This window comes from Megalops cyprinoides, chromosome 6, assembly GCF_013368585.1.
Source record: "Megalops cyprinoides isolate fMegCyp1 chromosome 6, fMegCyp1.pri, whole genome shotgun sequence".
Lineage (NCBI taxonomy): Eukaryota > Metazoa > Chordata > Actinopteri > Elopiformes > Megalopidae > Megalops > Megalops cyprinoides.
The window spans coordinates 782,304-908,499 of NC_050588.1; the positions used below are offsets into that span (position 1 = coordinate 782,304).

General features: G+C 43.4%; 6 protein-coding genes across 13 annotated transcripts in view; 2 read left to right on the forward strand and 4 right to left on the reverse strand.

Annotated features, from left to right (window-relative positions):
- Positions 1–2,416, forward strand: part of LOC118778829 (sulfite oxidase-like) — a 16,424-nt gene extending 14,008 nt beyond the window's left edge. For 2 of the 3 annotated variants that reach the window (XM_036530580.1, XM_036530581.1), the window contains exon 4: positions 1–2,416. This exon is cut by the window's left edge and continues 4,272 nt beyond it. The gene's annotated coding sequence lies outside the window, so the exon portion shown is untranslated. The other variant, XM_036530579.1, reaches the window with a different exon arrangement.
- An 8,718-nt stretch (positions 2,417–11,134) lies between these two features.
- On the forward strand, positions 11,135–20,667 carry mmp19 (matrix metallopeptidase 19). Its single transcript, XM_036531876.1, has 9 exons — positions 11,135–11,464; positions 12,343–12,431; positions 13,054–13,184; positions 13,776–13,988; positions 14,467–14,712; positions 14,832–14,960; positions 15,248–15,412; positions 19,436–19,563; positions 19,789–20,667. The coding sequence occupies exons 1-9, from the start codon at positions 11,369–11,371 to the stop codon at positions 20,023–20,025; spliced, it is 1,434 nt and encodes a 477-aa protein (XP_036387769.1). The 5' UTR covers positions 11,135–11,368; the 3' UTR covers positions 20,026–20,667.
- Positions 20,668–21,187: 520 nt separating this feature from the next.
- LOC118779907 (transmembrane protein 198-like) lies at positions 21,188–47,358 on the reverse strand. 5 transcript variants are annotated; one of them, XM_036532235.1, is made up of 6 exons: positions 47,069–47,358; positions 38,655–38,813; positions 25,759–25,978; positions 23,973–24,548; positions 23,272–23,420; positions 21,188–22,559 (listed from the first exon to the last, which is right to left on the reverse strand). In XM_036532235.1, exons 3-6 carry the CDS (start codon positions 25,898–25,900, stop codon positions 22,410–22,412), a joined length of 1,017 nt encoding a protein of 338 aa, XP_036388128.1. In that variant the 5' UTR covers positions 25,901–25,978; positions 38,655–38,813; positions 47,069–47,358; the 3' UTR covers positions 21,188–22,409. The 5 variants fall into 5 exon arrangements, with proteins under 5 accessions (XP_036388128.1, XP_036388130.1, XP_036388129.1 ...); XM_036532237.1 differs by having other exon boundaries at positions 38,655–38,822; XM_036532236.1 differs by lacking the exon at positions 47,069–47,358 and adding an exon at positions 46,799–46,935.
- A 4,936-nt stretch (positions 47,359–52,294) lies between these two features.
- Positions 52,295–83,923, reverse strand: timeless (timeless circadian clock). The gene is given in 32 exon segments (XM_036531677.1): positions 52,295–52,865; positions 53,170–53,234; positions 53,876–53,924; positions 54,905–55,112; positions 56,599–56,717; positions 56,976–57,044; positions 57,231–57,456; positions 57,900–58,048; positions 58,336–58,418; positions 58,936–59,059; positions 59,386–59,468; positions 59,619–59,761; positions 59,763–59,771; positions 60,193–60,394; positions 62,278–62,398; positions 63,505–63,602; positions 64,489–64,640; positions 65,267–65,389; positions 65,874–66,043; positions 66,229–66,332; positions 66,591–66,808; positions 67,064–67,240; positions 67,863–67,950; positions 68,402–68,535; positions 68,971–69,126; positions 69,799–69,900; positions 70,007–70,069; positions 70,215–70,329; positions 72,242–72,395; positions 72,708–72,840; positions 73,332–73,389; positions 83,845–83,923. Coding segments are annotated over 30 exon segments (3,726 nt in total). The 5' UTR covers positions 72,805–72,840; positions 73,332–73,389; positions 83,845–83,923; the 3' UTR covers positions 52,295–52,740.
- Positions 83,924–89,322: 5,399 nt separating this feature from the next.
- prph (peripherin) lies at positions 89,323–97,417 on the reverse strand. Of its 2 annotated transcripts, none has more exons than XM_036530622.1 (9): positions 96,891–97,417; positions 93,774–93,834; positions 93,351–93,446; positions 91,212–91,373; positions 90,932–91,057; positions 90,535–90,755; positions 90,096–90,134; positions 89,498–89,579; positions 89,323–89,389 (listed from the first exon to the last, which is right to left on the reverse strand). In XM_036530622.1, the coding sequence occupies exons 1-9, from the start codon at positions 97,415–97,417 to the stop codon at positions 89,342–89,344; spliced, it is 1,362 nt and encodes a 453-aa protein (XP_036386515.1). In that variant the 3' UTR covers positions 89,323–89,341. The 2 variants fall into 2 exon arrangements, with proteins under 2 accessions (XP_036386515.1, XP_036386514.1); XM_036530621.1 differs by having other exon boundaries at positions 89,498–89,571; positions 90,085–90,134.
- Positions 97,418–107,595: 10,178 nt separating this feature from the next.
- Positions 107,596–115,801, reverse strand: LOC118778858 (tubulin alpha-1C chain). The gene is made up of 4 exons (XM_036530620.1): positions 115,713–115,801; positions 109,023–109,245; positions 108,779–108,927; positions 107,596–108,694 (listed from the first exon to the last, which is right to left on the reverse strand). Exons 1-4 carry the CDS (start codon positions 115,713–115,715, stop codon positions 107,720–107,722), a joined length of 1,350 nt encoding a protein of 449 aa, XP_036386513.1. The 5' UTR covers positions 115,716–115,801; the 3' UTR covers positions 107,596–107,719.
- Positions 115,802–126,196: the final 10,395 nt, after the last annotated feature.

Consider the following 126,196-nt stretch of genomic DNA (forward strand, 5'->3'; position numbering starts at 1 on the left):
AGTTTACTTTTTAAGATTTTAAGAATGTATCCTTTTGAAAGCCATGCATGCACGTAGGGTTTTGCAGAACTGAAGGACTGAATTGAACTGAGTCAGATGATGGATCAAGTGGTGTTATCAGTTTTGAGTGAATCCCAGCACTGGTGTAGGTATTAGTACAATGTGTTCAAGCTATGAGACACAAGCACACTTTTGGGTGAGGGTCAAAGGCCTACCAGACATAAAACACAATCCTTGATAAAATGTTGGAAAAGATAGCGCATCTGCACATAGCACATTAGTGCAAATAAAGTGCAGTATATTGTTAAACCTGTCAATACCCATGCGTGCGTGGCATGAGAAAATGCAACAACTGCAGGGAATGTGGTAATCAGATAAATACAAATAACTACAGAAGTGGATTTATCATGTGACATTCACACACCCTGAGAGGGAGGCTCAATGCAGTGCAGCTTAGACTTACCTTGTGCTGTGGTGGGGTTCTTCCATCTCAGATCCGCCCGAAGGACTCTGTAGGCTGTACCTGTGGATCAGCATTTTTCCATTAAGACGTCAGTTATTGAAATGGATTGAACTGTTTAGATTAAGTTCTACTGCTAAGGTATTGCTGCTGTATCACTTTGTGCCCATGCTTTCATGGGCTTTGAAGAATGGTGGACTTTTGAGTGATTCAATCTATAGTTTCTTTTCTTATGAGGGTATATATGAGTGTCAGAGTTAATAAGCTCTTTAAGAGGAAGCCAGACCTGATGTCTCAGGGTGAAACAGAGCTTCCACTCAGAAGCACTGGCAGGGGGTGTTGTGCCAGCACACACACAAAGAGGAGAGCTGGGGAGAGAAAGCAGGGCTTTTAGGGACAGCAGAGCAAAGAGGAAACACAGTGAGGGGAGAGGATGACAGAAGTACGAGGCAGTACGTGCGCACATCTCCTCAGGCAGAAACGGCATGCCGAGGCCTCACACGCCACAGCAGAGCCAATGAAGGGGCTATAGGCGCAATGGAGGGACAACTGCAAGACCAGCGCATGACTCCTACGTGTGGGCTTTCTGCCCAAGGGCAAGGGGAACAGGTGGGTTGGAGGGAGGGACCTTATGAAGAAATGCATCAATTAGACTTGTTGATATGAAAAGGAAATACACTGTATTTGGATAACTATGTGAAGACACCACTCCAGGATGAAATCACTGTACTGCTTTTGTGCTCATGTTGCTTTGAGTTAAATGTCAACAACAACAAAGGTTACCCTTAAGAGAGCATACAGATATTGCTAATAAATCCCTTATTTAAAATGGACTGCTTACACTAGAGGCATCTACTGTCTGAGGAGAATTGCAACCCTTTAAATTACACTTGGGCTGTCAGCTGGCCTTTTTTAAGAGCCCGTTCCCTTCTCGTTCTGTATAGTGTGTCTGTTTTTACCTCAGTGATCAATCCTACAGTATGTGTAATAAGGCTGTCAAATGCTTCTGGCAAAAACACAGGAGTAAAATTGACAAAAATCAAATCATTTATTTAAATGCACAACCAACCAGAAACCCACACCACCACACTGCTGAAAAAGTGAACCTCTTGCTCTGCAGCCACAAACCTGCCTGTCTTTTTGAAGACAGGTTAATGGACAGTTGGTACAGGTGAAGCTTATGAACTAATGGCTGTCCCAGACAGTCACTACACAGACACAATGAAACAATTGCAGTGAACTGGTTTGCAGTGGAGTTGATGGTGTGAGCTAAGCTCTTCCTTCACACTACAGATATGAACACCACAGTAGATTTAACAAGATCAAGAAGCCCAAAATCTATTCATAACTAATCTTTCATCTTGCCTTAAACACTGAAGTGACTGTGGAAGGAGTAGCATCAGATCCTGTGAGCGAATCTTTGGACTGGGTGGAAAATATGTGCAATGATTGTCCCAAACAATGTCAGGCTGTGGGAAAGAGTATAGTATGTATTTTATGTGCTCACCTGCTTGGGGTCACAGCTCTAAGAATTCAAACTGAAACCATTCTGTTTGAGCAATGCACTACTAAATTTAGCTAAATTTAGACTGCTGATTAAACACTTTACTGATGATTCAACTGATGATTTCCAACAATGGGCATGACGTGTGGAAAATGTGTTCAACTTCAACTTTTAGCACGTTACTTTCCTAATAAAGAAGAAAAAAACTTTAAGTAGACATTTTGGATTTCTTCTGTTTGCATTTATATTCCAACATAGAAACAACAAGGTTTGTGGGAGATCAGAAACCACATCCTTTGTTTTTCTGAAGAAGAGTAGATGTTTAAGGGCAGCAGACAGTGAGCAGTTATTTTAAAAAGATTGTTTCAGTTTGCACAGAAAGGCACCAGTTCTTCACAATTTCACAGAACCATAGAATCCATCATTTATTGGAATAAGCTTATACATTCACCTACAAAATTTGCTTGAAACAATACCTTTGGTTGATTAACTATGGCTGCTTCAGAGATGCTTGGATGTAGACATTAACATCAACTCAGTCTTCCCTGAACCTCATCTTACTTTTGTGCAATGCCTGTGTAAGATGAAGACATCTTTTATGCTTGTGTAAGATGAAGACTTTTATCCTATTCCTGATTATACTATTAATGCTTTGCAAAGAGGGAGTGGGTTGAACAGCAGGAGAGCTAAGCAAGACTGTTCAGTTGGTCAGTATTTTTCAAAATGATCATGGTTGATGGTTGACACATAAGGTGAAGTATAAGTTTGCAATAATGCAGAATTCTCTTACAATGGCAGTTTTTCAATTCAGCAGTAAATGCTCTCTTGAAAAACCAGTGATGTCATTAAAAGGGCACATTTTAAAAGTTTAATATGTTTAATATGCTGTGGACCCTCACCATTCTTGAGGAATACATTCTAGAGAACGCCGTTATTGGGTAAATCCACAAATGCTGTACTCTACCCAGAAAAAAGACATACACTATATGGACAAAAGTATTCGGACGCCTGACTATTACATTTTAATGACATTGTATTCAAATACATATACTTTAATATGGAGTCGGTCCCCCTTTTGCAACTATAACAGCTTCCATTCTTCTTGGAAGGCTTTCCACAAGATTTTGAGTGTTTTTGTGGGAATTTGTGCCCATTCATTCTGTAGAGCATTTATGAGGTCAGGGCTCTGTGCGGGCCAGTCAAGTTCTTCCACACCGAACTCATCAAACCATGTCTTTATAGTCCTTGCTTTGTGCACTGGGGCGCAGTCATGTTGGAATAGAAAAGGGCCTTCCCCAGACTGTTGCCACAAATTTCAATTTCAGCAGAACAATGTAATAAAGCAAGAAACAACTGATTGTCTATGTCTATTTGTGTAATAATGCTATGAACGTATATTATATATAATAAATATGTGTGTTTGGTTCTTCAGATCAGGTTTACTGTATTGTTTAAGCATGGCCTCACAACGAGAGGCCATTGATGACAGTCCTCTACTAAACAAATGACCTAACAGTACTGTTTCTCTGGACCGCATCAGTTAACTGACAAACAGGCTGCCGGCATCACAAATCCGGATGCTGAGTCACCCCTGAATGTGGGTCAAACCGTGCGTCTTCTCACAGCTGTAGTTTTAAAAGAAACCCGGGGCAGTGTGGAGGGGTGACTAACGCAGGACGTCCCATTCAGCGGTCCCCTCACACGCCAGACCGCGGGGTGCTGTTTGTGAGCCTGCACAATGAAAAACAGCCAGTCTCACACCCGACCACAGCACGCTGCAGAGGAGGGCATCTCTCATTTAGGGCTTTTTAGGAATTTTCCACTTGCCGGGGGGGTTGGGGTGGTTTGCTGGTCTAAGTCAGATGGGCAGACAGCACAAGCCTTGAATGTGCCACCTCATTGCTGTTCCCAAAGCCCCTTCCAGAGCAACTTACATAGGTTACATGTTATCCATTTATACAGCTGGGATTACTGAGGCAATTCTGGGTTAAGCCCCCAAGGGTATAGCAGCATTGCCCCAGAGGGAAACTGAACCAGTAGCCTTTCAGTTATGGGCCTTGCTCCTTAGCACTACACTACACTGCCACCCCTTTCACTTCCTTACTGCTGTCCATAGTGATACTCCTGTCATGACAGGAGACTGACACAGACTCACAAACACACACACACGCAATGCCCCATACACACACACACATTCATGTTTATGTTCATTTTATGTTACTCTTATCTTTTGTTGAACTTGTATAATGTCTTTTTGCTGCTTTTGGCCACGCCGATAAAGAAGTTTGAATTGAACGCTGAAGAGCGAGAAGGAGAAGGTAGGAAGGTAGCTCCCTAGCTGCCTGCATGTCTGCACTCCTCTCTGGATGCAGATGCTGCGCAGATGTGTGGAGCAGTGGCTCGGGGCATGAATCAACAGGGACAGCTTCCTGGAAACGGTGGGCGGCCCCAGTCAGTAGAAAAGGAACCTAGTTGATGGGATCTGAAGTATGCGTCTGGTAGTAAAAAAAAAGCACGTAATCTCTGGGAGGTGTGAAGGTGACATGCATGCGTCTCTGGACATCCATGGATGATCGATTTCAGGAACAGCGCTTCAGGGGAAAGAAAGGAAATGGTAAATAAGAAAAGGGTTTTTTTTGGCATATTTATGTGCCTCATTCACTTTGACTTTTAGTCACTGTGCTGTTGCCAACACAGTAAACACACTTATGGCAGCAGATGACTGCAGTGGCATCTCCCATCCCTGTGGGGGCACTATGGCAGACAGAGAGAAATGCAGGTAGCCCTCAGGCCAAAGACAAAGCTGCAATCTGCTCAGTGTGCACATTCCCTGCCTGTCGCAGGCACCCCTGAGGAAAGAAAATGAGACAGAGCGAGAAAGAGAAAAGCACCACTCAGCAAACTTGCCCACCGTTCCAAATCAATACCCGACTGCCAGTCACATCCCATGCCAAGCTGCCTGGATAGTCACTGGGCAAACACTTGTCGCAACCAAATTCATGTGCTACTTCTCGGCCCCGCTGTTTTGTATGCACACATGCTTGTACAAATGGATATCAGAGCTCATGTTATGTAAAGTGGACACTCTGGGTTTCTCTGACTTTATGACAACACTGACACCTCTTATGCTATCCACTGGAAATGTAGAAGTGCAAATGTTACATGACATTATCGTCATTTAGTAGAGGCTGTTATGCAGAATGACTTCCATAGGGTACAATTTATCCATGTATACATGCTAGCCATCCAAGATGTTAGAGTTGAAATCCTTAATATGCGAAAGCCCTCAAAACAAAATTATGATACCTACAGTGTATAAGGAGTAAGTACCATGATTAGAGGGCCCATTTGTTGAAGGTTGATCATACAAACTAAAACCAATCCTGAGGTGCCTCAGTTAACAAAACATTCTACAGCAAAGTTGAGTCAACCTCACAACATTCTGCACTATAAGGAATCTATGTGAAATAAGATAGCAGCTGTATAGAAGAAGTGCATGCTGGGAAACATTTCTGACAGACATCTGGACTCCAGTTGACAAATGTTATAACTTATGGCTCTGTGTTCTGCAGATTTTTCTGTTATTCTTTCTGCTATGACTGAGGCCTTGTGTGAATAATTTGTTGTGGCTACACAGCATAACTGACAGAATAAAAGAGTGGACTCAAGTAGTTCCCAAGTTCTTATAATTATGTATTATATTATATATTATAGATTATATTATGTATTATCATCACAAAATGTTACTGAGTTACTGACTCAGTACCACAGTACCCCAGTTTCCAGGGACCCTGGTCACAGTGTGATGCTGTGAGGATACTGTAATCAGAGAGCACCTGTCAGCTAACCACTATATATTTACATATACTGTGCTGGGTGGTGTTCGTAAGTAGGTTAGCTTCCCTGGACAGGGGTTCTTGTCAGTGTGTATTAGGGATAAGGAGAGAGAGAGGATAGTGGGGAAAAATAGAATGAAAACGACCTCTGTTCAATTCTCAGAATAATTTAACTTTGATCTTTTCAATCCAACACAAAGTGAAACATTTGTTTTTTCTGCTGCTCCAAGTGCATGGCCAGCAATAACATCTGGACTGTGTCAGCTGCCATTGCCCCTGCTGCTCAGGAAATACTGGATGGACATAGACCTGCTCTCTCCCTAGTGTGACACATTGTCTGACACAATGGTTTCTGCAGGACTGCAAGATTTACATTCACGTACTGAGCAAGACGAGAAAAAAGAGACACTGACTGAACGTTTCTGGGCTTACAAGAAGCCAAGTCTGCGCTTTTTCCACTATGACTCAAGATCTCATATGAGTAAACATCTTGTTACAGCTCAGCAGGATGTGAACTGTAATACTAAAGAGCAAGCTTGTTACAAACATTGCAAATGTACTTAAGGAGCAAAATGCTACAAAAATGACATGCAAATCAATCACTGCAATTACCATTTCAAAAAGTACAATGGATTTTGAAAGCATTTTCTCAAACACCAGTACACCAACACAACAACCTCTTTTAGGTGAGTAGATGTACAGAGCACATTGAGCTTTTAGAACTAATGTGAAGGCAAGTACACTCCCGGGCAAAAAAAGGGGCCAAGCCCAAAATGGCAAAACATTAAGCTTTTAATGGTCTTAATAACAAATAACTTTTCAGGAAATTAGCAAAAATTAAACAAATAGATAAAGTAACTTAGTATAGCTTTCCCCTGTGATTTCTTTAAATGTTGAAGCCTTGAGGGTAAACTTGCAGACAGATTTTTACAGAAGGAAGAGTCAATACTGTTCCACTTAACAGTGATGGCTTCAAACAGTTGATGTGTAGTTGAAAAACATTACCTGGCTAGTTTGTGTTTAATGTGAGACCAAATATTCTCTATAGGGTTCAAATCTGGACTCTGGCCAGGCCAAAACATGAGCCTGATGGACTTATTCTCAAGCCGTCCTGCATGTTAAGACATTCCACCTATGCTTGTTGATTTGTAGAGTGTTTGGGTGTGTTTGTGAGGCGGCAAACAAAGGAGCCAGTAAAATAACATAGGGATGATTGATGGTACCATATGTTTGCCCTGGATCTTTCTGCTTAGTTAACCTAGGTCCATGTAACGGACATGCACTCTGTTACACTCCCTTGTCACTCAAATTAATATGACATACAAAGTGTGCCCAAATCACTCAGGTTGTGCCTAGACCCCTCAGCTGTGTGCTCTCCTAAACACAATGGTTAAGATTTCTTTTGTGTAGGAGTCTATAGGACCGTTGGTCTTGTGGTGGGGTTTTGCAGTTTGGCAGTGATCACTGTCCTAAAGAACAAAAGCTTTAACATGCTAATAGGAATTGCTCTGCATTCTTCTTCTGCTTTCTTGGGGAGGAAAAAAAACATGACAGCAAGAGAACACATTACATTTCCTGAGAATGTAGAGGATAATCCATCCCAAAAACTTGTTGTGAGTGTTAGGAGCTCAGCGCTTGTCACTCATTTTAAGTGTTGCTCAAGATGAATTGGGTTTGCTCCATACGCACTCCAGGAGCCAACATGACGTGCTGTGGCATGTACCCCGCTGCTGCCACTGCAGCCACCCAGCCTGATGCATATGCCCTGGGGGTCCCCAAACACACAGGGAGCCAGTGTGCACACAATGATGTGCAGTTTCCTAACTAGAGGGAACACAGCAGGAGACACTTGAGAGTGTTGAGATTACAGGCAGTGCCAAGCCATTGCCCTGCGGCATGCATTTGCGGACAGACGTGTTATGGATATGGTTTTGCTGCCAACTCCTGCCTCACCCACCAAATGGGTCTGTCACCGTACGCAGCTCTCCCTTCATTGCTCCATATTTTAACTGTTTCAAATGTCGTAAGTTGCCTACAAGAAGAATCACGTTACACCACAATATATAGAAAATGACATTCTGGGCCTCTAATATGCTTTTGAGACACTTCCTATTGGCCACATGGCAGGTCAGTGGACTTGTGGTTAGAGTGTCTACCCTGACCTCAGAAGGTTGGGGGTTTCATCCCCAGTCATTACTATAGACTTGATTACATTAAAGAGGTGGATTATGGGTAGGGACCCTGCCATGAACAGCTATCCTGTTCAGAGGGTGCAGGTGTATATCAGCTGCTTCATGGTGCAGAAACAGGGTTAAGATCAGAGCCTGTGAGCTACCTCAGACTGTGCATGGCTACTATCAGAGCACCAGGACTTTGGGCCTGTAACCCTACCACCCAGAGGATTTTTTAGAAAAGCTTTTTAAGATTTCTTCATTTTCTCTTTATGACTTTCTCCTTTTTCACCTGTTGAAGTTTTCTTCTCTCCAACACGCTCTGTCCTCACATGAAGTCAAAGGTTAATTTGCACACTACAAGTCCGACAATGTACCACAGCAGAGTAAACACTGACTGGGGGACACAAGCATATTCACTGACATCAGTGGGTCGCAGGTACCCTTGCCGAGCTCCTGGAGGGTGTTTGTGAGGCGAGGAGCGAGGGGACCTTGGCTGATGTAACACACCCTGCTCTTGGCAGAAAAGAGCTGCTGCAGACACCTGGTCATTGTCACAGATAATGACACAGCCCAGCCTCAAACTTACAAAGTCTTGCACTGTAAGGCTTAACCTGTGCTTGAAAACTCGGGAACCAGGCTTTTACATTTATAAACAGGATTAATATATTGAAATACAGAGGCTATTTCAAGGTGGATTCTGCCACCAGATCAGGAAGACATGTGGAAATTAGTGAAAGGTCAGTTTCATGTTATCAGGTAGAAAAGCTTACTGTAAAATCATGAAGAGTTCAAGACCAGGCTACAGACAGTGCTAGATGCAATCTAGATCATAGGGGAAATGACATGTGAATGGGTGGTTCTTGTCATTAAACTTTGTTACATTTTCTGACTCATTTCCTTTTCAAGTTACAGGACAGATAAACATTTGCTCTTGGAAGAAGCTCAATTCAAAGGGACTAATGGGCAGCATATTCCCCAGAGGGGAATTAATAAATGTCAAAGAGGTAATGATTCATAAGGGAAGAGGAAACCACATCTCCCAGATCATGGCAGCAAAGGAAGAAAAGGAAGGAATGACAGTGGTTGAGAACTCAGGAAAGTGGAATATGTGGAAAGAAACAAGTGTGCTCTCCTGGTGAAATGTTATTGCACAACTGTAGTTCAGCAGCAGGAAATTCTCTAACAACAAAAACCTGGGAATAACAGTTTTGCTTTAGGATTGTTTGATTTTTTTTAGATAAAAATGTGTTTCTCCATAAAGAGTGAGGAAGAAACTGTAGGAACTTGCTGAACCAGCATGAAAAACAAGGATACTAGGCGGCTGGACAAGCTGGTGAAAAAGGCTGGCTCAGCACTATCTATCTATCTATCTATCTATCTATCCTCCAGAGCTACATTCACTGATCTCCTGAGGGGCCAATACATTGGAGATGTTTTTAATACACGTGTCTTGTGATCAACAAACTTCTGTACTCTGTCTGACTCACTCACTTTTGACAACATTAAATTGGTTATTAACATAGCAAAAAAAAACAGGTGTGTTTTCACAGTTGGTTCTGCTAGATGTAATCTGAAGCACCGCGTGCAATTTTCAGCTGATTATTCATATGCGTTCCTCAGCCTGATGGAGCACCCTGTGAGAGGAACGTTGGGGAGAAGCCCTCACACGTGAGAGTTACTGAGGTAGAAAGCCAACGTGCATGATCATGACTGTGAGACTGACACAAGGCCTGAGGAAACAAGTGTAGAGGCTGTGCTCGGACAAGGAGGGTAGATTGACACAAAGCCTTACAAACACACATACAAACACCAACATGCATGCACACACACACACAAACACACACATGCATGTACACATACACACACTCACGCGCACACGCATGTATGCATACACACATATGTGCACACACACACATGCATATGCACATACACACACTCACACACACACACAAAGAGGATTATTCCACCATGGCATTGGCACATTCTTAACATATCACATGCTGGCTGCAGCTGGCTTATTTTTAGTCCTTGTCCCCCTCTGGTTTGCAGTTTCACGGGGAACGTGAGATGAGGAGTGCACCATTGGGCATGGGTGTTGTGGATGAAGAGCATCCACCTTTTCCATGGCAACCTGAAGATTTCAAAAAATGTGGATAAGACAATGGGAAAACTGATGCTGGAAAGATGGCTCCCATTACATTACATTATTGTCATTTATCAGACGCTCTTTTCCAGAAGGACTAGGTTTTATTCATTTATACAGCTGGATATTTACTAAGGCAATTGTGGGTTAAGTACCTTGCCCTCTCTTGTCATCTGCACAGATGCATTGGCTGTTGCTGGTTTCTGTTAAAGGGGTACTTGCCTCCAGTTCTGCTTTTGTGAACACATTGCCTGACAGGGATTATACCTGTCAGTAAGGGTGATATCACTTGGGTGGAGCTGTATAGAAGCCAAGTGCAGCCTTGTTATAGAACAATTCCTTTCAGCTACACAGCAGCTAGCCTGCTAATTGTGTGCCAGTTCCATTCCCTGCACAGACACCAAGCCCTTGCCTGTCCACAGTTAGTGTGCAAAGTTCTGTGTAAACTACGACTTGCTGCAAACAGAAATGCATTCACTCACATTCAGGCAGGAATTATCTTTTTGGGGGCAGCTGCCTTAGGCTCTTCACTGAGAATACGTGTTTAGATGTAACCAGAAACCCCCCAACCAAACTAAAGTGAAAAAGGAAAGGTCTTATGAGTAAACACAAATATTTATTTCTGACTATTAAGCTGGCAAGCGTGTTCTATTTAGTTTATTTTACAGCGTTGGTCAGATTCCTCTTACGCAAATAGGGTTATACACAGTTCAGCTGATTGCACTACTCACTCGACCCGTTGAGATAGGTCAGAAATCCGTTTCCAGCAATTTAACGGCATCTAGCCTTCAAAACCGCGCTATCTCGATTTTTCACATGACTATTGGGAAGAGGAAGCGTTTAAGACATCCCGCGCTTACGAGCGCTTGCGGGTTGCCTCCCCCAGACTTCGCTCTAGATCGCATTCCTTTGAGATGGCTCACTGTTGTGGGGGGCGGAGCCGACGCTCTGACTCATTCAGCGCTGGGGATATAAATTAAGGCACACAGCTGAGGAACAAAGAGTGACCAAGTCTTCCAGAAAGAGAGAACGGTGAAATACATATAACTATAAGACGCACTTGGCGGTTATTTTGAAAGCAACTAACGTGCATTTTAGATAAAGTGACCCACATAATGTCAACGCAGAACAGTTCACTGCACGGGCTTGCAGCCTAGCCAGGCGTATAAAACAAACTGGTTACTTGTGCTAGTTGCACTGCTGAAAGAAAAACGGAGACAAGAAAACTTTTATAACTGTCCTTAGTCAACGATGGGATACCCGCTTCAAGTGGCGCTACTCTCGACGGCTGTCCTGTGCGTGTGGTCCGCGGTGATGAACAGGCGTGAGGAATTCACAGAAGCCACGGTAAGAACACTGCATTTAGCATTGAAGAACCAGATTTAGTGGCAGATTTTCAGTGTTCTGGCTTGATCTGCAAACTGCGATTCCTGCAGACTTTTTCCTGTGTTGACTTCTGGATGATTTATTTATAGTCTAATGAAAGTGTTTGTGTAATAGTTTGTCACCCGAAGCACTCTTTGTTTTTATTTTGATTAACGTGATTATGAATCATGTAAATATGTCCCGTGTGGTTTTAACTATAGTGCCTAGGTCAAGTATTTGATCTGTAGAAGGGAGGGGAGAGGAGGCTAGTGGGCGAGTACCAACAATGGCCATTCGGTTGTAATTCAGTAGTAAGATAGTAAAGTGGACATAGTCTTATCAATGCCTATTGCACTGCTCAGCCATCAGCTATCTCATTCCCTGCTCTCATAAGGTATTGGTGTTCCTATTCACTATGTATTTATTGTCAGAGACAAATGCAGAAGAGGTTTTAGTTTTAGTGGATAATGCATTCTTTGCTGAGTAATCCAGAGTTGTTCAATGAAAGCAGACAAAGGAATGTTCTTGATCAAATGTCCTTAATCAAAAGGGATGCCTCAACCCTAATTTGACAGACCTAGAAGAGGTCTTGTGGCCTGGTTCATGCCCACACACTTGGGACTGCATTTGAAACCAAAGCCACAATTAAGGGTCCCACTGCTAATTCCATAACCCGTCAGTCTGCTCTTACATTGAACCATGTTCACTCAGCCACTGCGAAGCTTCCCTGGAGCCTTGCAGAGAACTGTGGCTTCACAGTGTTTATATAAGCATTTTCCCTGCCAGGCTTGCGCCTGAGTGACCTTCCAATGCAAATCTTTTCTCTGTTTCACATTATTTGTCTGTGTCCGTGCCTCTAGAACTACCTGAAGCGGTATGGTTATCTGCACACTTCACTGGATCCCCGGGACCAGGGATTCCAAGAGGAGGAGTTAGCTGAAGCTGTCAGGTAAGCAGGTGATTCTGCCTCGGCACACCTGGGGAAAGCCCAGCTCAAAGCCGAGGACGCCGCTGTTCCTGACCACTTCTCAACCCCCATCACAGGCGCAGTCCCAGAAGCACTGCTGCAGCGTCCACCTGAGCTCTGCTCATTTCTCAGGACAATCCGTAGCGTTCCCAGCTGCAGCTTTCCTCATTTCCTCTGACATTGTAAACAGGTTAGGTCAAATGTCTGAGACATGAGCATATCGTAATAAGATGAGTATGAATGAAAGGAGTCATCTGAAAGTGCAGAATACAAAGAGTAACAACTAGAGGGATTGCATCTGAGCAGGGTATTGTGGGCAGCGGAGTCCCTCAGTGTATGTATGATGTTATCAGTGTTGGGACCTTCTCAACATGTAAACTGAAGTGACAGTTATGATCAAGGGTAGCTTACATAATTAGCTGTCTGCACAATACTTCACACTTTCACTGATAAAAAGCAATAATGACGCCTTGGGAAAAAAGCTAAATGTATCACTGTAAAAACAGCTCACTGTGACAGTGACCCTGTACTGTGACCCACTCCCCCACCCATCGTCCCTCTCTCTCTCTTTCTCTGCACCTCCCCTGATCACAACATCTGCCAGGACCTTCCAGAGGGTGACCGACCTGCCAGTCACAGGAAAGATTGATGAGGCCACACTGGCAATGATGAGGCAGCCCCGCTGCGGCATGGAGGACCCCTTCAACCAGAAATCCTTCAAATACCGAGTTATGGGTGAGTGGAGGCCCGTCAGCATGACCATCATGTATTTTCAGCTTTGATGCTCTCGGGAGGACCATTCCAGCTCCCTCTGCTATTCAGAGCAGCTCCAGGGTGCCTCCAGGAAGGCCCCACATCAGTACAGAGCTCTTCAGTCTCCCAAACCAGCAGTGTTGTGGTCAGATGTATAGGGAAGACAGGATATGCTAATTTTCAGTATTTGCATAGCACAGTTCAGTACTGTTTGACAATGTTCCATGAATTACACCTCTATTGCGTCACTTAAGGGAGACTAACGAGGTCCTCATGGATGCTTTGCATTAATGACACTTTGATCAGAAATGAATTGTTTCACAGTTTTTTCCTGCTTCTCAGTGCAAAGGGCTATGGGCAGGAGATGCAGTAATAGATGGTAAAATGAGGGGATACTGACAAATGCAGTAGAATCTGCACACTGAAAGCAGCCTTTCAGAGGGCTTCAGAGCTGGAACATTGATGGAGGTCAGATAGGAAGTGGCTCGTGGGGGGCGGTTGCTTCAGTGGCACTCAATGTGTTTGTTTTGGGCACGCAGGGATAGTGTGTAAAATGTGCGTGCTGTTTGTCAGGCTACTGGCGCAAGAGGAGCCTCACCTACCGCATCTACAACTACACCCCTGACCTGGGGCAATCCAAAACCCGTGCGGCCATTCGCTCAGGGCTCAAGTACTGGAGCGATGTTGCCCCTCTCACCTTCAGGGAGGTGTACACCGGGCACGCCGACATCAAGATCTCCTTCCACAAGAAAGAGGGCACCTGTCCAGTCCCCTTTGACGGTCCAGGTGAGCACACTCAGTCCGAGGCTGTGGGCAGAAGTCTGACTGCCAGGAACCCGCTGCTGTCTTCAGTCTGTCTTGCGAGGTTTTAGTTAGATACACTACAAACAAAATAAGAACATATTCAAGTCTATTAATGAAAACAGGGCATTCAGCCCATTTGGGCTTGTCATTCTGCTTACCTAAGTTGTCCAGAAGTGTGTATAGGGTGTGTATAGTCCTATGCCACATCTGGTATTGAACACACGAAGAACCTCTGTGACTATTACAAATCTCAGTAAGTTTTTCCTTGCATTTATAACTGAGTGAAAAAAACACTTCATAGCTTCAATGCGAAGTTTAACTTTAACTGACAGAGCTAAATTTGAAACAGCAGTATACTCCTTTCAAGAATATAAGGAACTTTTGTAAACCATGGTCTGCGTGAGTCTACTAGTGCTGATACTATATACAGTAAGCCACTGGGCTCCTCCCTCTTTTCCAGGTCGAGTCCTGGCCCATGCGGAGGCCCCTGAGTCGGGCGTCGTGCACTTTGATGAGGATGAGTTCTGGACCGAGGGCAGCTACTATGGCGCCAACCTTCGGATCATTGCGGCACACGAGATTGGCCATGCCCTGGGACTGGGCCACTCCCAGTACAGCAGCGCCCTGATGGGTCCTGTCTACAGCGGGTACCGCGCCAACTTCCGTCTGCACTCCGACGATGTAAAGGGCATCCAGGCCCTGTACGGTGAGTGCTGCCTCTCCTGGAAGGTGCAGGCTGGGCACGGTCTGGCCAAATGCTGACTGGGTGAACTTGAGCCGCTCTCTGACATGTAGACCCATTTGTTTATTTGGTTTTCCCTTCAGGTAAGCGAGTGCCCACTTCACCTACTGTCCCCAGCACTCCCTCTGTGCCACCCTCCACAGCCACACCTCCTGACATGCTGTCGGAGAAGCCAGATCCCTGCACTGCTAACCTAGATGCCATCATGCTGGGTAAGAACTCTTTCCCTAAAATATCAGCCTAGATGCCATCATGCTGGGTAAGAACTGTTATCTGTTCTGCCCCCAGATGATGCCAAATTGGGCTAAAAATCTGTATGTCTATATCTGTCATTAAGTCTTCTCTTCTTATTTTACTTTATTGCTTATTTATACCTCTGTAGCTTTTTGGATGACGGTTTTTGGAAATGGGCTGCCTTATTGGCTCTGTCAGGCATCATTACTTGTTGTTGGCGGAGGTGCTTTCCGGATGTCCAAGTCTCCCCTCTTGTCCCTTTTAGGTCCCTTCAAGAAGACGTATGCCTTCAGTGGGAAGTATGTGTGGACGGTGTCGGACCTGGGATACAACCCACCCATCAAGATCAGCCTGCTTTGGAAGGGTCTGCCTGGAGACCTGGACGCAGCTGTCCACTCCCAGAGGACCAACAAGACCTTCTTCCTGAAGGGTACGGAGCGAATTGCATGATTTCTCTTAATTGTTGCCACTGTTTCCAGACCTGAAGGTGTAGTGAAGTAGGGATCAAGTTGACAATATAGATGCATCGTTTTTTTTTAAATCATGGAAACGTGCTAACAATCAGCGCAGAGAGAACCTTTGTGAGTTAGACTTGGGAGTATTCCAGGGAATACGCCCATCATCTTTCTTTCAAGAAACACGTTTGGGGAGGCACACGTGGATCAGTCAATCAAGTGTCACTTAAAACAGACTCTTAGCAAATGAATTGTCATGTACACTTTACAAGGTTTGATGTCTTTGAAATGAAATGGCTAGAAAAGTGGTGAAGACCAGTTATACAGTGAGAATAGAGAGTAAATCACAGAGAGTATTAAAAACATTGAGCTGCTTGTAGGCTGTGCTGATTGATGTCCCAGTGCAACACTATACAAGAATACACAGCTAGGTATGGTACATTAGAGGGTAGTTGTGAAACCTCATGCTATATATGTGAAAACATTTATTTTAGCACAAAAGGATAACATCAATTTCACATATCTGAGCATAAATTCAAACGTAAATAGGATTCCATCCTAAATCTCAAACAACAAACATGTGCAGTCAGCACACATTTGCCCATCATGTTGCTGAAACAAGCATTTTCTATTTTTGACAGACAAATGGGTGCTTCCCCTGGGTTAGCACTCCCAGGCAAGCTGGTCTTAGTCATGTATTCCACTTCCCCTTATCTGCAAAAAGAACAGTGTCGCTCATCTTAGCAGCTACCATTGGGGTGGGGAATATGTATCAAATTTGTTATATTTTGTTATAGAAATTCTCACAGCAGCATTGAAGATTATTTGGAGAGAGGACGGGATGCATTCTGGGTTACCAGACAATAAGGCATTGTACTAATGCAGCCTTGAGGAGATAAAGGCACAAAATGAGCCTCCCCACATTTTTTTAAAGACACATCTTATCTTAGTTTCGCCTTGTTTCTGTGGTGAAGCAGAGCCACTCAGGAGGTGTTTTTCACACTAAACTCCTGAAAGATCAGGGTTTTACAGGACGCAGAGAACTCTTGCCTCTGCTGACCGAAAGAAAAGGTGTCCACACTGAGGTAACTTCTTACAGCCACCTGGGACTAGGGTGTGGGTTTAAAGGGCACAAGTTCATAAGAATTTGTGAATTCCATCAGGGGCGCCTGCAGGATTTCATCTTATTGTACACACAGAAACTTGACCACGCACGCACGCAGGCATACACACATCGAGAGAGAGCTGAGAGAGAGAAACGCCACTGACTGATTAATGAATAATTAAATCTGGCCTACCTATTGGAAGTTTACTCTCATTCTCCCGGTTGCATAGAATTGTTTGAGCACTTCCACAGACCTTTGATCACATAGCCTAATTGAAGAGCATTTAGCCGGAGCAGAAATATTTCAGGACATTCTAAAATACTAAACGTGGCTTAATGTTCCAAAACTGCGATCAAAGATCACCAAATTTCTCTCGGACATCTCTTGTCAGAAACACCTCCTCCTGTCAAAAAATCAAAGTCGAAATCCTAGGAGTATGGTTGTTATCTCACATTAAACGTTTTTCTCTCCATTGACACCCATTATAAGGAAAAAGTTTAACGTGGCTTAATGTCCCAAAACAGCGATCAATGATCACCAAATTTGTCTGACATCTCACATGTCATAAACACTATCTCCTATCAAAAAAAGCAAAACGGAAATCCAATGAAAGGGGTAACTATCTTGCATTAAGCAGTTTCTTCTCCATTGACCCCCATTAAAAGGAAAAAGCTTAACATAGCATTATGAACAGCGACGCATCAGGACTACACTTCTCTAACACGTTTCTGATCATGACCACGTTCAAGAACCAATACGACGACCCCATGGGTTTAATATAAACACTGATGTTTTCATTTCGTTCAAGTTTCCCCCATAGGAACCCATTATAAAGACACTGCTTGTGGCTGGCCTACAGTTGGCGTATTGGGAATAGCTTAACACAAATATTCATGTTTAACCTCTTATGCTGGGTTCAGACTACACAATTTTTTTGTCTTTAACAACAGTCTCCATGTCAGACTAGGCAGTCATAGCGCCATAAAATCTTGCCACGTCTTGGTCGGAAGACTACACTACAAGTTACACTACAACCAACCAATGTTCACTGTACACAGAAGGTCTCATGGAGGAAAAATGATTGGGTTTTGGCAATTGTATACTCTCTCTGGTAAATGAAGATACAAAGATATGTTTTAATATCAGGTGGTTTCACAATCACTATAACTGAAATCAAGAAAACAGTAAATACGGCCGTAGTTCTTTTCATTGACCACCGCCTGAAGTGACAGCATATGCATTCAGTTTACATACAAACGTCACATAGCCCTAGGGCAGGGCTTCTCAAAGTCCGGACCTCGATCCACATCCGGACCGAATGGCAAGTCAATCTGGATCCAGCCCATACCTCGTGTTATGAATACAATAATCCGTTATGAAGTGTAACGTTTTCTATTTTGAAATAAATTTGCTATTGATCAATAAGTTGTTAGTGACAGTGAATATACAGTGTAGCTGGAGATCATTCACAGCGATCCTGTCCCCAGATGAATGTGATTTTAATCTGGCTTGTTTCCCTATCGTTGACATCGTTGTCCTGGCGACGTTGACTGCTGGAGATTAGTGTGTGTTGTTGCCGCCGAGTTCACGCATTAACGTTACACCAGAGAAGTTGCTATCAGCTCCCAAATCGCAGATACAGAATGTGTGTCGTTGTCTCTAGTACACAAAATTGTGTCAAAATTGGGCTGAAATTGTGTAGAACCTGGCATTACATCACTTGAGCTACAGCCACGCACTGGGGTGATGATCAACAATGTGTATGATCAGCCCTGTGTAGACCTACACAAGCTTAACGTGGCTTTATGTAGCCTACCTAAACATCGATCAAAGAAGACCAAATTTCTCTCACACAACTCTTACCATAAACACTTTCACATATCAAAAAACTAAAACCGAAATCCAAAGAATATGGTCGTTATCTTACATTAAGCCTTTCCCTTATGCCCGGTACTTAATAAAGTTGGTGCATCAGTTTGTTGTTTGTTTTATAGCTAGGCTACTTTTTCAGTGTGCCGCAAGCTAACTTTAGCTTGCAAGCTAGCTAGCTAATTGATCCACCTAGTTAGCAAGCTAATTTCTACTTCGTTAGAAATTGAATAAAGCACAATAAATTCCAAATGTTAATAAATGCGCATGCTATTACGATCATACAATCCAAAAATGGACTCTACCTTAATTCTGTCAGATAAAATTGTGTCGTCTTTTACATGTAGCCTAATATTTGGCGGAAAAGCTGGCGCAATAATGCGCCGATCTCCATCAGAGACATTATATAGGACGTTAGCTAGGTACCTAATATTACTCGTTGTGTAGATTTGCCCCGTTTGTGTGCTGTGTAGCTATAATTGTGACAGCAGAGTGGGCTGTGAGCGTTCATTTTTGCCTTAAGAATATGATAGGCCTGCCTTTTTCTGGGTTACGTCTTTACCACAAAGCGTCCGTCCACAAGTGTCCGTCCAAGTTAGATGTCTAACAATGTCAGACCAGGCTGACAGCATTCCAGACCAGTGAGTGCAAGCACAACACTATTCAAGCTCTACCACAAGTTAAATTGTGCTAATATGAAACTACACAGCCTGGAAAACTGTCATTTTCATTAAGTCATTAAGTACAAACGCTACCATGTATCTCAGTGTCAGATCACAATATCTGTAACACATAGTTATTATTAATGTGCTGCTTATTAACATACAAGTTAATAAGCAGCACGTTATAGTAGTACAAGTGGGTACTAGTAGAAGGGCAAATCATTGATTTGGTGCTGGACACAGCGCCACACTCATCTGCTAGTACTAGTTTGGATTTCCAGGGAAGGAGAAACCAAATATGTTTTCCTGACAATCTTAATCTGTTTTCCATCTCCATCATAATTGTCTCTGTGTATTTCAGGAGACAAAGTATGGCGGTACACCTACTTCCGTCTCGACAGTGGCTACCCCAAACAGCTGACTCGCATCCCCTCAAACATCGACGCAGCCTTGTACTTGGAGGCCAACAAGAAGCTCTTCTTCTTCAAGGTAGAGTGAAGAGCTGCCCTGTGTGCACAGCAGTAGGGCTGACTGTTCTGCGAATGGCCGCAGTGAATAACACTACAAGCAGTGACAGACCGTTAGGCCAGTTGCACTGTTGCACATAGACTGCAGACTGCTGTATAGTGAATAGTGTGTATAGTTACACACTTTTGACAAATTAAGATGGTCAAGACCTGCCTCCTAAATATCCTGCCCAATTCCCCCCCTCAGGGTTCAGGGTACTGGCAGTGGGACGAGATGAAGTACACGGACCTCAGCGTGTACCCAAAGCCCATCTCACGGCTGTTCACTGGGGCGCCCTCGAACCTGGACGCAGCTTTCACCTGGACCAACAGCAAGATTTACTTCTTCAAGGGCGACCAGTACTGGCGTGTCAACAATCAGCTGAACGTGGAGAGGGGCTACCCAGTCAGCAAGAAAGAGCGCTGGATGCAGTGTGCCAAGTAGACCACCAGGGGGCAACAGACCAAACGAGGGAGTTGTGCAGTGAGGTCCAACCTCGGGAGCTGGCTACCACACACAGCCTGGACTGAGGACGGTATAGAATTCTGGGATGGAATGCTGGAGTCAGGGGGGTTTGTCAGATTCTCAGGACACATTTCAAAGTGTAGCTTAATTTTCAAAGACTTTCACTTGCCAGTTCCTTAATGTAGAAACCCAAATCCTATAGCAACACATCATCACTAAACACACTAAGAACAGTCTTACCACAGCTCATCAGAACTGAAGGAAAAGTCTGAAAGTGTTGCTGTCGAAAAACGTGCATCTCAGGCAGAAAATGCATTTGAAACTTATTTGACAGTTACTGTAGAGGCCTCTTTGGGAACTGAGGCTGTTGATGTCACTGAAAAGCAGATACCAGCCAACTGCCAGGGTATACATAAGTACTGCCTTGGGAAACTGTCAGGTGTTTGACGGTACAGTATTTTATTCTTTCCATACATTTTTATATATGAGTTTTCATGATTTTCTCTCAAACAGGCAATAATCACAATTTCTTATAAAGTGATATTGCCAAAGCATTGTCATTATCACTTTTGATACAGCAGTTACTGGATAATTGCTACTTAGCTTGTAAAGTGATTTTTTAAATCAAAGCAATAAGAAAAAAGTATATTGCAAACATGTTGTAGGTTTGCGCTTGTGTTATTCCTTCACAGACATTCACTACACCCACTCATTTTAAATGAAAAGACATTCTGGGTTTGGAAGAAAAAACAGTTTTGATGTTATAAATTGCTGTAGTTTCTCCTGGAAAAAAGAAAAAACCTAATGGAAGGGAAGGAAAAACATGCTGTATACAGTCATCTTTAAGACCCTGAATCTGTAATTTTGAAGGTGCATTCAGCTGGAGATTTTGCTAGGTAACCAGTGGAAAAAACAGAGGCCTTCATTTCCTTCAGAGAATGACACACAGAAAGTGTTTATTTTTCCAGTTTAATCGTTTACTTTCTTCATTCTTCTATAATAATTTCTGTACAGATTCTAGGTAGTTGTGACAGTACTTTCTCTCTGAATTAGATGATACAACTAAAAACGTGCTCTTATAACAAATTAAAAGCAAAATGGAACTCTACTCAACATTTCCACAGAAAAGATGGAAGATGTTTTCAACATTAAATTAGTATTCGATACAAATGGAAGTAATCATTCAAATATTAACACATCCTGCTTAAAAACAGAACTTTGCCGTCATTTTTAGAGTGGTATGACCGTGCATCCATTACTGGTACTACTACTTTTTTGGTGAATCACAAAAGGCATCAAATCCTTTAAAAAAATTAAAAGTTTAATCGGTTAAAGTTACCATGCCTCTTCTCCACTGCTGTGTTGTGCATTCTGGGTATACAGTATGTCGGGAGTAATCAAGCTGAGTCTCTCTTTCTCTTTAAAACAAAAATTTGCTGCATAAATGAAATTCACCAGCACCATCACTATCACAAAGGTCAACCTGACCTTAGACACACAACACACAGTGCTAAAAAAAGTCTCAGATGAGATCCCTGTTTGATCACAGATCAGTGAGGTTGGTTATTTGCCATCGTTTTCCTGTTCCACGAATTCTGAACGGCACAGGAACACTTTGAAATGTAAAATCGGTTGCATCTTTGCGTGTACTCCCAAACCCAAAAGGAGGAAGTCTCATTTGTGCCAAACCATTGTCTCCTGGTTTGACTGAAAGCACCAATATTCTGGGAATGCAGAGGAGGATGCTGAGCTAGGAGCTAAAAAAGAAACACGAAACCGTTCTCTATTTTCAGCATTGATAAGAGGAGAAGAGAAATCATGCTGACACTCCTGCTCTTGTGATTTGTTCTGTGTTCATGGAGCATTAAAGGGGTGATGACTGGGAGCAGTTTCATCATATCTCCTGGGGACACCCAGGGCACCGGTGTGGCTCTCTCACACAAAAGCACCAAACAGAGGCTTCACATGGACCTGACCTCCACAGAGGAAGGTGCATCATGGGATACAACTAGTGTGGCAGGGTTGGACTTCAGAGGGTTGGAGCTCAGAGGGAGGAACCAACAGGAGGCTTGCTTTGCAGGCATCCATCACATGGTGAAAGAGGGGCAGAACCCAAAGTGGTCATCAGAGCCAGGCCGCATCCTATCCCTGAAAGGGAAGGAGTGCCACGCCCACATCACGCTCCATCCACACATCCTCCCCCACTGGTTCTTGTGGTGTGGAGCAGTACAGACCACAGAGGCACGGGCGGTGGGGGGGGACTGGAGAGCAGAAATGGAGTGGGTGAAAAGAACTGGGCTCTCTGGTGGGCAGGGAGGGGACTGTGTGCTGCAGAGCAGAAGCTATTGAAAGAGGCTCCACCCTCAGACCCGAATGACTGGGCTGGTGGCAGTGAGAGGTACAGTGGAGCCGGTGTCGTAGTCAAGGTCGATGGTGGTCTGGTGGGTGGGGCCCAGGCTGCTGAGGGAGTTACCCGTGCCCATTTGCCTGTCTCGCAGACTCTGCAGGTAGCTCTGGGAGAGGGGGAGAGAGAATTAGAGAGAGAGAAAGAGAGGGAGGCCGAAAGAGAGAGAGCGAGAAAGAGAAGGAGAGAGAGAGAGAGGCTCCTGTTACAGGCTGTGGCTTCCTCTCAATAGACCAGTAAGACACCCTCCTTACAGCACCACACTCTGTATTTATAAAATACCATAATCAGTGATACTGAATCAGTGATACTGTAATTGTAAACAAGTCTCAACATTTCCAACCGCACTGAAGGCTGAAAACAGGTGTAGAAAGCCATTACAGCATGATGTGAAGATTTTGGAGTGGAGTAACAACACACAAATGAATGTTGATATGTTTGTAACTAAAGTGCCCTTTACAAACAGACCTTTTCTGTATTGTTGGTTTAACTGCTGTCCTACTGATAGAAGCATTGTGTTATAGCTGTATCGGACTGTGTTTAGTGCCTTTAAACACTTATTGGATGGTGCTTCATAACTCCCAGTAATGGCACAAGCTTGGCTTACTGTCCCATTGAGTAATGCCTTATTTTACACTCTCAAAAGAGGGCCATACGGTTGAAACTCAGGTCACCCTGCTCTACCGGGAGCGATGTTATCTCAACCGTCCTGTTAAAAACCAGCCACATATGGTGAGTGCCAGGCTGCCACCGGTGTAAAAGCACATGCTGGCGTGGACGAGGGCATCCGCTAAGCTGGAGGCTGACATCTGGCCACTCACCGGAGCCAGCAGGTCTCCGGTGTAGCGCTTGACGGGCGTTGGCTTGCGGCGGTAGGAGGGCTCTTGCGTGGTGCTCTGCGGCCGCTTCTTGGCGTCTCTCTGTCGGATCCGCATCAGCTGCACCTTCTTCTGCCGCCTGCTAATGATGACTGCGCGAGCACAGAGACACACGCATAGCTGTCACTTTTGACCACTGAGGCACTGTCACACATGAAGATCCTAGCATTTGGTTCCAGTGCTCATCTACACACAGATCCCAGCCTTCCATCCCAACACAAAATTCCAACTCTCCATTCTACACAGTCCCACACAAACCAAAACTGAATTCCACACAATTACACATCATTTCAAAAGTCACTTGCACAAAATTCCAGCACAAAAATTACAAAACAGAGGCTCATCTAATGCAGTGTAAATATAAATATAACTACCTCACTTCCACGACAAAGCATTTAGTGTAGGGTCCCTGGCCCTGGAGTGCTGCAGGTGTTTCTGGTTTTTGTTCCATCCAAGCCCTTGATCACATAACTGGGCCAAATTTAAGTGACGGCATGCATTACATTAATGTGGAGCACCTCCAAAACATGATCGTCTGCATTCATTTTGCCTCATGACTGATTTGATTATGTGGGAGGGAACAAAAAGCAGAGAGCAGGCTGGGAACAGGGCTTCTCTACCTCTGCCGCCAGCGGGCAACTCACCCTCCGTGTGTGAGAAGCCCTCGGCTGTCAGCTTCCACTGCACCAGTGCGCCGGTGAGGGCGAGCACGGGCCACACAGCCACAATCACCCAGCTGTACCAGCAGAGCAGTGGCGCGGGCGCCAGGCGCAGCCGGTCGTACACATGCACCGCCAGCACCAGCATCTCCACGAAGTAGTCAGCGCAGACGGTGAGGATAGCGGCACCGAAGGCGGCAGTGGAGAGCACAGTGAGTGGCCGCTGCCACTGCAGCGCCAGCACAGCGCACAGCATCCCCGCGCCCAACAGCACACCCAGTGGCACCCACACCGTGCCGGGGGTGTGGAAGTGGCTGGCCACCAGGAGGGCGGCGATAGCGAGCAGCAGCCCCAGCAGCAGGCCGGTCAGGAAGAGGCCCACGCTGCGCACCAGCATGGTGACCAGGCCGCACAGCACACCGATGCCCAGTCCGATGCCTGCGCTCGCCTCCACGCTCAGCTGCGTGTCCAGCACGCGCTCCTTGTGGCACAGCAGGAAGATGACCACCGAGCCGAACATCAGGCCCGACAGGAACATGACAGCCTTGAAGCAGCGATAGCCTGCGGGGGGATGGGATGGGGAGAAGTGGGGATATGGTGAGGATGTGCAGCATGAGAGGGCAGTGCTAACTTCAATCCCCACCCCCTAGCAACTGCTACTTGTATTACTTGCTGCTTACTTACTTGTGTTATGGATATTGTGACCTAGTGACACTAAGACATATAGTAGTATATATACTTAACAACTTCCCATAGTTTTCTAGGTTGTCTAGTTTCAGATTAGCACAAGTTAACTTGTGGTGATGTTTGAATGGTGTTGTGCTAACACTTACTGGTCTGGAAGTGTTGTTAGCCTGGTCTGACACTGTTGCTCATTTAACTTGGATGAATACCCTTCTGTTCTCTTGTGCTGGAGGGCGTTTTGGATAAGAGCGTCTGCTAAATCAATAATGTAACGTAATGCCAATGTTCGATTCCAAGGTGCAGTACACAGTGCAGAGTGCTACACAGATCACTCCCTTCAGTGCTGTCAGCATCCTTATGCTCGCAGTATGACAGACTTTAACCAGAGCTGCTACATTATTTTAGCACATACTTTTAATTAAAAATACTACCTACAAATACTTCTAACTACATAAACACTGACTAGTTTATCAGTGACTGGCTGTGCGGAAAAAAAGGTCTTGGATGTTCATCCCACTCTCTCCAGCCTGAACTAGTCCGTCAGACAGGTGAAGTAGGTGTGATCAGCTGAGTATGAGCCCAGGCCAACAGGTGCTCTGACCTCTGACCTCTGAGGCTTTGGAGGGCTGGCTAAGCACTCCTGTCTGTCCCACTCAATTCGGCGGAAGAGGGTTTGTCTGATTTATGGGCCCAGAATGAGACATTTCAGCCTCCAACAACGGAAAATATTTATGACTGTATGTGGACTCATCCAGACCCCTGAGAGAGCCTGGGAGAGGTGGAGGTAAAACTTTCAGAGCACAGGGCACAGACTGTCTAAGAGGTTGGACAGTCACTTCAGCCCACTTCAGCACGCATGTGTGTGCGTGTGTGTGTGTGTGTGTGTGTGTGTGTGTGTGTGTGAGAGAGAGAGAGACAGAGGGAGAGAGAGACACTGTGTAACTGTGTGTATACACTCTGTGTGCTTCTCTATATGGCGTGAGGGGAAAGACACCAACTCTACTGTGGGGACGTCTCCAGCTCCACTGCCCCTGTAAAGCACATTTTTACGTAAAAGGGTATGGCCACGACAGTTGCCGGGGCTCACCAAAGAAGCAGTAGATGATGCCGAACAGGCAGCACATGGAGCAGATGACAGCAGGGATGACCTCGTAGCTCCTTTCGATCTCCTGGTCGCAGGCATCCACCTCGACCGCGTCCGCGGAGGACAGCCAGAAGGGTTCACTCATCTCACCGGGAGGTGTGCGGTCTGTGACGTGACTGGGGGAAGCGCTGCTATTTGGGCTCCATCAGAGCGGGTCCTGTCTCTGGAGGACAGAAAGCCACTTGAGTTCTCAGCCACTTTCACGGACATTGAGCCGCAATCGCACGTTCCCTTCACACCCATATTCATTACACCTCAAATCCAAACAAATACACATTAAGGAACAGTATGCAAGCACCTTCACAAGTCCATTTACTACCATAAACACTTCCTGCAAAGCCTGTACTGACCGTGCCAGCAACCTGAAAGACAGATTCACAGCAAATTACATTTACAATTTTATCCATTTATAGAGCTGGGCTTATCTGAGACAATTGTGCATTATGTAGCTTGTTCAAGGACACAACCGCAGTGGCCCAACTGGGAATCAAACCAGCAACGTTTTGGTTACGAGCCCTGCTCCTTACCATCATGCTACACTGCTGCCCAGAGTAATCCATGTAGGAGGAGCTGCCAGGGTTTGGAGTAGTGTTTGGAATGTGCCATCACCTCTCCCTTGCTGAGCTGCAGCTGTCTCCAGCAGAGCTGTGAAATCTCACAGAGGGGTGGGATTTTCCCCCTGGAGCCCTGTGAATGAATGAGTGCTCATGTATCCAACGTCTCTGTGAATGAATGAGTGCTCATGTATCCAATGCCCCAGTGAATGAGTGAGGGCTCATGTACCCAGTGCCCCTGTGAATGACAGTGGGGTCATGTATCCAGCGCCCCTGTGAATGAGTGAGCTCATGTATCCAGCGCCCCTGTGAATGAGTGAGGGCTCATGTATCCAGTGCCCCTGTGAATGAGTGAGGGCTCATGTATCCAGTGCCCCTGTGAAAGAGTGAGGGCTCATGTACCCAGTGCCCCCTGTGAATGTGTGAGGGCTCATGTACTCAGCGTCTCTGAATGAGTGAGAGCTCATGTATCCAGCGCCCCTGTGGAAGAGTGAGGGCTCATGTACCCAGTGCCCCCTGTGTATGAGTGAGGGCTCATATACTCAACGTTTCTGTGAATGAGTGAGTGCTCATGTATCCAGCGCCCCTGTGAATGAGTGAGCGCTCATGTATCCAGTGTTTTTGTAGATGAGTGAGGGCCTATATCTCCAATGTCATTCTGAATGAGTGAGTGCTCATGTTTCCAGTTTATATCACACAGTTCAATCCAGTTACTCAGCACCCCTTGTACCACACTTCTCTATCTATTCACTGTGCTGATGTTCTAATTAGATCTCACTCCAGTCTCTGACTGTTATTTCTTCCATAGGAATGGGTAATTTTCACAGAGTTAAAAACTAATTCAGATCAACCTACAGACCTACTCCAAATGTTTGTATAGACACACAAGACTACAACAGCATCATCATAAATGAATTTGTACAGCTGAACTGGGTTTTAGAGGTGCTGTTGGTTGCGAGGGTGATTCCCAAGCACACAGTATGGATTGATAAACACAGTGATGACTCATGCCCTCTTTGGTCAGAGAGACTACTCACACCCTACAAATAAAATCACACCCACTTTCAGAAACATGCTGTAGAGAAAAAAAATCATATTACCACAGGCTACTGCTGACAATGTCACATACATAATCTATATATATTCAAATATTATATATAATGTTTTTCTTATTTCTTGTCCTTGTTGCTTACTCCTATACTGAACATCTTCATGGCTCTATGCTTTTACTCTATTACTTTACTCTATATTTTCTACTCTATATTGATATTGCATTAAATCTTGCCAAACACAGCAAGTTCATTAGAGTAAGGCATTGGGATTTGTTCCAACAGCTTTACACGCAACCTGACCCCACCAGCGAGCTCACGTGCCAAAAAACCCATGTGTTCATCCGTCAGCAATTTCAAGGACTTTAAATCATTTTACACATAGACCATGCTATGAGAGCTGGTTAACCTCTCAGGCCATTCACACATACAGCAGACAGGTGTTACTTAAGGAGCTGCTATGGTCACTATTGCTGATATCTATTCTCTACATATCTATAACTCACCAATATTACATCTTGATGGTGTCTCACTGGCCTCAAGTGCAACCATCAAAGACCTTGGTGTCACGAGCTGTCTTTTGACACACAGATAAAAAACACCTCCGGGACTGCTTTCTTTCATTTGAAGAATATTGCCAAAATCAGGAAAATTCTATCAATACATGACACTGAAACACTAATCCATGCTTTTCAGTAATCCAGATTGGACTACTGTAATGCCCTCTTGTCAGGATGTGCATATGCCTCCCTAAAGTCCCTTCAGTTGGTTCAAAATGCAGCTGCTTGTATTCTAACCAGAACAAAGCACTTTGAGCACATCACCCCAGTATTAGCCTCTGTCCATTGGCTACCTATCAAATACTGCATTGATTTCAAAATACTACTTACATTTAAAGCTTTAAATGGGCTTGCCTCCCCCTCCCCTACCTTAAGGACATTCTTTGCCCATATTCTCCAAAACGAACTCTACGTTCCCAAAGAGCAGGACTTCTCATTGTTCCAAGAGTGGGTAAAAGTACTATAGGCGATAGTGCCTTTTCGTACCGAGCCCCTCTTTTGTGGAACAATTTAACCACCGAAGTTCGGGGAGCAGACTCTCTCTCCGCCTTTAAGTCTAGGCTAAAAAACTTATCTTTATTTCAAATCCTTTAGCTGAGGGACACGGCACAGTGCTGACATTGATCGTAGAGTCTCTGGTGGACTAATGGTGCGTTTCCACCAAGCAGTACAGTACAGTTCGGTTCGTTACGTAACGGTTTGGTACGGTAAACCCCGATACGGCTTGTGTCTCCACTGCCAACCGTACCCTACTTAATAGGCAGGGCATATACTGGATGGCGATTGCTGCGTCAGCTATGTAAGTAGCATGACATCATAAAAGTGTGCGAAGAACGCAACACAACAGAAACGGTTGATGAACTTTTGTGTTTGCATTAGGGCTTTTAACCCTTTCGCATGTAACTTATTTGTTATTTACATTTATTTACATTTATGGTATGTATAGTGCGCGTTATGTTTTCATTTGTGTTATTAAGTTTCTGATAGATTTCAGTTCGCATTTGCTATATTTTTAGAGTTAAATCGCTGTTTCCTCAAAGCCAAAATTAGCTGGAATTTCTCCAATCTAGTGTTCTAATTGCACCAGTTTTAGCATATGTGCTAAACGGCTAATCACACCGGTGTGACCATACGCGCGAAAAGGTTAAAACGAAATTTGCCGTTCAGCACATCTGCGTTTGCCACGCCTTTCAGTAATTCAGCCAGGTAAATATCCGCTCTGGAATTACAGAAGGAAGTTGCGGTCAAACTTGATAATATGATTAATTTTCGTTAAAACATTAACACGTTAAAGTTTCCAGATTAATCGCCAAGGAGTGTTAAAACATTGACAGCCCTAGTTTGTATTCACGTTGTCGCACGGAAGTGACGACTCTGTCGACCAATCAACGGACGGCAGTGGGTGTAGCTCCATCCTTTACAAACCATACCACCGTTCTTGGTACCCCAACAGAAGGGTACCAAAAACCAGTATGGTACGGTACACTTATTTTGGTACGGTTCGCAACTTTTGATGATGGAAACACAAATAATTGCGTACCATACTGTACCGAACTGTACTGTACTGCTTGTTGGAAACGCACCATAAGTGGCCATTGCTGTCACTACATCAAGGCCTGGCTACTCTGTGTTCAGCTGATCCAGCTGTGGTCTGGTGTTGACTGCCTTAGGGTCACCCTCATGATCGTGCTGGCCCCTTGCCTCTCGTCCCCTAGGTATGCTGCCATAATCCTTATCTGCCAGGATTTTTCCTTATTACACACATGCATCCCTCTTCCCCCCTCTGTTCCCCCCTTTTTCCCTTTATGTCTTTATGTTTCCATCCCTGCACTTAACATGCACTAATCACTGTTTTCTGTGTGTTTCCTATCCCTGCTCCAGGCTCCTGCCTGGAGCTGTAGCCCAAGCGTCACATCCCAATTTCCAGTCCTGCTACCTCGCTGCCCTGTCTATCAAGCCAACTGCATGCCAAGAACTGGACATTCTCGGATACATTTTATAGTTACTCTGTTGCTAATTACTACTGTCTATCAATCTTAAATGTCATAAAATACATTGTACAACTTTTAAATTTTCTCTCTAATGCTATCTGCCCAGTGCCAGATGGGCTCCCCTTCTAAGCCGGGTTCTGCTCAGAGTTTCTTCCTGTTCATTTTTCCTTTTTTTCCTTGCCACTATTGCCTTAGGCTTGCTCTCAGGGGGTCTCAGGCCTGGGAACAATGTAAAGCTGCTTTGTGACAACTTGTGTTGTAAAAAGCGCTATACAAATAAAATTGAATTGAATTGAACTGAATATCAGGTGTGGCCCAAAACAAGAGCCATTACCACATGTTGCTTAAGGCTTCTGTGATACTTCTGTGACCTCAAGGGGACATGACACATAATAGAAGGGAATTCTCTGTGGTGTACGAGTCATGTTCTGGACTTCTTAGTGTTGTGGAAAAATAACAAATGTTGCAGATTTAAGGAAGGGTTTACTCTAAGAACAATAAAGTGGTTAATGTAAAATATGTGGATTGTTATAAACAGCTGTCTGGGTAAAAAGGTCACTGGGAAGATTGGAATGAATCAAACCACTATAAGCAATACCAGGGAAAATTATTTTGCCAGAGGAAAGATGCTTTTTGTTTTTCCAGAGCATAGTGTTTAGCATGGAGAGCTAGTCAATGTCTCTGGGTGCCTAATGACCAAGATAAATTCAGTGATAAGAACTACATGATAAAGAAAGCCAAATGCTGGAATTATGGGCCTCAACCCACTTGGAGCTACCTGTGTGCAGAAAACTGGAATGGTACCACAGAAATGACCCACACCCACTGCGGGAGCACACAACCCAAGGGTTTCAGTGCTCAGCTCAAATCACCAGCACAAAAGGGTGTGTGCATGTACGTGGGTTTGGGAACATGCAAGTACACATGTGAATGCTCTGGTTTTAAATGAACTTTTACTGCAGTATTTTGTATTATTCTTTTCTGCCATCTTGTTTTATCACTGCCTGTATCACTGTGTTCAAGGCTTTGGGCTGTAATTTTATAAGAGATGGTCAACCAAGGAAAACAAACATGTATTTAACAAAAATGTAATTAATAAACATACATTACTTGCAACACGTGAACATTCAAATTTCACAGAGCTTGTGCTGTAATTGCTGCTGCCTTGCCTTCAACTCAATGTCAGTAGCACTGAAGTCTTTGTATTATCTCCCTGATTTAAAATGTTTTTCCATGTCAACCGAGATAACCAACCTGCATGCCTAACCCACATTTATTATTTAACCAGGCAAGTCCCGTTTAGATAAACATCTCTTTTCCAAAGGAGACCTCACCTAGAAGGCAGCCACATATAGTTAGACAAAAAACACAACTACCCAATATAAAACATTAAAAGGCAATCACAATATACAGATGAAAGACTTCCAAGACAAAGATCACACCAGAGACAGCGATAAGAGCACATAAGAAATGGAGGGAGAGGGGGAAAGAGAGAGAGATGGAGCAGACAACAACTCATTCAAAGTGTGTTTCTAGACTCATCTTCTACAGCCCTAACTACATCTGAACATGCCCTGCTTATGAGCTGAATTTTAGTATCTAAGGCAATTGATTTTTGTTAACTTTTGTGTCAGGGATGGCCACATCTAATGGTCACGTTAGATAGCTGTTTGGGTGCCACAGTTGCCTTCATCGCTGCTACTGATGATAAAAGATAAGCAAGGAGGGATGCAGGGACCATTCATTTAAAAGGGTGACTCAACATCCTCTTCACAGATTGCCTTTTGAAGAAAATACTTTAAAAAATTAAATACTTTACTTCCAAAAAGCAAGTACACCTACACAATTTTTGCTTCCTTCCCATTATTTCTGGGGATTTTTTTTCCAAATATTATATATCAGGGTTTTTTAATAATAAAAGGCCTCAGAGATTTTGTTAACCAAGGTTTATTTGTGTTAGTATACTATATGGAAACAGTGCCTGTGTTAGTATACTATGAGGAAACAGTGCCTGTGTTAGTACACTATGAGGAAACAGTACCTGTGTTAGTATACTATACGGAAACAGAATGTGTCAGTATAGGATATAATGAAACAGAGCCTGAGATTGCGGGAGAGTAAGGAGTTAAAGGAATACTCCCCTTTATGCAGTGCTGGGAGGAGACAGGGGTGGGCTTCTCTGGAAAGCCTGCTATATGATCTCACCCGAGCTGCCATCTGGTTACAGCATGCTCACGTTTTTCAGAATGGGGGGGGGGGGGGGGGGGTCTGTCAGACCCAGGCCCCTTCCCCTCTCCATTTCTTGCCTCTTTTCCCCTCTTCTGATCCCCGTGCCTCACCCATGACTCCACGCGGAAAGAATGAGGGACAAATGGAAACTGCATTGCCAGCTCTCCCCTCTCTCTCTCCTTCCCTCCCTTTTTTTTTAATCAAAGACAGAGTCCGGCTGCACCCACTCATTCCCCCTTTCCTCTCCGCTTTCCCCCAATCTGAGTGGGGCTTTCGTTCGAGATGGGGAAACCAGACGTGGAACTCTGAAAAATGATCTGGCAGGCCCGGAGTCCACATGCTGCTCAGTCATGCTGGCGGCTACGTGTAAGCCCTCTGTGTAGAGAGTTGCCTATATGCCAAAGAATACACAGAATGCAAACCACACTGTCCGAATGCAAATGCAGCCTTCAGTACATGCAGTGTCACACAGACTGCAGACAGGGCACTAACCAAAATCAACAAATGCTGCTTTACTTAACTGACACATAAAATTACATTCATTTTTGAATGAATACTTTTTACCAACAACCCATATGCAAGGCTGTAGTGGTATTTTAGATCAGTAACGGCTTGTCTCTGTCCCTTTTCTAACCCACACAGCCATACCTACACACACACACACACACACACACACACACACACGTTTCCTCTCTCACACATATACACAGACACACACCATCAGACACATCCATTTGTCTGTCCCCTCTCCATCCCCTTCACACACACACACACACACACACACACACACACACACACACACACACACACACACATACACATTCACTCACACTCACAAGTCCACCACCCACACAATGGGTGTCTGTGCCCTGTGCTGGAAGTGTGAGTAGCTCCAGGAGAAAGGAGCCATTATGAGGCAGCACAAAGGCTCTGAGGACTGGCTGTGACCTCTGCTGGCACAGGCTGCAGTGCATGCTGGGTAACCTATGCCACACCCATAAAGGAGGGAAAAAAGGCAAGAGGCAGGGGTTTGGGGGAGGGGGTGTTATTTGGAACTTTTTGGAATGTGAACACTGACACCCCTGTAGATGCAGAGAAGAAACAAGAGGATTCGGGATGGGGGGGGGGGGGCAGTAACCATTCGGCCAAGTTAAGTTCAATGGGTTCTCTCTCGTTCTCCTTTGAGAACCCTTCTTCCATGGCAAGTCATTATCACAGTGTGCTTACATGTGTTCTGAGAGGGCCTTGATACCCTCTCTACGGACTTGAGGCAATTGCAGAACACAACTACTCCAGCGAAGAGGAACCCAGGCAATAAGAAACACAAAATGAGCAGGGGAGCAGGGTCTCTTCCCTCCCTCCCCTTCCCTCCTTCTCCATCATGCCTGCTGAGTCTGCTACATCAGTCCTCAACACATGTCTGTCTCAATCTTTGGATGCTCTCTGCCCTACTGTTTCCAGACCATCGCGACCATCACCCTCATGCCCATGGCTGACCGACTCCCTCCGCTCCGACAGGACTGCGCTGCGAGCTGCTGAGAGGAAGTGGAGGAAATCCAGATCCTCTGTGGACCTGGCTGCCTATCACTCTCTGCTAACAGCATTTACCACCGCAACAACATCAGCTAAGTCCTCTTTCTTCCAATCCAAAATCAATGCCAATATAACTAACCCACGAAAACTTTTCTCCACCTTCTCCACCCTCCTCACCCCCCCTCCTCCTCCCTCCCCCTCCCACCTCTCTGCCAATGATTTCAGGGTCTACTTCGAGGAAAAGGTGACCAGCATCCGGGACTCCTTCTCTCCCTCAACAACATTCTTGACCACCACGGGCAACTCCATCAACCAGCTGTCTTCCTTCATGCCGCTCAAAGACTTGGAAGTACTACAACTCATCACAGACCACCACGCCACAACCTGCCCTCTGGACCCCATCCCCTCTACCCTGCTCCAATCCATATCTGGTGAGATCGCCCCATTTCTTTCCTCATTTATCAACTCCTCACTAACCTCTGGCACTGTCCCCACAGACTTCAAGAAAGCTCTGGTCACACCGCTCCTCAAGAAACCATCTACCGACCCATCCGATGTTACAAACTACCGACCGGTATCTCTTCTCTCATTTCTATCTAAAACCTTGGAACGTGCAGTACTTAACCAACTCTCCCCTTTTCTTCTCAGGAACAACCTCCTAGACCCCCATCAGTCAGGATTCAGAGCTGGACACTCAACAGAAACTGCACTCCTGGCCGTGACAGAGGCTCTCCACACGGCTAGAGCCTCCGGCTCGTCATCTGTCCTCATCCTCCTCGACCTCTCTGCTGCTTTCGATACAGTCAACCACCAGACACTATTATCAAAGCTGTCTGAGATGGGCATCTCTGGAACTGCCCTCTCCTGGTTCACATCCTACCTGACTGGTAGATCTTCCCAGATCTACTGGAAAGGCTCCACCTCTGCACCCACCCCCCTCACTACAGGAGTCCCACAGGGTTCAGTACTGGGACCCCTACTCTTCTCAATTTATATTAACTCTCTTGGCTCAGTTATCAAATCGCATGGTTTCTCCTATCACTGCTATGCTGACGACATCCAACTCTTTTTCTCTTTCCCTCCCTCTACCCCCCAGGTCAACGAAAGAATCTCTGCATGCCTGGCTGACATCTCCAAATGGATGACATCCCACCACCTGAAGCTGAACCTCAGTAAAACGGATCTCCTCTTCATCCCAGCCGGCCCTTCCCCCCTGCATGACCTTTCCATCACCTTCGATGGCACCACAATACCATCCTCTCGGACAGCAAAGAGCTTGGGCATCACCCTCGACAGTAACCTGGACTTCAAGGAGTACATTGCTCGCACGTCACGGACCTGCCGATTCCTCCTCCACAACATCAGGAGGATTCGCCCGTTCCTAACCACATACGCGACGCAGCTCCTTATCCAGGCCACAGTTCTCCCTCGACTGGACTACTGCAACGCTCTCCTTGCAGCCCTCCCAGCATGCACCACCCACCCTCTCCAGCTCATCCAGAATGCAGCTGCCCGACTGATCTTCAACCTCCCCAAATTCTCCCATGTTACTCCCCTGCTGAAATCCCTCCACTGGCTTCCTGTCGCTGCCAGGATCAGATTCAAGACCCTGACCCTCGCCTTCTCTGCAGTCAACAGGACAGCCCCTGCCTACCTCCAAGAACTCATCCAGCCCTACACACCAGCCCGACCCCTACGCTCAGCAGCAACTGGACGCCTTGCTCCCTGCATGGTCAAGGCAGGAGGTGCTCGTTCTGCCAGACATCGGCGTTTCGCCTACATCGCTCCCCAGTGGTGGAACGAACTCCCGGTCTCGCTACGGACAGCTCCTTCACCCCAGTCCTTCAGACGGGGCCTGAAGACGCACCTCTTCAGACTCTACTTGGACTGACCCAGCACACAATTGCTGCCCCCCCCCGCCCATCAGTGCTGTCGTAAATTGCTGTGCTTTTTAAATTGTGCTTTTAAATTTTGTCTCTTGTTGCCGCCTTTACCCTGACGCTCATTGTGCCGTTTGAAGTTGTTGAAGTTTGCCGTTCGAAAGTATATCGTACTAGTTGCCCTTTAGGCTGTAATGGTAAAAATCTGATAGTACTGCGTCCTCAAACAGACCTTGCTCTCAGCTGAGAACTGTCTCATTGTGGAACTGTACACATCCTGTCCCCGTACTGTCGCTGTACCTACTGTATGCACTTTTGTAAGTCGCTTTGGATAAAAGCGTCTGCTAAATAAATAAATGTAAATGTAAATGTAAATGTTTGGGCTTGGTTATTGCATTCAGGGATGATGGTGCACATCCATTGAGCAGATACTTCCTCGCATGGTAAAGACTGACTGAACATGGCGTTCAGCAGGGACTGGGGGAGGCCCTGGGTTTTGGTGTGACTTATTTGGGCGTGTTTGATTCAGCAGAGCAGAGTGCAAGGATAGTTCCAGGGATTGCAAGGGTGTCCTGTGTAACATCCATGAAGCAGCTGGGTAACTTCACCCAATTTTTTACCCATCAGCTGGCACCTAGGGTGCGTGAACCGATGTGGCCGACTCCCACCGGCTGCCTTACTGGAGCTCAGCCCTGTACTTAACTTCACACTCCTCTCTTTCTGTGGGAGTGGGGTCTCCCCATTGTATCCACAGGGGCATACTGCACACCCCTGTCTCTCTGTGGGAGTAGGGTCTCCCCATTGAATCCACAGGGCCATACCAATCACAACTCTCTCACGACTAAGTTGCGCAAGACAGAACTATATGAATTAACAACGTACCCGTAATAGGGACAAACAATAGTGCTCTGAGCAAAACATGTCTGCACAAGTCTGAATCAGAAACGAAAACACCATTCATGCCATCTTTAAACCTGCATGCCTGACACTTTGTACATGGAAATGTAACGTGGAAATGTATACTTCACACTAGACAAGCGTATATATATGTTATATACACACTCAGATGGAATTTCTAAATATTAATATCCTAATGTTCATATTTAACTGTGCACCACACTGTCTGTATTATCATACAGTGAAGCCAGAAACAGTCTATTATGACCAGATGCTCAGTTCCTGTGTTCCTTCAGTTTGTCATCTACAATTTTCAATACTGTAAACAACAAGCTGACTATGGTTCATGAAGAGTCTGGGGTGAACCCTTCTATAACCTGCCAGTTAGGCTTCCTGAACCTTGACCTCTGACCCTTTGACTCGCTCCATCTCAGGAAACTCTGCTTCGGAAAGAGGAAGGTGAGATCAGTGAGGTCATAGAGGTCACCGTTTTTCTTTGCTGACCTTGCATTAAGGCTTGGAAGTGGGACAGGAAATGGAGCAGGAGGTGGGGATTGAGGAATCTACTAATCAGCCTCCCAGCTCTTGTCCACACATGGGTGGACCCATGCTATGGGTCTTCACTTGGAGACCATGCACCTCAAAATTCCAACGCACTGACACCTCCACCCTCTCACGAACACAAACACAGCTTGAGTCGTTTCACACTACTGCTGAAAAAGAGATATGCTGCGGAGCGTTACCAGCCCCATGTTTTAGTGCACAAAATCAGTCACAATAACAGGAAACTTGGAGGAGGAGCAGTAGCAACCGGGCCTACAGTCCCCTGGGCTTACCACGCATTTGCCCAATCTTCCCTGTGTCAGGAAACCTGCTAAACAAGAATATCCTCGGAGCGTGAAACCCCACAAGCGACCAGCCGCCGTTCCACCGGGGCAACAAGGGGGGAGAGAATGCTAAGAAGCTTTAAGAGGTGTTACGTAAATGGCCTTTTGAGCTCCTCAAAAGAATGAAAAAATCTCTCAGCTTAAATAGGGCCGCTGTTTACTTTGTGCAACGCTGTTTACTCTGTTTACACTGTTTCAGTTTGGATGATTGATGAACAGAGGGGGAAGAAAAAAATTTTGCTGTCTAAAGCCAAGATGGTCCACGTACGGCCTATTGTCAGATAGCGGATAGCAGATCTCCCACTCAACAGGAAGTCCAGAAGCGATTCACAAACCCAACAAGAGAATGCCTTATCTTCCTCATATTACACAGCATGCCTCTGTCCCAAACTGAGGAAAACCCAAATCTAAACATCTAAGTCTAATTAAAAAAACATGGATAGAATGGTGTAAGAAACCACACATGAATACTTTGGGGAATAACTCTTGCATTTCCTCTGGGGTTCTGAAGTCAAAAGCATGCGTCTGTCACAACAGTAGCCTCATTTAACCTAATACCCCACCCCAAATGCTGGCCCTAACCCCAATCCCAACCTTAACTGCCGCCACAATTCCTATCAGAATTTAGAAGATGCATTGCAAGACGTCTATAAACAAAAGACTTGCCAATGATCTACTGGCGTCTCAAGAAATTCAGTGATGGAAATTTCCCAGCTCACTTAAAACACATAACTTTGGATTTTACTGAAAAGCCTACACTTTTAATCATTAACAAGCTCAGTGACATTTTGTGTCACAAATGGATCAAGGCTTTGGCCCTTTAACAGACATCGCAAATTCAAACAGCTGTGAAAACAGCTATTTTATTTAAAAATCAAAAGGCTTAACTTCAATAGCCAGGTGACATCATACAGAATGATAATGTCGCACCATAATAATCAGACAACAAATATTAACATAAGCGGACACAAAAAAGAACTGTCAATGTTATAGGGGGAAATGCTTTTTTTCATCCACTGACTAAAGTGCAGAAATCCAGCCAGCCAGATGCTGTTTCATCACTCTGGTGTCCTGTTTGTCCTCTTCAACCTCTAATTTTGCATCAACAGTGGGAAGTCCACCCACAGCCTTGCCCTCTCAACGTTCCCCCACCCCCCTATACCAGCTCAAGAAATCACTTTGTTCCTAGCATGAATGGGAAAAAGGCTGCTGAGATTCATGATTCTGGCACTGACACACAGGGCTTCAGCAGTACTTACACTGAGGGCCGTCCACACGGCAGTCCAAGCCGTTTCAAAGGCTTGATGTAGATTGCAGCCGCAGTCCGCAAACTTGCTGTTACAGCCCTCGAGTGCAGGCTGGGTCCGGGAAACACCGCTTGGTTTTGGAAAATCACATCCGTGCCCGTAGTGTTGGAACTGTGGGAACTGACAGGAGTCAGGACAACACCTCACAAGAGCTTAAAAACAGGCAGTGTTTGCAACGGCAAGAACCCAACAGCCCACAGCGTATTAGTCACCGCAGGCCTTAAAGGCCTGGAGGCCTAATCATCCATGCTTTATGCTCTGGTGCCATTTACATCATTTAAGAAAGAGGACAAAACTCCAAGTTCAAAGCTTTGGTTTAGTTGAGAGCAGACAAGTGTTTCACAATTCATCATTTCCTAAGAGCCCTGGCTCTCCCTGAAGGCGCAGAGCCGCCCTACTCCACCTCCTCCTCCTCCTTGGCTGAGGTCTTTCAGAAGGACCCAAACAAAGGAAGTCTTTCTCTTCACAGATTGTGGAGGGCTCCATGCAGAAATTACAAAGGGCAGGGGTGGGGGCTGATAACGTGAAGTGAATTAACTCAGAGAGACAGATGCATCAGAAAGAAATGTGAAATCACGTGCACAACATACAACATGCAGCACGTAGCCACACATACGCTGCTTACAGACACACACATAGTGCACACTGTCAGCCACACCCCACTTCTACACACATGAATACATGCACGCATGCACACACACACATACATGCATACACACACAAGTGCATACTGCAAGCAACACCCCATTTATACACACGCACAGGCAGTGCACAAATGGGAATGGATGGGGCTGTGTCTTTGCATGATTAACAGGGACACGGCGTCCAAGTGGAGTGGATCAAAAGCCACAATGCCTGCACGCAGTGCGACTTAAAGTCATGCATAGAAGCGTAGCTTAGCATACACAGCAGCCAATTATGAAATGTAGGCAACCTCCACTTCTATAACACAATGTATTCTTGGAGACCCCCTAGCACACTGGATATTGAGGAACTGAATCCTATTTTCCCATAAGCCCAATGTTAGCATGGGTTACGTTCTTGACCTAGAAATCTCATTTTTCTTTAAAGAGACAAATATGGGATGGAATGAAATATTATGAGATATTAATACAATTCAAATATTTGTACAGTTAAATATATTTATACATGAGGGAAAATATAAATATTCACTACTGTGACATGCACTGTCCCAGGTTTTGGTAATGACAGGACACAGAGATCAACAAGAAGTAAGTCATGGGCTTCAAGCAAGTGCTTACTTATGGGCGAGCGAGACAGCTCACACTCAAAGGATAAAATAATACTATTTCTTCCGCTCCCCTTCACCATTTCACTGAATGAAAACAAAAAGCTAAAATAAGAACAACAACACACAAAGACTGGGGGGGGGGGGTGTTTCTTGTTTTCTTGCCACAGCTCACTCCATAGTCTTTCAGGATTTTCTTTTGCGAGACTGTTAACAACTTTCTTACGTGTTAAATGTCATAAAGGAGTACCATTGTTAACTGGATTGTTGTGAAAATCCCTAAACAACTGTGTGTCAAGTCAATTGCTTTAATGAGTGTCTCTCTAATCAGACTGTGATAGGCAAGAGCATCATATGAAAAGATTACACCTAATGCGTTCCCTGTATACCTCTGTCTACTGCATCAACCTCAGCACTACCTTAAAGTAGTCAGGTGCCAGAAGACGACTATCAGAAGGCTACACAATACATTTACTCATGCTGCAATGCAAATTTCAAAGCAAACTTTGTACTTAGAGTGTCTGTTCTGACAATTCTGAAGAGCAGTTCTGTGATAGGCTGGCGTTTAGGTAACATTTATATTCTGGTTTCTATCAGAGCCATTAGAGTACATTTAAATTGAACTTGTTTGTCAATCTGACTTCAGCTTTTTTATTCTGCTGCTTTTGGTCTTGGACTCAGTATGCATTCCTAGTGAAAAATATTCATTTCTTTCACTGTCAAAGTTATTTGGTTTGGTCACTTTGTAGGCCATTGGTGTACTTATTCAATAACATCTTGACAGATCCCTCACAAGTTTGTGGACCTTGACTTCTGGCCAAGAGAAAGCCATTAAGATTCCACTTAAGAGACTGTGTAGATTAACAATTCCACAGGAATCACTGAGTGAAAGTTCAAAGGTCAACCCATCCTCTGGAATTTCCAGGCCAGCTGTCACATGCTCAGCTAGGGGATGTTGGTTAACTTCACATTCAAATGGGGCGGTAGTGTAGCATAGTGGTGAGGAGCAGGGGTCATAGTCAAAAAGGTTGCTGGCCAGATTCCCCTCTGGGGCACTGCTGCTGTACCCTTGGGCAAGGTGCTTGACCTAGAACTGCCGCAGGAAATATACAGCAGTATATATGGATAACATTAACTTTAAAAACTGTAACCTCTAGATAGGAGCATCTGCTAAATGCCAGTGTAATGTAATTTAATGTAACAAGACATTGTCCAAAAGTGAGCTGGAATTAAATCAGGGTTTGCTCAAACTTTACTGCCTATGAGGCATAAAGGGCAGCCAGTGCATGTTCGCCCCCCTTGGCGTTGGTCTCGGCCACTTCCCCCTTGGCCCTGTCATTTGCAGACTCCCAGTGGCCATTTTCCTTCCTGTCTACTGTGTAATCAGCCTCCTGGTGTCCCCTGAGTCTCTTGGTGTACTTATCCTGCCTGTCAACTGTCAGTGCAAGAGCCTTCAGGCCCTTTAGTTAGAGGCTTCTCCACTGTGGTCAGTACAGAAATATATCATCCCATTAGGCAAAGCCAGTCTCCTTTCCCTGCCTATTCCACGGATGCTCAGAGTGCCAGCACTCCACTCAGCCACCAGAAAGTGCTTCCCGTGCTGCGCAGAGGATAACAATGTACTTTATGACATCATCCTGCATCACGCCCACAGCCATATAAGGAGCAAGGCATCTATGATAAAAGGCAGTCGATACCATGAGGTCCCGAACTGAACAACATCAAAATTATGTGAGAGACAAGGCATGACAGAGCGTGCCTTGTACTGAATTAGCATTCATGGGCGTGATGAGACTAGGGGCTGTGACCAAAGAGTGTGTGGTGGTCATCTGGTCTGACCCACACCTTGAGGTGCTTTTTTCCACCTATTAGATGGAATACTATTTTTTTTTACATATAAAACACTTGAAACCCATTATATTACCCCGCCATAAAAAGTAGCCCTCTGAGAGCAACCTTTTGTTGCTGGGATGCAGTGGCTATTTTAAATTTTGAGATATCTGTTAGCAGAAATACTTGAAATGGCACAGTAATGTCTGTTTATGAAATGTGTTTAAATCTGGAATTACCCATGGGTTATCCTGTAATAATACATGGTTAGGACCCCTGATTAGTCAATCTGGATAGACACTCCTCATCCCATATTATAAACAACCGCTATCCTTTTCCCTCTCTGCCCCCCTCACTCACTCACACTCACACACACACACACACACACACACACACACACATACCATGTCTTACCTGGCCAAATGCCTACACGCACCACCCAGCTTGGTGTAAAGCCACAGCATACATTCACCAGTTGTTTCATTTGATGGCACAGAGAGGCAGGAGATAACATTATTTACATCCACTGCTCCTCTGTGCAAGCATAAAGGGTAACCGGGCGGCAGTGTGGCATAGTGGTTAAGGAGCAGGACTCGTAATCGAAAGGTTGCCGGTTCAATCCCCGCTGGGACACTGCTGCTGTACCCTTGGGCAAGGTACTTAACCCACAGTTGCCTCAGTAAATATCCAGCTGTGTAAATGGATAACATTGTAAAGAACTGTAACCTATGTAAGTCGCTTTGGATAAAAGCGTCTGCCAAATGAATAAATGTAAATGTAAATGTAACCAGAAATGCAGCATCGGGCTGGGCGTTAGCAGTAATCTCGGTCATTCCGCAGCTACTCTGAGGGAATGTAAGGGTGACAGAAGTGTGGCCAGCGGGAGTGGGAACACTAATTTAGATGGCAGAGGAACGGGAGGCACAATAAGACCATCACACAGTGCTGGAAGTTTGTGGTTCTCTTATGTCCCACCAGGCCCTGCCAGACACAGTGAGGCTCGAGTAAGAGGCGGGGTTACTTTGAGTGGGGCTCCTGGAATGGATGCACATTATGCGGGCTGCATGAGCACAACGTCCTCCAAACTCAGATCGACTCCAAGCACGTTTATTGTGTTTTCATTTGAGCATGTTTGCCTGTTCTTCATGTTTTCCAGTATTTGACTCTCCATTTTGTTTTCTCTCACATGCTGTAACTTGCACTGGGTGATACTGCCTACATAACAAGATAAAAAAAATCTCAGAACAAAAAGTCTGGCACCCTCAACAGGACCAAAATACAGGCACTCTCCCCACGCAAGGTGTGACTGAATGTACCTGTGCATCCAAACTGACCGGTAATCTCGCCTACGGCAGGTAGAGTGATTAGTCATTTGAAACTTTGATAGAACATTCTATCTCCACACAGAAAATGCTGGCTCAGCTAAAACTCTGACAGACCACATCAGTTTTTGATCTCCTTGATGAAGGGATGTTCAGCCCAAAAAACCCCTCTGAAGAACACCAGGATTTTGGTACTCCTCGCCTTTCTGTAGTCCTTCAAATCATGCAAGGACAACACACATATGGTCAAGGTAAAACGAGAGAGTTTGAGGTTGTAATCATATTGGGAATATACAGTCAACCATGACAAGACGACTCTTCAGGCCAGCTAATTCAACAGACCAAATAAGGGCAAATAAGGCTAAGGAAGAGAAATGTCTTGGCGATTGGATTAAGGAGAAGAGAATATTTAAAGCAGACACTGGGAGAAAAGGAAAGTCATTTGGAAGCCTGGCGAGGAATAAATATAGGTCTATTACAATGGGATGTGGCTGAGAGAACAAACGTGCTCTTGTGTATGTGCTCCAAAGCCAGCAAGAGCACACAAGAGCTGGGTGAAAACAAAAAAAATCAAAACCCAGACCAAGGAGGCCTTTTGAAGGACGACTGCGTTCAAATTCACGCCGCACACACAGAGCATCCAAGGAAGGAGTCCTATGCAAAACAGGGATGGACGAGGAAAAGAGGCCTTGCCTCTACAGGTGTTAGAGGGCCGTGTTGAGGGGAGCAACCCAGAGGAAGGGCCAAGGACAGCACACATGTATGTGGTTAAAAGCTTGAGGGAGGAGCCCGCGTGTGAAAGAGGGGACCAGGGGACTGCAATATCCTCTATAGCATGTCAGTTAGGGCATGGAACAAGTGAAAACCATCTCTGTCATCTCCAAGCTGTGAGAGTCAGTTTCCAACACACAGCATGGTACTTGGTGCCAGGAGGTGGGGTGGATGCTACTTCCTACAGAAACCCCTCCTGCATTCTGCAGCCACAAAGTGAGCTGCCCCTCTCCTGTGTGGCCACTGACTAGGAGGGCTTAATTCCATTTTTAGTGGCAGCTCCCCCTGTGAGTGGCAAGACGGCATGGTGGATTCGGTTGGCGCAAGGCTAGATCTCATCTTGTACATCCCTCTTGTAAATTCGGTCACTCTAAAAGTGTCTGACCCAACAGGTGACCCACCCTGGCAAATTAAAGAAACATTGACATGCCTTCCACAGCAACATGTGATTTTTTGTTGAAGGATTTTTTTTTGCAGCATTTCTGCATTGCAGCTAATGGCACCTTCTGCACCATCTTCCCTTTGACACAGTCTGGTCTTGTGCAAATTCTGTTGGGTCTGCTGCCAATTTCTACCCTAGGAGGGTAGAGATTCAGTAGATTTGCAGACCAATCCATGGATCTGTCCCCAGAATATGAGTGTGCACACTGATTCAGGAGTGGAAATGCAACAAGACAACAGTACCTGTTATAAATGCATCACTTGCGTTGAGTCCACCTATCTCACTGTTGCCTTGCTATGTTGGCACACAGAACTGACAAGCTGAGAAATGCATCCTCCACCGCACACCTCCCACCCCTGATTCCACCACCCCCAGCCCTGTTGCTTGTAACCAGGATGAAGTTCTGGGGTAAAACCTGTTACCTAAATGGGCATGGACTTAAGAGGACTGGGTGGGGTGGTGGGGTTGGGGATGAAAGGGATCAAACAAACCAACATTTGCTGTCGAAAGGTATCCAGTCCTGCCCCTGGAATTACTCTACTTTAATGATCATGTCCACTGGAGAAAGTAAAGAAGTACCCTCCAATAAAAAATGGGGGTGGGGTGGCTGCCTCCTCTTTCCCATGCAGAAAGAGCCAGAGCCATCTGGTCCCCACCTTGATAGGGGTGTAACTGGAGACCAACTGTAGCTTTGCAGCACAGCACCCCAGCAGTCATTATATCTCAATGTAGACACATGCTCGCACACTCACACTCTCAACACACAGCCCACAAGACTATGACTGGACCTGTTCACATTATTTTTACAGCCTGAGAACAAGAGCACAGAGTGAAGTACAGGACAAGGACAAAATATGGGGGAAATTACCAAGAACAACGTACATACAGGCAGCTATCAGCACCTATGTCAAAAAGCGACACAAACAACACCTGTTTTTTATGTTCTTGCATATGTTTCTAGCGCTTTTATGGATTCTTCCTTCTCAAAGCCATGCAAGTTTGAGTAGTGATGTTTGAGTATATATATATATATATATATATATATATATATATATATATATATATATATATATATATATAGTTCAGCACAACTGCGTTTGCCACGCCTTTCAGTAATTCAGGCAGGTAAATATAAACTTGATAATATGATTAATTAGCTTTGGGATGGAAACAGAAGCTAGAAGAAGGTATGGACTGTATGCACCTATGTACAGCACATCAACAGGCATACCGAATACCTATAGCTAGCCACCTGGAGAGACAAATCTGGATGAGGCTAGCTAGATAGCTAGCGAGAATATTTAGTGCAATAATAGCATCACTCCACAAGAGAAAACCAGCATCATTGAACACATTTCATAACGTTGGTGACTGGGCGTGATTATGTAGATACCTTTGTGTGCCTACATGACGAACACAAACTAAGCACATACGCCACCTACTTCTTTAATTCGTTCACTTTCCCTAACGATCTTGTAAAGCACTAAAATTGTTGTTGTGCTCATCCAGAAATAAAAAGGTTGTGAGAGGGGTCTTCAAAGTAGCTAGACTTATCAACTATGGAGCCATATTATCCACAATGGCCATACTGGTTCCACTTTAACTGGAAAAGGACCGTTACAAACAATAAACTAGGCCTATGCCTCAAACTTGCATGGTGATACTACTAAAAATGTTCTGACCTGCCCTCAGGATGCTGGCCACACCCTCAATTCCTGCCATTAAGGAGTGATCGACAGATAAGAATGTAAACAAAAACAATTTATACTGTTAAAGGGAAAAGCAATTCAAATGATATGCAAACGTGGACTGTTGAGCGCAACTCATGCCCGCACAACGAAAAACAATGCAGAACATACTGGAAATCAGCTGCCATAAGCACATCAAAAATCATTTAAATAATTTGCAGGGCGCATTAATTCTTTGCGCTTTTCAGTTTGGCACCCTATAGCTTACATTCGCACCCAAACTTACATTCACAGTTAAAATCACGTACAAAAAACAGTCAAATTAGTCAATTGCTGGAATACATCGATCGCTTTCGTTGTTCGAGTATTTTCATAAATTCATAAATTTCACAAATTCGAATATTCATAAAACCCAAACCACATTAATTCACGAATAAAATACAGTAGCTCAACCAAAATGCGTACTGCAGATCAGATCACGCAAAAATAAAGACCTTAAAATACGCGCAGATTCATTAGTTTAAAGCCGTTTTGGAATTATATGGTACGCTAGCTAGTGTATCTGGAATGCATCGAGTTTCTTTCAGTTTGCCAATAGCTTAAGAGCTGTAAGAGGATAAAATTTTGTCGAAATAAAAGCAGCTGGCATACTAGCTTGATTTAAGCATTGGGTTGACAGAAATTGGCTAGCTGCACAGGAGACGCATAGACAACTTTATTAACAAAGTTACCAAACTGTCAGCTGTCGTGTATTTTGAAAAACCCGTGTATTCAAAGTATAAATGAAAACGTACCCCTTTTGGTGTGTGAATCTGTCTCCCGAAACGCAAGAGACGCAGACAACGAAAAAAAACGAGATATCCTGATAATCTAAAGTGTTCTCAAGTATCAACATCTATTTTCATAGATTTGTCTTTTTCTTCAGACATTGATCCACTTCCCAAAAGTATTCCAACTCTCTTCCGGGCAGCAGAATACTACAGAGCGTCTAAGGCAGTTTCTCTCAACCCTTTCGTCTCTGTTTTGAGGACAATGAGGGAGAAAATCAGCGTTACATTAATTACCTCGAGTTTGTTGATGTTTCTGCTGTTAGTTAAAGTCGTGTTATTCAGGTTTTCTCCGACATTGTAATAAGAGCTAGCCAGCTGGCTAGATCGCTGCGTCTGGAAAAAGTTAGGGAGACCAAATTGTTACTTTTTCCCTCTCTCTCTGGCTTGTAAATTGATGCCAAGGGGTTCCAAGGTTTCTAGAATTCAACCCTCTTAAAAACAGAGGGGAGAAAAACGAATTTTCTCTGTCTGTGGCAGTTTTTTTTCTCCCCCGTCTTCAGCGTTCAGCCAGCCATCTTCGCCAGAAAACCATCTGTTGCTGGTTGCGTGATGAAGGGGTGACGAAGGCGGCCAAACCCTTACGCCATTGATGGAACTGACACAGGGTTAGCCTCTCTCTCCTGTTTTATTAGGGGAACGCCGCGGTTGTTTTTGTTCTGACTCTTATCGTTACTGTGTATTAATTTGAGCACACTGTGTACGTCGTGTCACGTTGACAGCTCATTTAAATGGTAGCGACGGGATTATTTTGTTCGAAGTGATTGAACCTGAGGGATGCTGTGTCCCAGTATTATCTCTAAAGGAAAACGGATAGATCACTCCAACGTCAAACCCACTCTGCAACCACCACAAATCCATCGTATTCTACCAAGTTCCCTAATAACTATTATTATATGTGAAAATACAACATGTTAAAGGATTGAATCTGTTTTTTCTTTTTTCTTCTTTAAAAAAGATCTACAGATCTGGATTCAATTTTGGCATATTTCAGAATCTGTTGGACGGTTTGCGAGGAGAGAGAGGGGGGCACTGTTCCACTTGGTCCTGAATAAAGCTGTGTTCTACTGCCTGTTTCTAATTGGGACATTTGAACACACACAATACAACAGTCTGAACACCAACTGAAAGAAAAGGTGGAACCTGAATGTTTTTTTTTTTTTTTGCGGGTGGGTGGGGGGTTGACGCTGCAATGTTCCCAGTAAAACAGACGATCTAAAATCCTAAAATACATGTTACATCACATCAGAAGACGTCTAAAACTGCGCAAATGTGAAGGATGTATTCCGTTTCCCTTCGGAAGAAAGTACGCAGTCTTGGGAGAGTTCATATAGCACTTCCTCAATCACGGCCCTAAGATTTCCTCACAGTGTGGTCAGGCTCCGTGTGGGTCAAACGAAGGCCAGCGCTGCCAGCGACAACCTGCACTGTAAACCGAAACATTCTCCCTTTCGCGGGAGTGGCGTCATTCTGCCCACTGGCTGCGTGCATTTTCCGAAGAGTGCTTTTTATTTTATAGCTTAAGCTTAAGCCAAAACGGACATGCCGCGCAGTTAATGTTCTTCGCCTCAGCGATCATCCTCCCCGATGTATCTGCTAGGAGTCGCTATGTGAAGGGTGAGGGTAAACAAGAAGTAGCTAGCCATTGTGCACCTGGTACGCACGTGCCTCCCGCACGAAGAGCAGGGAGGTGACACGTAGCTGGAAGACATTGGGCCATATGTATCAATCTTTGTGTATAACTTGCCGTAGGATCATGTGTACGCACAATCCCACGATTTGTTTACAGAGGTTTTTTTTCAGAGTTATCAAACACCACGGACGCCTAACTGTCTTCATAAATCTGATCATGAAATAGCGTGATATTATGTGCACATGAACGCGCTTAACGTCCACTCCCACAATTGTTCTTATACGGACCGAGACACACCTTTAATTAGTCGAATTAGCACATAAAGATCCCAGGTAAATCTGAGTGAAATGCAGAGATTGATGTTGAGGATCTGTGGCAGGACGTAAAAAAGAAATTATTCGGACATGGAGATAGAGGTGATGGTTGATGAAGTGGTGGGGAGAACAAATGTCGTTTTTGGAGGCCAGACTAGCGGCATTTCAAATCGACGGAAAAATGCGGAGTGGCTAACAATGGTGACTGCTACGAATGCAGTTTCACCAGAGCTGCGAACGGTGGAGGAGGTGAAGAAGTGGTCGGATTTTAAAAGAGGCAAAAATAATAATTATTAGTAATAGTAATTATTATTATTATTATTATTATTATTATTATTATATGCGAATAAGCGCACACAGAACCAGTGTGTCCGCACCCTGCGCCACGAGGGGCAGTTGTATTAAACTGTGCGAGGACACTCAAGTTTAATACTGGCTTCACCACTGCTGTGAAATAAATGTATAATTTAATTTTGAAACCGTAGTCTTGTGTTGTTATTTAGCTTTTCAGAGCCTATTGCATGGTTAAATCAATGAATTTCATTAAACCTGCCACCAGACCAATTTTAGGTGGTGACCTGGCCATCTGCCCCAAATATTCCTATTTCATATTATGTCCATGACGCACAAACACATGGGAAAGGTAAGGTAGGGAATGTTCGCATCTAGTCAAAACGCCACTATATTGCCACCCGCACAATGAAAAAATGCAGTGCATTTATTGTTAGGAAAAGGACTTCACAGTCTATATACCAGTCAGGGCAAGACTCACGCTATGGAGTTTTGATAAGTTTCCAGGGGAATCAGTTTGGGATCTATTGGTGTTTCCTGGTTTTTGTGATGCATTGATATTTTGTATTAATTTAATTCATATTTAAGATGCACAGAAAGACAGGGGTGGGTTGCTTTGCGTTGGTATCTGTATCTGAGCTGGACACCCGTTTTTGTTTGTTTTACAGCCCTCCCCCGCCATTCTGTCACTCTTCAGAGGCCTGTGGGAATGGGGGGTGGGGCGTGTGACTGGATGCTGCGCACAGGAAGTGGTTAAAGCAGTCCAGATGTGGTGAAAGGGGACAGCCAAACCAGGGAAAGGTGGGGATCGCACAGGGCCTGGCCCACATGCTTGAGAGATGCGCACAGCATGCTTTCCCACACTCTGCATCCTCTGGAACTGGGTCTGAGGAGACAGCAGGAGACAGTTGTTGGAGGTGGAAGAGGGGAGCATGCTGCTCCACTCAGGAGTCTGGGAAATGGACAGGGGTACAGGATTTTGCCATGGGATTCCTGTGTTAGCTCATAGGACAAATATGGTTTTAAGGCTGAGAAATTGTTTCAAAGGCTGCATGAAACAGAAGTATGTCCATCCACTACTGCCATTTTCTTGGATTTATCAGAAAATCCTCATCCAGCCCTCATCACCACATCTACTGTTCATGTCCATTGTAATATGTTAACCTGCCTTTTTCTGGAATAACAGCCTTTGAGTCACCTGAGAATGAATAGATTTTCTATGGCCATGTGCACACCATCTGCTTGTTCACAGGCACACAATTATAGCAGGTGCTGTGCAGATGCATGAACTTCTGCGTCACTTGGATGAGCTCACAGTGGACACTAATGATAGTTAAAGCATCCACATCACATGAAGATCAATGGATCTGTAAGGCACCTGTTCTGAGCTGATGCCTGTGAATAAGATTTAACAAATAGTACAACCAGAAGTAATGTGCGCTCTCTAGTGGTACCAGGGGGCATGATAGGGTAGAATATTAAATTTTGCTGTTAAACCAAACCTCAGTTTGGCAGCATGAAATTTTAAATTTAAGTAGAGATCAAAAATCACTTGGAATTAGTCTCCAGCAGTAAAACCGAGACAGTGAGGTATGTTCACAAAGGTTTAATGACACTAAACCTGACAGAAACAAATACCACCCTTTTACCAAAGGTAGCATTACCTGATATCTAAATCTGTTGGGAGGCAGTTTTGTGGAACGGCATGGCGTTTGATCCAGACACACACAATGTATATTCGAATACAAAGGCTGGAGACAAGCGATGTGTATTCGAATACAAAGTGATGCAGCTACATCCGACCGGAGCCTCTTGTGAACTTTACGGAGCCAATTAGGTTACAGGGCTCAGGAAATTTTGTGGAGCTGTTCAGCTATGCACAGCTCCACAAAACCAATCAGAAACAGCACCCCCGCTGGTCATTATAACTCACATGTAAATGTAACTGTACAAAAAAGAAGGAAATGCTATACTTGTTGAACTTCTGCTCAATGCTGATGTTCCCACAGCCAGCTGTGCAAATAAACCTTCCTGACTTTGCTACGAACATGGGATCTGCTTCTTTATCAGAACGGCGGCAGTGGCATGGTGGTTAAGAAGCAGGACTCATAACTGAAAGGTTGCCGGTTCGATCCCTGCTGAGACACTGCTGCTGTACCCTTGGGCAAAGTACTTAACCCACAATTGCCTTAGTAAATATCCAGCTGTATAAATGGATAACATTGTAAAGAACTGTAACCTATGTAAATCGCTTTGGATAAAAGCATCTGGTAAATGGAACAAAATACGTTTTGGTATTTGGGATATTTACTAACACATCAATGCTGACACATGAAAGTATGTCATCAGTTTTATCGCTCGAATGAAACACTGGACGTATCTAGGCCTAGAACAGGTTTGAAGAAAATGGATTTTTTCACTCTCAAGATAATGGTTAACACTGCTGCTACAGGGCCACTTCAAACACAGCTATACATCATTTACCAGCTCAGTTTCATTGAAGAGTTATTAACTCTGGTCCTGTTGTGTCAGTCTTCCATCCACTACCAATGAGACAGGGCTTAAAGGTAACACAACACACTGGCCTAACACAACACCAGAAAAATGCACAAGTAAATGAGACATTGCTTAATATTTATAATCTGGTTTATTGACTTAACATGGACAAACTCTTAGCTCTAACTGCAACACTGACAAATAAAAGATTTCAGACCTTGGAAACCCTCACATGGACCACAACAACCTTGCCCCTTGTGGGGTTCAATCATTCAAAAAGAGTCATAAACTGCAACCTTACCAAGACCATCGAATTATAAGGTAAGACAGTCCAATAGCAAGGGGCTAACAATCCTGATATTTGGATGGTTAGTGCTTTAAAACACAGACACATTAAAGAACTTGTATAAATGGTAAAGGACAATTGACATTGGAAAGTTAAAAAACACCCTCTCCAAATGTTTTAATAAGAAGTAACAATCACTGAGGGGGCCCTGCTCCATTTAGAGGTCATATACAGTACCGACTGTGTACAAGATCGTAGGAGCGACACCACTCGTTTTATGACAAAAATGTATGGGAATAATGTTGTTAAGAAACAGGGGACACAGCTGCTGCTGGTTCATTCATGGAATGTATGATCTGCAATTTGCCATTTTCAAATTCACATTTTTGCCTGGTCTGTGTGTCATGGAATGAAGAATAAAACTGTCTCCCTCTCCTTGGCACTTTATTAATGCCATTCATACTATCAACTATGAATTCAGGGCCACCCAGAGGTGGTTTGCAGCACAAAACAAGAAAACAACATCGTATTATTTTTACATAGAAGATAAAAATCAGACCAAACAACAAAAAAACATAAATGCTAATGAATCTAAACAGACCTGCCTACAATCTGCTGCCATCGGCCAGTTCTGGCTCATCTCAGCATCTGTCTGTTGTGCTCCTACAGATGCCTCTGGCCCCCTCATCCAGGATCAGCCTCTCTGCTATGAGTGAGAAGCTGAGACTGATCTGGAGTCCCCACATAGCCCTTAATTCCCCCTGTCCCCTTTGGGCTGTCCGCTGGAGGACGGATGGGGAGCAACTCTCAGGTTGATGGTGTGTGTATCTTTTCTCCCAGAGTTCTGGTTCCTCCAGTTAAAATTCTGCCCCCAGCAGGGGACGGTGCCCTAGTCTTCCTCTTCATCTTCATCGATGAGTGCCCTCTGCCGTCTGCGCTTCGCAGGAACAAACTGCGACTCATCGTCCGAATCAGGGTTCACATCACCCCCATGACTCTGCATGGAGTCTTCCTCTACAATGGGAACAATCAGGACAGGTGTGTTAGAACCTTAACCAGGGCAGTAAAAGAATCAATACTAGTACGGTGGTACAGTTGCAAAAATTCAATACACACACAGCCACAGAATTAGTTTGCATCTTGAACATGTGATGACAAGTTAGCTATCCAGTTAGTTAATGTTAACCAATTAGGTAAGTGTCACTGCTTATATATTTATATGTTTATATGCCTATATGTTGAAAGTGCTCTCAAATTGGACAGTACAGTATAATGAAAATGCGATGGTGTTACAGCTAAGGTCCAGTTGGGACAGTACCTCTCTCCTCACCACTGTCCAGCACTCGGCTTCGCTTGGCCGATGTCTTACTCTCCTCCTGAGCTCTTGCAAAAGGAAAATAATAACGATAGTGAATGATTAATAACAGTAATAATACTTAATAATTATAAGTGACAAAGGGGTCCAACATTGTCTCCTTGTGGCTCTGGAGTCTGTCACCCAATGCCCAAATACTGCTTCTTCATAAAAGCCCCCAACCAAAACCAGCTTCTTTTTCCACAAATATGTGAGTATGTGCAATCACCAGGTATGTGTTAGACTTGATTCACAGCTATGCCCCCTCGCAACTGTGGCCAATGGCTGTTCTTCACACTGTAAGCCACACAGCATATTTCAGGAGGGACAGTGCCCACTGCAGAAGCAGCACCTTGTCTCAGTGATGACACCCCAGTAACCTAATCAGCCAGTGGCAAAGCCCAGACTCAAACCGGCAACGCCTGGGCTGGAGGGCTTGGCCTGCACTCACAGAGAGGGCCAACTCAGCTTCTCTGAATATTTAATGTCCTCCAGATAAAATGACCTGTCTGATTCAAAAGTGGAAAGGGGACTGCTGTTTTTCAGTGCCATTTCCTGCCTCTGACATTTTCAGGAGTCTGGATCCTCTGGTTGGAGGCACAAGGACTGACAGATGGGCCAGTACAGGGACGCTTGAACAGACAGATGGGTAGACATACAAGACACTCACTCTGGCATTTTGCTGTCAGAAGCAAGATCTTCCCCAGCCGAGCGCTCTTCTGAGGGACAGAGAAAAACCATCACATACAATTAATGTCAGATTTACGTGTGTGTCTCTCAATACAGTCGTGTTCCCATCCGCACATTTCTGGTACCACCTGAGATGGCCTGTGTGGCGTTTGTCAGCAAATAAGCCGAAATCGGTCCTTTAGCCCACCAGCCAATGGTGGAGGAACAAATTACTTATGCTTCTGTTTTGGAAGGATCACAACAGACCACAGCAAGTAGGTCTCACAAATAACTAATCAAATGTGTTGTTATTGAGTATTTTTACAAGCATACTGTGGTAAACGAGTGGACATAGTGTGTTTCACAGTGGGAATGGAAAACCTGAGAAGGCCCAGGGGAAGTAAAGAAATGCACAAAGAACAGTGCATGAAAAAGGGATGGTTAACTGAGCAGATCTGGCCTTTAGCACGGGAGGAAAATGTGTATTTCCCAGTGTGACTAATTTACATTACATTACTGTCATTTAAAAGACACCCTTATCCAGAACAATTTACAATTTTGTCAATTTATATAGCTGGATATTTACAGAGGCAATTGTGGGTTAAGCAGCTTGCACAAAGGTACAACAGCAGTGCCCCTAGCAGGGAATTAACTCAGCAACCTTGTGGTCACGAGTCCTGCTCCTTGCCACTATGCTACACTGCTGATTTATGATATACAAACTGTGCTGCAGAGATAGGAGTTAGCTCAGTGTTAGAGACACTTTCTCTCTATGGTATTTTACGCATGATAAACATGTCTGTGTCCTCTTGGCTTGCTTGAGCTCTGGGGGGGATCCTGTGCTGTATCAGGGATTGGTTGTTGTACTGGTTGCCTGGGTTACTTTGCTGTGTAAATGCTTCAAACAACTCACTTTGGGTATACCTGACCTATAGCTAAGGTGGGTCAGTGGAAGCACAGTTTAAAAGTGTGAGTCTATAGTATATTTTTTTGGTATGTGTGTGTGAACTGTGTATCTGTGTGTACTGACCGTTGGCTCCAGCCGCCGGGCGTTTCCTCTTGCGGGCCAGCAGTAGTGCCCGGAGAGCCTGTGCCCTCTGCTCTGGGTTGTCTGAAACCCCCTGCTGGTCCTCAGCTGTGCCTTCTTGGGCGCCCCCCTCATGGCTCAGCGACACAGAGGTGGCTGCTGCCCGTAGCTGTGCTGGGGTCAGCTTGGCTGGGATTCTCCAGAAAGATTCCTGGATTCCAACACGCAGTCACACAGAACACTTCAATCTAGAGCCCGACCGATAAATCGGCGTGCCGATATTATCAGCCGATGTGAGCTAATTGCAGAAAAATCAGCATCGCCGTTTATAACGGCCGATAAATGACAATTAAAAAAGAAACGGAGAGATGGAAGATGGTTCCTTCAACCATGTTATGAGTGTTGTTGTTACATAGTTTGTCCACTGCAACTCCACTGTTGGCAACACGTGTTTGGAACGCCACAAATCACAACAATCAGCTGACCCAAGCAGAGTTTAGCAGAGTAGCCCCTGACTGAGATCATCTGTGTTCGTGGTAAACTGATAATTGTCACGTGAAATACATTACTTAAATAATAATAAATATCCCCATCACTTCTCCTCTTAGCCTAAATAAGCCTGACACCGTTCATATCAGCCATGCCTGGTTTTGCTGCAGTAACGTGAAAACCGGTACCGTCAGTCAAACATCAAAATTACGTTTAACGTTACCGTAGTTGAGTGGTGTGGGCCAAGCTGTTGACAAACTTGATTGTAGGTTTATTTATGAAACAGTCTGGCAATTCTAGCGAGTAAACAAACAACGGTCCTATCATTTGTCCCTCATAACTTCTAAAAATTCTCTGGCAGCATCGCTTACAGCAGCTTATAACGCTGTCCATTGCTAAATTAGGTTACCCACAAAGGTAGCTAATGCCATGTTTATCAGTGGAAGACTGCTACTGTTAATGAGCGGTTAAAACTATAGCATTTAACATTATTCTACCTGAATGATGATATGGTAAATATATCTGCGACTCGCATGGTCTGTAGTTACGGTTGATGCATTGAAAATTATTCACTCTTTCGTGTGTACGGTCACACCGGTGTGATTAGCCATTTAGCGTGTATGCTAAAACTGGTGCAATTAGAACACTAGATTGGAGAAATTCTAGCTAATTTTAGCTTTGAGGAAACAGCGATTTAACTCTAAAAAATACAGCAAATACTAACTGAAAACTATGAGAAGCTTAATAACGCTAATGAAAACATAACGAACCATGTAATATAACACGCGCATAGCATAAAAAATAAGTTATGTGTGAAAAGGGTTGAACCAGAGAGGACACATAAATAAACGTGAGCTGAACAAGTATCTACCATGACTTGGTAGCCAAAAAAGTTATCTATAGCTTCTCTTTCAAACGTGTAGTGTGAAATACCAAAGTCGCAAGTTCTTGTTGCAGACAGTCGTGTAGTATTAGATGCATTCAACAGCAGCGTTTACTCTAGGTCATCGGTATCTTAAAAAAAATCCTATATCATTCGGGCTCTACTTCAATCAAGCAGAAGTAATCTATGCCACCAAGTACACATCACAAACCACAGTACATCACACAATATGCATCATATATCAATATACCATACAGTATACATGACATCAAATATACCACATAATATTCATCACGTTAAACATGTTCTACGCAGCCACACCCACCTGCTCATTGGCAGGCGCTCGCACCCCCAGTTTGCACAGAAGCTTCTGGAAGGCGTTCACCTCCATGGCATCCTCGTTCTCCTCTGTCAGTGGGACCAGCGGCACTGCCTGGGACACACCTGTGGATTGGGGGGGGTCGTTACTGATGTTGAGATGTCTGTGTCATCCTCCATAAATGTTCAGTGAAGGTGACAAACCATATGGCCGATCTTTTCACAGGAAAAGTGATTTGTAATGCAGTGCATAATGTAGTGACACTTTGTCTCTGTTTAGCACCTTTACCAGAAGCACAAGGTGTGTGCACGCGCACACACACACACACACACACACACACACAAACACAAACACATTATGGAGACACAGACACACACACTCACCTTCTTCTTCACGATCATCTGCTGCTCTATTCAGGCAGTTCTGTAGCCACAGCAGAGGTCCTGACATTCCTGTTTCCAGACAGAAAGCAGGCAATTCACTCTCAACAACAGGCAAGCCATTCTCAAGAACCACAGCACTTCCTATTGTGCCATCAACACTGTGTCAAGGTCAGGGTCTGTGAGTAAAGTCTTAAGCGAACAGAATGCAGCATTGTGTTGTGGGCAGGGTTTGCAAATAAAGGCATACTCCCTCACCTTTTTGTCGCAGGGCCTGCACCATGGCTCCCACAGTGGCGTTTCTCTCCCCTGCGCTTTCCCTGGTGCTGCTTCCCTTCTCTTTACCCCGCGGTTTTGGCCTCTCCTGCTCTCCTTCATCCTTGCTCTCCTCAGAGTCCTCTTCCTCCTCCTCTTCTTCCTCCTCTTCATCCGAGGGCTCTTGCTGCTGCCCACCCACCATGTTGGAGAAGAATTCCTCTTCAGTCTGCGGAAGATGGGATTGGGTAGGAAAACACAAGCATGAGGCCCTTCCCACTTCTGATCGCTTTCTGTTACTGAATCACTGCCTGAGGTACAGTTACACGTTCATACGTGGCCTGACATTCTCTGTGTGAGCTGTCGTCCATGAGGAATTATTATATGCCATCATGTACATTTGCTTTGAGGATCACTTTGGATAAGTGCACCTGCAGGAGCTGCCCTGAGAGCAGTCCAATCAAAAGATTAAAGCAACTAGAACCACAGGGATTAGTAAATGATTGGATAAACCCAGTACAGGTCCAGTTTGGAAGGCTAACACAACATGAACCACAAGTCTCAGTACAGGATTGGATAAACTCAGTACAGGTCCAGTTTGGGAGACTGAACCAACATGAACCACAAGGCTCAGTAGGATCGGTCCCTTGTTCCCTGGCTCCGTCCCCTCACCATGCCAGTGGATTTGGTAAGGGCGTTGCGACGTCTCTTCTTGTACAGCTCCCTCCTGTCAGTCACCAGCCCCATGCTCAGCAGCTTGTCCACCACTCGTGCCCGGGACCGCCGTGCTGTCAGCCTCTTCAGGATGTTCCCCAATACGTCTGCAGACACACAACGCTGCCACTCAGGACAACCTCAACACATCAGCCCTCCCCACCAAGCATTTCATTTCCTAACTATATATAAACATATGAAATTATGGCAGTGTTCTATGTGAATGATAACAGTGTTCTGAATGAGTGACGGCAGTGTTATGAGAGAATAATGGCAGTGTAAACACCAAATGACAGTAAAGCTGACTCTCAGAGTGCTGTTGAGGGAGAACCCTCCTCATCTTAAGCTTCCTCTACTTCCTGTTCATGAAAACAAGACCAAGACTGAGACTCACCATCTGTGTTCTTGTATTCATCAAACAGCGTTTCCAGCTCAAGCTCCTGCTGTTCTGTCCAAAGGACGATGCGCGTTCCCTTCCTGCAGAGAGACCAGAGCCCATCAGTCAGTCCTGCTGCCCCCTATTCTTACAATTAATTTGTATTTGAATGACACTCGAAAATACATATACTATATATATCATAGTCACATCCTGATTCAAAGTGAAGAGATCACAGTTAATGACAGCTACACGTTAATGATGGAATACGAGCTCAATGACTAGGGGCAGACATTAAATTAGTGACATGTTATACCTCAAAACTGGTATTGAGAATGGACATATTCACCACTTCCTTTAAACTGTTTTTCTCAAACATAAGTCAATGGGCAAGAAAACAGCAATAACTTTATAACAACCTGATGTCTTCAAAAAAAAAAAAATCTTCAAAAAAGTACTAATAATGTTTCTCAATTTATATAAGGCTCATCTATTGCAATCACAACTGATAAGGTGTAAATAAATTGAGAATAATAATGAGTTTAAAATAAGCTAAGGAACGAACTGCCAGTATATCTGGAGATTAGTTTCCAAGTCATGACCAGGTGAAAGTCACACCTCTCTTTCTTCAGATCCTTTACACTGTCTACCAGTCCCATGGCAACCATCTGAGTGACCACCTGCCGCCGCGTCCGAGAGCTGTTGCTGAGCAACAGCAGTATTGTCTCCACGATGTCTGGTACTGAGCAGAAATGACAGCAGAAGGGAAAGGTGAGGTCTTACGGGAATTTATATCTTTGCTTGCCACTAAGGGAATTATGGGAAACTTTACAAATTTCAAATTTACAAACTTTTACAAATCATTTTTTCCTCTCATCAACATGAGGGTTTTTTTGTTCATTTATCATTTTGTTAAACAAATAATCAATATTACTTATATTTCGTACATATCATTTATATGGTATTTTAATTTGCATGAGGCGTTTCTGTAGGACATCTGATTTCACCTCTGCTGAAGCTATCAGTAATCTGTAATTGTTTTTTGGATGGTGATTGATTGAAGCCCACCTCCAGAGTCACGGTGTTCTGCGTAAATCCGGCGGAGCTCCTCCTCTTCCTCTGGCGTCCACTTCGCTTTCTTAGCTCCCCCTCTGGAGAAGTGAACAGTGCAAGTGAGAGAGAGAGAGACATGCGCATTACACCTCAATTAAAGTTTTCTACATTTAATCATACACATACACAGGACGTGCAGATACTAATACTGCACACAGGCGCATGCACACACAGCCCTGCATGCTTACTTGTTCCCCTCTCCGGGCTTACTATAACCCTCGGTCATCTCGCGCACCGCCCCCACGTTCTTCCAGAACAGCAGCTCAACGTACACCTTGTTGTTCCGTGCCGCAAGGGCAAAGAAGCGGCTCAGCACAAACTTGGCAAAAGTGCACCAGCTCCTGTTGGGCAGGGGCACAGAGGGCAAGAATGTAAGAGCCTCATGCATAAACTGATCTGCAGGGTTTCTCAGAAATCCCTCTTCAACACAGACTGATACACTTACACATCACTCGACCACCTTGGCAAGGGACGCACAAATTCAAGGGCTGTGAGCAGGAAATTCAAAGGGTCAGAAATTCATTATGTAGGAATTCAGTGGGTAAGAATTCAAGTGGCAATTCAAAGGGTAGATATTAAATGGGTAGGAACAACAAATAGGAATTCAGAGCAGATTCTGCACTAAAAATGTAAGTAAGTTACTAAAGACACTCCCTGCAAAATATGTGGTACCCTGCATCTACACAGGTAAAACTTCCAAATTGGTGTCGCAAGCAACACCCAGGGCTGCATTCTGTGGGAGGTGGAGCCCCCTCCCCGTACCTTATACACGACAGCCGCAGGGTCCTCCAAGATCTTGTTGAAGAGGGAGAAGACGGAGAGCTGGAAGAGCAGGGCCTCCATCTTGAGGTCCACAGCCAGGCGGTGCAGCATGCGCGCGATGCAGTGGTTGGTGTGGCTGCTGTTCTGCGAGTAGGACTTCAGCAGCAGCAGGTACGGCCGCACAATGTTGGGGCTGGCAAACCTGCCAGGGCCCCCATTCAGATGCATTAGCAACCCTTCATACCCTTCCACAGAATGCTTCATAAATTTCATTTCATGACATATAGTCTTCGTTTCATTGTTGAAGAGGTATCCACTGTCCCTCTAAACCAGGGGTCAGCAACCTTAGGCACGCGGCAGCATAATCATTGGCACGCTGGCGATAAGTGCGCGAGAGAAGATTTTTAATTAATTTTTTTTAACCCTTTACCACGTAACTTATTTTTATGCTGTATAGCGCGTGTTATTTTACATGGTTCATTATGTTTTCATTAGCATTATTAAACTTCTCATAGTTTTCAGCTAGCTCCCGCCACCACGTTCTTCTGGATGAGATGACGTGCCCCTTAAAACTGACATTCCACCAATGAGCGGAAAAGGGCAAGGGTGTAGCGAACCCTGGTTGTATAGGAAATAAAATGCACTAAAGAAGCGTGTCTTTGTGATAAACTACAGTCGGCCTTTTGGACAGGGTTGCCAGTCTTATTTCATGTGACGTCACATAAAAAGCCGAAATCGTGTTACATGCTATAAAAACTGATTCCCGACAAGGTTCGCTTTGGAAAAAGCACTAAAACACCACTTTGCCAAGTGTTTACTTACAACTGTTAACCGTGGAAACAAACTGTGGAGCTATTTCTGTGCAGGAACGAGTGCTGAAATTGATGGCTAAAATGCATGCTTTATTTTGTTTAGTTTGACCCGATCTCAGTAAGGAAAGCAAACTATTCCTATTTCAGTCACACAAGTCAGTGCAAAGTCACTACCAATTAGGCAAAATAATTATGCCAAACCTGGCAGCCTAGGTTAGCGGATTCTGTTGTATTTCCGACCAATAATCTGTTGCTGGTGTTATTAGAAAGCCAACGTTACTATAAAACTAAATTACCAAATCGTTCCGAGTGACCCTGTGAATGAGAAGCACATTTTCGTTAATACGTTTTGATATTGTGGCTCATTAGCTACCATATGGGGACATTTTGTGATGATGTGTAACTTAAACGTTGCTCAATGTAAACTTAATATCCAATATTGATTTGTCATTCAGCTGTCACTGTGATGTTTAACTTTATATTTTTGTCAATTTTTCAAGCTGAAGTCAAAGTTCCACTCGATCACAAAGGTGGACAATACGGCTGTTTTCAACTTTATTTTCTAAAGCACCTTGAGGTGTATGCACTTTCTGTCAGAAAGGTGTCTTTTCTTTTAAATATGTTTATGCTCCCAAAAAGAAGCATATGGATGTTTTATGCTTTTGACAATCATCGCTGCAAATTAATAAAATTAGCCTACTGTTAAGCAGATTAGTGTTTTTATTATTTTGAAATTTTATTTTTAGATTTAGAATGTTAATTTTCTACAAAATATATCACATTTTAATGTAATTTCATATAACATCAACATTTATTTTTGGCCTGCAGCCCTCCATCCAGATTGTTGGCACTTCATAGGAAAGAATTTGGGCACCTCTGGTTTAGAAAAAAATATTTTAAAGGGATTAATTTCTTCTAATTATAATGTCTTATTTAAATAAATATTGTTTAATTGATTGGGCATTCATGTGCAGTTTGTATAATAAAAGAATATTCGAAATAATTTATTTCATTTCTTTATTCAGTGGGCATAGGCTTTTCAATGTTTGGGGTCTATGCTAGCAGTGTATCTATTAAAGCAGAAAGACAAAGGAACCGTATACTTAATATACACACTTGATGTTGATATGCTACACTAATTAACAAGAACATTTCAAACTGGCACTTCATGTCAAAAAGGTTTCTGACCCCTGCTCTAAACTTTCCACAAGGATTTGAGTGTCGTGAGCTGACATGAGGTCTGTTAAAGCTGTTTGTTCACTTCTTCTCTCACCGTTTGACGTAGTCCAGGAAGTTGAACTCTGTCTCAGACACGTGAACCGACTCCAACTCCTCTTCTTCCTCCAGCCTCTCCAGCCCACCCTCCTCATCTTCATACAGCAGACCGGTCTGAGCTTGGCCCTATCAATCAATCAACCAATGAAGTGCACTGTGCTCTCATATACACCCCTGTCCACGCACACACCAACAAAAACACATTCTGCACTGCAGGCTCTTCCATTGTGCTGTTTTGCACACAAACAGAACAATGTGCGAGGACAGATTGGCTGAGGCTTATGGTCAGTAACCATACATAATGCAAAACAGTATTCACAGACATCATCCACTCTGAAGTGTGAAAGGAAACATTTGCCCAGTGTAGTTCCCCAGGGCCTTTTTTTCTGCTGAAGTGCTAAGGGCTCTCTACTATCTCTGCTTTACACACCTGGCCTCATTCTCCACGGCTATAACAACATCTAGTGCTTACTGTTAAACCACACCACACAACCACAGTGTGCTGTCAGTCAGACTCATTACCCGGCTCATACAGAGTTAATGTTTCTGCTTGCCATATTTATCAATATAGTGTAATCAACAAGCTCACAATCCTAAATAGCCATCATACACAGCAATTTAGTCAGAACTGTCCATGGTTATCTGCTAGCATCTACCTTAATGTATTACTGACACCTTAACAAGTTAACCAGACTGTCTGCGGCCATCTACTAGCATCAAGCTTTCATGTATTAGTGATACCACAGCAAGCTTTCCCGAATGTCCATGGCTATCTGCTAGCATCTACATTCATGTATTAGTGATTACAGATGTGTCAGCTTACCACTGTTCAAAAATAAGTAATGCCTGACTGGGCCACTAACACTTAAATCACTTCATCCATTTGGATGTTGTATTTACAGTTGTGTTCAGCAAAACTTCTAAGTTTAAGAATAGCGAAAAGGATAAATTTTTTCCCTACAATGTCAGAATGCTCTCTTGGATATTCATCGTAACACCAATGGAGCGAAAGTCTCCTGCTTTGCAAACACAAATATTCTGTTTCCATAGTTACTATGTTAAGGGCAGGGGCAGGTCCCATTCAGATTTTTCAGCAAGTTTTTTCAAGCATTATCCACCTCTGGTTAGCTGTGTGAACCCATGGGACCATCATAATGGGAGTGTGTGAGGCCAAGACGTGTGCGCATTGGGGTCAAAGCGTTACACTCTACTCAGCGGGACTTACTGGGCAGGTTGGCAAACAGGATCTGCTTCAGTAGCTGTAGCTCCTCCTCTGGCCCCACATCAGCTGACCCAAAGACATCCCCCTCTGGCCACACCTCCCTGCAGGGGGAAATGAGGTTGGGAGGGACACAAATACTGCTAAGCAAACAGTCTACATCTGTGGGATGCCTCACACACTCTTAAAGGGACATGAAACTTCAGAGCAGCTCTGCTTTCATGGTGTTCTTTACCTCACACTTTATTTGACATGCAAACAACGTGCTCAGAATAGCCTCAGGAGCAGAGAAACCACATTTCCCCATTACAGGAACTGAGAAGAAGATACCAGGGCTCGTTTGTTTTTTAAACATCTCAGTAGAAGCTCAGTCCATGTTTAGGTGCCTTTCTAATTTTTTTTCTTGTTAAAATTTTTACATTTTGACAGGGATGTCATTTGAAAAGATTTCAGCTAAAACCAACAGTGATCCCTCTAAGATATCTGCTGTCTGCCTCCATTCCCCAGCAGGTATAGCACGAAGGAGTTTGTCTGTTTGGGAACACCGGCTATGAGGCTGTGCGTTTAGGAACAACGGCTGTGACACTGTGTGTGTAAGGAACACAGGCCGTGACACTGTGTGTGTAAGGAACACAGGCCGTGACGCTGTGTGTAAGCGTCACACTGTGTGTTTAGGAACACTGGCCGTGATGCTGTGTGTGTAAGGAACACAGGCCATGACGCTGTGTGTGTAAGGAACACAGGTTGTGACGCTGTGTGTGTAAGGAACACAGGCTGTGACGCTGTGTGTGCAAGGAACACCGGCCGTGACACTGTGTGTAAGGAACACCAGCCGTGACACTGTGTGTTTAGGAACACCGGCCGTGACGCTGTGTGTATAAGGAACACAGGCCGTGACACTGCATGTTTAGGAACACAGGCTGCAGCCCTGTGCATCTGCATTGTAAAGAGGAACCCCAGTCCCACGCAGGTGAGGTTACAGGGGCTCACCTGGCCACGCGGAGCAGACCCAGTGCCTCCGGCCCCCGCTTGGACAGCAGAGCATCCTGCACCCGCACCATGGCCTCTGCACGCTGCTCTTCCGGTGGCGTCTCAGAGGCGGCATCAAACGGCACAGCTCCTTCCATCAGAGACTCCGACAACTGCAGTCACAGTGAGATAAGCAGTTTTAAAGTAACACCTTCAAGCTTCAAAATGATGGGCTGAGTGATCCTGACTAAGAATAAATCAATCTACACCCAATGGCATACTGTAGATATTGCAGGAAAAAAATCTTTTGATATAGACTTTTCTAAATCACTTTAATTAACAGTTACACACCTCAGTCTCAGTCTGATACAGAAACTACACACCTCAGTCTCAGTCTGATACAGAAACCTGTATCATTTTTATTGTAACCTGTAAAATTTTTATTTTTCCCCACAGTGAGTCATTAAGATGCCAGTAACAAGTGGAAAATGCTGGGAGCTCATTAAGAGCAGTCTTGCGTTTCATGGGTTTTCATACATCTGGCCCTTTTCTATACTTTTCCAAAGAGTTATACTCTTCATATATGGTTTCTGCAAATCCTGTAGTTACACAGCTTTGGTAAAGCCTGCAGTTTTGATAAAGCCTACAGTTTAACCATGTTACACATAAGGCAGGAATTAGGACATGTTTTTTTTTTTTTATTAAAGGACTACAATTCAAAAAAACACTTGTAGCTAAGGAAACTCCAGTGTCAGATCATGGCTGCTACATATCTTCTGCAATGAGGGGATTCACTGACCTGGAACCCCGCTGCCCTCAGCTCCTCGGACACCACCCACCAGGTCTCCTCCAGCACCTCAGGAGTGTTCTCCACCTGTGGGCGTGGCTTCTGCCCCCGCTTCCTGCGCTTCACCCTCTTCTTCTGTAGTGGAGAGAGAGGGCACGGGTCAGGCTCACACAGCTTACAACTTCAACATTGTTATCCATGAGTATTTACAGAGGCAACGCAGGTTAAGCACCTCAGCCCAGGGGTAAAACAGAAGTAGCCCGTCTGGGATTTGAGCCCGCAACCTCTGGGCTATGAACCCTGCTTGTTTCCACTACACCATACTTATGCACTTCACCATGTCATTTACATTATCATTATGACTGTTATTACAAATTACCATACACACAAATGCAAGAAAACTCAAAAAACCCACAGCTTGTACACATACATGAATACCAAGGCAGAGAAATAAGCCACAGTAGTTAAAACTAGCAGTCTGCTATTACAAATGTACGATGGCCTTGGTGGCGTAGTAACTGAGAACAGTACATGAGAAAGCTGTCCAGTACATAATTGTGTTAAACACCACCATCTTCAGGGCTCCATCCTCAGCCAGTGCCTCTCCACAGGCCCTCACCTGCACCACCAGGTTGTTGCGGCCGTTGCAGAAGCGCTCCAGCATGCGCAGGAAGAGGTGTGTGGACTCGACCAGGTCGCGCAGGAAGGAGCGCGGCTGCTTGGTCTCATCAAACTTGCGCAACAGCGTGAGGAAGATCTCGCGGTACTCCATCAGGTAGAAGATGTTGCCTGGCGCAGAGACAACGGGGGCATTAAAACGACAAGACAGAGAATACAGTGGAGGAAAAACAAAATGGACAGCATTAGGACATGGGACAAGAGAGAGGGCCAAGTACAATGGAAGGGCCCATGGAAGTGAGGACAAAGCAGAGAGGAAATGGCAAGGACGTGGGGAGAAAGTGGGAGGCTCTCACTCTTAATGACGTTGGCGCTCTGACGGATGTTCTCGTTTCGTGACCGGTCCATCTCGTTCACAGTCAGCAGCAGCTCCCGGTAGGCCTTAAGGGCCAGGTGCATCCTGGGACAAAAATTGATAACACCTCACGAGCGTGTTTAGACAAGTCAGTGACAACAGACAATCAGACTGCTCGCAAAGAGAAAGGTCCAAGCACATTTTGCAGAGACCTTTCTTCCCCAGACTGCTACAACAGTAAATGTAATGGCTCAAGAAGCTCAAACCCAGCACTGCACATGAATAAATTCCATATCGTCACCAAAACAGAATAAAATCCACCCAATCCCCTCCCAAAACCATATTCCCCCAGTCCTCCCTCACCTGCGGGACCAGGATGTGGCCTCTTTGCGGTCTGTCAGCATCATCTCGTAGTAGTTGGTGATGTTGCGCTCCATGAAGTGGAAGGTGCGGATGGACATGGTCTCAGAGACGAGGTCCGTGCGGAAGTTGTGGCCCCGGTTGAAGGCCATGAAGAAGCTCAGCGCCCAGAGGTAGTAGGTTTCATCATGCTGCTGTGCCTGCTCCCGCATCAGTCCCTCCTGGGGATATCCACAGGAATGGAAGAGCTCAGGATCACAAGCCTTCAACACCCCCCCCAGGACGCTCCTTACATTTCCAACCTCAATCATTTCCACTCCCACTCTCCACCAAAATCCCCCTGCATTTCCCCTCCATTCCACAGGGCTGAGGCCACACTCATCCAACGTTACCAAAAGACTAACCATCGTAGCGACCACTCTGCTGTTACATTTTTTTGTTTTCAGGATGTATAAGAATCTGATTGCTCCGCCCACCTTGACCTGGTACATGAGTCGGTTGTAGCAGTTCTCCAGGAAGTCGATGCAGAACTCGCGCAGGAAGAGGCGCACGTTGAGGGCAGAGCGGCGCTGGCCCTCGGGGTCGCATACGTGGAGCTGCCGCTTCGGGATCCGACGCACCTCCTTACCCACGTCATGGGTGTAGTTCTTAAACTGTGGGGGGAAAGCACACGGCAGTCATGAGTGGGGAGCAGACCGGACAGGGCAGGAAACAACGGGAACAGCCCAACCTCCCCTTTCTTCCTGAAAGGGAGCCTTCTTGCCTTTTCTTAAAAAGGCCCGACCACACGCGCTTGGAAACTAACTCTGTGCTCGGATTTCAGATGGACCCTTATCTTGTAATCTTGTATCTAAGTATTTATTTTTCAGTAGCTTACAATGGCCTTGGTAGTGTAGTAACTGAACAGTACATGAGAAAACTGCTCAATAGTGTGAAAAATATATATTTTCTGAGTTACAGCCTCGAACAGAGGTTCAGTGCTACAGCAATATGATTCCAGTACTATTCCAAGAGAGGCACCCCAACAATTTACCCATTTCTAGGAGAAGGACCTTAATTTTTTACCCCATTTTTAAGAATCTGAAAAGTTACTAAACATTTTCCATCTGAAATGTTGGCTTAGTTCCAGTTTTAAAAAAGCTAGTTTTTTTGCTTGATCAGGGTTCACAGCTCAGGGCTCACGGCTCTCTGCTGAAGTGTCTGTGATTGAGTGTGCACTGTGGCTGACTCCATGCAGGCAGGCCCATGGATGGCGTGGCTCAGGCAGAGACTTACGTTGTGGAGGCCCCGGTGGTAAATCACGTCCTTGTCCCCGATGGACTTCAGCCCTTGCACCACATATGAGCCGCCAAACCTAGAATGCCTTTCAGACAGAGAAAGGGGGAGAGAGACCAAGTGAGAGAAGTACTGTTACTGTAGATAATGCTTCCATTTGTGGTGCCAATATACCACAACACAAACATCTATGGGTTGGAAGCAGTCACTGCCAAGTCAATACATAAGTAGACTTAATGTAGAATCAGTGCAAGTGTAGTTAGTGTTGCTTTAGTGCTGCAGCATCAGTGTAGAGTTGGCGTTGCAGTATCAGTGTAAATATAGCCTGTGTTGCAGTGTGAAAGTTACTGTAGAGGTAGTGTACAAGATGAAATGTTGCAGACAGTATTAGCATAGCAGACTGAGTTCTGCAGAGACAGTGTTAGCGCAGCAGATTCAGTGTTGCGGAAACAGGGTTTGTATAGCAGGTTCAGCATTGCAGAGACAGGGTTAGTGTAGCAGGTTCAGTACAGACTTTGTGCCAGTGTGTTATGCTATACCTGGTTCCCCTCTGCAGAGTGCGGCTCCTCTTCTCCGCCTGCTCTTTCTGCCTCAGAGCCTCCAGCTCCTGGGCATCTCTCTGCTTCTCCTCTGCAGAGCGAGTCTGACCCGCGCTCACCAGCAGCTCTGGGGTCTGTAGGGGGAGCAAGACACACTGAGAGCGCTCACACACCACCACTCATCTTACAGTCCCATGCGTGCGTGCGTGTACATGCACACACGCACGCACGCACACTCATCAGACTGTCCCCCACACTCACACACACATACAATGATCATACTGTTTCAGACACTCTCGTGTTACAGTCCCACAGCATGTGCAATCAGGCAAGATGACATGATCAGACACCAAGTCTTCTAATGAGGTACAGACAGGCTGGCTGCTAGACTCCCAATATCTTTACCACTGAAGATAAACTTCATCCACTACAAAGGCCCATTGCAGCAGGGCTCTGCAGTGGAACAAACACAACGTAACACATACAACACGAGCTGAGTCTAAGTGTGGAATACACGCGTAAAACAATGGTCGACATAAATGACGCGTGTGCGAGGGGCGTGATCTGACCTGGTCCCTGAACATGAGGGAGATGACCTCCAGCACGTGCAGGCTCCAGCGCTGCTCGCTCTGAGCACTGGCCAGGAACTTCAGCAGGTCATCCAAGCCGCTCATGTGGATGGCCCACAGCAGCTTGTCATGAACACTGGCATCGTCGTCCACATTCTGACCGCATCCAGAGACAGGCAGGGGGCACAGACACACACAGCAGACGTGTTTCCATAAACCGAAATTTATCGCTTGTTTATCCCATCTGGTCAACTCTGATGGAAAATTTTTCAACCCATCTGTCATTTTTATGGACAAAATCAAGATTTTCCAAATCAGTAGCTTTCCTTTTTTTATTTTCCACTTAATTTTGAAATATTGATGTAAAAAGTAAAATTATTACAGTAAAATTATTATTTAATAAATGTTTTGGATTCATTTATTGCTGTTGACTCATTGTTTTATGCATTTTAGAACCATAGTCCACACTATCGCTTGCTGTAACATGCCATCTTTCTGGTGATACTTTCTTTGATACTAATAAAAAATGATTTGCTGACCTATGAAAATGATGTCGGAGAGAATTTCACAATGACAGAATATTCTGAACCCTGTCTGTCATTGTGATGGATGAAAATTTATCTAAACAGAAACCTTGAGAGGACATCACAGGCAATCTGCTGACTCACAGTAAGAAAAAGAAAGGAGGAACCAAAAACAAAGAATATTTAAGTAGAAAGTATTGAAGTCTACTCTTTACTTTACATATCACTTGTCAGTGACTGAAACTACATAAGGGAGTAGGGTTACAGGAAGTGAGGACAGTAAGTTCCTGTCTGGAATGCTCACCTTCTCCTCGTAAGGATCAGCAGGGACATGCAGCACATTCCTCACCAGCAGCAGGATCCTCTCGATCAGTAGATTATCCTCCTCCTGCCTCTGCTCCCAGTCCTAACAACACATACATAGATAACTGTACTGGGCACGCACACACGCACACATATATACCTGCTCCCAGTCCTCTACATACTAAAATTGTACATCTTGGCTAACTCACCAGCTGCAGTAGGTTGTAGAGTGTCTCACTCAGCACACCAAACACCTTCTCATTGGCAAATGCCTGTGGAATGGGATTAAAGCTATTACACACTGAACAACCGTAAAAAGAGTACCCCTGAACTAGCATCAGGCTGACACACCACTTCGAGCTGCAAACTAGACATTTAATCCACAATTGCAACAGTAACCATTTTACACACACCCACCTCCTTGTAAGCCTGCAGGTAGGACACAACCTGCAGGAAGTGATGTCGGAAAGAGGGGTCATCTGGGACCTTCCCAAAGCAGAGCAGTGCAGGCTGGGTGAGGTTGACCATAAGCCTGAGAGACGGCAACAGACTTCATCAGAACCCATGAGATTCAACCAATTACCGTCCTGATTAACATCCCCCTTGCTGGGCACTAGGGATATCACGAGAACCGATACTTCGGTACCAATGCCAAAATTCTGAAAACGTGAAGGTACTCGTTTTTCTACAGTACCGTAGGTACCGATGCTTCAGTACCAAGTCCATGCCAAAATCCTGAAAACGTGACGCTACTCGTTTTTCTACAGTACCGTAGGTATCAAGGATGTTATTCTTCCAGACCTGACAGGGGCAGCATATACGCCTGTTTGTTTTTCGGTACTTGTATTACTTTTATTACTCATTTTACTTAGTGATGTATTTGTATGGAGCACTATCATACAAAAAAATTCCTTGCTGGGGCAACCTACTTGGCAATAAACTAAATTCTGAAGTGTTCTAGTCTGCCGTCAAAATGCCAAAGGTAGAAGAACACCTGGAAGATGGCGACAAGTGCAGCTGCAGCGACAGCTCCGCCTCGACTCGTCGAAAAGAAAAACAGTAGGAGTCGTGTATGGAAGTACTATGCATTCGAGGCGGATCATCAGGGATTAATAATAAATTCAGAAAAATCAGTATGCAAACAGTGCCATCGAACTCTTCAGACAAAAGGAGGAAACACTTACAACTTAGTGAAGCACCTCAAACATTTACATTTATTCATTTGGCAGACGCTTTTTTATCCAAAGCGACTTACATAGGTTACAGTTGTTTTACAATGCTATCCATTTATACAGCTGGATATTTACTGAGGCAACTGTGGGTTAGGTACCTTGCCCAAGGGTACAGCAGCAGTGTAGCAGCGGGGATCAAACCGGTCAACAAGTCCTGCTCCTTAACCACTATGCTACAGACATCCAGATTTATTCAAAGAATTCAAGGTGAGTCAGTTTGAATTCATGATAACGTTACATTAAGAACATATCCAAAGTGTTGTCCTTGCTATCCTGAAATACACATTACCATTATTTTTGTTTGAGACAGCTGGCATTGCTGTGTAGCCAACTATGTTCCATACGACGTTTGCAATGGCTAAATGCTAAAGGCTACTGTGTTTAGGCCGACGTAATGTAACCATAGCTTGTAATAGTAGGCTACTGTCTTTACCCTTCAGTCTGTGTCATCTGTCATCAGTATATTGTCATCAATATAACGTTAGGGTTTTAAATAAATATTTCTGGACTAATGGTCTGTCACTATGTCAGTAATTTTAAACTACTGCTTGCACTCTGAGTATATAGAGGTGTGTGTGTGTGTGTGTTAGTACATTGTGTGTGCAGCCTCTGCTGTTTTCTTAGTCATTGAGCTATACCTGATAACTGAAATATCATAATTTTCCTTTCACAGTATCAGCCAGAGGAGGATGTTGACCAGGAGAGGCAGGAGCAAAGTCAGCAAATACATACACAGCCAACCATATCAGAAGCTTTTCAGAGGCACAGAAAATACCATGCCACTGTTCTTTTTTGTAATGTTAATAATCGTTTCTTTTTATTTATTACTTGAAGGCTACATGCCACTGTTGTTTTTTGTAATGTTCAAATGTTTTAATAAAGGAGTGTATGTTGAAGTACATGGGATTTATTGTTTTGTTTTTGTTTTTTACCGTGGTATCAAATTGGGTATCGAGAATCGTGGAATTTCACTGGTATTGGTATCGACTACAAAATTTCTGAGAACATAAGAACATACGGTCCCACAACTTCACTTAACTCCAAGCCATTCCCTCAGCCTCCACAAATTTTTCCATCGATATTTATCACAAAGGGACTGCTGAGTTGGCCCACATATACACCATAACATCTACATTCAAGCTGAGGTGCCAGTGGCCCCAGGCCCCATCCCTGCACGTGTCCCCCAAGATGGCCTCAAGTGAGAGACAGTACCGGATGCAGGCGTCAAACAGGGGCTTGTCCTGGCTGTGCTGGGTGATGATGGGCAGCAGGTCGTTCTGCAGGATCTGTCCCGCCCCCAGCTGCTGCCGGATGTCGCGCGTGTCGTCCTCGTGCCGCAGGTACCGGATCAGGTCCTTCACACTCTCTGTGCGGGATGAAAGAGGGCAGTCAGAGCAGGGGTCTCGAATGAGGTGTCCCGAGTGAATGCCCAAGCCCAATGCAAGATGATTTTTCACAAGGCTAATGAAACCCCCTGAAGAGTGGAGGACAGTGAAGTGCCCTCTTCATCTCAGAAACTAAACAACAGCCATCTCTGTCATGAAGACCATAATCAGGAAGACCTAATTAACATAAGTCTATAGGACAGCTATGATCAGTATCTCAGTTCCATGTATCTGGATCTGGAAGACGCCAATAATGTAATGTAATATTCAACAGGGATCTGCCAATGACTCACCTAGACAGTCAGGTTCACGGTGGTAAGTGTCTCCCTCCAGGTACCCGAGGGCACTGCACGTCGCCAGAAGCTCACAATTCATCATGTACAAGTCCATATATCACCGTCCTGGCAGAGGGCAGAAATCCTAAATCTAGGGGAAGGAAAAAGCACACAGGTGGCGTCAGCAGTTTTTACCAAAATACAGTTTCACTACATTTCATGGGCCAATTTATACCTCATAATAAATACACTGCTGCTAATACATACAACCACTTAATCACATACTTACAGCTACATTCTGAAACTTTATTTTAAGGACTGATTTATATACTTGGAAAACACCTGAGTCACTCTGTGTTAGAGTGTCTGCCATGCAAAATGTACTGGAAATGTAACATAATTACCCATTAACCACCTTCTCTGTTTGCTAAATGCTCAAACTGCACTTAGAAGTTAACAGCTTTTTCATCAGCTGTATTCTAACAACATAAATAGGACTGACAGATTTGTTTTGTTTTTGCCATTTATGTATAAATTCATTTCAACCATGATGCTTTTACTGTACACAAACCAGCAAGTCATTGTGTTCTATGACGGACAGCTCAATGCAGGGGCACGAGAGCAGTCAGAAAGAGAAGGCACCTGATTCTCAACAGCTGAGCTGAGGTCCACAGACGTCAGTTCATAGGCCGTTCAAGACCTGGAAGGGGGCAGAGCAACAGTTAGAGGCAGGTTACAAGAACCTTTTGCGAGACTTTCCCATCGCCGATTCTCAGATTTTTGATTGCACTTAAAATACAAAGCGTTGCATAATCAACACACACACTCACACACACACACACACACACACACTCACACACATAACAGTGAGAGTGGATATCGCAGCTCTCATCCAATATAGAGGGTATGCCTTGACGTCACTTTCCCGCCAGAATACGCCCCCTCAGTCGGACTGAGTGGCAAAACATGCTGCAACATGGCTGTGTTTAGTACAGAAAACTGCGAAACCGGGAGTAAAAAAAATGATTATCTGATTAAATCACCGATTCTCAATCCTGCTCCTGGGGCCCCCCTGCTCCGCACATTTTCCATCTTTCCCTGGTCTACCTACCTGACTGAACTCATCAGTGGCTCTTTTGATTAGCTGAGCACACCTGATTTAATCAAGAGTATATATAGAGAGGCATATATAATCACAAGGATAGATAGAAGATATGCAGGACAGGGGGGCTCCAAGAGTAGGACTGAGTAACACTGGCTTAAATTAAAGGCAGCTAGACTTAACAGTGATCCTTACAATTTACCAAAGAACCAGTGATCCATGGACATTGACATGTGGCCAGGAATCAGGTTTCCTGGCATTTATACGTACCTGATATCGATGCCGGGGAAATAGGCTACACAAAGCAAAGCCTGAAGGCATACAAAAGCCGGGACATTCTAAAACGCTTAACGTGGCTTAATGTACCAAAACTGCGATCAATGATCACCAAGTTTCTCTCGGACATCTCTTGTCAGAAACACTTCCTCCTGTCAAAAAATCAAAACCGAAATCCTAGGAGTATGGTCGTTATCTCACGTTAAGCCTTTTCCCCTCCATTGACGCCCATTATAAGGAAAAATAACATGGTTTAATGTCCCAAAACAGCGATCAATGATCACCAAATCTGACATCTCACATGTCATAAACACCATCTTCTATCAAAAAAGCAAAACTCTCCATTGACGCCCATTATAAGGAAAATGCTTCGTAGCTTAATTTCCCAAAAAACGATCAACTAACAAAAAAACAAAACTACGAGGACAGCGCTTATTGTAACGTCGGACTAACTACCATATTCCTTGGATTTTAGTTTTGCTTTTTTTATAGGGTTGCACAAATATTTTTATTTTATTACAACTTTTATTTGGAAAACTAAGCTACACGTATCAGTGCCTGCATTCCAGTTGTTTCTGTGAATTGCAGCGATCCATTTGCTTCTCTTTTCTTTAGCTTTCGGCAGTCTGTAAACAGATTGCTCCGATTTCTTGTAGAATCTATTTGTACAGTTAATCGCACAACAGCTCTTTCCCATTTTAGATGTGTTTTTGTGTTTTCGCGGCATTCAAGCTGAACGCTAACGCTGCCACTCAGTAGGTCTTTCTGCCACTCAGTGAGTGTAACCCGCAGTGACTCTGCCCACTGTGATGTCACGTGCATAACCTATATTAAAGGTTATATCAACTAATGACGAGAGACAAAAAAGTTTATATTACCACAGTAACGGATCACAGTTACCCTGCTTTTATTTTCCTTAAGAAGTAGCACCCTGCTCCTATTGGAGGCCAGCCATCAAAAGCAAGTTTTATGGCGCTGATTCCAGGGCTGCATACTCTCCTCTGCACCTCATCTCTTCCTGATACTGAGGTTCACCCACACAAAGGCCCTCTGTGTGTGTTCGTGTTCATGTTCAAACACCTAGGTGCCGAACTGGCCTAAAATAACTGCTGCCAAAACTATGCCAAAATTCCCCAAAGATCCCACGTTAACTCACCAAGGCAGAGCAGCTCTCTCTCGTGTACTCTCACATACACCCTGGTGGATGACCACAGCTAAAAATACCACTAAAGCCGTTCTATGAAAAGGGCTTCCACTCTCACATGCCAGCCTTAGAATGTCTCTTCTCAGGATTACACTGATTAACTGGAAATATAACGTAAAGTTTTGACAGAAACTTTATTTGTATGTGGCAGCAGTTCACCGAATTTAGTGGATGTAGAAGTCTTAGGAAAAAGAGCAGTAGCTGGAGCACAAGTAAGACTGCTTGTCTGAGGCGCAAGACTGGTGGAAGCAATAGGCATAGGAGTGTAAGTATTTATAGGAGTAAAAAAGGTTGGCCTAACACAGTTGTACTATGGTGTATGTACCCTGGTTTACAAGGAGTATGTCAGGAATAATTACATACACCTGGTGATGAGCCCCCACTCAACAAGCACCTTCTGAACACCCATGTCAATTATTTTATCTCATGGATGGCAGAATCAGGTTGACACATTTTCATGCATTTTCTATGTGATGTTTCCCACATTTCAAAGGGAATAATCCCAATATGTATTTGTCATATTATTGACTAACCAAACACAAGGAATATAACCAGTATTCACAACAATATGCTTACCAAGTTTTGTATGATTAAGTATAAAAGTGCGTGATAGCCGATAATCTGGCAGATGTATCAATACGTACCAACGTACCAAGATCCTGACAAAAGCAAACATACAATTACAGAAACAGTACTGTAATGTATTCTACCTGTTCAATGAGCACCTGACTTAAACCCATCCAGAACCCCACGCAACTGCCACCGTCTCATGATCCACAATTTATTTGTGTAGGAGGAGAGCCAGCTCTACAGAGGAGCAGCAGCAAATATCACTTTCTTCTAGAGCCGCACAATTTGGTGAAAAAGTCATATTGCGATTATTATATCGCGATCGCAATATTGTCCACAATAAACAAATGGTACCATGAGTCTACTCGCTTGGTTATTAAGGAAAATGCACAGATTACTGATAATTTTGAAATGTGTATTTCTCAACTCAAACATATAAACTTAAACTAGCATAAAAAATACAAAAACTAAAAAATCTGTACAGTACTGTTTTCAAATAACTTAATATTTTACAAAATTAAATAATAAGAAAAAATATCCTTTTCAAAATAAAGGCATTTCTGCAAACCTGTTAAGTTTTCTCAATAGTACAACTAAATAAAATAAATAGAACAATAAATAAGAAAACAGAAATTTTCATTAAAATAAGACATTTTGAATGCACAGACAAACAAGTATAGTTTGACAGAGATAAAGAAATCTACATTTTTGGAGAAACTCACAAAAGCTTAAATTCTAAATAATTTATACTTGATGTTGCCTATTCATGTATCAGAGCCTGCATGTCCCAGAGGAAGTTGTGGCTATTCAGAAGGTTATTGTTTTGGCAGAGTTGAATAGATCCGCCCCCAGTAACTGAATTTAATTCCAATAAGCAAGGGCGTAGGAGAGAGTTTGATATTGGGGGACACACAACTTGCTATGAATTTTATGTCTGTATACGTAATCCCAGTCCTTAAAGGAGCATATATCTTGATTGAAGAATAAAACAATATCAGGATGGTTTGAAATAAGAAGGTATGCACGTATAAACACCGCTTAAGTGCTTTCAAGAAGAGCTGCACACCTGTTACTACTAAGCTCATCTGGACATAGGAGATGCACATCTGGGGCAGAGTTTGCCCAACATGAAGGTGTGTCACCCAACATTAGGAGGTGTCTCATTAGGCCTATATATAAGAGTTGATTTATTTTCCTAGTGGACATGGAAAGTGTATAACACTAATCCACATAACCAAATGTCACACTTTGATGTAATGATGGCATGCCATCCAATCACAGCAGAAGACTACCAATTGTGGACTACGCACAGCAGACAGGTTTTCCCTCACTGTATAGCCAGGGAAAATGGGTGCAACAGGAAAGCATGGAAGTACAGTACATACTGTGTGTACGTTTTTTGTTTAACTTAATTAAAACATTTATTCATCTGCAGTTTCTAAAACTTAAAATGTCGACTGAATAGTTTTCTTCACAAAGTTGGTCACATAATTCTCCCTCCAGTATTACTAGCTAGCTAGCTGATACCTCACTAACCTAACTTACCTAACCTAAAGTACCTAACTTTACTTCAGCAATAGGCCTACGTCAGTGACGAAACAGGTGGCTAGCTAATGTTAGCTTGTCCATTAACGATCAGCAAAATAAGTAACAAGCTAACGTTATGTATGAAAATTTACAACATACTCAAACAGAATACTGTTCAGTAGTAGGCTACAGAGAATTTGATACCGAAAATAGCATGCAGCAAGTAGCCCAGAATACTTTCTACGTCCTTGATTTACAAAGGTGGTTACCTTGTGAGCTCAAATGTTTTTTTAGCTCAGTGCTTATTAAACGACTGTTGTAGCCAGAGCCTCTGGCTGTGTAGTCCCAGTTAATCTGCTGTGTCAACGAGGGGAAGTCCTGAGTTATCTTTGAAAATAAAAATCTGTTTAATGGGTTTACTGTGCTTGTGGTCGTCGTTTAACATGAATTCAGCGTATCCTGAAATCAACTTTTATTTAACGTACAGTAGTTTCAACAGTACAGAAACTAGCTAGCTAATAGCCTAGGCTACAATCGCTGTCGCCAAATTATTCAAAAGATGACTAACGTGAAAACTGGTCGCTAAATAAATCCACACAAGCCTATCACTATCATCTACTATACAGTCTTTACTCCAAAAACGATCTAACGTTTCAAACGATCAAAAACGTTTTTTTCTTTTCTTTTCCTGGGGAGCGGTGCATGTTTAAGGCTTAGGTTCAAGTTGATTGTTCTTGCGTGTTTTTTGATAATGATCCAGTCGGATCATTATAATATATTATAGCATTATAAAAGTGGCGCACTCACAACACGTGATCTTGGAGAACGATATTCCGTTTCCAAATTAACTTTTATTAACTTTTATTCTAAATTTGCTGGTTGTTGTGACACCACTACAAATAATGTTTTTACTCATTTGGAGAAATTAATTTATTGGGGAACTAGTTGGGGGGGGGGGGGGGGAATAGCCCACACAAATGTCGAGGGGAACAAAAATAGCCCACACAAATATTGCCCCCCCCTCCGGTTCCTACGCCCCTGCCAATAAGTAACCAGTATCATGTTCAATTTCTCATGTTTATAAAAAAACAAATTTCATGAAAATCAGTTCAGAATTAAGCGAGTTACAGTAGATTTTGTAGAGAAGACTGCATCTCTCAATACACATTGTAAGCCTATTTGTTTACTAGCAGATCTTGACCGCTCCAATATGGCGGACATGCAGATGCATAGTGGCGACATACAGCAGCGGCCAATGAGGTCTACATTTCTATATCTATTAGGGCTTGGCGATTAATCAAATTTTATTTTCAATTACGATTTTGGCTTCCAATGATTACGAACACAAGATAATTGAGATAAAACGATTATTGTGTATTTATCTCATTTTTAAACATTTTTTCAGTTGAATTATATTTTAAGTTCAAGAAAATCCACTGTTAACCCTTTCGCACGTAACTTATTTTTATGCTATGTAGCGCGCATGTTACGTTACATGGTTCGTTATGTTTTCATTAGCATTATTAAGCTTCTCATAGTTTTCAGTTAGCATCTGCTATATTTTTAACGTTAAATTGCTGTTTCCTCAAAGCTAAAATTAGCTAAAATCTTTCCAATCTAGTGTTCTAATTGCACCAGTTTTAGCAGACGCACTAAATGGCTAATCACCCCAGTGTGACCGTACACGCAAGACGCTTTTTTTTTAAAGTTCAATAAATGCATGATGTTTCCAAAGTCAATGAGTAATCGTGTTAAATAATCGTGATCTCAATATTGACCAAAATAATCGTGATTATGACTTTTGCCATAAACGAGCAGCCCAAATATCTATGCGCTTCACTGCCTAAACAGAGACTGATTGGTCATCTCTTTATTATGGGTGTAGACAATGAGCAGACTGCACACAGAGAATAGGTTGTCGCGTACACACATGCACATTTTTTGAATTGCAGTCTTTTGCGGTTATATAATCACACAGGCTGACATCGCGATTGCGAGTAGCACTACCTTCGTCATATTGCTTTCTTTTAAAAAACCACAGACGGTAGAGTCAGACTGAAGTCTGATCACAGGCAAGTCATGTACTTCGCAACACCCTTGCAAAACCCCTGAGCAAGAGCAGAGACACTCCCCCGGTCCGGAAAGGACATCACCCCATCTGCCACCTCATGCTGTGGGGGTCCTCACAGCTACTACACGAGAGGTGCATCTTAGGCGCATCCAGCTCTGGATGAACATGTGGCGAATGCAAAACACTGCCTTCCACCCAGAATGCAATTCAATTTCTTGCCACTCTACTCCCTCAGTAGGGGTGACCACCAGGAGAGTGCACAAGAAAGTCCTGGAATGCAGAGGGCACACTTCCCTCTTGAGGGCTCTAAGTTTTTCACTGCTTTAGCAACACTTGTCCCAGAATCTGAACAGATGTGGCAGTAAGTCAATGGTAACAGTTTGCAAGCATCCCCAGCTATGGCTCAGCAGACACCACCACACGTGCTCAAGAAACGGGCAAAAACAATGTGTACAGACTTAACAACACAAGGTGTAACCATGTACTAGTGCTTTGGTCACATACAGGCATGCACTCACATGTGCATGCACAGACACTGCAAGGCATTACTCACATGTCACACACACAGTACACAGATGACCTTACTCCAGCACCTTCCAACAGTCCCGAGTTCTGGTGTCATGTATCAGGAGGGAGGAGCACACTAAAGAGGTCCCTCTGTCTTCTCAGGATGTAAACTCACTACAGCTGCAGTGACAAACATCTCCTGCCACACTCCACTCCTCTGATTTGAAAGATACACTTAAGCTTGAATGAAAAAACAAGTAAGGACAGAACAGGATGAATTACACTGCAAATTTCAAGGTCTTAGGAGAAATTACTCTCCTATAAAGACATGGGACAACTAGAAATAAATGGTGGTAAATGATAAAATGCTAAAATCAAGAGCACCCCGGAAAGCCTTCCCTTTAAAACACACTGTCAATCTCTGTCACGCAGTACACATGAAGGGGGTCGAGCAGGCAGACAGGAACTCCCTGCAGACCCTTGACTCTAGCAGCGCTGGCTCTGTAAGAACACCGGCCCCCCTCTGTTATCTCCCCCTCACTCTCTCACACCCACAGTGTCTTGTACTCACTCAGCCTGCTGGACCCCTGTCTCACCTGCAAGCTCTTTGTCTCTCTGTGCTCTGCCTCTCACAGACTCTCCTTCTGGTCACCCCAAAAGGTGTGCGGGGGAAAACAAACAGAAAGGCAATGATACAACCGTACGGACTGCAGTTATGCAACTGTAATACTTACCCACAATGCCCTGTGACTCTAACCTACTTTCCCAAGACTGGTGGGGAAGCATAGATGGTGGGGGGAGAGAAGCTTAACCCTGTAATTGCCAGACATAATCATAACTGACTGCTGGCTGCAGGCTTTTACATTTTCACAAACATTTTGCACCAGACTGAACATACTGCCAACATCAAGCTACGATGTTTTTCTGCACTAGCCTGCATTCAGGGAATGCACTGCTTGACACTGTAACCTGAGGTTTCTGGCTCAGCTGTAAATTTTGACACACGAATGACATGCCTCCCGTGCCCCTTTAAGAGGCGGGACCTGAGGCAGAAAGGAGGTAGCTTTCCAGACAAAAAATGTACAAGGTTTAGATTAGGACGCATTGCTGGCAGAAACCACACACCAACACAAGCACTCCTCTGAAGAGTGGAATATGTGCTTATTATGTGTCCCTAATTAGTATTTTTATGTATTCAACACTTGACCAATCAGCTGAACAAAGCTGTGAATGAAAAATTCAAAAAACATGAATACAACTCTGCGTGTACTCATACAACTGGAGTATTAAAACCCAAATAGAAAATGAAAGCCTATAAACAGCACCACATAGTAGATTAAGCAAAAAAAAAAAAAAAAAAAAAAATCAACGCCAGAATAATGTTTGAGAGCTAGACACTGAAATTGACTAAAACATCATTAAAATGAATCATTACATTTAAATAAAGTACAATCCACATCCCATAAGGTTTGTCCAACCGGATTAGGCTATTATGCTGATTTTATAGGGAAATGTATTTGTTTGGGCCAAAGCTACAGCTCACTACTCAGGCTATTATAAAGAAAAGTTCTTCGTACTGGGGTGGGGGTAGTCTGTACAAGAACACCATCGATGATTAAACAACGTGAATAATCCATATTTTAGTGTTATAACTACATGCCAGCGACATTTCGAGTCACAGCTTTTATGCCCCTAGACGCAAACAAAGGAAATACCCGGTACTCTCCTCGCGCCCGAAAATGAGGCTTTACAGCATGAACTGACGCAAGCACACTCCCCTCAGCGCAGTCCAGTTATACAAGCAGCCTGATTCCCTGAGTCTAGCAGTAAGGGACACAACTGAACTAGGTCACACAATTATTTAATTAATTTAATTATTTAAAACACAAATATTTAATTATTTATTTTACTTAATACAGCTCTTTGTTCAAGTGACCGAAAAAAAAATAAAATACGTTTGCCATTCTAATCGTAAGACACTTGCTTTGGTGACTACAAATACAGACCAGCAAGGTGGACTTTCAAGGTTTCCAAAAACAGCTCCGGTGATATTCACCCTTGAAATATTCACTGTCACAAACATGGCACTCAATGTTTTAACGATACTCCGAAGGTAGTGCGTCCAAAGATAAAGACCGACCAGTCATGCATTTTGAAAAGTGACATTTTCTTCAATTAACTTCGGTACTAATTTCAACAATGTTCAGCATTCACGAACACTATATTAAATGTCTGTTTGTAAAAGCACTTTTAACAACCATTACATGGCAGTCATGTGTTTGCAAACATGAACAGACCTATCCAAATAGATTTTGCAACATTAACGTTAAAATGCATGACTATATTTGCCGAAATGCTGACGATCAGCGATGAGTAAATATCTTTTGTTTGTTTCGGAATTGGAAATAACCCGGTGCCCATTTACCAGACACAAAACACCAGTTTCTAGTAGTAAGCGCAAAGTTTTAACAATGTGTAAAATCACGTCAGGTGGATCATTTTCTCCGGAGATTAAAAGGGTTGCCTTTAACGGGGAACAGCTGTCTCGGGTGTGTGAGTCTGGTAGGACTGTTGCTCCTGCCACGTGATGTTGAAGTTTGCCGCACTGCTTTGTATCTGAGTTCTCAAACACTGGAAAGATTCTCAATCCCCGCGAATAACAGTGTATCTTGCATACTCGGTAGGGGGAGAATCTATGTTAATAAATCGTATCATATGGTGCGTTCACGTTGCGCGATTAAGTGGCTAACTGCCCCACTTCAGATTAGCGGGCTAGTTTCTGCGACATATGCTGAAAGTTTACAGCAGACCAGACAATGTTAGCTTCGTATGTTGCGAAAACAAAACCCTCTAGATCAAATACCTTAGGAAGGCAAGTAAAAGGCAGCCAGTAATTCGACAAGGAGCCACCTGTAGGTAGAAAGATAACTGCCTTCTTAATTGATGTTCCACTGAAATATAGAATGGTACACAATTTTGCCGAAAAATGTTGCTAGTTAAAGTCAAAAAGGTACTTATACAGATAACTATACTACCCAATTTAGGTAACTGTGTTAATTAGATTAGATGGCTAGCTATCCACATTCAGTTCCAGTTTTCAACACGCTACAATTCACAGCATGTTAACGCTAGCTACCGTTAAGATTTTCAAACTCACCAGATTTAGCCAATGAGTCAACTTGTTTTGTGTACTCACTTCACAGCAAACTTTACTCGCTAAATATATGTTGCCATTTTGGCAAACCTATTTCACTTAAAACCCAAAAATCTAATTGCTGCTACGGAAATATCTGCTACACATCCCGCGCCTAAACAGAACTGAGGTCACTTCTGTCGACTGTTTTACTCTTAAAGGGGCAACGACTATCAGGATCCACGACCGGCAACAACGAAAGTATTCGGTACAGACTGACAGATCGTACATTTTCTGTTCATATTGATTATGATAGCAAATTGAAATTTTATAATTACCATTAAAACATCAACTTTTCAATGAGTACCCCTTTCAAAGAAATTTAAAAACAACATAGCTACTCTATAAGTATTCATATCAAATACATATTGATAAAGTAATTGATGTTAGTAAAGACAATGTAGGATAGTAATGATATTTCTCGGTTTTGTTAACGCATCTAATGACTTGCAAACACGTGTCCTGAATAGTCTTCTAAAATGAGTAACACTAAACTTGTTTCACTGACAGCTGTGCACCAAGCTACAGTATATAAGAGGAAAGATGCGATACATTGCATGAATAGACGTAGGTGAACAGTTTGATTGCAAGGTACCTGCAACTTTTGGAACCGACACACCGCTGGGACTATACTACCTCTACTACTATGGCTTCGAATAACAATAATAATAATAATAATAATAATAATAATAATAAGTAATGTACCTGCGTCACCTGAAGAGATGTTGCACGTTTGTGGCCACTGGCCTTCATGCATCAAGACAGTCTGTCAGACAGAGGCATCCACGTTAGATACCTAATTTAACTGCACTGAACAAAATGTTCATTTTTAACCGCAGAGAGACGGAAACGACAGGGGGAGTTGTATGCAGTGTACATACACAAATAAACTTTATCAAAACCACGAAACACATATTTCAATGTACATAATTTCAATGCACGAATAACAGACTGTAAATTTACCAAATGCATTTGATACTTCCCCAGACTATTACATATGTTGTTACTCACTTATACTCATATACATTTTGCCTCCCCTCTTGAGAACAGCACTGTTGGTTCCGCCCCAGAGTCACATTCAGAGTCTTCGTGACATGTTCCGAGGCAAGGCTCTCTCAGATTGCTTTTTCTTAAAGGGGAGGTTAGCTCCGGCACGTTTCGTCAGCTGTTAATGTAGGGGTGAAATAACGTTCTAGCTAGCGTTCTAGCTCTCTTTTCCACTAAATCGTACAAATGGAATACAATACTCTACAAGTATCTTTCTTAATGTAATGAACAGAATGATACAGAGTTCCTTAGATATTTTATTAGAATAGATATTATGTAATATGCATTGCCTATGTAATGAGTCAGGTCTACAAATGTGATATATTTTCATGAAACTACCGTGACGGCATACTACAGGTAGTTCTTATACTCACTTCAGAGTAAGTGCAGTCATTTTGAGAATCATGGCAATCATAGTTTTGGGGTGGGCAATTTTTATTCACCAATGCATAATTTTCTTTTTACAGCATATCAAAAAATGCATAGTACAGCCTATAGGCTACCAACAGCCTATAACTTCACAGAAATGTAAGATATAAGGGGTGGCAGTATCTCAGATAGGGAATTGAATGGTTTCTGGTTCAAATTCCGCTTCATGTTGCATCCTACTGAGGGTGTCTGAACATGGCTTGTCTGCCAATGTTTGTTGATGATAGGTCATCTGCTACAGCCAATCATTTAGATAGAAAAAATGTTGGAATGTCAATGTGTTATTACAGTTTTTCTCAATTACTTTGGCTTAACCTTCAAAAAGTGAGTTTTGCACTTGTTGTTTTGAAAATATTAAATATCATTAGCCAAAGCAATTGAGAAAAACTGTAAATACCAGGCTACCTGAAGTAATTATGAACTAACTATATATATATGAACTATGAACATCATGTGTCAATGCGGAGTGTGCATGGAAAATGCACTACTTGAAGGTGCCGGACCCAGTGCTTTTGATTCTGGAGCAGCTGCCGCTGCATTAGCAGAAAGTTGTTTAGTAGGAACCAGAAATCGCTGCTTGGCTGTTCGACTGTAACTATGCAGGATACAGAAGTCCTCAGCGTAATTTAGCCAGGTAAGAAATTATTTAAATCAGATTTATAAAGCTTCTGATTCCTAAAGCTACCACTCTTTCAAGACAGCAGTAGCTAACTAGCTAGGGGAACTGGCTAGCTAGCTAAGTAGCCTATCCTAAATCAGGGGCGATTCTAGGATCAAACCTTTAGGGGGGCTCAGCCCCTAATGAGAATGTGACATGCATACAGTGCCTTGCAGTTCAACCCCCCTTTTAAATCACTAATTTCACTGGATAACAATTAATCCATTAATATTTTTCTATATATGATATTTTAATTTACAACAATAATACATTTAATGAATTACTAGTAGCCTAAATAACATGAGTTTTACACCACAAAATATTTTTTAAGAAAATAAAAAATGGAATATGCTGTTTGCAAAAGTATTCAACCCCTTTCACATTGGCAAACCTCAGTTCAATTAGGTACACAATGTTACCTTCAGGAGCAACCTAATTAGTTGGGTGGTCTATTGCAGTGTATAATAATAATGGTTCAAATGTACTGTAAATATACCATAAAGCCCAATTCTATCAGAATAAAAAACATGTGACTACTTTAACTAAAATAATAAAGTGCATCAGTTAGCTTCTTAGCTGGCAACTGTGAAAGCAGACTAGCTCAGAAAGCAAACATTAGGCAATAATCTCTAGCGAACTACGTCAGCTAATGTTCTTTGACACTATTCACACCTTGGAATTATAACCAGACACTTTCTAAGTAAGGAATAAAGCACGACTGGCGGTGCAGTTCTATGGAAATAAACCACAACAGGGTGGTGTGATGTGGCCCCATGGCGAGGGCCAAGGGGCTGTTAACCACCCTGAAGTGAAATAATGGGGAAGGGAATAATGCACACCCCTCCACCCAATCAGCAACAAGTATTTAACCAAGCCGTGGTATAAACCTGTTTAAATAAAGCCATTTGCACCTGCAACTGTGTATCCCGTCTCTACAGACAAGTTCACAAAATCTAACGTTAGAGGGCAAAAATGATTTCAGAAAATAATAATAATAAGTTATTATTATTATTATTATTATTATTATCATTGTTGTTATTTAGGGGTGCTGTGGTGAAATTTTGGTGTCCTAAATTAGGTGTCGCCAATGTCCTAAACCCCTCCAGAAATGCCCCTTATACTGCACAACACAAAACCAACAATAGTAAAACTATCAAAAAATAAATGTACTATGATTTTTTAATATGTCAATTTTAAATTACATATGAGAAAAACGTTGCTATGATCTAGTCTTCAATCAAGAGCCATGCACTGTAGAACTGTCAGTTAATTTTTCCGTCTCCAAGTTTTGTAGTGTCCATCCAACCAATCAGAAATCGGAACAGTATGAAATCACTGAGCTAGCCAATGATATTGACACTGGGGGGGGGGGCAGAAAAAAGTGATTCGTCTACAGGATTCCAAATGAGTGTAACAACTCTGACAGATATAGCCTACACATGCTTCTGGCCAGAAAATTTGGGTGGGCAATGCTAAAATTTGGGTGGGCAATGCCCACCCCTGCCCACTTCTAGATCCGGCCATGAGCTGCACTGCAAATTTCCCCATGTTTCAAGAAACTTCACCTTGCCTAAAATGCAATAATATTGCATGTGATTAATTGTCCCAGGTGTGATTCTACCATGCAGGGATTTCACTGAGATTTTTTTCTTTTTGAAGACAACATTAGCTTGGTTCATTTAAAAGAAAAGGTAATACACATGAAAAGTGCTTTGGAATAAAGCCAAGAAGATTTATTCCTGCTGTAATGCTGTGAGGTAAAAGAAGTCATCCTTTTTTTGGAGCGGAAACCAGAAACTCATTAATAGCAAGGGTGGCTATTTTACTCCCATATTGTATTCTGGCACAGATTCAGTTTCTATGTATACCATTTAAGCAGATAATGGTATTATGAGATTTGTAAGGGAGGATCACAATTAGCTACAACTACTGGCCTGAAAGATGCTAGTGACAGTTGCATTTGTCTGTAATCTGTATGGAGAAAGTCATGGAGGGAGCACTTCTCTCCTTACTCATCTTATGAAAAGATTATTGCTTTTAGTCATGCAGAAAGTACCATCAGTGGCCCTGAGAAAATGTGCTGTCATAGGGTATGGTAAATTTTCATCAAAGTTCGCTCTGTTTTCAGCAACACAAGCCAACAAATCTGAATGACACAGTGAGAGAGTCCTGGTAAAGCTCAAAACTTAGTTTTAGACCATGGATGTTTCCCTTGTTAAAGACATGTTGAACTGTGTGTTGCATTTCAGTTCTGGCTTCCACTGGGCAGCCACTGCGCCAAAACTACTGGTGTGTGACATGTCCCATGATGCAACTGTCTGAATGCCTGTTATCAAGGTCTTCCACAACACCCCCTGAAATATGGAGATGGCAAGCTGTACAATGGTTACATTTTCTCTCTGGGGGAAATTCTTTAAACGTATTCTTCACTGTATTTTACTGTGCAATCAAATGTATGTGAATGAGTTCTTGAAAGAATCAGCATCTCAAATTTAATGTTTGTTTGCTAGAGTTTTAGATCTATCATCTTGCTCAGATTATGGCTGTTTGATCTGTTAATTTAGCTCTATGAGAGTTTCAGAAGACTGGGCACTGGTGTTACAACAGAGTGTGAAAGCCAAAGTGTCATCAAACCAACAGAATGTGTCCACACCCTCAGTTAACTAAAGGGTAGTTGCTCTGACAGGGGACAAAGCAGAGGCCCCTTCTATTTCTAGAGTGATGCTTTTCAAAGACAAGTCTTTTCTTGATTTGACATTGCATCAAAAATGTGTCTGATTGACTGAGCTTACAGCAGCTCTTCAGGTGGAACCACTGCATTCTGTTCCAATGGGCAGTCCCTGCTTCTGTATTTATATGGAGTGCCCTACTGCATAGACTCATAGGTTCAAAGCCAGGACATTACAAGCTTCTTTGTATATTTATATGGAGTAGCCTACTGCATGGACTCTTAGGCCCAATCCAAGGACACTATAAGCCTGGACTTCAGGTGTCACTCATCTCTGCTCTGTAATAACCATATGACAGCATTTATTCACCATGCTGTAGAACACATTGCATCTCAAGTTACTGCTTCTGAAAAAAAATTAGAAGAAGCAGCCAAAAGTGCTGTAGGTAAACAGCAGTAACCAGAATTCTGTTGATCTCTAAAGTTCTGTACTGTTTACAACCCTTCTCATTGCTTCCTAAATATGCTGGCTAGAGTGAAGCAAGATAAGACAAAATCCAAATAAACAAGTTATAATTGTTCCAGTTGACTTTATTTGCATATCTGAATTACTATCATTGTCATTTTTTTTTTCCGGTCGCCAAAAACACATATCAAACCATTGTTAAGTCTGACTTCCTGTTAGAAGCTGCACTTTGGGAAGGGACTGGAGTGTGCCAGAAGTGTTGCTAATCTCCCTCTCTGTCCTACTTTGTGTGGATAGGCCACACGCTGCTGGGGTGGGCTGGTGGTGTCGGTAAGCGTGTCTGAGTTGATGGGAGAAACTCAAACTCAGCTCCAACCTGCAGGGCCTGGTCTCGGCCATCACGCCAACTCACGACACCACTCTGAATAGCCAGGCTAGGGACATCCCCAGAGAGACTTCAGAACAGAGGAGTATGTCAGTTAAGCTGTCATTTACCGGCTTGCACAGGTGTCAACACTTCAAAAAGCAGCGCACATCGCTGCAGAACTGGGGTAATGCTGAAACTACCTTAGCCCGTGTGAAGAGATCTCTGTTTCTGTGGCAGTTTGGATGTCAGGTAGGAATGATCAGAGTGCAGCACCATTGAAGAAGCCTGGTTAAGTGTAAGTGCTATAAAAGAAGGGAGGTTTTGCCTGAGGTTTATCACTGTACCAAACAAGCTGCCCTGGTTGCAGGATCTGGTGCTGTGAAGATTGGACAGGTGAAGAACAACCAACAACCTTCTGAACTTCACAGAACATGTGCGGAGTGGGGACAGGTTGTGATTGTGCGCTTTTTGGCTCCATTCTTCAATCCAGTATTTATTTTCTGTTTTCTTTTTTCCTTTTTTCACTCATTTATTCTAGAGCTGGAACAAGCAGCGGAGGTCATCCCTCTAATCATCGCGGTCAGTGTCCCTGTCCTTCCTGGACTCCTTCACCACCTGGAAAGGGGAACAAGAGAGCAGGTGTGTCAGGTGATTATGCTGCATTTTCTTTTCCCATCAGGCAGTGTTCCGCCACAGGGCTGCAGCTCTCAGAGTCGGGCTTACCTCTCCATCACGAGTCTCAACAGTCTTTATCACCACAGACTTCTTGCTGTGGGTGTCCGGGGTATGGTCGATGTCTGCAAAGATGGAGGAGATTCATGGGAGCCAGATGTGTGCGGTGATGTCTTTGAACTGAGTGTCTTTTGAGAATTCAGCAGATTTGGAGGTTTTACAAATGTATTTATTTTTATTCTTGTCAATTTGGAATGTCCAGTGCCATCCCACCTTTTTATCCCAATTTGGAATGCCCAATTATGTCCTTACATGCTGCACCCAGTGCTGGAGCCCCTACTGTCAATGGGGGGGGTGCTCTCCTCCAAAACACATGATGTCATGTGGATGTTGGTGTTTGTGTTGCTGTGCGTGTATGTGTGCTTCTGTGTGCACATGTATGTGTGCATGTGTTTACATGTGCGTGCATGCATGTATTTACTGCTTGTGTGTCTGCATGTGCATGCGTGCACGTGTGTGCTGGTGTGTGCACATGTATGTGTGTGTATGTGTTTATATGTGCATGCATGTGTGTACTGCTTGTGTGTCTGCATGTGCATGTGTGTGTCGGTGTGCGCAGTGCAGGACAGTGAACTCACCAGCATTGTGTTGACCACTCATGGAGGAGACATTGATAGGAACAGTAATCCTGTGGGGGGAAAAAGAAAGAGGGGTCGTGAGGTTGTGGGGTCATCCAGTGATAGTCAAATTCAACACAGGCTTACAGGTTGAGCACATATATGTCTTATAACATGAAGACAATCTTGCTTTCCTTTATGTTTTCTTGTTGTACAAGACATTAAAGTTGTTTGGAGTGAGACTTCACCACTGTTACGGGATGAGAGTTAATTAAAAGCATCAAGCCCTTGTAATACAGAGAGACCCTACCTATACCTCTTACCTATACTTATACCCTACCTGTACCTTACTCCCATCCATCTGTCTCTCCTTCTTTTCCCTTGATTCCTACCTTTCCTGCCTCTGTCCCCTCCTCCCCTGCCTCTGTCCCCTCTCCTTCTCCCCCGTCTTCCTCTTCCTCTCTCCCACACCTGCTCTCCTCTCCCTCCAGCAGCTTGCGGTAGGTGGCAATCTCAATGTCCAGGGCCATCTTGACATTGAGCAGGTCCTGGTACTCCCTTAGGTGGCGAGACATCTCATCCTTCAGGTGGCGGATCTCCTCCTCCAGCCGGGAAACCGTGTCCTGGTAGCCGCCAGCCTCCACAGAGAACTGCTCCTCCATGTCACGCATCTGCCTCAGCAAGGCCTCATTCTGCAGGCCACAAAGGGGCAGCGTTCAAAACAAGCAATCGAGAAGCAGACAACCAAAAACCAGTTCTACAGCTAATGAAGCTACCAGATTTATGTGGCTAAAGCTAATGATTTGTTTAGTAAACCTCTCTGTTGCCCACAGCTTGGTGATGAAGTGTTGATGAATTGTAGCTGTACCGTGCTCTTGAGCGCATCAATCTCACAGGTCAGGGACTGGATTTGCCTCCTGGCATCGTTGGCTTCCTGCTTGGCCTGTCGCAGTGCCTCTGAGTTGCGCTTGGCCGAATCAGTCAGGTCAGCAAACTGCAGACACACGAGAATCCATCACAATATAGATACACATACACACACACATAAACACAAACACAAATACGCGTATGCGCACAAATATTTTTAATTTATGTATGTATGCATGTGTAGTTGCATCCATAACATGCCTGGTGTGCGCCCTCCTTACCTTGGACTTGTACCACTCCTCGGACTCCTGCATGTTCTTAGCGGCAATGTTCTCATACTGGGCCCGGATGTCACGCAGTGCAGTGGTGAGGTCGGGCCGAGGGGAATCCATCTCCATCTTCAACTGCTGGGTCTGCACGCTCACCTGCACATCCTGTATCTCCTGAGGGGGCCGGGTCAAAGGGCAGAGGGGCAGATGGGGGTCATGGCTGGGCTCACTCAATTGCGGCCGGGATCTGGAGACGAGGGCCGATTTGGGGTAATTTGTGACCTACTTTTTAGATACCTGTGTTTAGGCCTGATTGCTTCAGTTTCAGCTGTAAGGCATTACGCAAGAAAAGAGGAAAATCACACAAAAACAGACCTCTTGACTACTTCTTTGCCCCTTCATCTAGCTTGAGATGTAGTCTAATTTTGGCAATACCACAACCTTCTTTGACTTGTATTCTATGATTTTGGCTGTATACCTCATTCTTTTAAATATTAATATTCTTGGAGTCAGTTTTCAGCATAACCCTTTTCACAACAAAAATGATGTGTTAATCCGTTAAAATGGTTCAACTTTATCAGAACTACAAAAAAGGGAAATGTTTGAGCTGAATGTTAGTGTTAGTAACTGAGTGAGAAAAAAATTTGACAGTACTGGTTAAGGCATGCTAAAGTGTGAGAAAAGGGCACTTGTGCCACTCACATCATGGAATCTGATGTCTGTGCTGCTGTCCACAATGCAGAGGGATGACCCCACTGCTCTGTTCCAGGAGCAATATCATTTTCAGTTGTAACAGCAAGAACATTTTCCCTTTGTTATTCTATGCTCTTTGTTATTCATATTTCTGTATGCTTTACACTGAAGCCAATTTTGAACCCACTGGGGGACTGCTCCTTTTATTCTTCAGATTTTAGTTTCATAGTGAATCCCTTATGTGGTACTTCATCAAAGACTTTATGAAAATCCAAATACATAATGTCATAAATCAGAGTGGAATTAAAATTATTTATAACTTCCTAAAAATATGTTAATCATGACACCCCCATTCTGAATATTTCTGAAGCTATCCTCTATACCATTTTTATGCGACAGTGGAGTCCAATGCCAGTCAATATTTAGAGATGAAAATTTCTGTTGTGGTGGTTTTTACACCATTACATCAAGTTGTTAAAGATCCTTTGGATGTAACCCATCAACCATACGCAAGCTGACTCACTTCTCATATTGCCATGGCTTTTCTGACATCTCCATGTCTCTAGTTCCAATCTCACACTTCCTGAATATATAGGATTTGCATACCTGTGGCCTTTTCACCGGTGAAGCTTTTAACAAATTCATTGTTGAGTGTATTGGCAATGTCTTGGCTGTTTTAAAGTTGGGCCCACTCTTTGTTTTTAATGTACCTGACCTTGCCTCGGATAATCCCCTTTCTCCCAGGATTTTGGAAAATTTCTCTTTACCTCCTGGGCAATTTTCCCACTTGAAAATCTTTTGGCAACCCTTATTTCTTTTAACCCTGGGGTGCTGTCAGGGGTCAGGCACGGACTGAAATGCAGACCACGAGTGCTCAGGTTCCAGGAGGTATTATTGGAATCGTAATGGCAGAACAGGCAGGGTCAAAACCAGGCAGGCAGTCAGAAGGCAAAGCAGGGATCAAAAAACAGGAACAAGCAGGGTCAAACCGGGCAGACAGGCAGATCGCACAATCGGGGCAAAATGGCAGGCAGAGACAAAGTCGAGGAACAGGCCAGGTCAGCACAGGAAACTCAAAACAGAATAACAGGCGAGAACGAGAGCGGCCCCAAAAAAAAAAAACACTGCAACAAACTGGCAACAAGACAGAGACAAGCAGGGTAGATATAGGGCTGGGGTGACGAGGAGATAGGATGCAGGTGGGCAGGCAGGTAGAGGCGATCAGGTAATCAGGTGGGCGGGGACAGGGCGGAGAGGGGGGCAGGGCTGGAGCACAAGGAAAACAGTAAACAAAAGCACATGGACCACATTGACAGACAGGGAGAACACCAAAACAGCTAGGGGGGTGGAGTACTGACACATTCTGTGGGCTAGCATGTTTTCTTGGTTGACTCTGGGTATTTTTTTCAGGAGCTGCCAGCGGGGATCACGGTGCAGGGGAGGGGGCCCAATCCTCACCTCATCGTGCAGTTTCTTCAGGAACTCGATCTCATCCATCAGAGACTCAATCCTCCTTTCCAGCTCCAGGCGGGACAGGGTTGCATCATCCACATCCTGAGGGGGCATATCACTCTCATTATAATCCCCACCGCCGTCATCTCTCAGATTTATTTCACTTTCTGAGACCTGGCTGTACCATGATCCTCCACCAGATGCCACTCAATATTTTTTATACTCCATTTTGGTGTTAAGACACACAAGCATCTTCTAGAAACCTCTCAACACTACAGACCCACAGAAGACAGAACTGCTGATGTAACAGGCCACACTCAGCGGTGTTCAGCAGTTTGACTCTCACAATCAAAAGCTGGATTTCCCATAACATCAGGTCTTGTGTGGGATATTGTGTGTTTCCCTGGAAGGCCAGGGGGTTGTGTTTACCTTACGGAAGAGGACCAGGTTGTTCTCTGCCTCGGCTCTCTTCTGAGTCTCCTCCTCCAGCCTGGCATTGGAGATCACAGGAAACACACAATCATTGTCACATACCTCTGCACATCTCTCTATACATAATCTTTCCACCCTGCCTAAAAAGGCACAAGAGGCCCTCTCCCATGGCAGGGGGGTATATCCTTCAGATCCTTATGAATGAGGAAATCTGCTAATACTGTACTGTACTGACAACAGACCTATGCATAAATGGGATTTGCTCCCCGCACAAAACTCATTACACTCAATGTAATGTAATAACAGGGCACTAGTATGTGCATTTATGTAATAATGTAATAAACACAAACAAAACAGCATGTGCAATAAATGTAAGAGTGTAGGGGTTGTAATGGTGCTCTGCTGTCTGGGAAACCGCGAACGGCAAATCTGCAAATGGAGAATTCAAACAGAGAAAATGTGAATGGAGACTTGGAAAAAAGACAAATCCACAAATAATTAGATTGATCAGTTCATAAGTAAGACACATTGCAAGGTTCCCTATTGTGAGAAGGTCTGCCCAAAGCACTCATGTCACTTCAGAGGGATTGGTGCATTTGGAGCCAGGCGTCACCTGCGTACAGTCCAGGGCCAGCAGCTGGCCCCCGGCCAAGTGGCCACTACATGAATCCCTCAACTCGTAATAACATAAAAAGGCTCAGGCATGGTGGCCAAGAGGGTCATCCATACAATGACAAATACTGCTGACCTTCCTCTCTGTGGCGGTCATTTTTCCTGCCCCTCCATCTTCCCATAATGCATCACCCCCCCAACCCCATCCTGTTAGCCAGACACAATTCTTCCTCCAGCGTTTACAACCCTCTGAAAAACATTTGGGCTCCCCCTGTGGAGGAAAGCCTGTGAGATTGTTGCCATGGCACCACATTCTCCCAGACATCCTGCTTTTGCGGGGTTCACAGCCCCTAATGGAATTGATCGGTCAATGACATAATTAGTTTAAAACCAGCAGTGGTCAGAAGTAGGAGGCATTGGGTTCATTATGGAAGAACAGTCCTACTTACTGACAGAGCAGTGTTATATATGGATGCAGGTTAGGATCTTAACAGGGTAGTGGGGGCTTCCTTGACTTGGGCTGTGTTTCAACAGTTCAGATCAGGCCTGCACAAAATAGCATGTACCAATGAGACAAATGCAGGGGTTCACTGTCTTCCTGCAGTTATCCAGCTTATTTTCAGAGATTCCGCGCTTGTCTGTTGGACCCTTGGTGCTTCACCTGGGTTCCTCCAGTACAAATTCAACTCTATGAATGACAAACATGTACAATGCTACATCCTACAGTGTTTTTGGGTGCCAGCTAAGTGAATAGGTAACATAATGATACGGTGATAGTTTTTTATTCGTAAAGCTGGAAATGACCCCAAAGAATCAGCCTTTATAGTGGATTCTCCCAGTTTGCGTTGAAGCCCCCACTGGCAGGACGCAGTTGTGATTAGGGGCCTAGGGGCCTGGCTTTATGGTCAGTAATGAGGCCCCTCCCCGCCCGTACCACCCACTGCAGCACCGCCCCAGGAGTGCTGCCTCTTACGCAATAGGCAGTAACAGAGAGAGAGACTCATCTTTAATTCATGCCACGCCTCCACAGCCCCTCCTCTAATGATGCTCCTGGCACTCCATCCCAGAGAGCTGGACTCTGTAATGGAGGCTCCAACATGGGCCCTTATTGATTTTCTTTCTCCCTTGATTCTATTTTCTGCACCCCCCCCCCCCCCCCACACACACACACACACACACACACATACACACACACCCCCGCCCCTCCCTGCTCCAGGCTCCTCCCGTTGCACCACCCATCCATCCTCGCTGTCACCCTCTCGGGCTGGGCGGGGTTTATAGCCGTCCGCATGCTGCTGTGTCCTTCCCCACAGGGAACACGCCACACACCACATGCCACACGCCATGTGTCCACAGCATCTCCCCACTCCTGCATCAGTCCCCCAAACCTCATCAGAGGGAAAAAAACTGGCTCCTTCTGTTTGTGGTTATTTTTTCAGTCTGTGAGTGTCCTCACTTTGCATTAATGGCATTGAAGTTTATTTTGAGGATGGCACTATTGGTGTAGTGTCTGCCTGTGGCTACTTGCCTAACTCCATTCAAGAAAGGAAATGTAAATGAATAATTGTAAGTTTCATCTAAACATGAACACCACTGTTCTTATATTGATAGGCAACTGCAATTGTTTACTGGGTTTCTAAGAATTATCTAAGAATGGAGATCTAAAAATGACTTGTAAATGAAAATTACTACTCATTGAGAATACTTTTCTGCCTCAAACAAAAAAGGTTGCTGGGTCTTTTCTAAAATGAGTTTGTTTGGCGGCATATATGTGCACTTGTATGGCTGACTCTTCTAAATCACAAAGCATAGCCTATACAGAAATGAAATATATTGTAATAATTTAAATAACAATAGCAATAATTTACAAATGTGATATATTTTGAATACATTCTCTAAAATATCTTCTTAATGTATAATTTTTATTTGTGAGAGGGCACATAAGTAAAAAAAATACAAAGAAAAAAGTGGGTGCAGCACTTTGTTAAGAAAACAAATTGAAATGCGTAAAAATGCTGTAAACATATTTGCATACAGGCACACTACATGTGACTGTTTGCTAGTGAGTCCTGCCCATCAGTCTAGCACACTGCAGGGACATATAACATTACCAAGGAGACTTGTGTCACTGTGTGCCTCCGATGTGCCACGCCCATCTCTCGAGTAGGATAGGTGTGGCACAGGGAGAAGGCAAACAATGCTGTCCCCAGGTCAGCGTTCATAGGAAGTTTAGGGTTTAGTTTAAAGGCAGAAATGAAACCCTGACCCCGAACCGACACCTCTCCTCACACTCTACAGTTTCTAAGTCGGCAGGATAAGGACCCCATAAAAAGAAACAGCTGCCCAGAGGGCACCCCGTCAGCAGCTGGTTCACCTTTTCCCCTGGACACCATGCATCCCACTCCCATAACCAACACCTGACAATCCCCTCAAAACCTGCCCACCTTTCACCACTGGTCTCCCAAGACCCCCCCCCCAGCACCCCCCAGTCCTGATACTGACCTCTGCTTGACAAGGGCCAGGTCCTCGGCAAGGTTGTCCCTCTCCACCTGGAACTGGTCCCTCTCCTTCCCCATGAGCTCCAGCTGCCGGCGCAGTTCGCGGATCTCCCGCTGGAAGAGCTCGTCGGCCCGGCTGGGCTCCTGCTGCTGCCCCTTGTACTGGCTCAGCTCCGTCTGCAGGGTGTTGTTCTGCTGCTCCAGGTAGCGCACCTTCTCAATGAAGCTGGCGAAGCGGTCGTTCAGCTCCTGCAGCTCCGCCTTCTCATTGCTCCGGGTGGTCAGGAACTCCTGGTTGACGGCCTCGGCCAGGGAGAAGTCCACCTTGTCGTAGGACAGGCGGGGGGCCGGAGAGCTGCTGGAGCGGAGGCGGTAGCCCCCAGAGCGGGTCACGGTGGAGGGCATGGAGCTTAGATAGCGCCCCCCTCCGAAGGACACCCGGGAGGTGTGGGGCGTGTAGGAGCCCATGGGGGTGGCACTCCCAAAAGTGCGGCGATAGGAGGTGGAGGTGCGGGCTGAGGAGTGGCTCATGGTGTCTTCTCGTTCCTTTTCCTCCGACCGGTGGATTCTAGCACTCGGGGGTTTCTTTTTTTTGGAGAGGTCGTAGGAGCGTGGAGGATAGGGAGCGAAAGCAACAGGACAACTGGCGGAGTTGCGCCCAGCTTTTTATACACAGGAGCTGGATGGGACCCCCCCCACCCCCCTCCTCCGCTAATGTCCCATCCATCCATCAGCGTTTCATGCAGCATCCCAGGCCACTCCCCTCCCCCCTCCTCCCTGCTCTTCTCCCACCAGCCCCTCCCCACTCTTCCTTGCTCTCCAGAAGATCCCAGGCCGACGCCCAGATCAATGCATTGTCCCCTAAGATCTCTCTATTTCTACAATCCCTCCATACACACCACCCCCCCAAATGCCCCCACCTCCAACTGCCCCCACCTCCACAACCAGCGCATAATCTCTTTATTTCTCTTTCTCTAGTTCTTCTCTCGTTCTGTCTCTTTCCATCCATCCTCTACTGTGATTAGCGCACTCACTGAATCCCTCACTCAGAAACACACACACATGCAGCTTGTACCAGTCCTCAGATGTGCTTGAGAACATGAGAGTATATGGAATGTCTAGATCAAATGCCTTACTGCAATAATCCCAGCATATTCAAGCCACACAGCTTCAATGTAAAAAGCTGTTTTCCAACAGGCTAGCAGTAATAACAGTTTGTTCCATGGGAAAAAAATAATTTAATTTAATTTAATTTTCATTCTCTGTGATGGGAAAGCTGAGCATGTGCCGTCTTTGAGAATGTGATTATCTGACTAGAGTGCCTTTGAGACTCAATGTCATATCTGAAATGAGATGAAGCCGTTTTGCACAAAGCTGGTCTGGAAATGAAAGTGTTGACCCAGTAAAGTGGAATATTTTCAGCTGATAATGACATATTGAATTGATGTTCTGAGAGGCAAAAATCCATGAGGGTCATGACTGTGCAGTTTCACACTATCACTCTTGTAACACTGGGTACTGAACAGCCTCTAACTAGTTGTTGTGCTGGGTACTGAACAGACTGTAATTAGATGTTATGCTGTGTACTGAACAGCCTGTAACTCTAGTTGTTATGCTGGGTACTGGACAGTGTGTAACTCTAATTGTCATGCTGGGAAAACAGGACAGGGTTTGACGCTCTGGTCTGGAATAAACACCCAACGGGTGCTGACCAATGAGGCCCACAACACTGAATTGTGAAGCTGAATCTCTGGACATCGGGGGTAATAATGTCTAATGCTTGTAATATGTTGGAACACATAAAGGAATTGAAATATAAGGAAACATTGGTAAGTTAATGAGCTGACAAAGGCTCATTAGCTCACGCCACCTTATCCTCCAGTTTTAGCCAGATTTTAACCCCTACTTTCAGATAAACCCATTTGACTCAGGACTGTGAACTTTCAGTTCAGAACCGTCACCTTTCAGTTGAAAACTTTAGTGTTTCAGTTCAGAACCATGGTGTTTCATTTAAGAACTGTGGCCATTTTGGTTCAGAACTGTGACCTCTCTGTGCAGGACATTTCGGCAGTCAGGATCCCACTCTGTTAAAGAAAAGGGTGAGGATGGCGAAACATTATCTCCAGGCTGGGGACGAGGGCCGGAAAGCGCTGATGTGGCTCATGTTCTCACGGTGCAGTCTCCACGCTTGCAGGGTCCGCAGTGTGTCCGCATTAGCAGAGCCCATCAATGTGTGTTTGTGCTCACTCAGCACCTGTGTGCACCGAGCTGGCGGGAGGGGCCCGGCCAAGAGCATGCCTCTTCATGTCTACTGCATAACTGGAGGTGAGCAGTGCAGCACTGCAAAGCAACAGGGCCAGCCGCAATCTCCGGTCAGAGCGCAGCAGGGAAATTGAAGGTGCTTTATTGCACAGCGTATCTGACTCATTTATTGCCCCCCTTTTTTTCTCTCTCTCCCTCCCTTTGTCTCTCTTTCTCTCCCCCTCGCCCCCTCTGTTTCTCTAGGTAAATTTGATAAGGCAGGGCAACAGGAGTGCTCTCTCTCTCTCTGCTCTCTCTCATCCCAGCTGCTTTCCGTGTCTGGCTTTCTTGCTAATGAATTTGCTCCATATTTTTGGCCTGCCAGCACAATCCTTTCATCCTGCCTTTTGGTAAATGAGTGGTTATTCTTTCCCTGTCTCTTCCATCTCTCGTTCTCTCTTTCTCTAGCTCTGTCTTTCTCTTTCTCCCTTTTTTTCTCTCTGTCTTTCTCACTCAATTCAGTTCAATTTAATTCAAATAGAGCTTCATTGGCATAACAAATAAAATTGTGTTGCCATAGCACATTAAACAAGTTACAAACATAAATATAACAATGGTGTAGGTAGTAATTATATATTGGGCTCTCTGTCACTCTCTCTTTCCTTTGCTTTCTTCTCTCACACTCTCGTTCTTTTTCTCTTCTCTTCCCTCCCTCTCTTCCACATACCCGCCTTCTCTCTCTCCTTCCCTCTCTCTCTTTTCCCTCTATCCCTCTCTTTCTCTCTCACACTCTCTCTTTCTCTCTCTTCTTCTCCCTCTATTAGACAGACCCCCCACCATGCAGCAGTCATTCCTCATGACCCTTTTCCAGTAGGGACAATCCCCAGAGGGTCACCGATCCGGTTTCTAATATCAAGCTTTTTCTGCTTTGTACATCCTCCACGCCTGTAAAACAGACCCACACGATTTATAGGGAGAGAGAGAGAGAAAAAAAAATTCTACCACCACAATTGTCCTTGTTAACGTGTCCTCCGCACTCGGAAGGTTGGGAGGTATGTGAATTCAAAAGAGACAGACTCAAATGCCTGGGTCCTGGACCTGCTTTCTGCATCCAGCCATCTGGATGATCTGGAGATCATTGTTTGCACATAGTGAAATGCTGCACTGTTTGTTTAATCATTCTTGTTCCCATAATAAATGCCACATTGTTATGGTTAACCTGCAAGCTTCCTCATGTGACTGTATTATAAGAAAGAGCTAGTTTTCCACAGTGGAGGGCTTGGCAGATATGTGCCTGAATGACGTATCATGTTCTAGGACATGAGCACATCTATAGGTGGTAGCTGAGCCATGCCCATCCAACAATGCATGCAATTGTATCACTACTATTCGTGCTGTATCTTTGTACCCACAAGAGACAATCTCTTGAGACTTGCCCACTCATGCCTACATAAAAACTCTTTACGTTACAGTCACACAGCAGCTTACACTTTTTATTTGTTACGCTGAGGCAATGTAAGTGAAATTCCTTGCCTAAGGGTACAAGAGCAGCAGCCGTCCAGGGTGATAGGTTTGAACCAGTTACATCCTATTTAAATTGCATTTTGTTTGCATTACATTTTGTATTTACGTTCCCACACACACACTCTGCGATAGCCCTCTGACTGTTAGAGACAGCCAAATACATGTAGGGTTCAAAGGGATGTCCCTGGTAGTTGGTATACCGCGGACAAGGTACTTAAACCCTCACTTGTGGCCACTATGTTGAAGATCTCGGACAGAACGCATGTCGCTGCTCCGATCAGAGTGTTACTTCGCCGGTCCCGACTAGGTTCCACGAAGGAAGAAAATTCCTAACAAGGGTATCAGACAGGCAACCTTTTGGTTACAAGCCCTGCTCCTTTCTGCTACGCCACACTGCTGCCCATATATTGCTATTCTGTATTTGGGACAGTCCGGCTATTACCAGCTCCAAGCACCTGTCTGGTTCACGTTCAGATTATGTAAATAAATAGCCCTGTATGTCTGCTCCAGTGGCAGGGGGCCAGGTTCCCTCTCTCGTGTGAAGGGTAGGTCTGCAAAGTGTGGGATTGACAGCACCTGCACCAACATATAGCTTGAAGGAATTTGTACTGATTTTTGGGAATGGTGTAACACAAGCTGCCCAAGGCCATTAATGGATCTCTACGACACTGTCATGGTCTAATGTTGTGTTCTCTGGTGTTTGATAGTTTAAGGATGATATGGTTTCCTTAAGTGCTTCATCTTCACTTTAAAAGTGGAGGGCTTCAGTTCTTGAAAACTTTGTTAAATTTTACTGATCCATATGTTGATAAAAACGAAAACCTCATTTGCCAGGGAATAGTTCTTCAAAGATTATGTCTTAATTGTGTTTGTGGGCCATTGTAAAAATCCTTTACGTTTTCACAACCCAGCACCAGCTTTCCACTTTCCATTTTATTACAATAAGAGGAACTGCTGTCAATGAGGATATAGGGGTACAGTTCTTTGGCTTCAAGTCTGAGGAAGGAGTCACACTTTGCCATGGGATGACCGCCCCAATTGGACATCATATGTCGGAAAAGTAAATAAGGAGGAGATGGGGTGGAGGAGGGATGCCATGAACAGCTGACATGAAAAGGAAGAGGTAAGTGGATTTTTTATACATCAGGGTAGGATGGGTTTGTTGATTGTGTAAAGAATGTCTAAAAAATCCCCTCCCTGAATCTTTATTTGGAACTTCAGTAAATGTATAAATATGTGGGCTAAACATAGGAAGGTGAATCTCAGTCTTGCTCTGTTTTTCCATCCCCATTAGTTCACCCCTCCCAATTCCTGCCTCTCTGATCATGGGTGTCTGACAAGAAGCCTAACAGCTTGTGATGGAAACCACGGTGACAAATAGCGTTGTTTATCACTATGCACAGGATGTACCTCCACAACTACTGCAAAAACAAGCTTATGACCAAGGCCTGTAAGGTGGTGGAAGGAAATTAAGAATGGAGTGCAGCTTGAGGTGCAAGACCTCCACAGGGAAACGATACAGTAAGACAACCTTTATTGCTCAAATACATTGAAATTTATCATGCGAGATTTGCTCAGTGGTGCAGTGTCTTATGTAACAACAGACAGATAAGACACAACTAATATCAAGAAAAGGGTTATATGAAAGCAATGATACAGACAAAGTTAGTGAAAACAAAAAAAGATTACTCTCCAGACTAGCAGCACTTGATAAATTCAACCGGTCAATATTACAGTAAAGACACATACTACATTCAGCTATATGCCCAATATTAATCCACTTTAAAATCATATATTCTTTCATTACATCACACATCCAGGATTCAATCACAATTAAACCCTTTGTGTGGACAGTATTCTCCCTGCTACCGGCTACACAATTGCTTAGCTTGGGCACTGAACAGCAGAGCAGCAAATAAAATATTTCACTTGGGAAGTATGAAAAAAGGTATGATCAGCTACCCTTAGACAGCTACAAGCGCAAAGAGCTCCAGAGTCATTGTATTAATTTTTATTTTGCTTGTCGTCTTATGTGATGTCCTTTTGGCTTTCGTCGGCAAGCTGTTCTTGGCTTACACCCAAGTTTTGTCTCCACAGATCAAAAACGTTGCCTGTACCTCCACTCCCAATTTCACCCACACCCGTATTCCATCCCCCCCTCTACTTTTACACTGACCCCTTTGTGTGATGGATGTTTGTTGCTAAGCGACTAAGTTGTCAGGGCAACAGCCAGCTGAGCTGTGACCACTTTGGAGTGCAGAGGTCAAAAGCTTCAACAGATAAGAAAGCCCTCTCCACGGTCACTAATGGAGAGCCTATAATGAGTTTTTGATGGACCTTATACTGATAGTCACTTTATATGACATTTGGGTATGTGTATGAGATTATTTTACAAGTTTGCATTTAACAGTCTATCTGGATGTGTACAAAAGTGCTTTATGCATATTATTGTCAGTAAATATGGGCGGCAGTGTAGCATAGTGGTTAAGGAGCAGGACTCGTAACCAAAAGGTTGCGGGTTCGATCCCCGCTGGGACACTGCTGCTGTACCCTTGGGCAAGGTACTTAACCCACAATTGCCTCAGTAAATATCCAGCTGTATCAATGGATAACATTGTAAAGAACTGTAACCTATGTAAGTCGCTTTGGATAAAAGCGTCTGCTAAATGAATAAATGTAAATGTAAATATGAAAATTAACCAATATATTCTCTCTGTGTTTGCTATAAACGCTTTGTGCGGATAACCTGAGAACAGAACAACTAAACTAAGAACAACTGTTCCGTAGTGTTGCTAAAAATGCAAGCTAGTAAAAAACAATGTGGGGCTATATTCTGGAATATACTGCCATAAATGATCAGCTGTCATTTGGAGGAATAAAGGCAGTTGTGGCATGGCTGTGTTTCTGTGGTCTGACACAGGTTGTTATGACCGTGTTAAGGTATTGTGTCTCTATGTTTTGCGGTGTCAGTAAGCAGTCAGCTGTGGGAAGCGATCTTCACTGAATGGGGAGGATAACTAATCCATCTTTGTAACCACAGATCACTGTCATGCACACTATATGGACAAAAGTATTCAGACGCCTGACCATTACACCAACAGGGACTGTAATGACATTGTGTTCAAATACATATACTTTAATATGGAGTTGGTCCCCCTTTTGTAGCTATAACAGCTTCCACTCTTCTTGGAAGGCTTTCCACAAGATTTTGGAGTGTTTCTGTGCGAATTTGTGCCCATTCATTCTGTAGAGCATTTATGAGGTCAGGCACTGATGTTCGATGAGAAGGCCTGGCTCGCAATCTCCGTTCCAGTTCATCCCAAAGGTGCTCGATGGGGTTGAGGTCAGGGCTCTGTGCGGGCCAGTCAAGTTCTTCCACACCGAACACATCAAACCATGTCTTTATAGTCCTTGCTTTGTGCACTGGGGCACAGTCATGTTGGAATAGAAAAGGGCCTTTCCCAAACTGTTGCCACAAAGTTGGAAGCATAGCATTGTCCAAAATGTCTTGGTATGATGAAGCATTAAGATTGCCCTTCACTGGAGATGGGAGATCCCATGATAATGAAAAAAATAAGAAGGCAAAACTAATAAAAGAAAATCTAAACCTAAAAAATACCAGTACCAATTTTGAAAAAATGCAATAATTTGCATCTCTCGCAAAGATCCAACAGCACCTTATAAGAAGTAAAATGATGATGTTGATATTCGCCATTCAGAATAACAAACAGACAATGTTTGATCTTCAGGATGGTTGAAACAAATAATAATGGAATTATTATTATTATTATAAGTAGTAGTATTGTTGCTGATATAATTATGAGTGCTATTATTTAACTCATAATTTCCAATTTGTTTCCAAGTCATGTACCTCAGCCAGATTTAGAAGTATGCGTGTTTCCTCTCCTATGAGATTCACCTCTGACTGATCCCAGAAGCTCTAACATATACAGGACACTGAAGCTCTTCACTCCAGACTTAATTAATCTGCAGGCTCAGCAAAGTGCCATCAGGGGAATACAGGCCCTTTCTGCAGGGAACTCAAGTGAGAGAGTACCTTCCAGGCCTCATGTGGGGATCCTCGCTGGCAGGCTCAGCTGTTCTCCCGTCTTCATTCATAATGAATAATGTTCTCTGATATGATTTTTGTGTTCACTCAGCCCTTTATAGTTTTGCTCCCCCACCCCCTTTTGTGTGGCCTTCTGGTGAAAACCTGGGAGATTAGGGAAACAACATGTTGTTGTGGCCACTTCTGGCGTAATTGCAAGCAAACGGTTAAATGTGATTACGGCAGCAGTCACGCAGCAGACCACTCTCTCTTTGCTCCATAGTCATGACGCATCTGAGCCTGCCAGTAATTCAGCTGACTGGCCCAGCAGTTAGCGCTGTCGTTAATAATGCAGCGCAGGCCATCGTTTCTTCTTGACTGCAGCGCAGTCAATATCCAATAGCTTCCTTTGTATAAATCAAACTGCGTCGTTTTTAAATGACAAATTATGTAAATGCTAATCACACAGAGTACAAATGCGAGTGGGACTACAGATAGGGGAAATTTCGCCAGATTTCACTTCCTCAAACTGAACCATCTCAGACATTGCACCAATATGCAGGATAGGAAAGTTATGGGCACTTTGGTCTTTTTTTCAGTGAAACTTCAAAATAAAATACAAACTAACATTAAATTCACCAGCTAACTTGACGGGTGAAGTAGCTTTAAAGTGGCATTGCACATCATCATCGTCCTGGCACAATGACACTTTAAATGCTCGGATACCTCTGATTAGGAAAACTGACATGCTTGCCATAGTCGATGTCATGACAGTGCTGTTGTCCCTTGTGTCTCCCTTTGTCTCTCCTGATGATGTTTAAATCAGCACAGCTTGCTTCTCACACCTGTCTAGCTGTCCCTTCTTCTAGTTCATGTTATTTTATTGACCTCATTTTGAGGCTTAGCAAGACAATATCAAGTTCCGCTTTGGCACAGTTGCATCGCTCAAGCTCATGGCACAGTGAGACCTATCCTTGTTGATATTCCCCACACTCATCACTGGTAATAATTTTGTTGATTTATTGATTAGAAAGCCAATGACATAAAAAACAAACACATGCACTTCTTCCAGTAAATGCAACACATGTGCTAATCCAAACCTCCACCACCTCTACTAGTCCAAGGTCATCACTGTTCTCTTTGATAGACTAACCAAAATATTAATGATAGCAAAATCTCCAACAATTTGTCAGATCCAATGCACACAATGCTTGTGCAACATTATTTTGAATATAATAATAACAACAATAATAATGTTGCTTCCCTAGGGTTTGTGCCTTTTGTGATTCTTTTAAAATACAGTGGTTGAACTTTGTGTGTTACTTTATACAGGAAACCAAATCTAGATCACTTTTAAGAATGAAGCTATTTCTAATTCTCTTTCTTTCCAAAATCCCAAGAGAAACTGGTGGTACAATATTTATTTAAATCTGGAGAAACACTATTAATAAAAACTGATCTTGTGAAAGTTTTAAACTGTATACATCTCCCAACCTATACTGTATTTCCGCTCTAGTGTTTTCAGACTTGCTTTCAGCATTTAATGAACATTGAATCTATTTAGTTTTGTGCCTTTTCTTTTAGTTCAAGATCATACCAATAAGACAGGTCCAGTTGGTGCAGATCAAAGAGGTTTCCTGGAGTGATATACAAAATCCCACAAGGTCCTATTCTTGAGCCTCTGCTTTTACCTCTACACGTTACCCCTGGAAAGATTCTGTAGAAACATGGTGTCAATTTTCACTGCTATACTGACGATATGTGTCTTTACATCCCAGTGAAACATGAGGAAGTGGAGAGACAAATGGCCTGTCTGCTATAAGAAACCTGATGACTGTATATTTTATTGTCAAGTTGTGACTAAATAGAATGTATTCTATTCTTTCCAGTATCATTGGTATTATTATTAGGTTAGGCCCTGATCCCATACAAACATGCCAAGAGTGACCTTTTACAATGAAAAATTTGGAGTTCTCCAGTCTTCCAAAGACATAGCAACACTCATCCTTACTCTTATCTCCTGAAGGCTGTTTTTATTGTCATTCTTTACTGTCTAGTAGCTGTTGCTGTCACCTCTCTAATTAGTCCAGGTTATGGGTATAAGAATTTTACCCAGTATAAAGCATGCCTGCCTCATTCATCAAGTCTTTCTACTAATGAATACCCTCTCCTTTCCTTTGTGCTCAGTGTATTTATCCACAGTTACGTCATAGATCTGCTCCTGCCAAAATTCTCACGTGACCTGAACACGGACTGAAATATGAGCCAGTGAAACTATCACACTATTGCTTTTGGGCCTACAAGCCCTCATGTGTGTGCCATGTTCCTCTTCCTCATAACTCTCCCTCATGAAAGAGGTAGAGATCCCACATCTAGACACCTGCTTTACACAAGTTCTACTTAAGGGAACTCAACTGACCTGCTTTACTTTGGATCTATGTATGGCAATACTCATCCATCTCCCACAGAGAATAATATGAAAGGAAGCCAGCTCCCCTAGCTTCCTCAGTTATTTCTGTCTGGTAACATTACACCATAGAAGCCAATCACTGTTCTTTCAACTTTTTACTTCCTTTTTATCTTAATTGAATTCTTTGATAAAAAAAAGACAAGGCAGGGTTACACCTTCTTTTATTCTGGTTCCCTTTGTATCAACATAAGGGAGTTGTCCACCATCTTCCTTGTGAATGAGTAATTTATGCTATATAGCTTCAATATATCTACTTGTTTTTCATCTTATCATTGTAGGTAACTTGATTCCCCCCCCCCCTTCCTCCCCTCACTCATTTCATGTTCTATCTGCTGTAATCTTTTTTGCTCTGTGAGCACTGTGTAGGTAACAAATCCACTCAAGTTTGTTTAAATTCAAATTCACATTTATTGAAACAGAGTGCCCAAAACATATATGTTAAGATTCACAGGGACAGAATAAAAGGGTGAAAGTGAAAAATTTTGGTCAAAACAGGAAAAAAAAGGCTTTTGAAAGGCAGTTTCTGGTGACCTGTGTTAAGACGCAGCATTTAGTATTCCTCTCCTTCATCTTCTCCTTCCATGCTGTCAGCTCCCACCTCCTCATAATCCTTCTCCAGGGCTGCCATGTCTTCCCTGGCCTCAGAAAACTCTCCCTCCTCCATACCCTCACCTACGTACCAGTGCACAAATGCACGCTTGGCGTACATCAGGTCGAATTTGTGGTCCAGGCGGGCCCAGGCCTCGGCAACGGCAGTGGTGTTGCTCAACATGCACACTGCCCTCTGAACCTTGGCCAGGTCTCCACCTGGAACCACAGTGGGGGGCTGGTAGTTGATACCAACCTTGAAACCAGTTGGGCACCAGTCCACAAATTGGATGGAGCGCTTGGTCTTGATGGTGGCGATGGCAGCATTGACATCTTTCGGCACCACGTCACCACGGTACAACAGGCAGCAGGCCATGTACTTGCCATGACGGGGGTCACATTTGACCATCTGATTGGCCGGCTCAAAGCAAGCATTTGTGATCTCAGCCACAGTTAACTGCTCATGATAAGCCTTCTCGGCAGAGATGACTGGAGCATATGTGGCCAGAGGGAAGTGGATACGAGGGTAGGGCACCAAGTTGGTCTGGAACTCTGTCAGATCAACATTGAGGGCACCATCGAATCGGAGGGAAGCTGTGATGGAGGACACAATTTGACTGATCAACCTGTTGAGGTTGGTGTAGGTGGGGCGCTCAATATCGAGGTTCCTACGACAGATGTCGTAGATGGCCTCGTTGTCGACCATGAAGGCACAGTCGGAGTGCTCCAGGGTGGTGTGGGTGGTCAGGATGGAGTTGTAGGGCTCCACCACAGCTGTGGACACCTGGGGAGCTGGGTAGATGGAGAACTCCAGCTTGGACTTCTTGCCGTAATCAACAGACAGGCGTTCCATCAGCAAGGAGGTGAAACCAGAACCGGTACCACCTCCAAAGCTGTGGAAGACCAGGAAGCCTTGGAGACCTGTGCACTGGTCAGCCTGGAGAAAGAGAGTGGTATCTTACCGTTAGACCAGAAACCCTGAGAAGAACACTTGAATGTGTCCACTTAGTTTAATACGCACCAGTTTGCGGATCCTGTCCAGAACCAGGTCAATGATTTCTTTCCCGATGGTGTAATGGCCACGGGCGTAGTTGTTGGCAGCATCCTCCTTACCAGTGATGAGCTGCTCAGGGTGGAAAAGCTGGCGGTAAGTCCCAGTGCGCACCTCGTCTGGGGAGAGAGATAAAGCCATAAGAGGGTCCCCCCCACAGAACAGGCCAAGCACTGCAAAGTACCGACTGTACCTGATGAGAAATACAACTCACCAATGACTGTGGGCTCCAGATCCACAAACACAGCCCTGGGGACATGTTTGCCAGCTCCAGTCTCACTGAAGAAGGTGTTGAAGGAGTCATCCCCTCCTCCAATGGTCTTGTCACTGGGCATCTGCCCGTCTGGCTGGATCCCGTGCTCCAGGCAGTAGAGCTCCCAGCAGGCATTGCCAATCTGGACACCAGCCTGGCCCACGTGGATAGAAATGCACTCACGCTGGACAAAGGAGGAAGAGGAAATATTCTCTGTATTGCTTTTACAAGTGACACTTTTCCAAAGAAACTCAGCACATTTCCAGCCACTACAATGACTTCTTTAATGGAATTAAAGCTCCATTTACGGATTATGTTTACGTACTTGATCATGCTAGATGCAACAGATTTGTCATGAACACGCTTGGGAGCAGTGGCATCGTGCCAATCAATTTAGGTGGGCACGTGTCCACCCAATGTTTTGTAAAAATGTATTCATAATTATTCAATCAAACAATAATCTGCCTACATCGTTAAGCCTGCAGTCAGGGTAACCCGGCCTAGATTTAGCTGAAATGAGCGAGCTTCCTCCGCCAGATCACACCTCTTAGGGCGTACTCACTCTAGGCCCAGTTTCCTTGTACCGTGCCAGAGCGCTATTATCCCCCCTCCCCACTCCCCCACTGGCCGGCGCTCACATTGCGCTTAACGTTCCAGGCTGAGCACGCTTACGTCATCACAATGCAAACTTTTTGTGTTGAAGAGAGGCGCTCTCGCACAGCACAGTGGAGTTCATGATTGTACTTTGTGGCTTATTTGGAGTCGTTTTGGGCGCGGTGACACATGGCCATCACACATGCCTTATAGATTTATCAATTATGCAATGCATAGATTTTCAGTTAATCGTGCTGCACGTGTAAGAATTTTTTTTACGGAGGCAGCTTACGTTTCAGTCATTATGCTAAGGGACAGACCAATATTTTGTGTCAGATTACAGTAGCCCAATCGCAGTAATGTTAGATAATGTTAACCAGTTACGGCTACTACTTGTGTGTGTGCTACTGCCGTCATTACAACAACAAACATCTTCTATTACTACTTGGATTACTTGGATTCTATTACTACACTTTTCAATTCATTCGAGAATATTTGGGGTAATAACGAGTCTGGTTCTCACCTTATTGATGAACGTGAATTGTAGTCGGCGAGTAAAGCTCCAAATTCCTCCCTCAACGTAAGCTGCCTCCATAAACATCTTATATGTGCAGCACGATTAACTGAAAATACCTGCGTTGCATAATCTATGATAACTGGCTGGGGAGCTAACGTTAGCCATCTAGCGATAGATTTGACAAATATAGCTAGTTAGCTAACAGGCTACCTATCTGAACGATTGTTGAAGACTAGCTACTTAAACAGGTTGGCTGCTTCATTTGTGATACTCTGACTAAGCCCCTGACAACAGCGCTTACATCGCCACGTAAAGTATGCTTAGTTTTATTTCGCTTGCTAGTAATCAAGCTAATGTGGGGATCCACAGTTATTTTTAGGTATAGATCTACAGAACTAACCAATCAAAGATTATTTTGGAGGAAGCCAGCTTGTTATATTTAAGGAAGTCATTTAGCTAATCAAATGATGGTTTAAAGGAATTATTATGATTGGGCGTGTAACTAACAGATATCCAGCTAACTGTTGCTATAACGGATATATTTGTTAAATCGCATCATTGGCGTCATATTCGACTTCCGTGCTCGGGCACGGTTAGCGATCACACTGATGCATATCGTGCCCGAGTCCAACTAAACCGTCTCTGGGCCCGCTTGAAGAGGTGGGAGCGATCACACTAGTCAAACTAACAGTCCCACAGACATATGCTGCAGTAGCCTAAAACTATGGAGTTAGATTAGTTTCTTTATTCACAAATAAATGTCACACAATTTACATTTACATTTATTCATTTAGCAGACGCTTTTATCCAAAGTGACTTACATAGGTTACAGTTCTTTACAATGTCATCCATTTATACAGCTGGATATTTACTGAGGCAATTGTGGGTTAAGTACCTTGCCCAAGGGTACAGCAGCAGTGTCCCAGCGAGGACCGAACCGGCATCTTTTCGGTTACGAGTCCTGCTCCTTAACCACTATGCTACACTGCCGCACCCGATTCACAAACAAATGTAACACGATTCACAAATATATTTCATAGCTTACAAATAAATGTCACACAATGCACTAATCCATTTCTCGAATCATATATAAATGTTACGCGATTCACAAATGTTAACGCAGTTACATTTATTTACAAACTGACGAATCTGCATTTACAAACCACCTGACATGGCTCGACAAATGCATTTTTTTCAAAAAGTCATTTTCTGTAACTAATCAGATGTCTCTAACAATTTCAGCCAATCACATGAACGTCAATTCGAGCGTATGATTGAATTTGACCACTGAAATTGTTAGACATCAATTTAGTTACAGAAAATGACTTTTTGATAAAAAAAAATGCATTTGTGGATCGAGCCATGTCAGGTTAGTTTCAAAATCCACAAAAAAATGCAGCGATATTCATGAATGTCAGGTGGTTTGTAAATAAATGTAACTGTTAACATTTGTGAATCACATAACATGAGAAATGGATTAGTGAATTGTGTGACATTTGTTTGTTAATCATGAAATGTATTTGTAAATTGTGTGACATTTATTTGTGAATAAAGAAACTAATCTAACTCCATATAAAACTCAAAATATATCACGCACGTGTCTACTTGGCTAGCTATTTAATCAATATGCTAGCACAGACATACTGTGAAGCTGCGTTATCAACTTATGTTAATGTTAGCTAGCTAATGTAATGCCAGCAATGTCTCCCATCCTTAGTTATAACAGCAGACCAGCTACAGCTCGTTTGTCAGTTTGTAGTTTTGCCTGTACCAATTACACTGTCCGTCAGTGCTTGCTAGCTAGCCCCCAACACAACACAGCATTTTCCATCTCCATGGCACGCATTTTGAACACAACTAGCGAACTATTTTCTGGCTGACGTTAACTAGCTAGCTAGCTAAATGTTAAAGTGCCAAACTTGCTTACTTCATTTCATTCTCATCGCATAATGCACTACGGCAACCGTAAATAGTTACATGGTTCGGAACTACTTACATGGTGTGTTTTTGCCGATGAATTTATGAGCCAGTTGTTTTTTGTGGACATGTGATTGTTCTGTGTGCCTTGTTTTTTTTTCCAGTCTGATGGAAACAGTAGCCTATGCAGTAACATACAGAATTTGACTGTAGTTCCCGACTTGTTGCTATTGTTCAATGTATGATCATCATCCTGTCAGTGACTATTTTATATTATTGTATTATTTCCATTGGTAGAATGAAGCAGAAAAAGTTAGAGGCATTTTATGGATTTAAAAATTACAGGACAGGACAAGGCAGATTTGGACCAAACAGAAGATGCTCCTGAAGCTTCATGCTCCATGCTTCATGAGGTTTTAAAAAAACTAAATTAAGGTCTTTGTGTTAGTACAATTAAGTCTAAATATTATGTTGGTTTTTCCCACTACAACAGCATTAATATACAGTATATGTATGTGTATTTATGTCTTGTGTGTGGTTTGGTACATGTTTGAAAATGGTGCCCACTCACAAATTTGGTTTGCATGACGCCCCTGCTTGGGAGAAATGTGGACAGATGAGCATAAACAAAAGGAACCGTCTTCAATGTATCTAGGTGTTTATGTTATCAGTCGGTAATTTGTTTTTTCATTTATAATTTGCTCCATTTGCCCCATTAATTTCATGTTCTATCTGCTCTAATTTGCCCAGAAGCAACTCAGTCCCTATCCACCATCAGTTACTTGCAGTTGTAACTGAAACACCACTCAAAATGAGTCTTGGCTATAAAAGGAAGCACTTTAAAATAAACAGTCCACCATTTAATACATTAAGGATAAGAAAACACTTAATGAATGTTGCATTGTTGAATGCAGCATTGCTTAAAGGTAAATCACCAGGAAAGGTGAGGTTCTGACTCAACAACTAATCACTGGTACTCAAATCACAAAACTCAAACTTCCTGCATTACTCATGGCTAGAACTATGACTCATTCCTTATAGGGCTATTACCCAGAAGAACCTACTTTTCAGTTTGTATATTTGAGCATACAGGCTTTGTATATGCTTATCTTAAACTTTGAAGATTGAAGTGTAATTTAGTTCTTTTCCCCAAAGTTGTATTCTTACCAAAACACATTTAACAGGCTAAGGAGGCTCTGCTGTGTTTCAGTGAATCATCTGTGAGACAGGTTTTCAGGTTTCATAACCACTGAAAGTGACATCTACCATGTTGCAAAAAACTTGCTTCCAGTTAATTATATAGGAGATGTTATCCTTTTTATTAAATTGTAACACTGTTCTGAGAGTTTATAATGAAACAAATATATCAGCCTAGATTTGCCCACAGACAAAAGATTTTCCTAACAACATTCAAACTTGTTGGAAAGACTCAGTTTGCATGCAGAGTAATGCTAAGGTTTTTATTAAATCCCTGATTTAAGGGGGTTGAAGTGTGTGTGCACTTGTGTGGAGAGACTCTTTTTCAGCAAATACTGGCTTAAGTCAGAATGCCCAAATCACCTGACTCACCAAGCCGGTGATCATATGCAGCTCAGAGACAGACCAAGCCTGTGTTTCCAAGGCCACTCGAGCCAACCTCATGACCACTGCTTTTTAGCAGATTCCAGAGCACCGTTCAGAGCCTTGATTTAATGTGAATGGGATGTGTTACATCCCCAACTCCCCAGCATACCGGGGATACCGCTTCAACAGTATGGGCTTTGCTTCTTCAAATACAGAGATAACCACAGCAGGGATATTTCAGGGGCATTAACAACAGCCTGCTGCCCTCACTTTGCATTGCTTGCCAGCTTACAACCCCCCATAACAATGGTATGATCAACGCATTCTTCAGATCTAATCCCCTTTACAATTGCAATTGAAAGTCAGCATGTTACAAACCTCCAGTTGGTTTGTCACGGGGAAGTACAAGCTAACCATCCAGCTCCAATAACTGCATGGGTGATGTTTAACCATTTTCCATCATAGATGACAGCGCAAAACATGCAGATCTTATCTAGTTCACAGAGAGGACCCCAAACATTTCTGAACAGAGGGTGTACGATAAGTTAATTTCAAGGCCTCCTTTGTGTCCGCCCTTTGTTGTATTGATATATGGATATTTAAGCAATCCCCCTCATTTGAATTCATTATTTGAATATGTGAATGTCCAACTGATTAAATCTGTAAATCAGATAATGAAGTTGCCATACAGATCACAATGGGCTTATTCAATGGCAGTCATTGTTAAAAAAAGAAAAAAAAAATCTTATAACTCATTTACTTAACTCAAGCAATGATCAAGGCCTATGAAAAAAACAAACAGCCTTAAGTGTGGTATGACTAGGTAAGAAAGACAGATGCAGAAAAAAAAGTGATCGTTTGAATTACACAAATTCAGAATGTTCAGTTGGTAACATGTGGCCTCTCTACTAGTAATTTCATTCTTAGGTATCACATCATTGTGTGGGCATATATTGCAGTATTTAGGACTTTTTTCAAATAAATTATTACTACTTCACTCTTCAAACAGGGACTGGGCAGGATGTTCGCATTCATTCTGTTACAGCATGAACAAGAATGAGAAGGATCTGACAGACCAGTAGTTTGTCTCGTGTTACCAACGGTGCGTGTTCTGAACCATTCGAGAGGTCCATTTATATGAACTCGCGCCACACGTAATACTGCAGTCTGTCAGTTACAGGCTAAGAAAACCTCAAGTTCCTTCGTTGTGCTTACAGTGGTCTAACGTGGAACATACAGCGGAAAGAGCACGTGTTCTCACATGCGGGCGAATAATTAGCTTCGTGGATCCACGTGTTTTCGCTAATATTTTTATACAGAAAATACTTTCAGCTGAATACTAATTTTTACAGTGTTGGACTAATACTTCTGACAGACTATGTAGCAGCGGTCTGTGTTCGTTGTGATGCATCTTCTCATTCACCACTTTAAGTTCTTATGTTTTTGTTGTAATTAATTTGATCTATATCAATGATATATATATATATATATAGATAGGAGAGAGAGAGAGAGAGAGAGAGAGAGAGAGAGAGAGAGAGAGAGAGAGAGAGAGTGAGAGAGAGTGTGTGTGTGTGTGTGTGTGTAATGTGTTATAAATTCATCTGCATAAACAGTTACTGCGTTCTACTTCTGTTCTTGCCCTGAGAGGGCTGGCCGCGTGCCGGCTCTCCGCAGTAGTCCACGCGGCAGTAAGAGAGGACAGGAGGGGTCAAGGGAAGAGGAAAAAGACCGCCCATACAAAGAGATCTCATCTGTGGCGCAGTAACAAAACTGCAACTTACAGCCGAGCCATAAACAGCTAAAATTAACAATGTGTCACAAGGGATACCACTGAAAATACTGATCAAGAAATCAAAAACATTGTAGCGACGTGATCAAAGGATAGATACTGTGTTTTGCTATCATTCATTATTTCGACAGTTATTAGTTAGCTACTTACAAAGTTGAAATAAAACTTAGGTCCCAATTGTGTAACTTTGATTGACAATATACAGATATGTCTATTTATGTAAACCATATCTTGAACAAATAAATAGCTGTTTTTAAGGTCTCATACTTACCATTTTAAAGCCGAGTTGAATTAAGATGTAGATAAAGAAGAAAAAGTTCTTTACGTTTAACTCTCACGCAGAGACCTTTATGAGTCTATTGTGAGAAGTTTCCGATTGAGGCTGGGTGGGGCATTTTATACCATTTCTGAAATTTGTCACAAAGAGGCGGGCATTACAACTCGAGACCGCCCCTTTTTTAAAAAAATGCCTAATTTAATTGGTCAAAATAAGAAGAACGGTGGTTTCTCATTGGGCCATCTATAAATTTTAAACGATTAGTCTTGTGACTATTAATAAGGAAGACGCCGTTTTGACCGGAAAATGTAAGCTAGGTTAGCTAAAGTATGTCACCGAAAGATAACAGCAAACGGTCCGTAAATAGGTACAATCACACAGTTGGATCTGGGCAAGTCAGTGCATATTTATTTGCGTTACATAGAAATATGCGTATTTCCTCAAACACAGTCACAAATGCTGTTTTTTGGCAGCAATCTTGACAGATTTCTGTTGCCAGAAGTGTTTGAGAAAGCACTTTTTGTTGCCAACAGTTGCAAAACTAAATCGTTTGCTCATGAGAAAGCAGTTTTCCTCTTAAGGAAGCAGTGGCTCTGTTTTGCTCAACATCTTACATGTCTTAGTGAGCTTGTGTAACTCGAAGGTTTGGTCAACTTTAACGTACTACATTTAAAAAGACGAAGAAGAAAGGGTATCTGCTGGCAAGTGTATTTTGGGAAAATTAAAAATGCATGCTCCATTTTATTTCAATCGAATATGTACAGATATTTGCTGTTCTCTCATGGACAACTGCACATAGCAGGTAGCAAGACTGCTAACACACACTGCGTTTGCTGTGACGCAGATTCGGGGGGAGTATTTTCTGTTCAGCCGTTGTGTTTTAAGGTACGTGTCATGAAAACTGGCAGCAATGGGTAAATATGAGAGCTCTTCGAAATGTTTACGATTATTCAGGAAAGAACCCCCTGATATGCACACACCTTTCATGTGGTCCTTGTGGAAATCAGTGTAACTCATACACGTGCATTCAGCGTACTCAAAATTAATCGCTTTCACAGCGCCGCTACAGGGAATAAAATCTGTAACCTTGGTGTAATAGCCTTTACTGCGCCACACGAAAGCGTGTTAGACGTTCACCTCAGTGTTTTACGCATGTTACATTATCCGTGTAATGGGTGCAACAGAAAGTGTAGCGCACTGAAAAGGAGTCAAAACACTGGAATCTGGACCGGAGGTTCGAGGTATCCCGCTGTTGTTTTAAGTACCCTGAGCAACTGTCGTTTGTGTGCTTGTGAAAGCTACAACGTGAGATTGTTTAATTAACAAGGATAGCATGTATCGATTTAAATTACGTTAAATGTTCATGACAAATCACAGCTTTTGTGAGATCTGTGCTCTAAACCTTATTGTTCATTGCACTCAACCTAACCTAAAAGTTTATTCTCCGTAATTTAAATCGATTTCACTACATTTAGCTCCGTTCTGTAAAATAATTTGAATTTTGTAACACAAAAAAGCTATATTGTGAAACAATTAAGAGAAAGCTTTGGGATTACTTGCCACTTAATTATTCAAACTGCCATCCTTGTTAATTAAACAATCTCATGCTGTAGCTTTCGCAAGCACACAAACGACAATCTGCGGTGTTTCGTGAGCATACTCATTTATTCTAATTACGCCAATGGTGTCGATTATCCTGTGAATTATTTGTTTTATTGTTAATCAAGGAGGATAAAGGGGAACAGGATGAAAGTAATGATATATTTAAAGGTGGTAGTCGGGCATTCCCTTGTTTCCAACCCACCCGCCGCCACTGCTGTTGGTGTCCAAGTCTTAATTACGGGGGTCAACCCCCCCCTTCTTCCACCCGTAATTCAAACCCTGAATTTAAGCTTTAGTCATATTTCTTCACGTGCTACCATCATGCTTTAGGATTTAATGTGGCAACACAACCAACTGGACAGTCACGAGAAGACGGGAAAATTCGATTCTAAGGGACTAATAACCATTCTGTAAAAGCTCGTTATGAACTCCTGAAACTGCTTAATAACAAACTGATCATTTGAATCAGCTGTGTTGGAGCAGGGCGAGTTCTAAAACATGCAGGGCAGGGGGCCCTCCAGGAGAGGGTTGAGAAACACTGTTTTAGATGAAAGCTGAAAGCACACTTTCTCCTCAAGGTTACTTCCGTTTATTACACGCGCAATTTCAAATGTTCACAACCAACTGTCCTCTGATTGGCTCAACGGTTATCCCGCTGTAGAATGTGGGGAGGTGCTTGTGTAGTGCGGGAAAGTTAATAACGTCCGTTCCGTTTCCGTCCCTCAACTCGGATGATAGACCCAGCAGATGTTTTTGACGAATCGTTTCGTTGCCCCGTCCACATACAGTACTGCATCGGAAAAGCGTTAAACTGTTAGGACCGAATGGGAACAAAGCACTTCGTAGTTCATATTAAAGCTTTTGTAGCGAACTGAACACATATAGCTACCGATTTCCGATGGCCTTCTCAGATGTAATACTAATCGTCATACTTTAAAAATGGTAGTCAAACGTCAAGGCCAAAACTAAAAATGTTTAATTGTTAAGTATTCCAGCCTCTTGAGGTAACAAGAATGAATCGTATTAAACCCAACGGTATAGTAATTTGGAGATCTGAATGATACTCTGTAGCCTACATGTTACTAAAATATAGCTCGTGAATAGGGGGAACATGACATGGTATGAACAGACAGACTCGCATATGGGGGCGATTCTCTGACTCCCTAAGCCGAGTCATTTTTCCATTTCTTCTATCCGCCATTCGCAAACGGAAATGCAGTATTTACCACTGTAATATATTTCAACACATGGAGATGTAAGAACAATGTAAAAGTCATATATTGAAAATACATGTAAATATTCCCAAATGGGTAAACGTATATATTTAATATATATGGTAATATATCGTAGGCCTTCACGTATATTTAGATGCTGTTATGTGGTCAGGCTTGCAGGCCATAATTCACAGGCGCCATGCCTCAGAAGGTAGTTGTATAGTGACGTAACAATGGACCTGAAACAGATGCTGGTGACAGTGCAAGATCTGTTTGTTACAACCAAGGAAGAACAGTCAGTGCTGAATCACATGCCAAAAAAAAAACGGTGATGGATTGCACACGGAAAAATACAACTTGGGTACACTCTAAAACACTATTAAACTGATGCTGAATTATTTACTTGACCAAACGGGCAGCGTGGGTATTGTGGCTAAATTAAAATTGCATCTTCTAAGTCGCTCTGGATAAGAGCGTCTGCTGGCTACCAAAATGTGATTAAAACGTTAAATGCTCTTATATCTTGCACATCGCTCTGGATGAGAGTGTCTATTAGATGTCAAGAATTTAAATGCAACGTTAACTGTACTTATATCATGTACATTGTTCTTGATTGTTCTCTGCTAAGTGACTAACTTATACATGTAAAGTCTTCACAAAAAGTGTCAAATAATGAATTTTTAATTACAGCCTAACCGCCAAAGTAGTATTAGTGCACTTTCCACAGCGAAATGGTCGGACGAATACCACATATATAACCATCGAAATACAGGTCATTAGAGAAAATTAACGGTCTTTTTTACGGAATGTCGCAGTTAATGTCAATTTTAATAATAAATATATAAAACTGCATTCCCACCATACTGTGTTCATAGAACAAAAATAGTGCCATTTTTGATCATTCAAGTATTACTAGAAAAAAATATGTATTCCACCAGTCGATTGGCTGTCTCTAATCAAACCGTCTGAAGCTGGCAAAACTGCTTGCCATGAATGAGAGACACGAAAGCAAGACACACAGAAGTGTATGTTAACGTCACAGTGAAGGCGAAAGGGGTAGTGAACGGTAACATCAGATGCTGTAGCGCTGGGGAAGGACGGCGCTATGGCCCATCAGATGGGAGAGAAATAGCAAACGCTAATGACTCACATAAGAAACAAATCCGTTTGCGGTTAGGTTGTAAAATATGATTACATTTTTTAATAATTCATTTATACATGCAAATCTTTATAGATTGCACATTTGTCTGTACATCATATACAGTCCAGCAAACCTAAATTATGACAATACATCAAGTTTAATGTGAATTTTTAAAAATGTTTTTAGTTTTATTTTAGAGGGGACCATTTCAAAATGCAACTCATGCCCTAAATACAACAGGCCTGTTGACTAGCAAGTAGCAGTTTATGTACTCTATTTACTTTATTTATATCCTCTTACCACCATTACTCTGACCTAAGGCATCACAAATCTGATTTTTTTTTCTCAGAGATTTTGATTTTAAAGTGACAAGTTTTGATATTTTTGCTCATTCCTGTTCAGACAAGCATTTCATGAGCTATGAGTGCCTGCTAGTTATCAAGGAAATTATAATGTGCAAAAAAGAAAGGTGTTTTGTGCTAGAAGTTCCTGAGGTAACCTAACACACCTGAGAGACAGCTGAATTGGTGTACCACTTCAGGTGAAAATTCAAGTTCACCATATAGCCTAAAACCAAGCTTGGGTAATGGTGTTTTAGAGCAGCATTGTAAGAATTCGTTCTACTATCATAATTCATACATATGTTCCACATTTTGTGCTGTACAAATGCACAGAGACATTTGTTGTTACCAGTAACCAGCATGTCAAAGTTTTACCCAAACCTCAGATTTTCCCTTTGATGTATCTGCCAACTGCTGTTTAAATTTCATCCATTTACACGATCGCAGCTCGCACAATAGATGGCTGGCACAATAGAAGACTTTCCTCAAGTACTGTCTATCTCCTGTTCTGAGTAGGGAGGAAGGCGGAGGAGAAGAGAGAGGTGAATAGGGAGAAAGAGGAGTGGTAGAGGGGGAGAGGGAGTGGGGAGGTGCAGATGAAAGCCAGGAAAGAGAACAGGATGATGGAAAGGAGGGAATGGGTTGGTATGAGGAGGCTGTGGGTGAGGGTGGGAGGGGGCCTGGAGGGTAGGGCTGGGGATGAGATGGAGAGACAGTGGAGAGAGATGGAGGGGGTGATTGCACCAGGGCAAGCAAACGTGACATCAGAAATAAACTTGGAGAGGGGGACTTCCGGCGGAGTGATGGAGCGATAGGACGCAATTCTGAGTGCTCCCCCAATCATTGTATTAAATCCGACCTGAGTGCGTCTTGGTTTACACTAACTTTATTGTAAGTAGTTCGATTTAAGAGCTAAGTTGGAAATTCAAATGAAGTCTACTCAAAGAGGCCAAATTGGCAAAAGTAAGAAGCCCAGTAGGCCTCACTGCACCGGAGTCACCCGAACGCAGTGACCCTGAGCTGGCCCACACCTCTCCGCGGATGCTGCGGTTCTCAAGGCTATCGCTTCTCTGCGCTCAGAGATCCGCTCTATCAAGTTGGGTATTTGTCAGACTGTCGAGGCTCGGATTAAGGAAATTGTGGTTGAATTTAGAGGGGAGATATCGGCTTTAAAGATGGAAACTCATTTGGCTATTTCCTCACTGCAGTCTACTAGTGACAAGCACAACTCTGCTATTACTGAGCTTGAGCGAGCAGCAACATACTCATCAGATGTGATTGCTAATCTCCAGTCGGAGGTAAAACAACTCAATACTCAAGTGAACACTCTCTCTGAGTGTGGAGTTTTCTTTCATATGCACATAAGTGGTTAATAATTCTGTGAAGTGTGTGTATGTGTTATAGCGCCCCTAGCGGCGATGTTCCCGGGGGGTTTATAGTACTGTATAACTCTGTTGTTGCTCACTCGCGTTTGACCGGCGAAGCTGAGCTGTTGACTACCTAACAGGCTACAACTATAGCTACAGCTAACAAACTACAGCTAACAAACTACAACTATTACTACTGCTAACTACTATCTTTTCTAACTACAAGTATCTATCTATTTCTAACTTCTGTAACCCTGCTCATGTGTGGATTGTAGAATAAACGTGAAAAAGGACAGAAGATGTGTGGTGCTTGTGAACGCTGTTGAGTGGTCGCTGTCTTCGCCGGCCGAACGACCCCGTGCGGTGGGAGTTGAGGCAGGTTAAAGCGAGTAACTTGCTAAAAACCGTACACTGAGAAATGTATTGATCTCGAGGCTCGCTCCAGACGGCAAAACCTGCAAGTTACGCTTGTAAAAGAGGGAGCTGAGTTGGGGCAGAGAACCAGTGACTTTGTTTCGGGGCTTTTGAAGGAAGTGCTCTCGTTGGATGAGAGACCTCATGTGGACCGCGCTCACAGGGCGCTGCGAAAACACGCAGATGGAGGCGACCCCCCACGTCCGCTTATTGCCCGTTTGCACTACCACGGAGATGTGTAAAGAATGCTATGCAGAGCAGCTGAACTGAAAGAGCTTAAATACAAGGACCAGCGAATTCATATTTTCCCTGATTATCCTGCGGAAGTGGCTAGGTGCAGGGCGGCGTTTAATCGTGCAAGGGTCCTGCTGCGTAATAAACCTGGAGTCAGGTATGGACTATTGTATCCAGCCAGACTGAGGGTGTCTTTTGAGGGCTCAGAGTTTATTTTTACTGATGCGAAAAAGACTACGAATAGGAGAAAAGAATACGCGGAACAGCTTTAGAGAATTAATGCGGACTTACAGCGAGAACCATTTAACATTGTTTTCAGTAACTCAGGAACAGAGTTTGTTTGGTGATTTGACACTAACACGGTGATGTTTTGTTATAGGCCTACTTGATAAGTGAATTCATTACATGTGTGGTGATTGATATTTACATTGAAGTCGTGGTCAGAAGGTCCCTTCTTGTTATGCTTAGCACGGGCACAGGCGCACAACTGATATTGTTTTCTTTTTGTTTGTTTTGTTTTTGATATTAGTCATAAAAAGGTTGTGGGGCAACCTCAGTTGTTAGAGTTTGGTAGGGGCCAGAAGTTAGCAGATTGTAGAGAAAGAAAGGTTATTTGTAGTTTTGTGTTCTTAATTTTCTAGTTTAGGTCGTGCCTTACTAGGTTAGTTCAGTATAGGCTAGACTATGGGGTCATGTGGGTGGGTTTGGGACTTTTGCCCAGGCACAACATTTGTTTACTCATTTGTTCTTTTTTTACTTTTTATTTTGGATGCATACTTGAGGCTTACTTTTATCAATAATAAATTATGCAGGATAGTAGTATAACACAAACAGGGGAAAAGGAGAGGGCTAACATTTTGTACATGAAACACAAAAGGTTTGAACAATCCTATAAAGAGAGGTAAAACACTAGCCCATTTAAAGATGTTGTCCTCTGATATTATTTTTCTACAGGAAACACATTTTAAAGACAACACTTACATAAAACTGAGATGTCGGTGGATTGGACGATCTTACCATTCAACCTGTTCCTCAAGGGTAAGAGGGACTGTAATATTGATTCGGAAAGGGACCCCCTTCTCTCACAAAACCACTATTGCTGATAAGGAAGGTAGATATCTTATTGTGTCAGGGGAAATCTATTCAACTTCCCTCACCCTACTTAATATTTATGGCCCCAATAATGACAGTTCTGCATTTTATAAGCATGTTTTCTCTTTGATCCCTCACATATCTCAGACAAATCTAATTATTGGTGCAGATTTTAATTTGGTGCTTGATCCATACCTAGACTGGTCTTCCACTAGTAGAAATAACCCATCTAATTCTAGTATGTTTTTAAATGCATTCATTAAGAACTCTAATTTATTTGATATATGGAGAATTTTGTTTCCTACCGACAGAGCTTATTCATTTCATTCTCAAGTGCATAATGTATACTCCAGAACTGATTATTTTTTGATGGATGCTAAATTGTTGCCTTACATTTCTAATCGTAAATATCATAATATAGTGATTAGTGACCATGCTCCCCTTACATTTTCTTTAGACCTAAGTGACATAAACTCCTCTGAGAGACTCTGGAGACTTAATCCCATGCTTCTTAAAGATACAGCATTCTGTGAATATTTATCAGTACAAGTTTTTCTTTGAATCTAATGACAGCCCAGAGATATCCCCATCCTTGTTATGGGAAACCTTGAAGGCTTTTCTAAGAGGATGTATTATTTTGTTTGAGGCAGTAAAAAAGAAAAGGGAAAAAATAGAGTTATTAGACTTAGATAGACAGATTCTTTTGTTAGATCGGGAGAACGCAATTAACCCTTCAATTGCCACTTATAAAAAAATATTATCTTTAAGACATAAATACAATGAAATATATTCAGACAGGATTGCTAGAGTTTTTCTGTATCATAAACAAAAACATTTTGAATTTGGAGATAAGCCCCATAAGTTGCTGGCTAGACAGCTCATAAAGTTGGAAATTGAATGCACTATAAGCAGGATGAAATCAGATACTGGAGACTTACTTACATCCCCAAGAGACATAAATAATCAATTTAAATTGTTTTATGAATCGCTGTACTCCTCACAAGTTAGCTCTGATTCCGCAACAATGCACACTTTTTTGGGAAGATGTCAAGAGGATCAGAATGTACTGAATTCAAATATTTCTACTGAAGAGATAAAACAAGCTATCATATCATTGAAAGGGGTCAGATCTCTGGGTTCGGATGGATACCCTTGCGAGTTTTATAAACAGTGATATCCTTGCACCCTACCTTTTAAGAATGTTAAATCAGGCCTATAAGGAGGGTGCCCTCCCACCTACTTTAAATGAGGCTGTTATCACTGTCATCCCAAAGAAAGGGAAAAACCCAGAAGAAGTTAAAAATTATAAGCCAATTTCACTTTTGAATTATGACCAAAAGGTGTTAGCCAAAGTTATAGCCATCAGACTTAGCCCTCTCATATGTAAACTTACCTTCCGGATCAGACAGGTTTTATACCAAATAGGCATTCTTTCTACAACCTCAGGCATCTCTTTAATATAATTTATTCTCCAATCAGTCCAGGAGTGGAACTGGCAGTTCTATCTTTGGATGCAGAAAAGGCCTTTGACCAATTGGAATTTTCCTATTTGTTTGCAGTTTTAAATAAATATAATATTGGTGAGAACTTTATTTCTTGGATAAAAATTTTGTATTCTAACCCATGCGCCAGAGTTATGACTAATAAAATTATATCCCCCAAATTTACTCTGCACAGAGGCACAAGACAGTGTTGTGTCCTCAGTCCATTGCTCTTCGCATTGGCTATAGAGCCCCTGGCAGAGGCTGTTCGATCAGATAACTCCATTCAGGGTTTTAGTACCAAAGACACTGTAAAGTAAGTAAAATCTCCCTTTACGCAGATGATATTTTGATGTACATAACTGAATCTCAGACTAATATTCCAGCTATCCTAGAATTAATCACAGATTTTGGAGCCCTTTCAGGTTACAGAATCAATTGGTCCAAAAGTGAAATAATGCCCATTACAATGCATAACTTGTCAGAACTGCAAAACCTCCCTTTTAAGATATCTCTCAACAAGATCACTTACTTGGGGATAGATGTTACCAAACAGTATAGTTACTTATTCCAAGTCAATTTCCCTCCTTTAGTGGCTAAACTACAGTCTTATATTCAGTTCTGGAGGTCTCTCCCTATCTCTCTGATGGGGAGAGTTAATGCAATAAAAATGATTTTCCTCCCTCAGTTGCTATATTTTTTTCCAAATCTACCTGTGTTTCTACCTACATTTTTTTAAACAGCTAGACTCAATTATCCTTCCTTTCCTATGGAATTATAAAAGCCATAGAATTAATAAAAATCACCTATGTAAATCTAAACGGGACGGTAGTCTAGCTTTTCCAAACTTCCGTGTCTACTATTGGGCTACAACTATACGATTTATCATAATGTGGCTTGACCCTATTTTAATATATCCCACTTGGCTTAAGATGGAAAGAGGGGATTGTTTTCCATATGACATCGGTGCCATGGTCTTTTAAAAATTAGTATATAATAATAACATTATAATTCATAATACTATTCCTATTTGGAGGCAAGTTAAATTACACTTTAAATTAGAGTTGCTGTCTTTCTCCCTCCCTATTGCTGGAAACCCATCTTTTGTTCCCTCCATGATTGACAATGTCTTTATTCAGTGGAAAAATATGGGTATCCGGACTATAGGTGATTTGTACTTGGAAGGAACGCTTGCCTCTTTTGAACAACTTGGTGCTAAATACGGGATTCCTCAGAGTCACTTCTTTAGATATATACAAGTTAGAGATTTTATAAAGAAATTCCTGCCTGATTTTAACAGAGCCAATCCAAGCATTTTGGACAGACTTCTTAAGCCCAAAACCATAGCAGAATGTTCCATATCATATGTATACAATTCTCTACAAACATCTACGGTTAGTAGTAGACACAATGGGAGGAGGAGCTGGGGGAGGACATCCCAGATGCTTTGTGGGTAAGTTCACTGGAGAATATACATAACAGTTCGTTCAATGCGAGACATTGTCTCATCAAGTCTAAAATTATATATCGACTTCTCTATACAAAGAGTAAACTACATAAGTTCTTCCCGGATGTGTACCCATTGTGTGACC

Excerpts from the sequence above, each read along its gene's own strand:
- mmp19 (XM_036531876.1), top strand. The coding sequence starts at position 11,369 with ATGGGATACCCGCTTCAAGTGGCGCTACTCTCGACGGCTGTCCTGTGC. Across the intron at positions 13,989-14,466 it reads AGTCCCCTTTGACGGTCCAG|GTCGAGTCCTGGCCCATGCG; the intron begins GTGAGCACACTC and ends CCTCTTTTCCAG. Across the intron at positions 15,413-19,435 it reads CAAGACCTTCTTCCTGAAGG|GAGACAAAGTATGGCGGTAC; the intron begins GTACGGAGCGAA and ends TGTGTATTTCAG.
- LOC118779907 (XM_036532234.1), bottom strand. The coding sequence starts at position 25,900 with ATGAGTGAACCCTTCTGGCTGTCCTCCGCGGACGCGGTCGAGGTGGAT. Across the intron at positions 24,549-25,758 it reads CATCATCTACTGCTTCTTTG|GCTATCGCTGCTTCAAGGCT; the intron begins GTGAGCCCCGGC and ends ATCCCCCCGCAG. Across the intron at positions 23,421-23,972 it reads GGGCTTCTCACACACGGAGG|TCATCATTAGCAGGCGGCAG; the intron begins GTGAGTTGCCCG and ends GTGCTCGCGCAG.
- prph (XM_036530621.1), bottom strand. The coding sequence starts at position 97,417 with ATGAGCCACTCCTCAGCCCGCACCTCCACCTCCTATCGCCGCACTTTT. Across the intron at positions 93,835-96,890 it reads CTGGCCCTTGTCAAGCAGAG|GCTGGAGGAGGAGACTCAGA; the intron begins GTCAGTATCAGG and ends CTCCAATGCCAG. Across the intron at positions 91,374-93,350 it reads TGAAGAAACTGCACGATGAG|GAGATACAGGATGTGCAGGT; the intron begins GTGAGGATTGGG and ends CGGCCCCCTCAG.
- LOC118778858 (XM_036530620.1), bottom strand. Across the intron at positions 108,928-109,022 it reads TCTGGAGCCCACAGTCATTG|ACGAGGTGCGCACTGGGACT; the intron begins GTGAGTTGTATT and ends CTCTCTCCCCAG. Across the intron at positions 108,695-108,778 it reads TGGACAGGATCCGCAAACTG|GCTGACCAGTGCACAGGTCT; the intron begins GTGCGTATTAAA and ends CTCTTTCTCCAG.